The following is a 144,179-nucleotide window of genomic DNA, read 5'->3' on the forward strand; positions in this document are numbered from 1 at the left end:
CCCCCGTGGGAATGGCTCAGGCCAGGAGCTACCATCAAATCTGCTCCTTTCTCCCAGGGCCTGGTGACTTCTTGACAGGTTACAGCCCCAAAGACAAACACATTCTGCCAAGCAAATAACTGTCCAACAGTGGGGGCCCTGGGGAAGGCCTGGGAGTGGGTCTGAGCTGCCAGAAGACCCAGGTGACAGGGTGGGGGCCCCTCTTCTGCAGAAAACAAATAGCCGTGGGCATCTGGAAGGACGCAGGATGCAAGTGCACTGTCACAGCACTGGGGGCAGAGGTGAGGGTGCTCACCCCGGGGGTCGCTGGGCCAGTCTCCCAGGCTCCCTTGCGCTGGGCTCTGTGTCAGGCTATATAGAGACCCTGGGGCCTTGAGGCAGAGACCTGTTCTTCTGCGGTGCTTCCGTCTGTCTTATGCAATCTGTGGCCACAGGTTCCCTCACTGAGCTGCCTGCAGAGAGATGGCCGGGGAATCCCCTCCCCCCAATTCCCGCACCTTAGACCCCCTGGCTCAGTGCCAGGGCCACCATCATTTAGAACACACAGCTCTGTCAGTCAGGGTGAAGACCAAATTTGGGAGTCTGCAATTACGTGAAAACAATACCAGCATCTGGGAACCGAGGCCATGGGTCCAAGCCTGTAAGACAAGCAACTCCCTTCCCCCTGTGATCTCACTTTCCCTTCAACACAGAAAGGGTGATGTTGTGACTGAGGACACAGTTGAGTTCTGAGTTCCTACAGACATGAAAGGATGAATACAGTGAACCCACAATTTGCTGATTTATTTGTCAATTAAGTTTCTTTCATGCTGTGGACCACCGTGTAACCCACCTCCCCATCTCCGGAGGCCAAGGTCATAGGCCTGTCTCACATAAGTACGTGGGGGTAGGATCCAAGTTAGCTTGTCAACTGTCTGGAGTGTGGTCCCTATCCGGCTCTCGAGCTCCCTGACCAATCTGCAAAAAGGTACCTAATCCGTACTCCACCAGAACCACTAAAGAAAGATGCATTTCCTCTTCTACATCTAGTCCCAGCTGGCTCTAGGACTCCCCAGCTCGGCCTTGTCTGTTTCCCCAGTAGGAAGATGCCCATGGTGCTCTGCATTCTTCCTGTGCAATTCCTGCATTCACACCTGTGCGCCATGCCTGACACACAGTAAGTGCCCACACAATGCCTGCTGGCTGACACACACTAAGTTGGCCAGTACGTCTTATGTGCTGGGGATAGAGTAGTGCTCAACAGACACATGGTAGGTATCCTGGGGAGGCCACTCGAAAGAGTTTCACCTTTCTGGTCACTGGAAACCAGGAACGGCAGCAGATTTAATGATAATCCCAGGACTGATTTCATAAATATATAATGAACCGCAGGGTCTCAGTTTTCCCATATGCAAGAAGGAGAGACACAGAGACCAAAAAGCGCATATCACAGAGCCACTGGGGGGCCAAGCAGGTACACAGGGGCTTCAGGGAGCAATAAACTCACTGACACACATGAAAACAGGGTTTTTTTTTGGTGTGTGTTAATTTAATCATACAAATATTCATTTATACAGTAAGGAAAAACCTCCTCATCTTCATCTCCTCCCAGGCACCATAAGGCCCCACCACAAACACCCACCCAGCTTGCTTGCTGCACACCACTGTCCAGGTGGAGGAGGCAGCTACTGCTGCTCCAGCATTCACACGAGGAAACAAAGAAAAGGTGAGGCAGGGTGGGGTGGGGAATCAGCTTGCAGTTCTGGGGCCTGGCAACCCCACCACCCTCTCCCGCTGGGGCTCACACTGAATTTGGGGAGGTGTTTATTCTTATGCCCACTTCCCACCTTGGCCACCCTTGGGCCACACCAGCTGTCTTGGTGAGGTTCTCTCCTGGCTGGAAGTGCCTTTGATGGACTTTAGGTAACAGCCAGTCCTTGCTGGGGGAAGAGAAGGCTGTTTCTTGTAGAAAAATGCCCCAAATTCAACTGTCCTCATGGGAAAAAAGAAAAAAAGCATGCACGCGTGCACACACATCCACACACACCTCACTCCGTGCACACAGACAGGTTCCTCCCAAGCCTGAGCCCCTATGCCTCCCCCGCTGGGCTCAGGTCCTTAGGATGGTGCCTGCCTCACCTCGCGGGTGCCAGACACTGGTGGTCCTGCCCAAAGGCAGCCTGTCATTTGGTAAAGAGTCCAAGAGGAACTGAGACTACTGGGGCTGAAAGGGTAGCCTTTGCCGCCCCACCAGGCAGTGGAAAAGAGGGGCTCTAAGGACTTGCTCAGAACCCAAACCAGTGAGAAGAGGCAGGATGAATAGTACTAACAGCCGCCAGGTCTTGGGGGAACCATGGACTCCTTCCGCCCCTACTACATGGCTTGCGCTCGCTCTGGCCTCTGCAAGAAGCTCACCTCTCCAAACATGTGTACAGAAATGGTTTGTTTTTGGGAGGGAAGCCAATGTGCTTGGGACAACTACCTTGCCAGGTGAGACTGCCTAAAAGCAAGAGGAGGAGCAGGATCCCTCTGGCAGGGCCAGACCCACTGACGGTGATCTATGAAGCCACTGCTGAATAACGGCAGGCACCCCCTCCTGAGAAAAGGGGAAGGGGCACCTAGTGTGGGGCAGATGAGGAAGCCAGGAAATCAGGGGACATAAAGCCTCCCATGACCCTGCAGGGGCAGCTGGAGAGGTGATGCTTTGAGGGCTATCAAGTGAGCAGAACGGCTGGGCATGTGTGGGCTCCAGGGGGGCGGTGTCCCAGGAGGTTGGCACCAACAGTGGTGGCAGTCTGGGCCCAACAGGGCCCTCAAACAAAAAGCCATCGTGAGCCCCTGGCTTGGACCTGTGGTGGCCTGGGCACCTCTGCTCTGCTGGGAATGGGGTGCTCTTTGTGTGCATAGAAAGTAGGTGCTCCAGTGTGAGCTCTAGTCCAGCCCCAGACCCAGCTGCACTGCCCTTTCAGCAGGCAGTCTCCACCCTCCCCTGGGGCTTCTCCAGTGGACCAATGTTTACTCCCCCTTTTATTTGGGGGGAGGTGGGGAGGCAAAGGGGGAATTTCATACAAGCTTTTCTCTCACAATCAAGCTTGGAAAACACAACAGTCTCAGAAGAGGATGAGGAGGAACAAACAACACATGTTTTCGGAACTCAGACACCCAGACAGAGACAGACAGGCAGGCAGACCCTCACCCACACACAGGCTATATGACCCCTTGCAGCCAATCATCGACCTGGACTCCCTGCTGTCTCACACCCCCGGGGTGGGTGGGGGTGTGGTAATAGGCAGGTGACCCAGCAACCGCACCCTAGATCCATATCCCCGGCTATCAAACGAACCAAGACTCGAGGGAAGGAGGGGGTGAGAAGAGAAGAGGGACTTTGCATATTCTTGTATCTTTGGCAGACAGCTGTTCTGGCCTGGTTTAAGCTTCCCATGGAGATATCCACATCTCAACCTGCTCGGAATCCACAGGATGCCAGTGGGGCCACCTGTCCCAGTGAGCAGCCAGCCAATCAACCTGTGCTCCGGCTGGGCTGTCCCTTGCCCGCCACCTCCCAATAACTAAGCATCCTGCTCAGGGCGGGGGTCCTTTCATTCCCAGCAAAATGTGGTCTCCAAGATCACGCAGTCAGTAAGCGTGGCCCTTCCCCATGGCAAATTCCCCATCTGGGGCTACATTTTCATACCTTAACAGCTCAGCCTCCATTAACAGGCTGCAAAAACACCACAAAGGACAACTGGAGAGAAACACAGGGAAGGGAGTTGTGTGACAACAGAGAAGCAGGGGACACCTTCACATTCGCCTGCTGCACACTCGCTGGTGAGCTGCACCAACACCTGTGTGTGTGTGTGCACGCAGCACACACATATACGCAGCACAGAGGCAGCGTTCCCAGAGTGAATGTGGAGCCGCTGTGTACCAAGAATCCAAGAGAGCAGTAAGCGTGATGGCATTTCTCTCCGCCAAGAGAAACATGGAAGGAAAGCAATTTGAATTGTTACAAGTGTGTGCAGGAGGACACCTCTCAGCCTCACAAACTCCCACGTCACCCGAGATCTGTCCTCAAGGCTTCCTCTGCTGGCCACACAGGGAAGTTTGGTCTTCAGAGAGGTTCTGACGGTAACAAGCCACAGGGCTGACAAATACAAATGTCAAAGGTGTAAATCAACAGAAGATTAAAGAGAAAAGAAGAGGAAAAGCGTGATAATTCATGGGCTGATACCATTAAAAGCAAATGGGGTTGGAGACTCGTGGAGTCAGGTGGCACAGCAGGTGTCCTCCTATAGCACTGACCCGCAGAGTCCCCAAGCAGGCCATGCCAGTTTTGAACCTGAATTGCTTCCAGAGCAAGCATTCTATAAACAGCATGTTATCCCTTATCTAAAAAAAAAAAAAAAAGTGGGGAAAGGGGAAAAAATTAACATGTGCTCAAAACTACAACCTGTCTGTAGGCAAAATAATTTTTGTTTAAAAAGATGGCTTTTTTCCCCCATTTTAAACATTTTTTTTCCTTCCCGAGCGACCTAATGACTTGTTAGACTGACGCCTAATAAACAAAACCCAAACTGGCTGCATGGATTTCTTCTTGGTAGCCTCAACACCACTCCTGCGATTCGGCATTCACACAAGCACACTGAGTTTACTCAAAACTAGTCTTTCTGATTCTTCCTCTTCTTCCAGGATGGGGGTCAGAGCCAGGGGTCCGTGCGATGTGGTCTGCAATCCAGAGGAACCCCTTGCCCTGCCCCCCAGAGTCAAGCCTTCTGTCTTTTGTTAATTTTTCTTCTTGCTGACACCCGTTTAAGACTGGCCGAAGGGGTAAGGCCCGTGGAGCCCCTGGAAGAGAGTGAACACAGTCAGTGGTGGCAGACACAGCAGGTACAATGTGACAACCAAACCAAGTAAAAGAATCTACAGTTCCCAGTGAGCCAGAAGGAAGCTCCAAGGCACAAACAAGGCTTGAGGGTTGTCCTTGCCATGCAAATCTTCAAGAGGCCACATATCAGCACATTTCAAGTTTTGCTAAGTGTTCTCCTGAAACACACCATCCAAGAGAGGGGAGGCTGGTGGAGAGATTCTTCATCTTTCAAATTCTAGATCAACTGGTGCCAACTTTCCTCCACCCAGGTCACAAAGCCTTCCCTCCTTCTTGACAACATCTTAACCTCTCTGCTAAAGATCCTTGGACACCACTTTCTGCACCCTTAACCTCAGGTGCAGGCTACTGCTGGCTGATGGCACTTATATCAACAACACACACACTGGAGCAGAAAAAGCAACTGTCCACCGGGCACCTAGTACAGACATGGCAGCAGGGGGTTTGCATACACTGTCTTTAGGTGTATTATTACACTCATTTGACTGATGCCCATCTGACTGCAGACATTAGGAGACTTGTTCAAAGTCACATGGGTAGGGCTTCCCTGGTGGTGCAGTGGTTGAGAGTCTGCCTGCCGATGCAGGCGACACGAGTTCATGCCCCGGTCTGGGAGGATCCCACATGCCGCAGAGCGGCTGGGCCTGAGAGCCATGGCCGCTGAGCCTGCGCGTTCGGAGCCTGTGCTCTGCAACGGGAGAGGCCACGGCGTTGGGAGGCCCGCGTACCGCAAAAAAAAAAAAAAAAAAGTCACATGGGTAGTAAAAGGCAGAGCCAAGATTCAAACCCAAGTCTGATCTTTGCTCTCTTCACATTGCCTCTCCCTTGCCACATAATGATAAGGTTTACTCCAAATTCCCAAAGGCATTTTCTATGCTGCTTGGCTGGTGGAGAAGGCATCATAGTCTCACTTTTCCCTTATGTTAAGAATGAGACACCAAGATGTGCCAACACCAAAAGTGGCCACACAAACTTGCTGGAGGATGTCTCGTGCCTCCCTGCACCTTCACACCTCTGTGGAGTGTGCTCCTTGAAAAGACCCAGTCAATGCCAAGACCTGGGAGGGCAAAGGTAACTGGTAACCAGCCTCACTAAAAGTCCTACACCCCAAACTGGCCCAGAAGCAGAGGGACCTTGGACCAAGGGGACCAAATGGGTACGGAGAGCAGGTGGCACAGCCATAATCATGACAAATGACCAGAGGGGTTTCCCGATGCTTGACAACTACGTTAAGTAAGAATCCTGAATCTAGGCACAACTGGGGTGAGGAGGCACAAGAATGACTGAGATGACATTTTCCATTAGCTTGGTAAGATGTGGACAGTCAGAATTTGATTATCTTTTAAAAATGACACTTGTCTTTGAAAAGAAATGTAAGTGCTTGGTTGCAGGGTTGCCAATGATTAGAATCCCTTTCCAGTATGACTTTGTTTGCTGCCATCTCTCTAGCACTTAGCATGGCACCTGTCCCTGAGCAAGCACACGGTAAGTATTGTTGAATTAATAATTAAAAGAGAACAGGTATTTCTCAGACTACTACCTGGAGTGCCAGACCCTTCGAAGTCACTAGAATACTGGCCCTTCCAAACCAAGTTTTTAGTTAGTTTTTTTTTTTTTTAAGATGTTGGGGGTAGGAGTTTATTAATTAATTAATTTATTTTTGCTGTGTTGGGTCTTCGTTTCTGTGTGAGGGCTTTCTCTAGTTGTGGCAAGCGGGGGCCACTCTTCATCGCGGTGCGCGGGCCTCTCACTATCGCGGCCTCTCTTGTTGCGGAGCACAGGCTCCAGATGCGCAGGCTCAGTAGTTGTGGCTCACGGGCCTAGTTGCTCCGCGGCATGTGGGATCCTCCCAGACCAGGGCTCGAACCCGTGTCCCCTGCATTAGCAGGCAGATTCTCAACCACTGCGCCACCAGGGAAGCCCCCAAACCAAGTTTTTAAACAGCTGCTTAGGCCTGGGGACACAAGTGTCTACGTCATGCCATCCATCTGGTCACAGCCTCCCAGGTCCCAGGAGAGGCTGGGCTCCCTGGGAGTGGTTAGCTAGAGATGCACAACCTTCACGGTTTTCACTGCAATGGGCTGTGGGTCACGCAGAAGTGGGAGAAGGAGATCTGGGTTCTGATCCCCGCTTTGCACTAGCACATCAAATGACCATGAATAAAGTCCCTTCCCCTCATAGGATCTCAGATTCCTCCTTAAAACTTCCAGATTTAAGGTTCTAGGAGTTGACATAAAGTACCTAGCTCAGGAGGCTGAAAAACAGTGTTCCAAGAAAAAAATGCCCTTTGGTCATGCTTATTTAGACCAGAGGTCAAAGCTGCCAAAAATAGGGAACATGAGATTAAAGTTCCCAGTTTTTTTCAGCGGAAAGCACTGAAATTGCTTTTGTCTTTTTTTTTCTCCCTCCATAAAAAGCCTCAAGAGACCAGAAATAGACCTCACGCTGCTTGGTGGTATCGCTGAAGAGGTGAATATGGGAGACAGGCAGGCTAACACTGAAAGAGCATCAACTACATGCCGCCGGGTGCTGCTGGAGCACTTGAACATGTTCTCTTTAATTCTCACAAAGATAAACTGAGACAAGTATGCTCTCCAAGCTCAGAGAGGTGAGGTAACCTGATCAAGAGCACAGAGCTGGTAAGCAAAGCAGTGGTGGTTAAAATGTCACGTCTCCAGCCCCGAGTCAACCATGCCTCCAGCAGGCGAGCTGAGACTGTAACCATGTCAGTAGTCACAGACCCACCCACTCAAACAAGTGTGGGCTGGACCAGCTAAGGGCTCTCAGACTCCATTTTGTGGGGCCTGGTTGAACGGTCACAGGCCCCAGAGATGGAAATTAAAGAAGCTTAAAACAAGCTGCTGGGCTTCCCTGGTGGCGCAGTGCCTGCCGATGCAGGGGACATGGGTTCGTGTCCCGGTCCGGGAAGATCCCACATGCCGCGGAGCGGCTGGGCCTGTGAGCCATGGCCGCTGAGCCTGCGCGTCCGGAGCCTGTGCTCCGCAGCGGGACAGGCCACAGCAGTGAGAGGCCCGCGTATCGCAACAAAACAAAACAAAACAAAACAAGCTGCTCTCAGTACTTCGCAACCAACATTCATTCATCCCAACAATCCAAGGAGAGCAACAAAGGCTCAGATTCCCATACGATCTAGAACCAATACAATGCTCAAAAGTCTTTGTGCAGGAAAACACGCACAGAGAAAAGAAAACAGAAAAACAAACAGCATTTGTTTTCTATGAATTTTTTTCCCCTTTACCCTAAATTTAACTGCTTTCCGGACCAAAGCTCCACACACTTCACATAGGCCTTTATAAAGCAAGCACTAGCCTTGTGACTTGTCTGGAATGCTTGGAGAAGGGAGTTCATGGCTTTGCCAAGGAGCTGTCATGCATTCCCATTTTACAGATACATGGATCCCATGCAACTGGCAGACAGAGCAATACAGACATGGGCATTTTCAGATTTCCACCTGAATGCCCTGGCCCTTAGACCATTCAGTGTAGTATTTAACTAGCTTAGATTAAGAATTAATGTTGATCCTCTATTTATTGACTGAGGTGCTGTGCCTTTTGGAAAGAAAAATGCTATCTAATTCCCTTTCAGCCAGAGAATGGCATATTGGAGTTGTTGATGTTTAACTGGCGCAGAAACATGGCTTGAGGAACAAGCTCTATTTTCCTTCCCCCCCAAATAAATTACTATCACTTCAAGGAAGAGAGAGGGAGCCAATTCTATCTCAGAATTACTTTATCATCTAGACTCCCCACATGCAGGATTACAGGTGTCACAAGTGGATCATAGAACACAGGCAATGCAACACCAGTTACAGAGGAAAAGCCTGGCGGAGATTCCAAGAACAGCTTGTCCAGGGCATCTGATGGCAGGAGGCCAAGCAGGAAGTGCCTTTCCTAAGAGTGGGATGAAGGTATATTTGAAACGAGACGCTCATCCACATTTCAGGTTCCACTGGAGTTCCAAGACCCCGTGTAACAGGTTCTGGTGGCTAATGTCTCCAACCCCAGCCCAAAAGTAGGGTTTGGCAATACAGATAGATAGTGTTCACTGTCTTCTGGGGCCTAACAACTCTTCAACTTTTACCCACAGGAAAAGCAAATGCCAAACATTTTCATTAACCTGGTGGCATCCCTGATATCTCTCCTATAACAGGTGTGCCACTAATAAGGAAAACAGATCAAGGGATGGATACATCAGATGGTACCACACAAAGCCCTGAATTAAACTCTGACAAGCAGAAATGGAGGCCATCGCAGCATGATTACAAAACTCAGTTTGATGCAGAAGACCACTCTCTTCTCTATGAGGATTCACCTCTCACCACATAGGGACTAGCAGCAAGGTCGGATTTATGCATATTAATAGAGGGTGTAAATGACCAAGCCAAGAAAAGAACTCCTCTATCTGACTCCAGGTCTAAAGAGCAGCTCCCCAGGGTCAACTTGCACAGAAATGGCTTTTCAAAGGCTACATTTCTTGGGAGTGGCCCCACATCTGCTAGGGGACAAGAAAGTGTTCCTGGCGAAGGAGAGACAGCCTTTAAGGTCCACAGAGGTTGAGGTGTTGCCTGTTTGCCTCAGTCTTCCCTAAGCTTTCACTCAACAGCTGTCATGGCTGTGAGCCCTGGGACCTAAATTCTACTTGGCCACAGGGCAGGCGAGCCCTCTTAAAGCATGGCAGCTCCATACCTGCCAGCTAAGACAGAGGGGCCTCCCTACTCGTGGGTGTCTGGGAAGAGACTTTGGCCTCAAGCCAGCTGAATGATTACGGTAGTGGGGCCAGGTCCTGAGCTGAACTTCCGCAATGGAATAACTACTGTGAGTCATAATTTGGCTAATTTTCTAAAATATTTTTAAAAGAGAACACTTATAGACTTAAAAGAGAACACTTATAGACATAAAAGACAAGCAAGCTCAGTTTCACTCATCACAGTCTCCTGAAAGGACAATTTAAGATCCAGTACTTGCGGGCCTGTCCTCAAAGCAAAGTAAAAATAAAAACTATCTTTTTTATTTGTTTTTCACAGTAGTTTATAGTTGCCCCTGTGGAATAGTAGAGTCACTCCCAGCCAGTGATTTGGTTATCACTGATCTTATGTGAGTGGGTACCTACAATAACTTAAAAGTTCTTCCTAAAATTAAACAGAAATCAAAATAACTTTTCCAAAAAGGAGTACTAAAAAAACAGGAAACTATTTTGTTTCAGATAGAATGTATTTTTTTAAAGAACTTAAAAAAAATTATTTATTTATTTAGGCTGCGCTGGGTCTTAGTTGCAGCACAAAGGATCTTCACTGCAGCATGTTTAGTTGCAACATGAGGGATCTTTAGTGGCAGCATGAGGATTTCTTAGTTGTGGCATGCAAACTCTTTAGTTGTGGCATGCATGTGGGATCTAGTTCCCTGACCAGGGATCGAACCCGGGCCCCCTGCACTGGGAGCATGGAGTCTTACCCACTGGACCACCAGGGAAGTCCCTCAGCTAGAATATTTTTAGACGTTTACTCATCAATGTTCAGCAGTAGGGAGTACAGTGCTATCAGAAGGGAAAGCTGCCCTTTTACGACAGTGGAACCTGTTTCTTTTTTTGGCCGTACCACGCACGTGGCATGTGGGATCCTAGTTCCCCGACCAGGGATCGAACCTGTGCCCCCTGCAGTGGAAGTGCAGAGTTCTAACCACTGGACTGCCAGGGAAGTCCCAGTTTGAACCTATCATTCACCAAGGTATCATTTTCCTGGCTACTCCAAACCTCATTGTTTTCTCCTTCCTCCAAACTCAGGAGCACTTAAAACTCAACTGGAACTCAATATACTCCATCTTTCCTGGTCTCATTCTTTCCTATGAGCTAGTCACATCTAAGTAATCAGACAGTAAATTCTTTGAAAATAAGGAAGGATTAGCACAGGCTGAGGAACCTAGGAGGCCTCCCTTACTGACTAAATAATATCAAACCTCTCTCTGTTAAAGTAGTTTTGATGAATGTCCACAGCTTTGAAAAGGGTCTCGCTTTCAGTCAAGCTCTAAGGAAGCCCATACTTTCCCCCGATGTACAGCAGCCTTTAATCTTACATTGTGCACCTGGTCCTGCTGGAATACAATCAAAGCAGACTTAGCTAAGAACAAGTCACTGAAACCTGAGCATCTACACCAGACACAAATCCTCACACTTCTTTTTTCTATTAGTAATCAATTTTATACACTTCAGTGTATACATGTCAATCCTAATTGCCCAATTCATCACACCCCCACCCCCACCCCCCTGCCGCTTTCCCACCTTGGTGTCCATACGTTTGCTCTCTACATCTGTGTCTCAATTTCTGCCCTGCAAACCCGTTCATCTGTACCATTTTTCTAGGTTCCACATGTATGCGTTAATATACGATATTTGTTTTTCTCTTTCTGACTTACTTCACTCTGTATGACAGTCTCTAGATCCATCCACGTCTCAACAAATGACCCAATTTCACTCCTTTTTATGGCTAATATTCCATCGTATATATGTGCCACATCTTCTTTATCCATTCGTCTGTCGATAGGCATTCAGGTTGCTTCCATGACCTGGCTATTGTAAATACTGCTCCAGTGAACATTGGGGTGCATGTGTCTTTTTAAATTGTGAATTTCTCTGGGTATATGCCCAGTAGTGGGATTCCTGGGTCATATGGTAATTCTATTTTTAGTTTTTTAAGGAACTTCCATACTGTTCTCCATAGTGGCTGTATCAGTTTACATTCCCACCAACAGTGCAAGAGGGTTCCCTTTTCTCCACACCCTCTCCAGCATTTGTTGTTCATAGATTTTCTTTTTTTTTTTTTTTTTTTTTTTTGCGGTACGCGGGCCTCTCACTGCTGTGGCCTCTCCCGCTGTGGAGCACAGGCTCCGGGCGTGCAGGCCCAGCAGCCATGGCCCACGGGCCCAGCCGCTCTGCGGCATGTGGGATCCTTCCGGACCGGGGCACGAACCCGTGTCCCCTGCATCGGCACGTGGACTCCCAACCACTGCGTCACCAGGGAAGCCCTGTTCATAGATTTTCTGATGATGCCCATTCTAACTAGTGTGAGGTGATACCTCATTGTAGTTTTGAGTTGCATTCTAATAATTAGTGACATTGAGCAGCTTTTCATATGCTACTTGGCCATCTGTATGTCTTCTTTGGAGAAATGTCTATTTAGGCTTCTGCCCATTTTTGGATTGGGTTGTTTGTCTTTTTAATATTGAGTTGCATGAGCTGTTTATATATTTTGGAGATTAATCCTTTGTCCATTGATTCATAGGCAAATATTTTCTCCCATTCTGAGGTTGTCTTTTCATCTTGTTTATGGTTTCCTTTGCTGTGCAAAAGCTTTTAAGTTTGTTTATTTGTTTATTTTTGTTTTTATTTCCATTACTCTAGGAGGTGGATCAAAAAAGATCTTGCTGTGATTTATTTCAAAGAGTGTTCTTCCAATGTTTTCCTCTAAGAGTTTTATAGTGTCCGGTCTTATATTTAGGTCTCTAATCCATTTGGAGTTTATTTTTGTTTATGGTGTTAGGGAATGTTCAATTTCATTCTTTTACATGTAGCTGTCCAGTTTTTCCAGCACCACTTATTAAAGAGACTGTCTTTTCTCCATTGTATATCCTTGCCTCCTTTGTCATAGATTAGTTGGCCATAGGTGCATGGGTTTACCTCTGGGCTTTCTACCTTGTTCCATTGATCTATGTTTCTGTTTTTGTGCCAGTACCATATTGTCTTGATTACTGTAGCTTTGTAGTACAGTCTGAAGTCAGGGAGTCTGATTCCTCCAGCTCTGTTTTTTTCCCTCAGGACTGCTTTGGCTATTCGGGGTCTTTTGTGTCTCCATACAAATTTTAAGATTTTTTGTTCTAGTTCTGTAAAAAATGCCATTGGTAATTTGATAGGGATTGCATTGAATCTGTAGATTTCTTTGGGTAGTACAGTCATTTTCATAATATTGATTCTTCCAATCCAAGAACATGGTATATCTCTCCATCTGTTGGTATCATCTTTAATTTCTTTCATCAGGGTCTTACAGTTTTCTGCATACAGGTCTTCTGTCTCCCTAGGTAGGATTATTCCTAGGTATTTTATTCTTTTTATTGCAATAGTAAATGGGAGTGTTTCTTTCTCTTTCAGATTTTTCATCATTAGTGTATAGGAATGCAGGATGTTTCTGTGCATTGATTTTGTATCCTGCTACTTTACCAAATTCATTGATTAGCTCTAGTAGTTTTCTGTTGGCATCTTTAGGACTCTATATGTATAGTATCATGTCATCTGCAAACAGTGACAGTTTTACTTCTTCTTTTCCAATTTGTATTCCTTTTATTTCTTTTTCTTCTCTGATTGCCGAGGCTAGGACTTTGAAAAGTATGTTGAATAATAGCGGTAAGAGTGGACATCCTTGTCTTGTTCCTGATCTTAGAGGAAATGCTTTCAGTTTTTCACCATTGAGAATGATGTTTGCTGTGGGTTTGTCGTATATGGCCTTTATTATGTTGAGGTAGGTTCCCTCTATGCCCACTTTCTGAAGAGTTTTTATCATAAATTGGTGTTGAATTTTGTCAAAAGCTTTTTCTGCATCTATTGAGATGATCATATGGTTTTTCTTCTTCAGTTTGTTAATATGGTGTATCACATTGATTGATTTGTGTATATTGAAGAATCCTTGCATCCCTGGGATAAATCCCACTTGATCATGGGGTATGATCCCTTTAATGTGTTGTTGGATTCTGTTTGCTAGTATTTTGTTGAGGAATTTTTTTTTTTTTTTTTTTTTTTGCAGTACGCGAGCCTCTCATTGTTGTGGCCTCTCCCGTTGCGGAGCACAGGCTCCAGACGCACAGGCTCGGCGGCCATGGCTCACGGGCCCAGCCGCTCTGCGGCATGTGGGATCTTCCCTGACCGGGGCATGGACCCGTGCCCCCTGCATCAGCAGGCGGACTCTCAACCACTGCGCCACCAGGGAAGCCCCTGTTGAGGATTTTTGCATCTATATTCATCAGTGATATTGGTCTGTAATTTTCTTTTTTTGTAGTATGTTTGTCTGGTTTTGGTATCAGGGTGATGGTGGCCTCATAGAATGAGTTTGGGAGTGTTCCTTCCTCTGCAATGTTTTGGAAGCGTTTTGAGAAGGATAGGTGTTAGCTCTCCTCTAAATGTTTGATAGAATTCACCTGTGAAGCCATCTGGTCCTGGACTTTTGTTTGTTGGAAGATTTTTAATCACAGTTCCAATTTCATTACTTGTGATTGGTCTGTTCATATTTTCTATTTCTTCCTGGTTCAGTCTTGGAAGGTTATATCTTTCTAAGAATTTGTCCATTTCTTCCAGGTTGTCCATTTTATTGCCATAGAGTTGCTTGTAGTAGTCTCTTAGGATGCTTTGAATTTCTGCAGTGTCTGTTGTAACTTTCTTTTCATTTCTAATTTTATTGATTTGAGTCCTCCTCCTCTTTTTCTTGATGAGTCTGGCTAATGGTTTATCAATTTTGTTTATCTTCTCAAAGAACCAGCTTATAGTTTTATTAATCTTTGCTATTGTTTTCTTTGTTTCTATTTCATTTATTTCTGCTCTGATCTTTATGATTTCTTTCCTTCTGCTAACTTTGGGTTTTGTTTGTTCTTCTTTCTCTAGTTTCCTTAGGTATAAGGTTGGATTATTTATTTGAGATTTTTCTTGTCTTCAGGTAGGCTTGTATAGCTATAAACTTCCCTCTTAGAACTGCTTTTGCTGCATCCCATAGGTTTTGGATTGTTGTGTTTTCTTTGTCTTTTGTCTCTAGGTATTTTTTGATTTCCTCTTTGATTTCTTCAGTGATCTCTTGGTTATTTAGTAATGTATTGTTTAGCCTCCATGTGTTTGTGTTTTTTACAGTTTTTCCCTGTAATTGATTTCTAATCTCATAGCATTGTGGTCAGAAAAGATGCTTGATATGATTTCAATTTTCTTAAATTTACTGAGGCTTGATTTGTGACCCAAGATGTGATCCTGGAGAATGTTCCGTGCTCTCTTGAGAAGAAAGTGTAATCTGCTGTTTTTGGATGGAATGTTCTATAAATATCAATTAAATCTATCTGGTCTATTGTGTCATTTAAAGATTCTGTTTCCTTATTTATTTTCATTTTGGATGATCTGTCATTTTGTGTAAGTGAAGTGTTAGAAGTCCCCCACTATTACTGTGTTACTTTGGATTTCCTTTTTTACCGCTGTTAGCAGTTGCCTTATGTATTGAGGTGCTCCTATGTTGGGTGCATATATATTTATAATTGTTATATCTTCTTCTTGGATTGATCCCTTGATCATTATGTAGTGTCCTTCCTTGTCTCTTGTAACATTCTTTATTTTAAAGTCTATTTTACCTGATATGAGTATTGCTACTTCAGCTTTCTTTTGATTTCCATTTGCATGGAACATCTTTTTCCATCCCCTCACTTTCAGTCTGTAGGTGTCCCTAGGTCTGAAGTGGGTCTCTTCTAGACAGCATATATATGGGTCTTGTTTTTGTATCCATTCAGCAAGCCTGTGTCTTTTGGTTGGAGCATTTAATCCATTCATGTTTAAGGTAATTGTCAATATGTATGTTCCTATGACCATTTTCTTAACTGTTTTGTATGTCCTTTTCTTCTCTTGTGTTTCCCACTTAGAGAAGTTCCTTTAGCATTTGTTGCAGAGCTGAATTCTCTTAGCTTTCACTTGTCTGTAAAGCTTTTGATTTCTCCATCGAATCTGAATGAGATCCTTGCCAGGTAGAGTAAAATTAGTTGTAGTTTCTTCCCTTTCATCAGTTTAAGTATATCATGCCACTCCCTTCTGGCTTGTAGAGTTTCTGCTGAGAAATCAGCTGTTAACCTTATGGGAGTTCCCTTGTATGTTATTTGTCGTTTTTCCCTTACTGCTTTCAATAATTTTTCTTTGTCTTTAATTTTGCCAATTTGATTACTATGTGTCTCGGCGTGTTTCTCCTTGGGTTTATCCTGTATGGGACTAGCTGCGTTTCCTGGACTTAGGTGGCTATTTTCTTTCCCATGTTAGGGAAGTTTTTGACTACAATCTCTTCAAATATTTTCTCGGGTCTCCTCTCTCTCTCTCTTCTCCTCTGGGACTCCTATAGTGCGAATGTTGTTGCATTTAATGTTGTCCCAGAGGTCTCTTAGGCTGTCTCCATTTCTTTTCATTCTTTTTTCTTTATTCTGTTCTGCAGCAGTGAATTCCACCATTCTGTCTTCCAGGTCAGTTATCCGTTCTTCTGCCTCCGTTATTCTGCTATTGATTCCTTCTAGTGTAGTTTTCATTTCAGTTACTATATTGTCCATCTCTGTTTGTTCTTTAATTCTTCTAGGTCTTTGTTAAACATTTCTTGCATCTTCTCGTTCTTTGCCTCCATTGTTTTTCTGAGGTCCTGGATCATCTTCACTATCATTATTCTGAATTATTTTTCTGGAAGGTTGCCTATCTCTACTACGTTTAGTTGTTTTTCTGGGGTTTTATCTTGTTCCCTCATCTGGTACATAGCCCTCTGCCTTTTCATCTTGTCTATCTTCCTGTGAATGTGGTTTTTGTTCCACAGGCTGCAGGATTAGTAGTTCTTCTTGCTTCTGCTGTCTGCCCTCTGGTGGATAAGGCTATGTAATCTCATACTTTTGAATTATACTTATCTGCTTGAATTTCACCAGTCCCACTTTGAGAATTTTCATCAGAAATTAAAATGCTAAATTCAGAGTACAGGGAAAAGAATATGTCCTTACAACTGAAGTAAAATATGCTATCTTGGGAACACTAGCTCTGTTTCAGCTACAAGACTGCCCAGCATCAGCTCAGCCTATAACAATCCTCAGAGTCCCAAAGCAAAGAAGATGGAGCTGAACGTTCCACTTTGAAGCTGTTGAGGTACAAAAGAGAGAGTTCCTGGAGATACTTTTTATTCTCAGTCAGACAGTAATGTTACAAACAACAAAAGACATTTTCTAAGGCTCACACACAGTGTTTGCTTAATTTATTTTTAAAATGCACACATGACCCATGCCAATGCAAACACCAACAAGGCTGGGAGGACTTTGCTGGTTCCTCAGGGTTTTCAAAAAAGAGACATCTTAATATCATTAAACCAAAGTCTCCTGGCAAACCCCTTCTGAACAGAATGTGCTAATTTGCCAGAGAACAGGGGCAGGTTCCTCAGTTGCCGGGCACTGCTTCCTTCTTGGTCACAAATTCTTTTGTAGCTCCTGAAGATGAACAAGAAGGTCTCTACAACCTGACACTAAGTGTATAAACTACCTTCAGAGAACAGCAAACAAACTTGGCTCTGCCAGCAAGCCTCAGCATAGTGTGTTGTAGAAGAACACTAGACTCCAACTGGGTTCCCTGGGTTCCAGCCCATGGCCCACCCCCAATTTGCTGTGTGAACGTGAGCAAGTCACTTACAACTTCCTTATTGTTTTGTCAAATGAAGAGTATAACTAACTACAAAAGTCACAAGAGTGTCGTGAATTAAGAATAAGAATAAATGCAGTAGAGGTGCTTTGAGTAACAGCAGTTTTACATGTTAGACAGACAGCATTAAACTCAGTCCTTGGACCTCTTCTCCATCTATACCAGTGGTTTCCAAGCAGGGAAGTTTTGCCCCTGCCCCAGGGGGCATTTGGCAATGTCTGGAGATGTTTTTGGCTCTTACACTTGGGGCTAGGGAGGTACTACTGGTATCCAGTGGGTAAAGGCCAGGGATGCTGCTGAACATCTTACAATGCATAAGATCCATACCCCACTGCCCCCTGCAGCAAAAGAAGACTCATCCCCTGACTTCATTTCCTTCTACCTTGTTCCTACCCACTCTGGTCTTGAGCAAACCAGGTGAACTTCCACCTCAGGACTTGTACTGACTGTAAAATATTCTTTCTCCAGATGGCCTTTGCAGAAATTCCGGCTTTAAAGGGAGTTAGATCGCTCCTAAGTATGTTCTAGTTTTAAAATACTAAGTATGTTCAAAGGGAGATGTTAAATTCATTACAGAAAAATGAAAGACTCCAGAGACTGTATGTTTTGCCCACAATCAGGAATAGACGGGGACTTCAAGAGGTATAGGTGCCGCTGTCACAAAACTGAGTTAATGGAAATTTCAACGTCACCAAAAATCTAAACCCAAGTGACCATGGAGGTTCTCGGGAATCTTTTCCCTTCATAGAGGCTGGAGAGAAAGGCTGACTTCTGTATCTTCCATAGATAACAGCTTGTGGAGAGAAGGGGTTTAGCAGTAGAGAAGTCACGTAATAGCTGGCCAATAATTGGCTTGATCCTCATTTGAAATGTAGCAGTGTACTACAGAAAGCATGCATGCTCTCCCTAGCCCACAGCTGTCAGCTCAGCTGATAAAAATATGTACCTGAACACTATTTGTAACTAGGAAGCAATGTAGTGGATCGTAAGAGAGCAGGCTCAGGAGTCAAAAACAACTGGGTTTGTTCATATCCTCGTTTTACCACTTTCTAGCTGCATGACCTTGGGCAGGTCATGGAACCTGTGTACCTCAAGTCTCAGCAGCTGTAAATAGGGATAATGACAGTGCCTGCATCATGGTCCTGTTGTGTGGACTAAATGAAGTAATGCATGTCAAACTGCTGCCTCTGCCTCTGGGCAACAAATACTGGGGGCTGGGAGGCAGGGAGGTGACTAGCATTTTTTGTAATAAACTTTGTAGATCTACTTGACTCCTTAAATTATGTACATTGATAATTTTAACAATAAAAATTAAATTTAAAAAATCCTTAGCACAGTGCCTGGCACATAGTAAGTGCTTAAGGAACGGTAGCTTTACAGCTCTGATTACTGCACTCCCATGGCCCCCACCTGGGAGTAATGTGCATTTGCTACCTGTCCCTTGCCAGAGGAGAACACAAGTTGGATAGAATATCAAGTGACACGAGTTTTCCTTCCAGCTTCTCTTTGAGTCATCTTTAAACCTTTCAGGGAAAGGGTCTGCACCTGAGAACGAAGACTCAGGTTTCATGGCAGTGGGAAGGTTATACTGCCCTCTATTGCCATTAGCTCAGCTAAGGACACCAACCACCTGCTTTTGTGTCAAATTCAGCGTGCTCTGAACTGAGCAGATGTTGAGCTCATCCTTATTAAACTCATCCCTTATTATTATGTTAAACTGATTGGCTACTTCAAAGTAGATAATAAGATCCACAAGCCATTACATCCTCAGGCCCATACAGCAAAATATTTGCCTTTTCCAAACCTCTCCCTGTAACCTCTACTACATTTCTAAACCCTCACCTAAACAGAGAGAAATTAACTCTTCCATGCCTTAGTCAACACAGACAGCAGCAGGTTAGAAGAGAGTTGATTTCTGATATAATAAAAGCAGGCTAACTTCTCTAGCTCCAGATCCAAAACACACTAAAGGGTGACTGTCAGAGAGAGAGAGGAGGAGGAGCAGGTGCAAATGTGGGCGGGCAGGGCAGATGGCACTCGGCAGTGGCTAACGCTTGACAAGCATGAGGAACCTCTCCCAAAGATAATAACACGTTTCTTCTTCTGAAACAGCACTTGGCGGAAGTAATAACAGTGGCTCAGGCTGTAATCTGTTTAAAGGAGGCGTATATGACAAACACCAGCTCCAAACATTTTTTTAAAAAAATAAGAGCAAACACAAAATAAGACACATAGTCCAAGTAACAAAATAAATGAATTTGGGATTCTTTTCAGCTCCCCCAGTGTAAATCATTACTCTTTAGAGAAAGGAAGCAAAGCATTTGGGTTGTCCTGAAGAACACCCTGGTGTCACACTCTTATTCCCAGCTGTCCTGAATAAGACCATTTGGTTGGTGTCTTATTCCTCTGTAAGGCCTTCTTAGAAAACATTGAGAAATTTTGAAAATTACTGGCAAGTAGGAAAAAGAAGTACCTAATTTCAATATGACTTATTTTCTCCTTCCACACCTCTACGGATTGTTTTTTGCTACTGTACCACTGTCCAAACAGAAGCTGTCCCAGCCTCCAGAGATGAGTCACAGTTAGAATTCATGGCAAGACTAGCCTTTAGTCCATAGAGTGAACACCTACCCTACTGTGACTGTTTGTCCTCAGAGGCTCTTGGGCTAATCACATAAAAAGCGTTCATTAAAACAGCACCTAACCTTCACCAATACTTGGTCTGATTGTTCACCGGGGACAGGTCAGCCACAACTGAGCTGACAATGAGGCCAGCCAATCTTTAACAAAAGCATGGAGTCAGATTTATGAATCCTTGGAGCAGGTCAACATATACTTGCTCACCTTTCTGACTCCCTCTGACAGCTCTCACACAGGGAGGGCCCAGGCCCTCTGGATGTTGTGGGATGGAGCTAGGACAGGCGTTCCCACCCAGAGCTCCCCCATTCTCCCCCCAGCACCCCTGCCTGTGGCACAGAGCACTGGGTCCGGAGAGCTTATGGGTTATTCAAGGGTAGCTGGGGAAGGGCTCCAGGGGTGTCCAGTTCCTGGCACTGACAGATGGGCCATTATGTTGACACTCACCCAGCCCTCACATAAGGTGTATGAAGCAATCTTTTCATTTCATCCTACCAACCTTAGCAAGTTAAACTGTAACTATGGAGGCAGCAGGAAACTGTATCTGCCTACGAAAACTGTGGTCATGGGCTTCCAAGAATGTCATGTTCTTTCCCAGCCTTCAGGGCAGGCAGGGAATTTCTTTAGAGTAAATCAAATCTATTGCCAACTCAGTGATCCCTGATACCAGGGCATCAGGTACTCCTCCAACCCATCCAATAAAGATGGCACCTGGTGTGAACTGAACACACTTGCCCCAACTCTAGCACTCTGGGGGGCTCTCATCCTTTCCACTCACTCATAAATAAAAAGGGCTATTTATTAGTAACCCCACATGGTTGGTACACCCTGAGAGTCTAAGAAGTTTTTATTTTTATCAACCAGAAAAGGAAATCACTACTTTAAAGACTCAACAAACAGGGGAACTCTTAAAAAAAAAAAGATGCCACAGGCAATCCTCAGTTTACATTAGAGCCACTTATCTTATTTCAACTCTGCTTCTTTCACACCTTGATGACACTAGTCATCAACTCAGTTAATGCTTTCACTCAACACAGCCTCCATCCCAACAGGAAGATCTAAGGAAAGCCCAGGTTCACCTACTAATACCTTTAGTAACGTGGTGCCTGGATGTGAATCCCAGCTCTGCCTCTTGCTAGCTGTGTAATACTGAGGTAAGTTCCTTAGCCCCTCTGAGCTTTTATTTTCTTATCAAAATATGAAGACAATACATGTAAAGTACTTGGCACTTACCTGGCACATAGGAACGGTTAAAAAATAACTCTAGTATATACCTGATCTCGCCACTTATAGCCCTTCAGAACCTCAAGTATTCTTGCCTTTAAAATAAATAAATCTATATTCTCAAGCCAAACACAAATGCTTAGAATCATGAATTATCTCTGCTTTAAGGTATTCATTTAAGTATAGTTCCAATTCTTTTTGAAGCCATTTGTAATTATTTCACCCAAATTTTTTCATCAAATTACTTCATCCAAAGGAACACACTGCAACCAACTGAATGTATCTCCCACTGTCCGTCACCCGTATCTCCTGACCACACATCACTTACTCAGTATTCTGCCCTCAGCACTTCAACTGTTCTCCTACCATCATCCTTCCTGTCTTTCCAAATCTGTCCATTCTTTGAAAAGCCCTTTCCATCAACTCCACCTCTACTTCATCTCTGCCTTCCGTAACTCTAACCCCCAGCCATGCACACAAATTATACATTTTGACTGTGCTGTGCTCTACTGACCAAATTCATACTTCACCTTGACTGAATTGTATGCGTGTTTCATCTCCCCTACTGTACTGTGAGCTGCTGGTTGGTAGGGATAACTTCTTTTATTCTTCAAGTTTCCTTACTCAATAATCTACACTGCTCTGTACATCAGTGCAGAAATGTGTTAACAAATACTTACTGATAACTGTCTATAACCTACCCCATTTCTAAGGAGCCCTAAGAGGTGGAGCTGACTCAACTTTAGCCAGAAGTGCTTTCAGAGGACTTGCTTTAAGAGGACTGCTTAACTTAAGAAGAAAAGGAGGCTCCGATTTCTCTTTGGGGTCCAAGTGCCACATTATCAACGCATTACAGGCAACAGTCTTGTATATCGTCTCCAGTGAGAACCTTTTCTCTGTGGTTCTTGCAAATGCTATTTCTAAATGATTCTATAGAGTTCATGAAAAAAATTATGCAACATACCATGAGTTCATCAACCTCAAGAAATATCTCAATAGCCTCACCATAGCCCAGCCCTTCCAAAAAAGAGCAGCATGGCAGGACCTCAATTAAGGCTGGTAGGTAATCCATTCCGACAACCCCCACCACATATAAAGACCACATATAAAACACTGGTCAGAAAAATGCCATTCTTACACAGAGTGAGTTGTCCCTCAAATAAACATTATTTTTAAAAATTTGAGGGTGAATGCCAACACAAAGCAAGGAAAGACTTAACAGTTATACGATTATATAGGTGGGAGGCTGGGCCTAATACACCACATTATTAATCAGAGAAGAACGAACAGGAATGTTCACAGGCCCTGCCACACAAATCACCTACAACGGTTAGTGCTTAGCATCAGGGCTTTATTCAACCTACCAAAACCAACAACCAGGAACCATAGTCACCTTGGCGGAGTATGGAAGGTGCTGTTTAATCAGCAAGCATAGCGAAACAGATCAAGAAATCAAAAACCTAGAAGACTTAGAACAATCAGAATATTTAAAATCATGATTAACTCAACAAACAATTCTCTCACTTATTCCTCACATATGAAAAGTCAAAATATCACTTGGGCCACTCTGGGTTGTAGGTGAGGATGTAGATGGGCCATAAGAGGCTGAAAAGACATCAAAAAGAAGACATGCAAACTAGGTAAATAAAGTGGAAGCCCAACAACATTTGGATAGGATACAACAACATTAGGATAAATAATTGAGTTTGTCTATTTCCTCAGGAAAAACACCCCACCCAAAACCAAAAAAACACAGTAGGAACAAATTCCAAAGGTGTGCTGTTGCTCTACACTTGGTATACATTTACACTGGAAGAATGGCTGGTGATATTTTGACTTTTTTTTTTTTTTTTTAATGCTAAAGGTAAAGAACTCTGTTCTTTCAGCACCCAAACCAGAGCAGAGAGACAGCAGTAAATTATAAACGTGGATGGAGTAACACCCACAGGACGTGGAGATGGGGGAGGGGGAGGGGAGAAGGGGTAGGTTTTTGTGCTGTTGCATTGGCAGGAGAGCTAAGCAGTCTTAAAGAACATTCTAGGCTTCTAGGTTTGCCATGAAGGAGTATCACAAATCCCAAGGCCCACCACCTACCCCTTCTCCTCTTCTCCGAGGGCACCTACCTTACTGTAAGTCACTACTGATAAGTTGTTTGCGTGACTGCTGGGGGACAGATTTACAGAGTTCTGTGAGAGTCTATTCTCATCTTGCTCGGTTTGGTCAGGAGCAGGAGCCCATGTGTTTTTGCTGATCGAGTCGAACTCGGAACCCCCAGGGTCTTTTAAGTTGTTTTCATCTGATTGTCGGTTCTTTTGGGGAGAGGCAAACGGGTTGAAGTTTCCTTCTACCTTGCGATGTGGCTGTGTGTTGAACTCCGTTTCAAAAGATGACAGCTGCTGCGTTACTCCTAAAAGTCCACCCACCTCCACACTGAGAATGACCCAGATGACATCTGAAACAAAAAGGCAATTCATGTCAATGCCAGGCATACCCTCAAGGCTCAAAGCAGCCACCACAGAGAACCCCAAACACCACCCAAACCATAAGAAATGTTCCTCTGCATGCTAGTTTAGAAGCTTACTGACAAAGTTATCCAGTACATTTGCATTGCATGCAGTTCTACATTTTTGGTAACGTCAAATTCATACTCTGGTACAAATTCAGCAGAGGTCTATGGTGAGACCCATGAAACTATCTGTAAAAAGGTTACTAGTTAATTTTGATGCATAACCATATTTTGGAAATCATTACTCCAGAGAACAATGATCAATATATAGAAACCCAAAAGCTATTTTTCCAGAATTACAAGCTCTTTGTGGTTTTTGCTTTATTTTGTACATGGTTAACTCAGAAAACTCAGGGCAGGCATAACTCGAGTCAAAAAAAATGCTTATAATTACTAAAACTGCAACTTATCAACCGCCCCCCACACTTTGGGGCAATTTAGAGTGACCTGCCCAAACTAGGACAACTGAGGGTAAAGAGGGAGTTATTACACCAGGACACAGGTGTAAGCCAGCACTAATCCTGACATATTAGAACAGATATCACCCTGGCTATTTTCACCATCTATGTGTTCAAAAGATACCAAAATTTAGTATGCCTGAGACTTTCTATTGATAAAATAATCCAATTTAATACCAACTTTGCCTTTCTGTCAGATAGGGAAACCCTACCATCTACATTGAAACCATAAGAGATTTGTTTTAAAAGATGCACCATAGGACTTTTGGTCATAATTCAGTTCTTTATTTCCTCAACTGTCAAAGCCACGGGTTCAAAAAGAAATGAATAAAGTAAGCGGCACTTCAATTTGATGTTCAGCACCTCAATTCAGAGAACAGTGGCATCTACTTTCCTGATGGAAGGTTTTCAAAAAGCAAGCTATAGAAAGGCCAAGAAGCTTTTAAGTGTGAACCTTGTTGAAAACAAATATGAAAAATTGTTCAGGCTCCTAAATAAGTGGTATAAAGTTGATAGGAGAAGGCAGATAAAACTTCATCAGTTAGCTACATGGAAATACAATAGTCCCCTTTACCCATGATTCACTTTTCATGGTTTCAGTTACCCATGTCAATGGTGGTCCAAAAATATTAAATGGAAAGTGACAGAAGTAAACAATTCATAAGTTCTACATTGCGCACTGTTCTGAGTAGTGTGATGAAATCTCTCACTGTCCTGCTCCATCCTATCTGGATGTGAATCATCCCTTTGTCCATCGTATCCATGCTATATACGCTATCTGCTCGTTAGTCACTTAGTAGCTATCTAGGTTATCAGATCGACAATCACAATCGGGTACAGCACTGCTTGTATTCAAGTAACCCTTATGGTACTTAACAATGGCCCCAAAGCGCAAGAGTACTTCAGATACGCCAAAGAGAAGCCGTAAAGTGCTTCAAGTGAAAAGGTGAAAGTTCTCAACTGAATAAGGAAAGAAAAAAATCATATGCTAAATAAGGCTGCTAAAACCTATGGTAACAAATCTTCTATCCATCAAGTTGTGAAGAAGGAAAAAGGAAACTTGAGCCAGTTTTGCTGTCGCACTTCAAACTGCAAAAGTGAGAGCCACAGTGAGTGATAAGTGCTTAGTTAAGATGGAAAAGGCATTAAATTTGGACACTAAGATATTTTGAGAGAGACCACATTCTCATAACTTTGATTACAGTATATTGTTATAACTGTTCAACTGAATTATTAGTTATTGTTGTTAATCTCTTACTGTGCCTAATTTGTAAATTAGGCTTTATCATAGGTAGGTATGTATAGGAAAAAACACAGTATATATAGAGTTCAGTACTGTCTGTGGTTTCAACTTCCATACTAGGGGTGTCAGAGCATATGCCCCACAGATAAGTGGGGGACTACTGTATAATATGTAAGCCTAGAACAAATACACTAAAATACAAATACACTAAAAAGGAAATTGAAGGAAACTAAGGAAAACTCTCTTGGGCTGTGTTTGTTCTCAATTTTCAATCTGGGTTCTACAGCTGAGGAAGGGGATCTTAAGTGTCAGATAGCCATAAATACTCGATTTAAGGTTAGTGATTTGGAAGTATTAAGAACTTGGTTGTATCCAAAGAGCTATGAGCCAAAACCTTAGTAAGTAGAGATGCAGTGACATCTACTGTTCACTTCTATAATGAGCAACTCTTTTTACCTCCTGTGAAGGGGAAGAAAGCCACTAGCAGCGCTAGTATGGATCACAGGAATGGGCATCCATCCCAGACACACTTACCATTAAAGCAAATGTGAATCTTTACGTAAACTAGTATCATAAAAGTTCAACCTGGGCTTCCCTGGTGGTGCAGTGGTTAAGAATCCGCCTGCCAAGGCAGGGGACACGGGTTCAAGCCCTGGTCCAGGAAGATACTACATGCCATGGAGCAACTAACCCTGTGCGCCACAACTACTGAGCCTGCGCTCTACAGCCTGAGGGCCACAACTACTGAAGCCCGCGCACCTAGAGCCCATGCTCCACAACAAGAGAAGCCACCGCAGTGAGAAGCCCGCGCACTGCAACAAAGAGGAGCCCTGCTCGCCCCAACTAGAGAAAGTCCACGCACAGCAACCCAACGCAGCTAAAAATAAATAAAAATAAAAAAATTTATTAGGAAAAAAAAAGAAAGTTCAACCTGCTGATTTAACACTGTAAACAAAGACAGGCAGAGTACCATTTCACTTAGAAATCTGTAACAGTGCCAGTAATGGTGGGTCAGATGACTTTCATTGAAGACTTGCTCAATCTCATAAACCAATATGATATGGGCCTTAAAAAACAATTCAATGGCAGGCAGCCTGAGGGAGACTCATTCTGTGCTCTCTTATTCTAGGCTTTCTAACCAAAGGCAACATTCTTTCACTCTACTATTCTTTTCTTCCAAGCGGATATGTCTTGTCTTTCAGTACATTAATTCCTACTTTTGTCTTCCACCCATCTGTTTTCCAAAATCCTTTTGTAAGTACATGGTATGTTTAGCATACTCAGCTATAGGTAACAGTCTTTGTTCTCTTAGCTCAGGAAACTAAATGCTTATGAGAAAGGACAGACTATTCTGAAGGCTGTTAGCAGTACGAGACTAATGACATTTCCCCCCTGGCTTTGAGAACTAAAGCTTCTTTAATATAACTCACTGGGCCTTATCATACTTAAAGCCACCACACCCTCTTCACCTTGGCTATTTTTCTGTACTGTTCACAGATGCTACATAGTAGCTGTAAAAGGAATGTCACTTAAGAAGTCACTGATTGGGCTTCCCTGGTGGCGCAGTGGTTGAGAGTCCGCCTGCCGATGCAGGGGACACGGGTTCGTGCCCCGGTCCGGGAAGATCCCACATGCCGTGGAGCGGCTGGGCCCGTGAGCCATGGCCACTGAGCCTGCGCGTCCGGATCCTGTGCTCCGCAATGGGAGAGGCCACAACAGTGAGAGGCCCGCGTACCGCAAAAAAAAAAAAAAAAAAAAAGAAGTCACTGATTTATAAACACCAATAGTTAAAATTCCAGTTCTGATCCTCCAAAGTTACTATCATGATGGGTCATTATGAATAGTACACCATGCCTTCTACATGGTACTATCTGAGCCCTCCAGGTACTACCTATAGACCTCACATTTCGGAACATGTTCATCCCACACATAGTGTGTGTGGGTTTCTTTTAATCAAACAATAAAAAGGATGAAGATGAGCCCAATAAGTTTATTTCAGAGGTTGACCATTTCCAATTCTTGTCAGAACACCTTAATTACTAAGATTAAAACTGCCAGCCAGATATTTCACTATTGCTGATGATAAAATCACAGCTGTAAGGAATCTTAGGGGTCATCTAACGTAACTGCTTCACTTTCTAGATGAAGGATCTGAGGTCTGGAGGTAGAATTGATGGGCCTAAGATCAGACTTCAAGTTAGAAGTTGGCCATGATGATGACCAAGAACTTCCAGATCTTAGTATAGCTTTTAAAACCCACACTTGTTTCTTCCCAACAGGAATTTGGGAAGCCAAGTGCCCAGGGAACGAAACCTATAGTTAAGTCAGTCCCATTTTAGTATATTTACTGACAGACATATGAAACAAGAATGGTGTCCTAGAAAAGTAGCCAAGGAAGTAAAACCAAGTGCCAAGCCTACACAATCAGGGCTTAGTAAGCCAACCGAGAAACCAATTTTAGAATGTCTTGCCTTAAAGTAATTTTTTAAAAGCACCTGAGCCAGAACTTTGGAGCTAGAAGGTACTGTAAATATTATTTCATTCAACTTGTCCTTTTTACATATGATGAAACCTTTAATAATAAGTACAAACCTTATTAATAATAAGTATAAATTTCCTTTTGTAGAAATGTGTAATAAATTACTGAAGAGAGAACATAACCTTTTATTTCTTAAGTTTAGACTATGAGAAGTGTAGAATAAAAGCAAAATATTTTACTTTGAGCCCAAGTCCATAATCTTAATCAATCATGCTGACATACAAAGACATCTCAAATTATGGTAAGAATATTAAAAACATTTGCATATATCTAAAAGCTAGCATCATGGGTCAAATCACATCATAATAAATGTAAACAAGCACCTATGATTTGTCCACTAAAATAGAATTGTTAAAAACAGTACAATATTAGAACTGGTAAATTTGTTTCTTGTGGGAATATAGCTTACAATATATGTACAGTAAGGGTACAGGTATACTGGGTTGAACAAATAAGTAAATGGATGGTGGGAGCAAGGTTTTTCGTTATCAAAGAAGGATATTACAGGAAAGCAAGCAAAGAAGGAATTCTAAAATAAACCCTGTGGTACTGGATTGAAGCCAGAGACATCAATATAAACGAAGCACAGAAACAATTATAGATATGTCTGTATACAAAGGTTGGTATGTGTACACATACTATCTAGCTCTATCTGCTAAGACGGCCTAGAAGTAATGATACCCCCATAGCAATGAACATACCTAGTGCTCAGTAGTTTCTAAATACTACTCTCCAATAAAAAGAACAAGGGCTTCTTGGAGAAATGGCTGATTCTAGGGCTGGGCGTGGAAAATATAAGAAAAGCCTGGAACATCTTGTTGTACCAGAAAGTAAGGAAGTGGTCAAAACACAAAAGGATAGGGGCAGGTTACAGGGATACAGGAGCCACCTGAAAGAGCTCCCTCTGGAGCTGGAACAATCTGGGCAACAAAATAAATAATGTAGCACTGGACTGTAACTCCAACTATAAAATAAATATACATGAGTATATTTATTAACTATGAGTCCATAGTTATATAAATAAATGAAGAAGAAGTGACAAACTTCCTTACAAAGAATTCCAAATAATATATAAAGATACTCTCCTTTCCAAGAGGTGGAGCTTAATTCTATACACCCCCCAGGGACTTCCCTGGTGGTTCAGTGGGTAACACTCTGCACTCCCAATGCAGGGGGCCCGGGTTCAATCCCTGGTCGGGCAACTAGATCCCACATGCATGCCGAGACTAAGAGTTTTGCATGCTGCAACTAAAAAGAGGTCGCATGTTGCAAGACCCGGCAGGGCATAAATAAATAAATATTTAAAAAAATAACAAAATTCTATACACCCTCCAACCCACTCTATCTTAGTGATAGAGTAGGGAAAGAGAAAAGGAGTAACTTTACAGTGGAGAAACTGGCAAACTATTCAACCTAGTGACCAAGGTTAATATCACCAGCGATGTTATGCAAATATCGAGTACCCTCCACCCCCACAGGGCACTTCACCTTCACAGTATTCTTCCCCAAACCCATAATATCAGTCTAACCATGTGGAAAACAACAGATAAGCTCAGATTGGGGGACATTATAAAGCAGGGGTCCCCAACCCCCAGGCCACAGACCGGTACCTGTCCATGGCCTATTAGGAACTGGGCTGCACAGCAGGAGGTGAATGGCAGGTGAGCAAGCGAAGCTTCATCTGTATTTACAGCCACTCCCCATCGCTCGCATTACAGCCTGAGCTCCGCCTCCTGTCAGATCAGTGGCGGCATTAGATTCTCAGAGGGGCGCGAACCTTACTGTGAACTGCACATGCGAGAGATCTAGGTTGCGCGCTCCTTATGAGAATCTAATGCCTGATGATCTGAGGTGGAGCTGAGGCGGTGATGCTAGCACTGGGGAGTGGCTGCAAATACAGACTATCATTAGCAGAGAGGTTTGACTGCACAGAGACCATAATAAATAACTGCTTGCAGACTCATATCAAAACCCTATCAGTGAGTGGCAAGTGAAAACGAGCTCAGGGCTCCCACTGATTCTGCATTATGGCGAGTTGTATAATTATTTCATTACATATTACAATGTAATAATAACAGAAATAAAGTGCACAATAAATGTAATGTGCTTGAATCATCCCAAAACCACAGCCACCCCCATCCGTGGAAAAATTGTCTTCCACAAAACTGGTCCCTGGTGCCAAAAAGGTTGAGGTCCGCTGTTATAAAGGATACTTTATATAAAGGATACTTGCCAGTATTCCTCAAAACTATCAGGGGTCATGAAAAACACAGAAAAGACTGAGAAATTGTTACAGACCAGAGGAGACTGGGAGACATGACAACTAAGTGCAATATGGGACCCTAGACTGGTTTCTGGAACAGAAGAGTCCTGAGTGGAAAAACTGATGAAATCTAAATAAAGTTTGCAGTTGAGTTCATAGTAATGTACAAATGTTGATGTCTTCATTCTAGCAAGTGTGCCATGATTATGTAAGATGCTAACAATGGGGGAAACTGGGTATATGGGAACTTTGTATCACCTCTGAAACTTTACTGTAAATCTAAAATTGTTCCAAAGTAAAGTTTACTAAAAGAAATTAGTATAGCATTAAAAAAGTGTACTTTCAAACACTAAGAGGTAAAGTTGTAACGGAGCCAACACAAACAATTCTCTCTGTAGTGAAGTGACTATAAAGGAGAGTTCTTTGATCTAGCAGGGGGTAGAACAAGGTTGTAGCAGGGCGGGCAGGAGGGGCTGTCACATGCTCAATTCTTCAGAGGCCTCAAAAAGACCACATCATCAACTGGACACACAAGTCATTCCCATCTGCAGGGAGATCTTGCCCTTCCAGTGCAACCCCTTCTCAGCAGTGCAGTAAGGACATTAACAGTCTTCAAACAGGCTGTACAAACGAACCATCTTGATGTGGATGTTCGGCTGAAGCTGCCTGACTAGTTCCAGAGCCTGCCTCTGGCCTACAGAAGATGCAAATGGAAGCCACAAAAAGCAAGCAATAAACTGCCACATTAATAGGTTCCACTTGGTCTGGGTTTCTGAAGGGGAAAGGTAGGGGACTCGGGAAAGCACCACCTTCAAAAATCCAGTTTACAAGGACACCTCAAAGTAATTCCAACTGTGGTTAGGACTGAAATCTTATAGGCTTCTGATGTCTAGAGCAACTACCTTGGGCTCGTCCCTAAGAGCTGTAAGAGCACCAGGAGACACAGGCTAGCTTTAGCCTGCATGTACCTACAAGATTACCAGGGAGGCCACTTCTAGATTTGGAGGTTGCAAATTCAAATCCTTCCTAAAGCTCATCTTCATAGCACAACAGGAACCCCACATTTCCCCTGAGAATTAAGAAACAACTTGGGTCTGTAGAGGTAAACAGGCTCTAGTCAGCTGCTGGGCTACAAGCTATGGGCTCACATTTCATTTCTAGAGTAGGAAGGCTGGGTATGTGCTGCCTGGCTTCAGTGAGAGAGGCTTGAAAGGAGAGAGTCTGAGCACTGGTAAACTAGTGGCCTGAAACATGCCCCGACAGTAAGTAGTGCAAAGGTCAACATTATGAGCATCTCATTTTGTGTCTGTCTTTCCCAGTCTCAACTTCCAGTCTGTTTTTCTACACTGTTTACTCAACACATGCCTGGCTCTCATGACACCTGCCCAGGCACTCAGATACTTTCACTATCTATGAACACAACACCTACCTCAGCATCTATGGGGGAAGATGGGACAGCCAGACTCCAGTTCATTAGCTCCTCAGAGGACAACTCCTGATTTCTGGGGCCCAGGCCCCATCTACAGCAGAGTGACTGTTGAAGGGCTGCCTCTACTCAGCTCTGCTTCCCTACCCATTCTCACTCCCCACCCCATCTTGCCACAGTGTGCATTAAAGACTTATTCCTTAGTTTCATATTATTCTCAGGAATTTCATTTTAAAATGCAAATGCCCCCTAAAGGAACATATTAAGCTACATTAACTCCATTATCAGATCAACCAACGGGCACATGTTCACAAAGGGGAGAAGATAAAGAGAAGCCCAGGAAAGAGCACTGGAAGCCTGGATGAGACAAGACAGTGAGGAGTCCCCAGTGCCCATAATAGGAAGAGGGGCTCAGAAAGAAAAGCAGAAATGGCAACAAAAAAGAGACTACTACTCTTCACAATTTTTTCAAATCATGCCCTATTTAATAATCATGAGGGACTTCCCTGGTGGCACAGTGGCTAAGAATCCGCCTGCCAATGCAGGGGACACGGGTTCAAGCCCTGGTCCAGGAAGATCCCACATGCCGTGGAGCAACTAAGCCCTTGCACCAAAACTACTGAGCCTGCGCTCTAGAGCCCGCGAGTCACAACTACTGAGCCCGCGCAGCGAGAGCCCGTGCTCTGCAACAAGAGAAGCACCTGCACCGAAGTGAAGACCCAATGCAGACAAGACAAAAAAAAAAACAAAAACCCATGAGCTTTTGCCTTAACTTGTGTGTGTGGCGGGGGTGGGGGGGCAGGTAATCGTGATCATTGAATCACTTAGTTATTTACTTCAGGTCTGAGGAAATAAGGATCCCTACTTCCCAAACCCAGTAAAATCAGTGCCATGAAACAAAGTGAAAACATGTCTGAGACAAAAGATGAAATCAGCTCAGAATGGGGAAAAAAACCAAAATTGCCATTAATCGGGCTGGGAGGACAGACACAGATAAAGACAGGTACAAAGATAATAGGAAACACTATTTCTCCCAAGGTCATACAGCAGCTGTAAAATGCTATAATGACCCTCTCTGAGTGGCTACTGCTTTCTTACCAACGATGTCCCCAGACCAGCTTTGTTACAGCCATCTATTACTAAGGATACCCAACTGCCACCCACGACAGCACCCAAGCCCTAATTAATCCTCACTTCTAGTCCTGCCTCAGAAACAGCAGCCAATCCAAAATTGATCCCACTTCCCTAGAGCCTCCTCAGAATCGTTCAGCAGGAACCCAACCTTACAGAAGCTGCTTCCCTCCTCCCTCTTACCGCACGGCATCCCACAGGTCACCTGGAGTGCCTTCCCTCACCACGTATGTCTATCTGGTTTTTTCAGACTAAAGCCTTGTTTCAGGTGATCTCTGAACCCAGACGCCTTCCTCTCTTCCCCCTCCCAGCCTCAACTCCTAGAAGCAGAGACTCCACCCCTTCCTATGAGTCTTCCCTTCCTGTACAACTGCCCTCCCCACCAGCTGATAACATAAGGAAAGAGGAGTGAATTCAAGGATAAGGAGGTCAAAAAAAGAAAGAAGGAGCAGCCCCAAGAATAAAGAAAAACTAGGAGTATATAGTATTCTAGAAGCCTAATGACAAAAGTGTTTCAAGGAAAACAGAGTTATTAAGTGGGTCCAATGCAGCTAATAAATCAAGTAAGTTGAAAACTGAGAACAAAGCACTGGATGTAGTATCATGCAGGTCACTGGTGATTTTGAAAAGAGCAGCAGTTTTAGTGGTATGGTAGGGACAGAAGCCTGAACGGAAAAAATTCGTGAGACTAGGAAACAGGAGGTGGAGATAGCCATTACTGATACTAAATGTTCGAAGGACTTCTGCTATGAAAGAGAGCAGAGAAATGGGGAAGAAGCTGGAGGAGGAAAATTAATAATATTACATTATATGTAAAAGCAAGAATTTTTTAAATCAATCCAATCTATAGTTGTTTCAAGGCATGTAAAACAATAATGTGTGCCAATATTACATCTCCAAAGGATTTTTTTTAATTTTTAATTTTATATTGGAAGAAGTTTAAAATAACTCAAATGTCCATCAGTGGGGACTAAGCTAGAAAAATAAAGACATATCTACCTGAGGGGATATGCCACAGCCATAAAAAGGAATGAATGTTTCTACAGTGATCTCTAGAATATAATTATGAAGTGAAAAAAAGTAAGATGCAGATCAATATCTATAGTTATGACACTTCTTTGTAAGAAAAAGGACACATTTATATACATTTGCTGGTGTCTGCAAAACAAAACAAAAGGCAACACTGAATGGATAATCTATAAATGAATAAATAAAAATGAGCACCTATAGGAGGAGGAAGGCACTATCTGAAGGGAACAGAACGGGGGGGAGACCTTTCTAAATATATCATTCCTAAATTGAGACTTAGGATAATAGAAATGTTCTACATATTCAAGAAAAAAAAAAAAAACCCAACACACTAGGTCAAAGGGGGACAAGAGTAAGAATTGGAGATTAAAAATAATTTTCCTAGGATGGTGATTGGCACAGGATAGGTGCTCAATAGAAAATTATTTTTTAAAAAAAGAAAGGAAATTATTTATGCAGAAGTACTTAGCAGTGTGACATTAAAAAAAATGTTTACTGTGTTGCACTGTTGGAAGTTAGATTCAATGCTAACAGTAATGTCTGAAGATTGCCTATGTCTAACTGTCACTGGAGGACTCTACCAATAACAGTAAAACAGGTTTCCTATATAAAATCTAAGAGTTTATGATACCTATAAAAAGGGAATATAATCTTTAATCCTCCTCTTCATTCACTAGTTTCACTGAAAGTAAATAAAGCACCAAACCCTTACTCTAAAGAACTGGCAATTAAAGGTAAAGAATTAAGCATTTAATCTAGCCTTATTTGTAAAACTGAATTGCAGGAAAATAAGTCATTGTTGATAAATAAATGTTTCCTCCGCCCAAAACTACTCTAGCTAGTATATGTGGGAAAAAATTGCCACTTTGTAATCCCTAATTGAAATGATTCAAGCAATAATCAATGAACAAAACCATTAGACAAAAGGTTGGTTGATGGGGAGGACCTTTGGAGGGATCAGGCTGTCACCACTTGAACCCTTTGATTGATCTCAGCATCACTAAGAGCCAAATAATTTTGAAAAAGAAGTACAAAGTTAGAGGTCTCACACTTCTTGATTTCAAAACTTACTACAAAACTACAGTAATCAAAATAGTGTGGTACTGGCAGAAAGACAGACATATAGACCATGGAATAGAATGGAGAGCTCAAAAATAAATTCACTCACATTTATGGTCAAATGATTTTTGACAAGAATACTAAGAGCATTCAATGGGGAAGGGAAGTCTTTTCAACAAATGGTGTTGAGAAAACTGGATATCCACATGCAAAAACATGAATTTGGATCCTTACCTTACACCATATACAAAAATTAACTCAAAATGGATCAAAGATCTAAATGTACAAACTAAACCTCTGAGAGAAAACAGAAGGAAAACTTCATGACACTGGATTTGAAAGTGATTTCTTGGATTTGACTCCAAAAGCACAGGCAACCAAAGAAAAAAGATAAACTGGACTACATCAAAATTAAAACTTTTGTGCATCAAAGGACACAATCAACAGAGTGCAAAGGCAAACACCAAATGGAGAAAATATTTACAAATCAATATCTGATAATGGGCAAATATCCAAAATATATAAAGAACTCCTACAAAATAAAACTAATAACCTGATTTTAAAATGGGCAAAGGGCCTTTTGCCTCGCTGCATACGAGAAAGCAAGATGGGTCACCAGCAGCTCTAATGAAACCATCCAAGAAAATCAGGCCAGGGTTCTTGCTCTTGCTGCATCTGCTCAAACCTGCACAGTCTGATCCAAAAGTACAGCCTCAATATGTACCACCAGTGTTTCCAACAGTACACGAAGGATATAGGCTTCATTAAGTTGGACTAAGCCAACTTCTTGAATGGGTCATCCAGGACATCTACCTTACCACAGAAAGAATGCTAGCTCTTTGTACATTAAAACAAAAACAAAAACCCTTTACAATTGTGAGAGTTTTAATGTGAATGGCATAGTCAACTGACTATAGAAATCTCCTTTTAAAAATTTACTATTATCTTCTCAACGGATTCATCTTCAAGATATGTGGCTTATTTTCCTTCCGTTATATAAAAGTATTCACGCTGGAGTGAAAAATGGGCAAAGGACGTGAATAAACTGAAGGACCTAAAAGCACAGGTAAAGATGCTCGATATCATTCATCATTAGGGAACTACAAATCAAAACCATAATGAGATACTACCTCACACTCATTAGGATGGCTACTGTCAAAAAAACAGAAACTAACAAGTCTGGGCAAGGATGTGGAGAAACTGGAACCCTTGCACACTGGTGGGAAGGTAAAATGGTACAGCCACTATGGAAACCAGTATGGCATTTCCTTAAAAAATTAAAAATAGAGTTGCCACATGGTCCAGCAATCCCATTTCTAGGTATATACCCAAAAGAACTAAAAGCAGAGTTTCAAAGAGATATTTGTATACCCGTTTTCATAACAGCATTATTCATAATACCAAAAGGTAGAAGCAATCGAAGTGTACATTGATAGATAAATGATTTTAAAACTGTGGGATATACATACAATGGATTATTCAGCCTTGTAAAGTTGGAAAATTCTCAACCATGTTACAACTTGGATGAACTTTTAACATGAACTGAAATAAAAGCCAGTCACAAAAGGGCAAAAACTGTGTGATACCACTTATATGAGGTACCCAGATAGTCAAATTCAGAGACAGGAAGTAGAATGGTGGCTGTCAGGGCCTGGAGGGACAGGGAGAAGACGAGTTATTATTTAATAGGTACAGAGTTTCAGTTTTGCAAGAGTTCTGGAGATAGATGGTGATGATGGCTGTATAACAAACGTGAACGAGCTTAATGCCACTGACCTGTATACTTAAAAATGGTTAAGATGGTAAACTGTTATGTGTATTTCACCACAATTCAAACAAACAAAACCCTGAGGCCCAGTAACTTTAAATTAGTTGCTCAAGGTCAATCACTAATATATTATGTGTCAGAATCAAAACCAGAGGTCAGATCTATTAACTCCTGGACTAGTACTTATCTATAACATCAGGCAGCACTTTCCCCCCACCCCTGGTCAGTTTTGAGTGTTCCGCCAACCAGGAAAGAGAGAGTACTTACGGAGACAAATATTCCTGGCAGAAAAGATGGAAATATTAACATCTTAATAATTTGAAATTTTATAGCCTACTAATAAAGTATAACTGAGTGGATGATAGCACAATTGCAGAAAATATAGCATGAAAGTATGTTTAAGCAACTTAAATTGCTAATTTAAATCTCAAAGTATAATTATGTTTTAAGGGTAACACAGGGAATCAAAACTATAGCACATTAAGAGCCAAACGTATGTAACTGGCAAAAAATATACAGATTAAAACTGGCATTTTAGGGTCTCCCTGGTGACGCAGTGGTTGGGAGTCCGCCTGCCGGTGCAGGGGACACAGGTTCGTGCCCTGGTCCGGGAGGATCCCACGTGCCGCGGAGCAGCTGGGCCCGTGAGCCATGGCCCGAGCCTGTGTTCCACAACGGCAGAGGCCACAACAGTGAGAGGCCCGCGTACCGCAAAAAACCCCAAAAAACAAACAAACAAAAAAACCTGGCATTTTAACAATCATTTTGCATTAACTTTGAAAAGCACTTAAATGTAACATTGGATAAAAGGGCTTAACATTTAAATATTGTCCATTTTACATGCAAATAGGGAGAAAAATGGCTCGAATTCTCATTCCTTCACTACTTCTGCTGCATTTCTCAACCAATCTGATTGTGACACACTTGGTGCTTGCTTCTTATCTGTAGTATTTTTACCAAAGGGTAATTTAAAATAGAATATTTGAACAGAAGAAGTACTTCCAAGTATTTAGTTCAAGAACCAGAAAGTCAAATTTTAGACTAGCAACTGATTTACTTAATTCAACCTTAAGTAGTTCCATTAAAAAAAGAGAGAAAAAGGTCTGTTCTTCTTGGTACATGTGCTTTAAAGTAAGGTTTAACTTAGGACTCTGATATCTTTCTGCAGAGGTACTATGTATGTTTTGAATACTAAAAAGCATAATAACAAGACATAGCCCCATCTGTCTTTTTTAAGAAACTCAAACGCTATCTTTGACATAATCATGGACAAAAAGGGTAGAACAGCATTACTGATGGTAATTAGTTATCCTTGGTGAGATCTCTGATAATGTACTACATCAACTCTCCCTTCCCCCTCCTCCTAAAAGAGGATGGGCTTTGTTTGTGGCTTCAGGGAAACTGCTCCCAGTCAACATCATCATCCTAGCTGGAACAATGTGAGAACTAGCAAAACAAAGAAAATAGATACCCCTCCCCCTCAACATTCTCTCCAAAGAGAACTACATTACAGACGTCACATTCACTGACAAGTCAGAGTCAGACAGAGACAAAGCAGAACGTCTTCATTCTCCTTTCATTTTTCTCATTTTTCACTTTCTTCATCTCTTTGGTCCTACTCAATCTTCCTAAGTATACCTTCCTCTTCATTTCCACTGCAGGCCCTTATTAACAGGCCAAAAATTTCCCTGGCTTGAATCTGGGCACAGAGCTTTGAGGGAACCAATGACTATTGGTTCCACACACAGTAGCAGCATCCACACACAGGGGGTCTTGGGACTCACTCATGGCCATCGGGACTTCCCAGTCCTACAAAGGGAGCCACCCTCGCCACCCTCTCACAGCAGAGGTACAGTGCATTGGGCCTTTTAGTCTGGGCCATGACATTCTGCTGCTCATCTCTCTTCCAGATGACCTGTGGGTGTAAATATTCTTCAGAGTACCATCACCTTCAATCTACCTCCCACTCTTTTGCACACAGAACCCTCAACTCATGCCAAACTGCATTAGTCATGCTCAACCAGAGTTTATGCTTATTTACTGCAATCTGGAAATGTGATACCCTGTCACCAATCTGAATCTTTTTAGTTAAAATACTGCATATCTGGGAAAGCCCCTTCAGACACCATTTGACCTAGAAAGTTATTATTTCCTAATGTTTACTATTTTTTATTATTGAAAATAAGTTTTAATAGACTTCATTATTTTTAAGACTTTATTTTTAGAAGATGTAGGTTCACAGCAAAACTGAGAATATACTCTCTGTCTCCACATACATAAAATCTCCTTTACTATCAATATCCCACATAAAAGTGCTGTATTTGTTACAACTGATGAATCTACACAGACACATCATTATCATTCAAAGTCCATAGTTTACGTCAGAGTTCACTCTTGTGTTGCACATTCTATGGGTTTTAATAAATGTATAATGACATGTTTCCATCACTATAGTATCACAGAATAGTTTCACTGCCCTAAAAATCCTCTGTGCTCTGCCTATTCATCCCTCCCTCCCCTAGCCCCTGGTAACCACTGACTGTTTCCACGGTTTTGCGTTTTCTAAAATATTATATAGTTGGAATCATACAGTATGTAGCCTTTTCAGATTGGTTTCTTTCACATAGAAATACGCACTTAAGGGTGTTCTGTATCTTTTCATGAAGTGAAAGCTCATTTCTTTTTTGTGCTGGATAGTATTCCCCTGTCTAGATGTACCAAAGTTTATTTATCCATTCACCTACTGAAGGATGTTTTGATTGCTTCCAAGTTTTGGCAGTTATGAATATAACTGCTATAAATATGGTAAGAATATTTTAGTTTTGTAAGAAACTGCCAAACTGCCTAACAAAGTGACTGTACCACTTTGCATTCTCACCAGCAATAAATGAGAGTTTCTGTTGCTCCACATTCTTGTCAGCATTTGGCATTGTCAGTGTTCCAGATTTTAGCCATTCTAACAGGTAGGTAGTGGTAACTTAGTTTAATTTGCAACTCTCTAATGACATAATGTTGAACATCTTTTTATATGCTTATTTGCACCTGTATATCTTCTTCGGTGAGATGTCAGTTCAACTCTTTTTTGCTTGTTTTTTGAGTTGTTTGTTTTTTATTGAGTTTTAAGAGCTTTCTGTATATTTTGGATAATAGTCCTTTATCAGATGTGTCTTTTACAAATGTTTTCTCCCAGTCTGTGGCCAGTCTTCTCGTTCTCTTGACAATAACTTTCACAGAACATAAGTTTTTAATTTTAATGAACTCCAGATTATCAATTCTTTCTTTAGATCATGCCCCTTTGGTGTTACATTTAAAAAGTCATTGTCTATAATCAATTCACTCTGCTGCACACCTGAAACACAATATTGTAAATCAACTATACTTCAATTAAAAAAAAAAAGTCATGGGAAATTCCCTGGCAATCCGATGGTTAGGACTCCATGCTTTCATTGTCGAGGGCTCTGGTTTGATGAGCTGTGAGGCACAACCAAAAAAAGTTATTGCCATACCCAAGATCATCTAGGTTTCTGCCTATGTTATCTTCTAGGAGTTTTACAGTTTTGAATTTTATGTTTAGATTTATAATCCATTTTGAGTTCATATTTGTGAAGCATGTAAGACCTGTGTGTAGATTCATTTTTTTTACATGTAGATGTCTACTTGATCTGGCACCGTTTGTTGAAAAGAATACATTTTCTCGGGGCTTCCCTGGTGGCGCAGTGGTTGAGAGTCCGCCTGCCGGTGCAGGGGACGCGGGTTCGTGCCCCGGTCCGGGAGGATCCCACATGCTGCGGAGCGGCTGGGCCTGTGAGGCATGGCCGCTGATCCTGCGCGTCCGGAGCCTGTGCTCCGCGGCGGGAGAGGCCACAACAGTGAGAGGCCCACGTACCGCAAAAAAAAAAAAAAAAAAGAATACCTTTTCTCCAGTGTATTGTCTTTGCTCCTTTGTCAAAGATCAGTTGACTATATTTGTGTCAGTCCATTTCTGGGTTCTCTCTTCTGTTCCAATTATCTATCTGTTTATTCTTTCACCACTACCACAATATCTTGGTTACTTTATAGGAAGTCTTGAAGTCAGAGAGTGTCCATTCTCCAATTTTGTTGTTCTCCATTGCTGAATTGGCTACTCTGGGTCTTTTGCCTTTCTGTATATAACTTAGAATCAGTTTGTTGATTTCCACAAAATAACTTGCTGGGATTTCGATTGGGACTGTGTTCAATCTGCACATCAAGCTGGGAAGAACAAATATCTTGAAAATACTGAGTCTTCCTATCCATGAACATGAAATATCTCTTCACTTACTTAGTTCTTCTCAGATTCTTTTCATCAGAATTTTGTTGTTTTCCTCATAGAGATCTTGTTCACACTTGGATAGCTTTACATTTAAGTACTTTATTTTGGGGGGATAAAAACATAAATGGTAATGTTTTTAATTTCAAATTCAACGTGTTCATGCTGGTTTATAGGAAAGCGTTTAATTTTTGTAAATCAATCTTGTATCCTGCAACCTTGTTGCTTATTAGTTCCAGGATATTTTATTGTTGATTCTTTCCAATTTTGCCATCTGCAAAAAAAAGACGGTTTTACTTCCTCCTTCCCAATCTGAATATTTTTTATTTCCTTTAATTGTCTTATTGCACTAGCTAAGACTTCCAGTACGATGTTGAAAAGCAGTGGACTTTCCTTTGCCTCACTTCTGATCTGAGCTGAAAACTTCTAATTTCTCATCATTAAGTATGATATTGGCTGAAGATTTTTTGTAAATAGTCTTTATCAAGTAGAGACAGATCCCCTCCTTTCTTCCTAGTTTCCTGAGAGTTTAATCACAAATAGGTGTTGGATTTTAACAAATGGTTTTTCTGTATCTATTGATATGAACATGTGACTTTTCTTCTTAGCCTGTTGATATAATGGGTTATATTAATTGATTTTTGAAAGTTGAACCAGCCTTGCATGTCTGGGATAAATCTCATTTGGTCATAGCGTATGTTATTCTTCTTACACATTGTTGGATTTGATTTGCTAATATTTTGTTGATGATTTTTGCATCTATGTTCATGAGAGATAATGGTCTATGATTTTCTTTCCTTGTACTATCTGTCTGGTTTTGGCATTAGGGTAATGCTGGCCTCATAGAATGAGTCAGAAAGTATTCTTTCTGCTTCACTCTTCTGGAAGAGATTCCAGAGTAGTGGTAAAATTTCTTCCTTAAATGTCCGGTAGAATTCACCAGTGAACTCATCTGAGCCTGGCACTTTCTGTTTTGTAAGGTTATTAATTGTTGGTTTAATTTCTTCAATAGATATGGCCTATACAGATTGTTTATTTCTTCTTGGGTGAGCTCTGGCAGATTGCACCTTTCAAGAAATCGGTCCGTTACACCTAAGTTATCAAATTTATGGTCATTACATCTGTTTGTTACCAACATGACTTGCTCATAATATTCCTTTATTATCCATTGAATGTGCATGGGATCTGTAGTGATGTTCTCTCTTTCATTTCTGATTTTAGTAATTTGTATCTTATCCCTTTTTTTCTTAGCCTGGCCAGAGGTTACTGACTTAAATCAATCTTTTCAAAACACCAGTTTTAGGTTTTATTGATTTTCTCTATTGGTTTTCTATTTGCAATTTCACTGCCTTCTGCTCTAATCTATATTTTTCTTCTGATTTAATTTGCTCTTATTTTTCTAGTTTCCAAAAGTGGAAGCTTATAGATTTTAGGTTTGTCTTTTTTTCTAACATATGTATTCAATGCTATAAATTCCCCTCTGAGAACTGCTTTAGCTGCATTTCACAATCCTGATAGGTGTTATTCTCATTTTCATTTAGTTCAAAGTATTTTTAGATTTCTCGAGATTTCTTCTTTGATCCATATGTTATTCAAGTGTGGGGATTCTTCCACTATCTTTCTGTTGTTGCTTTCTAGTTTAATTCCATTGCGGTGTGAGAGGATACATTGTATAACTTCTATTCTTTTAAGTTTGTTAAGGTGTTTTATGGCCCAGAATCTGGTTTACCTTGGTGAAAAGTTTCATGTGAGCTTCAGAAGAATGTGTATTCTGCTGCTGTTGGATGAAGTAGTCTGCAGATGTCAATTATATCCAGCATAATGATGGTGCTGTTGAGCTCAACTATGTCCTTATGGTTTTCTGCCTGCTGGGTCTGTCCATTTCTGATAACAAAGTGTTGAAGTCTCCAACTAAAATAGTGGAGACTTCATCTATTTCTTTCAGTTCTATCAGTTTTGCCTCACAGAGTTTGATATCCTGTCGTTAGGCACATATACATTAAGAATTCTTATGTCTTCCTGGAGTACTAACCCCTTTATCATTATATACTATCCCTCTTTATCCCTGATAATTTTCTTTGGTCTGAAGTCTGCTCTGACTGAATATAGCTACTTCTGCTTTCTTTGGATTAGTGTTAGCACAGTACATCTTTCTCCATCCCTTTATTCTTAATGTATATGTACATTTATATTAGAATTTTCTTGAAAACAATGTAGAGTTGGGTCTTGTTTTGTGATCCATTCTGACAATCTCTTTCATTTGTACATTTAGACTACTGAGGTTTAAAAGTGGTTATTGATATAGCGGGATTAATATCTACCATATTTGTTACTGTTTTCTATTTGTTGCTCTTGTTCTTTGGTCTGATTTTTCTCTTCTACTCTTTTTCTGCCTTTTAGGTTTTAATTGAGCATTTTACATGATTCCATTTTCTCTCCTTTCTTAGCATAACAATTAGGTTTTTTTCTTTTAATGAGGTTGTCAGTTTGCAATGTACAGTTACAACTAATCCAAGTGAAATCATAAATGACACTACCCACTTCATGGATAGTGCAGGTATCATATAATAGCAAAATACTCCTAATCTCTCCCTCCTGTCCCTTGTATCACTGCTGTCATTCATTTCACGTATTCATATATATAGATATATACACACACACACACATATGTATATATATGTATGTATACACACAGATGCACACACATATAATTGAACACAAGCATACATAACTGATTACACTGTTGCTGTTATTATTTTGAACAAATTGTTATATTAGATCAATTAAGAATAAGAAAAATAGGGACTTCCCTGGTGGTCCAGTGGTTAAGACTCCACACTCCCAGTGCAGGGGGCCCGGGTTCCATCCCTGGTCAGGGAACTAGATCCTGCATGACGCAACTAAAGATCCCACATGACGCAATGAAAATCTTGCATGCGGCAACGAAGATCCCATGTGCCGCAACTAAGACCCAGCGCAGCCATGTTAAATAAATAAATAGTCTTTTTAAACAAGAATAAGAAACTTTTAAAAGACTTTAAATCCTACCTTCACTTACTCATTCTCCAATGTGTTTTCTTTGTATAGATCTGAGTTTGTGACCTACAGTTTTCCTTCTCTCTGAAGAACTTTCTTTCACATTTCGTGCAAGGGGAGACTACTGGCAACAAATTCCCTTAATTTTGGTTTGTCTGAGAAATTACTTCTCCTCAACTTTTGAAGGATAACTTTGCAAAGTACCAAATCCTAGGCTGGGAGGTTTTTTTTCCCCCTATTTTAAATATTTCACTTCACTCTCTGCTTCCTTACATGATTGCTGAGGAGAAGTCATATATAACTTTTATTTTTGTTTCTCTAACAGTAAACAGATTTTCTCCTCTGGCTTCTTTCAAGATTTTTTCTTTATTGTTGATTTTCTGCATTACGAATATGATTTACCTATGTGTAGTTTTTTGGGCATTTATTTTCCTTGGTGTTCTCTTAGCTTCCTAGATCTGTGATTTGGTGTCTGATGTTAATTTAGGAACACCCTCAGTCATTATTACTTTAAATATTTCTTCTGTTCCTTTCTTTCTTCTCCTTCTAATATTCCAATTATGCTTATGTTACATCTTTTGTAGTTGTCCCACAGTTCTTGGGTAGTCTTTTCCATTTCTTTTCCCAGTCTTTTTTCTCTTTGCTTTTTAGTTTTGAAAGTTTCTAAGGGGACTGGAGTTGGGCATTTCCCTTCCTCTAGGTCAGTTAGGCTCTGATAAACCCACAGCAGGTAAGGCTCTGGCAAAATAATTTCTCCTGAGGGCAGGAAATATTACCCAGACAATATTCTGGGTAATTTTAAAACAGTTACTTTCCCCCTTCCCTGCCAGAAGAATTAGGGGATTTTTTTTTCCTCCAATATTCACTGGGAAAGCCTGGTAGAGATTCTTGAGGTAAAACTCATGAAAGTGTGGGGACACTCCTAGAGTCTTCATCTCTCAGGCTTGTCCACACTGAACCTCCAGCAATTTGTCAATGACAGTTCTGGTTTTTCTACCCCAGTACTGGCTCCCACAGGTTTCCACTGGTGGTTTCTGCTCTGGTAAATTTTAATTCTCTGCATAATTTTCAGTGTACATTAAGCTGCATATTCTTCTGCCTTGGGTATCCACATGTTTAACATCTTTCTTGTTTTATGACCTGGAATCTTTGACTCCACCCTGAAGAGGCCACCAGGTCAAGAGATCACTGAAATATCTGACATGGAAAAACCTTAAGGAATCTTTACTAAGAGAGTTCTTATAAGACAAGTTAACAGTTGAGGAAGGATTACCATGTAAGGTTTCACAATATAGTCATATCTTTTAATAGCAAGAAGAAGGGGCTTCCCTGGTGGCGCAGTGGTTGAGAATCCACCTGCCAATGCAGGGGACGTGGGTTCAAGCCCTGGCCCAGAAAGTTCCCACATGCCGTGGAGCAACTAAGCCTGTGTGCCACAAATACTGAGTCTGCGAGCCACAACTACTGAACCCACATGCCACAACTACTGATGCCCACGCGCCTAGAGCCCATGCTCCGCAACAAGAGAAGCCACGGCAATGAGAAGCCACACACCACAACGAATAGTAGCCCCTGCTCATGGCAACTAGAGAAAGCCCGTGTGCAGCAATGAAGACCCAACGCAGCCAAAAATAAATAAATTTATATATAAAAAGAAAAACAAGAAGAAGAAGAAGAAGAAGCAGTAGCAGCTGCAGCATCTAACACCTATTCATTGCTTACCAGGCCAGGTGCTGTTCTAAAAGCTTTTACATGCATTAACTCCTCAAATTCCCTCAAAACCCTATGAGGTGAGGACTGTTTTCCTTATTTTATAGGTGAAGAAACTGAGTCATTGAAAGATAAAATAATTTCCTAAAGGTCACACTGCTACTGCACTGCTGAAGTAGAAATCAAACCCAGATGGTATGACTTCAAGGTTCACGCTGCTACTCTACTGTCCTTCTTTAATAAAGAAGAATATTTAAGAATTTAACTGTAAGTGAGCCAAGTAAATTATGGTTTGTTCATTCTTAGTAAGCAGCCCAGATTCTGTTTTTGAGATGGCTGTCTAATATATTTTATTTTTTGATCACTATTTATATACTTTGCCCCAACACAGCAAAAAGAATTATCAATCCATAGAGACTAAAAGTACATTAGTGGTCACCAGGGGCTCTATGAATGAGGAGTGACTGCTTAATGGGTATGGAGTTTCCTTTTGGGGTAATAAAAATGTGTTGGAACTAAACAGATGATGGCTGCACAATTCTGTGAATGTACTAAATGCCAATGAATTGTACACTTTAAGTGGTTAACTTGTTATGTGAACTTTATCTCAACTGAAAAAGAAAGAACAATCTACAACATTTTGGTTAATAGTAGGGGGAAGTTTCTAAAATATTAGTGAGTAGGAAAAAACTAGGTTACACAATTATATGTAGCACAATACCAAATTTGAAAAACAAAATTTTTTATGCTTTTAATATTTGGATACATACACTAACAGTGTCTATATCTGTATTTCAGAATAAATGTTTTTTTCTTTATATTTTCTGTATCTTCTAAGTCATGTATTTCTTTTATTATCAGGACAAATACATTTTTTAAAGAACTTAATCACAAATATGTTTAGTGATATAATTGATTTAAAAGTCCTCAAATAATAAAATGGTTGAACTAAATTCAAATATATCAATACCTATAGTAAATGTGAATAGTCTAAACACACCAATTAGAAGAGATTGTCAGAAAGGAAAAAAAACCAGCCTAACTATATGCTGTCTATAAGAAGCTCCAAATATAATAATATAGGTAGGCTGAAAGTAAAAGGCTAGGAAAAGATATAGCATGCAAACACTAATCAAAGAAAGCCAGAGTGGCTATAATAGTATCAGACTTCAGAGTGAAGAAAATTACCAGCGACAATGAGGGACATTACACAATAATAAATGGGTCACGCACCTTGAAGACATAATCCTAAATGTGTATGCACTTAACGACAAAGCTTCAAAATACATGAACCCAAAACTGACAGAACTGAAAGGAGAAACAGACAAGTCTAAGACTGAAGTTGGAGACTTCAGCACTCTTTTCTCAGTAATGGATAGAACCAGTTGATCCCTCCAATAAAAATCTATAAAGATATAGAGAAATTGAACAACAGCATCAACCAACTACATCTGACATTTATACAACACTCCACCCAACAACAGCAAAATACACATCCTTTCGAGGTACACATGAAATACTCACCAAGATAGACAATATCTCTTGGGTGTATCTCCTGGGTCATAAACACCTTAACAAATTTAAAAGAACTGAAATCATACAAAGTATGCTCTCTTAACATGATACAATTAAACTAGAAATGATCAAACGAGATAACAGAAAAATTACCAAATATTTGGAAACTGAACTACATACTTCAATATAATCCATGCGTCAAACAGGAAGTCTCAAGGGAAATTAGGAAATACTTTGAACTGAATGAAAATGAAAATACAGTATTTCAAAATTTATGGTAGGCAGCTAAAAGCAGCATTCTGAGGGGAATTTACAGTTGTTATAGACTAAACATTTGTATCCCCCCCCACCAAATTTTTATTTTGAAACTTAATCCCCAATGTGAGTGTATTTTGAAGTTGGGCCTCTGAGAGATGACTAGGTCCTGAGGGTAGGGCCCTCATGAATGGCATTAGCATCCTTATTAAAAAACATCCCAGAAAGGATACAGCAAGAAGGCCACCTTATGAAGTAGGAGACTAGCCCTCAGTAGACACTGAATCTGCCAGCATCTCTATTTCAGACTTCCCAGCCTCCAGAAATGTAAGAAATAAATTTCTGTTGTTTACAAGCCACCCAGTCTATAGTAGTTTATTACGGCAGCCCAAACAGACTAAGAGAATAATATTAAATACCTATATTATAAAAGAAAGGTCTCAAATCAATGACCCCAAGCTTCCATCTTAAGACACTAGAAAAAGAAAAAAATAAACTCAAGTCAAGCAGAAGGAGGGAAATAATAAAATTAAGAGCAGAAATCCAGGGACTTCCCTGGTGGTGCAGTGGTTAAGAATCCACCTGCCAATTCAGCGACACGGGTTCGAGCCATGGTCTGGGAAGATCCCACAAGCCGCAGAGCAACTAAGCCTGTGCGCCACAACTACTGAGACTGTGCTCTAGAGCCCGTGCTCTGCAACAAGAGAAGCCACCACAATGAGAAGCCCACGCGCCGCAACAAAGAGTTGCCACGCTCGCCACAACTAGAGAAAGCCCGCACACAGCAATGAAGACCCAACATAGCCAAAAAAATAGAAAATAAAATAAAATAAAAAAATAATAATGAATAAAAAGCAAAAATCCATGTAACTGAAAACAGAAAAACAGAGGAAAATCAATGAAACCAAAAGCTGGTTTTCTTAAAATTAAGAAATCTATCAAGATTATTAAACAAAAAAAGAAAGGAGACACAGAATATCAAGAATAAGAGAGGGTTATCACTACAGACACAGAAAGCATTAGAACGATAATAAAGGATAGTACAAACAATTCTACACACATAAATTCAATGATTTAATGAAAAGGATCAATTCCTTGAAATTACGCAAAGTCACCCAAGATGAAACATAACCTGAACAAATCTATAACTATAAAAATAAACTGAAGGGCTTCAGTGGTGAAGAATCCGCCTGCCAATGCAGGGGACATGGGTTCAAGCCCTGGTCTGGGAAGATCCCACATGCCGCAGAGCAACTAACCCGTGCACCACAACTACGGAGCCTGGGCTCTTGAGCCCACAAGCCACAACTACTGAGCCCGTGCACCAAGAGCCCGTGCTCCACAACAAGAGAAGCCACCACAATGAGAAGCCCACGCACTGCAACGAAGAGTAGCCCCCGCTCGCTGCAACTAGAGAAAGCTCACGTGCAGCAAGGAAGACCCAATGCAGCCAAAAATAAATAATTAAAAAAAAGAAAGGGCTTCCCTGGTGGCGCAGTGGTTGAGAGTCCGCCTGCTGATGCAGGGGACACGGGTTTGTGCCCCGGTCTGGGAGGATCCCACATGCCGCAGAGCAGCTGGGCCCGTGGGCCATGGTCTGGAGCCTGTGCTCCGCAGTGGGAGAGGCCACGGCAGTGAGAGGCCCGCGTACCGCCAAAAAAAAAAAAAAAAAAAAAGAACTCTCCAGGCCCAGAAGGTTTCAGTAGCAAATTCTTTAGAGGATGGCCACTAATTCTACACAATTTGTTACAGAAAACAAAAAAAATTGGTACAACATACCAGAGTTTACAGAGCTGCAGGCCACTAGCCACATGTAGCTACTGAGTGCTTGAAGTGGAACTACAGCCACACGTTGAAATGATACTATTTGGGCTATACCAAGTTAAATAAAATGTATTATTAAATGTTCTTTAAAGTCTTAGTAAGACTTAGGTCAGATAAGGTCTGCTTTCCTATTCACTTCTGATTTCTAAATACAAAAGACAATTGTAAAACTAAAAAAGGAAAAAATGACTTTGAAGTGGCTACTAAGCCAAAGCCTGACTCACTGTAGAATTCAATTACTTTCAAGACCATCTCAAAACAAAGTACAAGCAAAACTCTTAGAAATCATAAGAGGAAACTGGAAGGACACTGATCACAACCAAGTAAAATCCAGAGGCTCAAAGCATTCCTACCTGGAGCCAAATGTGTGACATTGACGTTCTCTTTGTAAAGAAAGGAAACCATAAGCTCTTTAAAGTTAAAAGGACAAAAATTAAGAGGGTTTTTTAAAAAGGGATTTTTTTTTCAAGATAAAGATTACAGAATGAACTAATTTCTAAGTGATAAATATCTTTGCCATTCCAAGGAAAAACTCATTAGAGCATTGTGCGGCTAATGTCAAAGCACCATTACAGGAAGAGAATGGAATTTGCTTTTCAGTAAAAAGATACCCTCTTCAAAAATTCCTACAGTTAACTGCAAGACTAATAGGAGGTTTTTGTGTTTTTTTAAAATTTTTATTTATTTATTTATTTATTTATTTATTTATTTATTTATTTATTTATGGCTGTGTTGGGTCTTCGTTTCTGTGCGAGGGCTTTCTCTAGGTGCGGCAAGTGGGGGCCACTCTTCATCGCAGTGCGCGGGCCTCTCACTATCATGGCCTCTCTTGTTGTGGAGCACAGGCTCCAGATGCGCAGGTTCAGTAATTGTGGCTCACGGGCCTAGTTGCTCTGCGGCACGCGGGATCTTCCCAGACCAGGGCTCGAACCCGTGTCCCCTGCATTGGCAGGCAGATTCTCAACCACTGCGCCACCAGTGAGGCCCCTAATAGGAGGTTTTAAAAAATAAAATAACAGCTACATTTCGAGCAATAATTAAAGAATATAAAGTGCATCATAAAACTTAAGATACCAGATAAAGCTTAAAAGCCCTATACTTCAATTACTTTAGACACTAATCACCATTCTGTTAAAAAAAAAAAAACCACATATTTTTCAGTACTTATATAGCCCCCACACCCACAGTTTTGTTTTCTGTGGTTTCAGTTACCCAAGGCCAACCTCAATCTGAAAGTACTAAATGGAAAATTCCAGAAATACACAATTCATAAGTTTTAAGCTGCACACCATTCTAAGTGGTGTGATGAAATCTCATGCCTTCCCACTCCATCCCACCCAGAACCCCCAACCATCGACATCATCTGCTCCTGATATCCAACCATTCACATTGTCATGGCTTGATGATCCAGGATCACCCAAAGCAAATGATCTTCCTTGTAGGTATTTTATCATCTCACGTCATCACAAGAAGGGTGAATATAAACAATAAAATATTTTGAGAGAGAGAGACAGAAGGAGAGAGGGAGGGAGAGACCACATTCACATAACTCTTATTACAGCATATTGTTATAACTGCTCTATTTTATTATTAGTTATTGTTAATCTCTTATTGTGTCTAATTTATAAATTAAACTTTATCATAGGTATGTATGTGCAGGAAAAACCACAGTATATATGGGGTTCATCACTATCCGTGGTTTCAGGCATCCACTGGGGGTCTTGAAATGTTCCCCCAAGGACAAGGGGGGGACTGCTGTACTGATTACTTAGATATTTACCATGATTTGAATAGAAAGCAATTATGCTTGCTTCCTGATTTTATAAGAGACATGTTGTGGTCTCTTTCAGTGGCAAGGGTACACAACAGCACTTATTAAAAATTCCCATCACATAACAATTCAGTAAAACCTTAAGAATTACTCATCTGAAACAATTTCAGCATATATGTAAACATTTTTTCTGACGAGGAAATGGACATATCTCCTCCACTGTAAGTCTTACTTTTCACCTCATTTTTAATATTTCTGAAATCAAAATGCATCATATGATCAAATATGTTCATTTAATATGATAATGCTCTTCCCTTCTCCTCACAAGAAAAGTCATTAATCCAATGATGCACAGTAAAATTACTGTCACATAAGTGAGGAGGGGCAAGATGGCGGAAGAGTAAGACGCGGAGATCACCTTCCTCCCCACAGATACATCAGAAATACACCTACACGTGGAACAACTCCTACAGAACACCCACTGAACGCTGGCAGAAGACCTCAGACCTCCCAAAAGGCAAGAAACTCCCCAAGTACCTGGGTAGGGCAAAAGAAAAAAGAATAAATAGAGACAAAAGAATAGGGATGGGACCTACACCAGTGGGAGGGAGCTGTGAAGGAGGAAAGGTTTCCACACACTAGGAAGCCCTTTGCGGGCAGAGACTGTGGGTGGCGGACTGGGGGAGCTTCGGAACCACGAAGGAGAGCACAGCAATAGGGGTGCGGAGGGCAAAGCAGAGAGATTCCTGCACAGGGTATCGGTGCCGACCAGCACTCACCAGCCCGAGACGCTTGTCTGCTCACCCGCTGGGGCGGGCGGGGCTGGGAGCTGAGGCTCGGGCTTCGGTGGGATGCAGGGAGAGGACTGGGGTTGGCTGCGTGAACACAGCCTGAAGGGGTTAGTGCACCACGGCTAGCCGGGAGGGAGTCTGGGAAAAAGTCTGGACCTGCCGAAGAGGCAAGAGACTTTTTCTTCCCTCTTTGTTTCCTGGTGCGCGAGGAGAGGGGATTAAGAGCGCTGCTTAAAGGAGCTTCAGAGATGGGCTGGCGCGAGCCACGGCTATCAGCACGGACCCTAGAGACAGGCATGAGACGCTAAGGCCAATGCTGCCGTCACCAAGAAGCCTGTGTGGGAGCACAGGTCACTATCCACACCTCCCCTCCCGGGAGCCTGTGCAGCCCGCCACTGCCAGCGTCCTGTGGTCCAGGGACGGCTTCCCTGGGAGAACGCACGGCATGCCTCAGGCTGATGCAACGTCACGCTGGCCTCTGCCGCTGCAGGCTCGCCCTGCATCTGTGCCCCTCCCTCCCCACTGGCCTGAGTGAGCCAGAGCCCCCTAATCAGCTGCTCCTTTAACCCCGTCCTGTCTGAGCGAAGAACAGACGCCCTCCGGCGACCTACATGCAGAGGCGGGGCCAAATCCAAAGCTGAACCCCGGGAGCTGTGCGAACAAAGCAGAGAAAGGGAAATTTCTCCCAGCAGCCTCAGGAGCAGCGGATTAAATCTCCACAATCAACTTGATGTACCCTGCATCGGTGGAATACCTGAAAAGACAACGAATCATCCCAAACTGAGGAGGTGGACTTTGAGAGCAAGATATATTATTTTTTCCCCTTTTCCTCTTTTTGTGAGTGTGTATGTGTATGCTTCTGTGTGAGATTTTCTCTGTATAGCTTTGCTTTCACCATTTGTCCTAGGGTTCTGTCCGTCCGTTTTTGTTTTTATAAAAAAATTTTTTTCTTAATAATTTTTATTTTAATAACTTTATTTTAACTTAATTTTATTTTATCCCCTTCCTTCCTTCCTTCTTTCCTTCCTCCCTCCCTCCCTCTCTCTCTTTCTTTCTTTCTTTCTACTTTTTCTCCCTTTTATTCTGAGCCATGTGGATGAAAGGCTCTTGGTGCTGCAGCCAGGAGTCAGTGCTCTGCCTCTGAGGTGGGAGAGCCAACTTCAGGACACTGGTCCACAAGAGACCTCCCAGCTCCACATAATACCAAATGGCGAAAATCTCCCAGAGATCTCCATCTCAACACCAACACCCAGCTTCACTCAACGACCAGCAAGCTACAGTGCTGGACACCCTATGCCAAACAACTAGCAAGACAGGAACACAACGCCACCCATTAGCAGAGAGGCTGCCTAAAATCATAATAAGGCCACAGACACCCCAAAACACACCACCAGACGTGGACCTGCCCACCAGAAAGACAAGATCCAGCCTCATCCACCAGAACACAGGCACTAGTCCCCTCCACTAGGAAGCCTACACAACACACTGAACCAACTTTAGCCACTGGGGACAGACACCAAAAACAACGGAAACTACAAACATGCAGCCTGCAAAAAGGAGACCCCAAACACAGTAAGATAAGCAAAATGAGAAGACAGAAAAACACACAGCAGATGAAGGAGCAAGATAAAAACCCACCAGACTTAACAAATGAGGAGAACCAGGCAGTCTACCTGAAAAAGAATTCAGAATAATGATAGTAAAGATGATCCAAAATCTTGGAAATAGAATAGACAAAATGCAAGAAACAGTTAACAAGGACCTAGAAGAACTAAAGAGGAAACAAGCAACAATGAACAACACAATAGATGAAATTAAAAATACTCTAGAAGGGATCAATAGCAGAATAACTGAGGAAGAAGAATGGATAAGTGACCTGGAAGATAAAATAGTGGAAATAACTACTGCAGAGGAGAATAAAGAAAAAAGAATGAAAAGAACTGAGGACACTCTCAGAGACATCTGGGACAACACTAAACACACCAACATTCGAATTATAGGGGTCCCAGAAAAAGAAGAGAAAAAGAAAGGGACTGAGAAAATATTTGAAGAGATTATAGTTGAAAACTTCCCTAATATGGGAAAGGAAATAGTTAATCAAGTCCAGGAAGAACAGAGAGTCCCATACAGGATAAATCCAAGGAGAAACACGCCAAGACACATATTAATCAAACTATCAAAAATTAAGTACAAAGAAAACATATTAAGAGCAGCAAGGGAAAAACAACAAATAACACACAAGGGAATCCCCATAAGGTTAACAGCTGATCTTTCAGCAGAAACTCTGCAAGCCAGAAGGGAGTGGCAGGACATATTTAAAGTGATGAAGGAGAAAAACCTGCAACCAAGATTACTCTACCCAGCAAGGATCTCATTCAGATCTGATGGAGAAATTAAAACATTTACAGACAAGGAAAAGCTGAGAGAGTTCAGCACCACCAAACCAGCTTTACAACAAATGCTGAAGGAACTTCTCTAGGCAAGAAACATAAGAGAAGGAAAAGACCTACAATAACAAACCCAAAACAATTAAGAAAATGGGAATAGGAACATACATATCGATAATTAACTTAAATGTAAATGGAGTAAATGCTCCCATCAAAAGACAGAGACTGGTTGAATGGATACAAAAACAAGACCCATATATATGCTGTCCACAAGAGACCCACTTCAGACCTAGGGACACATACAGACTGAATGTGAGGGGATGGAAAAAGATATTCCATGCAAATGGAAATCAAAAGAAAGCTGGAATAGCAATTCTCATATCAGAAAACATAGACTTTAAAATAAAGACTATTATGAGAGACAAAGAAGGACACTACATAATGATCAAGGGATCGATCCAAGAAGAAGATATTACAACTGTAAATATTTATGCACCCAGCACAGGAGCACCTCAATACATAAGGCAAATACTAACAGCCATAAAAGGGGAAATCGACAGTAACACATTCATAGCAGGGGACTTTAACACCCCACTTTCACCAATGGACAGATCATCCAAAATGAAAATAAATAAGGAAACACAAGCTTCAAATGATACATTGAACAAGATGGACTTAATTGATATTTATAGGACATTCCATCCAAAAACAACAGAATACACATTGTTCTCAAGTGCCCATGGAACATTCTCCAAGATAAATCATATCTTGGGTCACAAATCAAGCCTTGGTAAATTTAAGATAATTGAAATCGTATCAAGTATCTTTTCCAACCACAATGCTATGAGACTAGATATCAATTACAGGAAAAGATCTGTAAAAAGTACAAACACATGGAGGCTAAACAATACACTACTTAATAACGAAGTGATCACTGAAGAAATCAAAGAGGAAATCAAAAAATATCTAGAAACAAATGACAATGGAGACACGATGACCCAAAACCTATGGGATGCAGCAAAAGCAGTACTAAGAGGGAAGTTTATAGCAATACAATCCCACCTTAAGAAACAGGAAACATCTCGAGTGAACAACCTGACCCTGCACCTAAAGCAATCAGAGAAAGAAAAACAAAAAAACCCCCAAAGTTAGCAGAAGGAAAGAAATCATAAAGATCAGATCAGAAATAAATGAAAAAGAAATGAAGGAAAGGATAGCAAAGATCAATAAAACTAAAAGCTGGTTCTTTGAGAAGATAAACAAAATTGATAAACCATTAGCCAGACTTATCAAGAAAAAAAGGGAGAAGACTGAAATCAACAGAATTAGAAATGAAAAAGGAGAAGTAACAACTGACACTGCAGAAATACAAAAGATCATGAGAGATTACTACAAGCAACTCTATGCCAATAAAATGGACAACCTGGAAGAAATGGACAAATTCTTAGAAATGCACAACCTGCCAAGACTGAATCAGGAAGAAGTAGAAAATATGAACAGACCAATCACAAGCACTGAAATTGAAACTGTGATTAAAAATCTTCCAACAAACAAAAGCCCAGGACCAGATGGCTTCACAGGCAAATTCTATCAAACATTTAGAGAAGAGCTAACACCTATCCTTCTCAAAACTCTTCCAAAATACAGCAGAGGGAGGAACACTCTCAAACTCATTCTACGAGGCCACCATCACCCTGATGCCAAAACCAGACAAGGATGTCACAAAGAAAGAAAACTACAGGCCAATATCACTGATGAACATACATGCAAAAATCCTCAACAAAATACTAGCAAACAGAATCCAACAGCACATTAAAAGGATCATACACCACGATCAAGTGAGGTTTATTCCAGGAATGCAAGGATTCTTCAATATACGCAAATCAATCAACGTGATACACCATATTAACAAACTGAAGGAGAAGAACCATATGATCATCTCAATAGATGCAGAGAAAGCTTTCGACAAAATTCAACACCCATTTATGATAAAAACCCTGCAGAAAGTAGGCATGGGGGAACTTTCCTCAACATAATAAAGGCCATATATGACAAAGCCACAGCCAACGTCATGCTCAATGGTGAAAAACTGAAACCATTTCAGTTCCATAAGATCAGGAACAAGACAAGGTTGCCCACTCTCACCACTCTTATTCAACATAGTTTTGGAAGTTTTAGCCACAGCAATCAGAAGAAAGGAAATAAAAGGAATCCAAATCAGAAAAGAAGAACTAAAGCTGTCACTGTTTACAGATGACATGATACTATACATAGAGAATCCTAAAGATGCTACCAGAAAACCACTAGAGCTAATCAATGAATTTGGTAAAGCAGCAGGATACAAAATTAATGCACAGAAATCTCTGGCATTCCTATACACTAAGGATGAAAAATCTGAAAGTGACATCAAGAAAACACTTCCATTTACCACTGCAACAAAAAGAATAAAATATCTAGGAATACAGCTACCTAAGGAGACAAAAGACCTGTATGCAGAAAATTATAAGACACTGATGAAAGAAATTAAAGATGATACAAATAGATGGAGAGATATACCATGTTCCTGGATAGGAAGAATCAACATTGTGAAAATGACTCTACTACCCAAAGCAATCTACAGATTCAATGCAATCCCTATCAAACTACCAATGGCATCTTTCAAAGAACTAGAACAAAAAATTTCACAATTTGTATGGAAACACAAAAGGCCCCAAAGAGCCAAAGCAATCTTGAGAACGAAAAATGGAGCTGGAGGAATCAGGCTCCCTGACTTCAGACTATACTACAAAGCTACAGTAATCAAGACAGTATGGTACTGGCACAAAAACAGAAATATAGATCAATGGAACAGGATAGAAAGACCAGAGATAAACCTATGCACATATGGTCACCTTATCTTTGATAAAGGAGGCAAGAATGTACAGTGGAGAAAGGACAGCCTCTTCAATGAGTGGTGCTGGGGGCTTCCCTGGTGGCGCAGTGGTTGAGAGTCCGCCTGCCGATGCAGGGGACACGGGTTCGTGCCCCGGTCCACGAAGATCCCACATGCCGCACAGCGGCTGGGCCCGTGAGCCATGGCCGCTCAGCCTGCGCGTCCAGAGCCTGGGCTCCGCAACGGGAGAGGCCACAACAGTGAGAGGCCCGTGTACCGCAAAAAAAAAATAATAATTATTATAATAAGTGGTGCTGGGAAAACTGGACAGGGACATGTAAAAGTATGAGATTAGAACACTCCCTAACACCATACACAAAAATAAGCTCAAAATGGATTAAAGACCTAAATGTAAGGCCAGAAACTATCAAACTATTAGAGGAAAACAGAGGCAGAACACTCTACAACATAAATCACAGCAAGATCCTTTCTGACCCACCTCTTAGAGAAATGGAAATAAAAACAAAAATAAACAAATGGGACCTAATGAAACTTAAAAGCTTTTGCACAGCAAAGGAAACCATAAACAAGACGAAATGACAACCCTCAGAATGGGAGAAAATATTTGTAAACGAAGCAACTCACAGAGGGTTAATCTTCAAAATATACAAGCAGCTCATGCAGCTCAATATAAAAAAAAAACAAACAACCCAATCCAAAAATGGGCAGAAGACCTAAATAGACATTTCTCCAAAGAAGATATACAGATTGCCAACAAACACATGAAAGAATGCTCAACATCATTAATCATTAGAGAAATGCAAATCAAAACTACAACGGTCGAAAGGCCATCATCAAAAAATCTAGAAACAATAAATGCTGGAGAGGGTGTGGAGAAAAGGGAACACTCTTGCACTGCTGGTGGGAATGTGAATTGGTACAGCCACTATGGAGAACAGTATGGAGGTTCCTTAAAAAACTACAAATAGAACTACCATATGACCCAGCAATCCCACTACTGGGCATATACCCAGAGAAAACCATAATTCAAAAAGAGTCATGTACCAAGATGTTCATTGCAGCTCTATTTACAATAGCCAGGAGATGGAAGCAACCTAAGTGTCCATCATCGGATGAATGGATAAAGAAGATGTGGCACATATATACAATGGAATATTACTCAGCCATAAAAAGAAACGAAATTGAGTTATCTGTAGTGAGGTGGATGGACCTAGAGTCTGTCATATAGAGTGAAGTAAGTCAGAAAGAAAAAGACAAATACTGTATGCTAACACATATATATGGAATTTAAGAAAAATAATGTCATGAAGAACCTAGGGGTAAGACGGGAATAAAGTCACAGACCTACTAGAGAATGGACTTGAGGATATGGGGAGGGGGAAGGGTAAGCTGTGACAAAGTGAGAGAGTGGCATGGACGTATATACACTACCAAACGTAAAATAGATAGCTAGTGGGAAGCAGCCGTATAGCACAGGGAGATCAGCTCAGCGCTTTGTGACCACCTAGAGGGGTGGGATAGGGAGGGTGGGAGGGAGGGAGACGCAAGAGGGAAGAGATATGGGAACATATGTATATGTATAACTGATTCACTTTGCTATAAAGAAGAAACTAACACACCATTGTAAAGCAATTATACTCCAATAAAGATGTTAAAAAAAATCAAAGCAGTACAGGAAGTTTTATGTGTTTATGTTTTACTATGATAGGGATATACTCTCTACATAACGAAACACTTTTTAACTAGATTCTACCTAAGCTATAGCCCTTACCAATGCACACACACACATAAGAATTATATATATCTATTTTTTTCTTGGATGTGGGCAAATCTCACTTTAATTCCAAATGACTTCATTTACAGCACATTCAATAATGAACAAACAGGAGAGGTGTGACTTCTGAACATATGAATATATAAAAGTCCCTTGAAATTCAGGTAGTCAAGATAAGGGCATTTTACAAGGAAAGCACCCCGACCACGTCCGATTTTTCTGAAGACTGTTTTACACTCATTTTAAAAGATGATGAGACATACTCAGAAGTTCAAAGTAGTAGGATGTGCCTTGCAGGGAGAGAAGAAAACCTTTTTTCAGATTGTTGGGTAAATACATTTCAGCAATTCCACTTGACAAAGGCTGATGGATGTCCTCCCTGAGCCAGGCTAGGGCAGAACACTTAGTGAAAGGGGGCTCTGAGCAGGGATGGGAAACTGGGAGAAAGGGAGAACCTGATACCACACAGTACCAACCAGTTCCCCTCTAACACGCCACGCCGTGACCCCAGACATGGGTGTACAAGAGCAGCCACCGGGGTGGCAACTGACTGTCCTCACTGCCAGGAATCGACAAAGGGTTTCAATTTGGCCCATGGACAAAATCCTTGACCAGCAAACTCAAATTGTCACTGAATTTAAATCATAAAGGATCTAAGGAAATTCTTGTTTTATGTATATGTATATATGAACTCCTTCCACGATTAACATTCCTCTTCTCCTAAGGTTTGTTCTACAAACTGGAATGGTCTAAGCATCATATAATTTTGATTTTATTTTACGTGTTCAAAAGAGAAAGGAGGGAACGGAGAGAAAAGTGTCATAAATTCTTCAACTCTGGGGCTCAGCACGTACAACAGCCTCCTCAGACAAAAGGTTCATCCGGATTGTTGGGTAGTTTCAATGCTGAGCGAAGACTAGGGGAGCCCACCGCAGCCCCCACAGAAAGAATTCTACAGTTACTCTATCACGGTGCTCTAGCTAAAGTATAGATTTCAAACTACAGTTTCAAGTTAACATCTAAAATTTTAAACTGTAGCATTTCAGCAACAAATAAGCTCAGAAGCTCATCTCAGAAGTACAATTAAAGACCTATTGCCCTGATGTATGAAAGTCAAGCTGTCACTCTCAGCTACACCCTACTTCCAGGCTTCGGCAGACACGTAAGGTGGTGGCGGCTCCTTGGCGGCACCATTCACAGTGGCATCATCATACGGGGGTGCATAGCACCGTAGTGTCATAGCTGGTAACAGAGGCCAGGACATCGGAGGAGTTCCTGCCGCTGATGAATCGGTAGCAGTTCCAAACACAGCTAATCAAGTAACCCTTAAAAGTAAAGATAATGCTGATAAACAGAATAATAATAAAGACCAAACAAGGTAGGATTCACTGACATGATATCATCTTTGTAAGGAAAATCAGGAGGCAGCTGTCGTATGTATTCCTGGATGGAGTTTGGATAAACAAGCACCGTGACTGCAACCAAGGTGTTCAGGGCAAAATCAAAGATCTGGTAACAGAAGAAAGGGATGATCCAGGCCGCGTGTTGCTTGTATGCTCCATAAGTAGCCACTGCACAGATCAGGATCATGAGAAGAGAAACTGCAATAGCAATGCACATGCTGGCATCATCCATGAACTCAAAGTCACCTCCGAGTTCAAAACTTGAAAAGTGATACTGATCTGGATCAGCCAGGGCGCTCAACAGAAGCAGCAGTACCACGGCACTGATGATCAGGTACCAGACGCCAAGCAGGATGGTGCCGGTGCAGACATGGCAGCACAGGCAGAAGCTGTCGGAGTAGAACCGCGTCCAGGGGACCACTATCTTCATCGCTCAGGCCGCTGGCGCAGCAGCGCGAGAGCGCGCCCAAGTTTGCGGGAGCTTCAGCCGTGTTAGTCCAAGCCCGCCGCGTGGCTGCTGCCGGCTCCTCAGCCACTCCTGCTCACGCTCCCAACCCGGCAAGCTGCCCGCCAGCCCTTGCTCCACACCTCCCCCAAGAGCTCTGAGCAGTTGCCTCAAAGAATTATATTTTTTAAAAAGCAATTATGCCTAAATCTTTACTTTTTAAATGGTCAGTGGTTTTACAAGAATTTATTTTCTGTTTAACAATAAGTATATGGATGTTAATAAAGAATTAAATTTGGTTAAAAATTTTTAAGGAACTGTCGATCCTTAAATTCAGAATCCTTGGAACCTAATATTCCAGATCAAAGACATTTCAGTTATCAAAATGGCTCTGGCTACCATAAGAAAAAAGATGCTGCTTTGAAATTATATTTTTGCACTTCTACCAAACCCTTATATATTTGGTCTACTGAGAAATAATACAACTAATTATAAAGGAAACAGTGTTAGCACAAACAGTTCACATTAAAACTACTCACATTACAATTTCCAAGTAGTTAAAACATGTGATGCTTCGTACCTAGACATACAAATATTTTATTTACTACACTTTGAAGATCTATCACTGTTTCACCTGATCTCTTGATTTCCACACTTCATAGAGGTTCAGGACCACATGACTGCATTTTAGAGATTAATCTGAACAGTAGAGCCACTTCACACTGCCTGTGACTCCTGAGGAACTACCTGGACACAACCACCAAACAAATGACCACCTGGTGTCAGTACAACCAACTAGACTGTACAAACCTGCAGGCTTCCTTCTCTGAAGCCAAAATAGCCCATCGCCTTTTAAACTTAATGTACACCTTGTAATGTAAACATATTTAAGGATTTTGGACCTCATTTACATATTGAAATGTCCCTTCTAAAAACACTTCCCATACATATCACAATCAGCTTAGGATAGCATTTCTTTCACCAAAAAAGAAATCTGTTATTTTGAAGGGGTACTCCTATTTCTGATACTGGAGGAATGTAGAGATCAGAACTGAAACAGAGAGTATCTTTTTTTTTTTTTAGAGATTAAGAATTTTTTTTAATTTTCATTTTACACAGCAGGTTCTTATTAGTTATCCATTTTATACATAGCAGTGTATACATATCAATCCCAATCTCCGAATTCATCCCACCCCCACCACCACTTTCCCCCCCTTGGTGCCCATATGTTTGTTCTCTACATCTGTGTCTCAATTTCTGCCCGGTAAACCGGTTCATCTGTACCATTTTTCTAGGTACCACATACATGCGTTAATATACGGTATTTGTTTTTCTCTTTCTGACTTCACTCTGTATGACAGTCTCTAGATTCATCCACATCTCTACAAATGACCCAAGTTCGTTCCCTTTTATGGCTAAGCAATACTCCATTGTATGTATGTACTATACCCTCTTTATCCATTTGTCTGTTGAGGGGCATTTAGGTTGGTTCCATTACCTGGCTATTGTAAATAGTGCTGCAATGAATATTGGGGTATATGTGTCTTTTTGAATTATGGTTTTCTCTGGGTATATGCCCAGCAGTGGGACTGCTGAGTCATATGGTAATTCTAGTTTTAGTTTTTTAAGAAACCTCCATACTGTTCTCCATAGTGGCTGTATCAATTTACATTCCCACCAACAGTGCGAGAGGGTTCCCTTTACTCCACTCCCTCTCCAGCATTTGTTGTTTGTAGATTTTCTGATGATGCCTATTCTAACTGGTGTGAGGTGATACTTCACTGCAGTTTTGATTTGCATTTCTCTAATAATTAGTGATGTTGAGCAGCTTTTCATGTGCTTCTTGGCTATCTATATGTCTTCTTGGAGAAATGTCTATTTAGGTCTTCTGCCCTTTTTAAAAATTAATTAATTAATTAATTAATTCTTTATTTTTGGCTGTGTTGGGTCTTCGTTTCTGTGCGTGGGCTTTCTCTAGTTGCAGCGAGTGGGGGCCACTCTTCATTGCGGTGCACGGGCCTCTCACTGTCGCGGCCTCTCTTGTTGTGGAGCACAGGCTCCAGAAGTGCAGGCTCAGTAGTTGTGGCTCACGGGCCTAGTTGCTCCGGGGCATGTGGGATCTTCCCAGACCAGGGCTCAAACCCATGTCCCTGCATTGGCAGGCAGATTCTCAACCACTGCGCCACCAGGGAAGCCCTTCTGCCCATTTTTGGATTCGCTGGTTTGTTTTTTTAACATTGAGCTGCACGAGCTGTTTATATATTTTGGAGATTAATCCTTTGTCCGTTGATTCGTTTGCAAATATTTTCTCCCATTCTCAGGGTTGTCTTTTCGTCTTGTTTGTAGCTTCCTCTGCTTTGCAAACGCTTTTAAGTTTCATTAGGTCCCATTTGTTTATTTTTGTTTTTATTTCCATTAACCTAGAAGGTGGATCAAAAGAGATCTTGCTGTGATTTATGTCACAGAGTGTTTTTCCTATGTTTTCCTCTAAGAGTTTTATAGTGTCAGGTCTTACATTTAGGTCTCTAATCCATTTTGAGTTTACTTTTGTGTATGGTGTTAAAGAGTGTTCTAACTTCATTTTATATGTAGCTGTTCAGTTTCCCCAGCACCGCTTATTGAAGAGACTGTCTTTTCTCCATTGTATATCCTTGCCTCCTTTGTCATAGATTGCTTGACCATAGGTGCGTGGGTTTATCTCTGGGCTTTCTATCCTGTTCCATTGATCTATATTTCTGTGCCAGTACCATACTGTCTTGATTACTGTAGCTTTGCAGAACAGTCTGAAGTCAGGGAGTCTGATTCCTCCAGCTCCGTTTTTTTCCCTCAAGATTGCTTTGGCTATTCGGGGTCTTTTGTGTCTTCACACAAATTTTAAGATTTTTTGTTCTAGTTCTGTAAAAAATGCCATTGGTAATTCGACAGGGATTGCATTGAATGTGTAGATTGCTTTGGGTAGTTTAGTCATTTTTACAACATTGATCCTTACAATCCAAGAACATGGTATATCTCTCCATCTGTTGCTATCATCTTTAATTTCTTTCATCAGGGTCTTATAGTTTTCTGCATACAGGTCTTTTGTCTCCTTAGGTAGGTTAATTCCTAGGTATTTTATTCTTTTTGTTGCAATGGTAAATGAGAGTGTTTCCTTAATTTCTCTTTCAGATTTTTCATCACTAGTGTATAGGAATGCAAGAGGTTTCTGTGCATTAATTTTGTATCCTGCTACTTTACCAAATTCATTGATTAGCTCTAGTTTTCTGTTGGCATCTTTAGGATTCTCTATGTATAGTATCACGTCATCGGCAAACAGTGACAGTTTTACTTCTTCTTTTCCAATTTGTATTCCTTTTCTTTCTTTTTCTTCTCTGATTGCCGAGGCTAGGACTTCGAAAAGTATGTTGAATAATAGCGGTAAGAGTGGACATCCTTGTCTCGTTCCTGATCTTAGAGGAAATGCTTTCAGTTTTTCACCATTGAGAATGATGCTTGCTGTGGGTTTGTCGTATATGGCCTTTATCATGTTGAGGTAGGTTCCCTCTATGCCCACTTTCTGGAGAGTTTTTATAATAAATGGATGTTGAACTTTGTCAAAAGCTTTTTCTGCATCTATTGAGATGATCATATGGTTTTTCTTCTTCAGTTTGTTAATATGGTGTATCACATTGATTGATTTGTGTATATTGAAGAATCCTTGCATCCCTGGGATAAATCCCACTTGATCATGGGGTATGATCCTTTTAATGTGTTGCTGGATTCTGTTTGCTAGTATTTTGTTGAGGATTTTTGCATCTATATTCATCAGTGATATTGGTCTGTAATTTTCTTTTTTTGTAGTATCTTTGTCTGGTTTTGGTATCAGGGTGATGGTGGCCTCATAGAATGAGTTTGGGAGTGTTCCTTCCTCTGCAACGTTTTGGAAGCGTTTGAGGAAGGATGGGTGTTAACTCTCCTCTAAATATTTGACAGAATTCACCTGTGAAGCCATCTGGTCCTGGTTGTTTGTTGGAAGATTTTTAATCACAGTTTTAATTTCATTACTTGTGACTAGTCTGTTCATATTTTCTATTTCTTCCTGGTTCAGTCTTGGAAGGTTATATCTTTCTAACAATTTGTCCATTTCTTCCAGGTTGTCCATTTTATTGCCATAGAGTTGTTGTAGTTGTCTCCTAGGATGCTTTGTATTTCTGTGGTGTCTGTTGTAACTTCTCCTTTTTCATTTCTAATTTTATTGAGTCCTCTCCCTCTTTTTCTTGATGAGTCTGGCTAATGGATTATCAACTTTATCTTCTCAAAGAACCAGCTTTGAGTTTTATTGATCTTTGCTACTGTTTTGTTTCTATTTCAGTTATTTCTGCTGTGATCTGTATGGTTTCTTTCCTTCTGCTAAGTTTGGGTTTTGTTTTTCTTTCTCTAGTTCCTTTAGGTGTAAGGTGAGATTGTTTGAGATTTTTCTTGTTTCTTCAGGTAGGCTTGTATTGCTATAAACCCTCTTAGAACTGCTTTTGCTGCATCCCATAGGTTTTGGATTGTTGTGTTTTCATTGTTGTTTGTCTCTAGGTATTTTTTGATTTCCTCTTTGATTTCTTCAGTGATCTCTTGGGTATTTAGTAACTTACTGTTTAGCCTCCATGTGTTTGTGTTTTTTACATTTTTTCCCCTGTAATTGATTTCTAATCTCATAGCATTGTGGTCAGAAAACATGTTTGATATGATTTCAATTTTCTTAAATTTACTGAGGCTTGATCTGTGACCCAAGATGTGATCTATCCTGGAGAATGTTCCATGCGCACTTGAGAAGAAAGTGTAATCTGCTGTTTTTGGATGGAATGTTCTATAAATATCAATTAAATCTATCTGGTCTACTGTGTCATTTAAAGCTTGTGTTTTCTTATTAATTTTCTGTTTGGATGATCTGTGCATTGGTGTATGTGAGATGTTAGTCTCCCACTATTATTGTGTTACGGTCCATTTCTTATTTTATAGCTGTTAGCAGTTGCCTTATGTTTTGAGGTGCTCCTATGTTGGGTGCATATATAATTGTTATATCTTCTTCTTGGATTGATGCCTTGATCATTATGTAGTGTCCTTCCTTGTCTCTTGTAACATTCTTTATTTTAATGTCTATTTTACCTGATATGAGTATTGCTACTCCAGCTTTCTTTTGATTTCCATTTGCATGGAACATCTTTTTCCATTCCCTCACTTTCAGTCTGTATGTGTCCCTAGGTCTGAAGTGGGTCTCTCGTAGACAGCACATATATGGGTCTTCTTTTTGTATCCATTCAGCGAGCCTGTGTCTTTTGGTTGGAGCATTAATCCATTCACGTTTAAGGTAATTATCGATATGTATGTTCCTATTCCCATTTTCTTAATTGTTTTGGGTTTGTTTTTGTAGGTCCTTTTCTTTTCTTGTGTTTCCCACTTAGAGAAGTTTCTTTAGCATTTGTTGTAGAACTGGTTTGGTGGTGGTGAATTCTCTTAGCTTTTGCTTGTCTGTAAGGCTTCTGACTTCTCCGTCAAATCTGAATGAGATCCTTGCCAGGTAGAGTAATCTTGGTTGTAGTTTCTTCCCTTTCATCACTTTAAATATGTCCTGCCACTCCCTTCTGGCTTGTAGAGTTTCTGCTGAGAAATCAGCTGTTTTCCTCATGGGAGTTCCCCTGTATGTTAGTCATTTTTCCCTTACTGCTTTCAATAATTTTTCTTTGTCTTTAATTTTTGCCAATTTGATTACTATGTGTCTCGGCGTGTTTCCCCTTGGGTTTATCCTGTATGGGACTTTCTGTGCTTCCTGGACTTGGGTGGCTATTTTCTTTCCCATGTTAGGGAAGTTTTCAACTATAATCTCTTCAAATATTTTCTCAGGTCGCTCTCTCTTCTCATTCTGGGACCCGTATAATGTGAATGTTGTTGCGTTTAATGTTGTCCCAGAGGTCTCTTAGGCTGTCTTCATTTCTTTTCATTCTTTTTTCTTTATTCTGTTCTGCAGCAGTGAATTCCACCATTTTGTCTTCCAGGTCATTTATCTGTTCTTCTGCCTCAGTTATTCTGCTATTGATTCCTACTAGTGTAGTTTTCATTTCAGTTATTGTATTGTTCACTTCTGTTTATTTGTTCTTTAATTCTTCTAGGTCTTTGCTAAACATTTCTTGCATCTTCTCCATCTTTGCCTCCATTCCTTTTCCAAGGTCCTGGATCATCTTCACTACCATTATTCTGAATTCTTTTTCTGGAAGGTTGCCTATCTCCACCTCATTTAGTTGTTTTTCTGGGGTTTTATCTTGTTACTTCATCTGGTACATAGCCCTCTGCCTTTTCATCTTGTCTATTTTTCTGTGAATGTGGTTTTTGTTCCACAGGCTGTTGCTAGATGATACACATGTCTAGGGGGCTAGAATGGCACCATGTTGGCTGACTGCTCCAGGAGCTCTAACCTGGCAAGAGCCTGCTTGCGGCTGATGCTGCTGGTGGTTTTCCTTCCTTCCTTCCTCCCTCCCTCCCTTCCTTTTTCAGAGAGTATCTTATTGAGGATCTTCTAGAAGCAAATGAAGCAGGTTTTTTGAGTGCAACATAAAAGAGAGACATTTAAAGGTGGGGTCAATAGGCAAAAGGGCAAGAGAGCTGGTAGAAATGCCAAGTAGAACAGCATCTAAATAGAAGACACCTGTGTAGAGTCTAGAGGACATCTATGAAACCAGAGCTTCTTTTACAACATCATCAGTTAAAACGTTGGAGAAGAATGAGGAGGAGCAGGGCTTCCCTGGTGGTGCAGTGGGTGAGAATCCACCTGCCGATGCAGGGGACACGGGTTCGTGCCCCGGTCTGGGAAGATCCCACATGCCGTGGAGCGGCTAGGCCCGTGAGCCATGACCGCTGAGCCTGCGCATCCGGAGCCTGTGCTCCCCTACGGGAGAGGCCACAACAGTGAGAGGCCCGCATACCACACACAAAAAAAAAGAATGAGGAGGAGCAGCCCCGCACTACCTGGTTAAGGTGGACATTCCATAGACTGGAGAAGCTGAAAGAAGAACTTACAAAGGTTTAAAGAAATAAACTGTGTGGTTTACATAGAGCACCCATTAAGTTTCCTAACCTGTGGGACTATATTATATATTATGATTTGGGAGCTTAATAAGGGAAGTTCCATTTCTAACCTCTGAGAAAACTAAATGAATATAAGTATTTAATCTACATGTGAATTGTCCCTAAGGAACCACGTGAAGCCATTTAACAAGAAGAGCTATTTCAAGTGGAAGAAACCCTCATCAGCATATGATAACCAGAGTATCACGTGACCTCAGTGCCTACTTCACAACTAGAACCCCTGTGCTTTAGAAGGATCCATCAAGCGCAGGGGTACAGCTCTCCTGTGGAACTTTGGGTTTTTTGGTGTGTTTTTTTTTGGTGGGTTTTATTTTGGCTGTGTGGTGCGGCATGTGGGACCTTAGTTCCCCAACCAGGGACCGAACCAGCACCCCTTGCATTTGGGAGCATGGAGTCTTAACCACTGGACCGCTAGGGAAGTCTGTCTCCTGTGGAACTCTGAAAGACGGTACTCTACTAGGAAGAGGGGAGGCATGTTTGTACCAAGGCTAAAATGGTGACAAGCACTCATGCTGCTTACTCCTTTCCAAGAGTCAAGTGCCCTACATGAACTGTATATCTCCTGGAAAGCAGGAATTCCTTGGGGAGCACCGATATTTACTCAATTACCTAAGAGTCACCTTGTCAATCTCAGCCTGACCCTCATTCCCACACACTCCAGAAATGGAGAAGACTTGTGGACCATATACCGCAGTCTCCCTAAACTCTGCCAAGTACCAACAACCTGGAGCCAAAGTTTCCCTGTGAACCCAATATAGTAGTGTCCAATGGCAAGGATCATAAAACTACTTTTGTTAATTTATAACTATAATTTATAGCTAATTTATAATTTATAACTTTCACTGAAACTTAGACAAGTCATTATCTCTGATCTTCAGTTTCCCCACCCATAAAGTACAGCTAATACTTCCCTTATAATTTATATGAAAAAGCCCAGTTCAATGCCTGACATAAAGTAGGCATTAGATAACAGGTTGTTTTTATCTAAGAAGCAAAAGTCTGTAGAAAGAAGATAAAATAAAATGTTTGGGCTTGAAAATAACTCTTCCAAGAATCAAATACTTACTGGTACTCAACCAAGGGAGTTAGAAATGTGTGTGGTGGAAGAGGAGGGTTGGCTCTAAAGATGAACATGGTATTTAGTGAGAGGGCCATGGGTCTTATAAATATGCCCCACATAAAGAAGAACTGTCCACATAACATGCCAATAGCACACTCCTGTTGAAGAGACTGAAAGAGTACAACCAATCTAAAATGAGGGAAGAAGACCCACTTTGTAAGTTATTAAATATGGCAAAAATTCCTTTTAGGAAGAGAAATGAGCTCAAACAACGTAAGTATTATTATAAAACTAAGGAGAATGGATTCTTTCTAGAAAAGACCATTAAAGACTAAAGAAGAGACCACCCAACCAAAACCCAAAACAAACAAACAAACAAAACAAGCTTTGTTGTTAAAACAGAAAGATGAGGGACTTCCCTGGCAGTCCAGTGGTTAAGACGTTGCCTTCCAATGCAGGGGATGCAGGTTCAATCCCTGATCAGGGAGCTAAGATCCCATATGCCTCTCGGCCAAAAAACCAAGACATAAAACAGAAGCAATACTGTGACAAATTCAATAAAGACTTAAAAAAAAAAAGGTCCACATCAAAAAAAAAAACCTTTTAAAAAAAAACCCATAAAGATAAGGCATCAACGCCTACCACTACACTATACTCAATGCACTAGCAAGCTAAGAGTGACCAGAAAAACTGAAAGAGCCATTCATGCCAAGGTTAACATAGCAGCTTATTTTTTTCACATGTTCACAGCTGTGGTTTTATGTATATTATGTATATTTCACTTTCTGCCAGTCATTTAACAGTTCTGCTATCATGACATGTTTTATAATCAATATTAAACTGAATTCAATGGAATACGGTAGCTTGTAAATGGAATTAAATTCTTTATTAGAGTAGATGAAGGGTTTGCAAACTATATTCTACACAGCCCTGGAGGTCACCTCAGACAGAAAGCAGGTAAACACAGGCCAAGGAGGCTCCCAATTCAACAAAGCCAGTTTCAGTTTTATCTTTTCTCTTTTTTGGAGGAGGCATTCACATATACTTTTATCAAGAAAAGGGTTCCACTGATTAAGAAAAATGCTTGAAAACCATGGAATCAGATGAACTATTAAGATCCCTTGTAGGTATTAGATTTCAAAGTCCTGAAAAACAACTCATAGACTATATGACCAAGAAAGGCTTTGAAGTTTTTACTGCCTTCAGAGCTAGTATATTTACATTCTACCTACTTATAGAATTTGAGAGGGATGTTACAAGTATAAATTTTAATGTCACATATAGTGATAATTATTTTTAATTTAACACTAAAACACACACGCACAAAATAAGACTAGAGCTCTCAAGCATGGGAGAACACTATGAAGCAGTATCTTCACATCAAAGAAATTTTTTTTAAAGTTATGTATGTTGTCTTCCTCCTCCTTTAAAAACACTGACATGCATTTAAAAATTTGAGTAGCCACTCTGCACTCTGCACTTGGCTCAGCTTTTTCAAGAGTTACAAAGATAAATGAGACATGTATCACCTTAAGTTTTAAAAGCAATATTAGACATTCATCAAATTAACTGGGCAGAAAGAGGTAAAGTGCCAAAGAGAGGCAAAGGAGAGGGAAAGAGATTATGAAATGGAGCTCAGCAATGGGAGAAACTATTTCCAACTTTGCAAGTAAGAAGATTCTCAGGAGAGGTGGCCTGAGAAGAGGGGAGAAATAATCTCTGCATTCTGATAGATGACTGTTACATGATGTTGCTGCTTTATTCAACAAATAGTTCGCTGTCTAGTAGGAGAAAAGGATACGTAAACAAACACCTAAAACACAATGTGTTAACTATAATAACAAGCATGTGCATAAGTGAAAGGGAAGTAGGTATTTCCTTGGGGTAGAGGGGAGAGTAAGAAGTGGGGAGGAGGGAAGGAGGAAAGGTGACTTCACCAGGGTGCTGAGGATGAGCAGGGGTTTGTTGTAAAGAAAAAGGTATTTCAGGCAATGGGAACAACATGAGCAAGGGCATGAAGAAGTGAAATCATGTGGTGTCTTTGGGGATTGGCTGTGGGGAGTAAAGAGGTGACTAAGGATGAAAGTGAAAATGAGGCCAGACCAGATCATGAGCAGCTTTTTTTTTTTTTTTTGCGGTACGCAGGCCTCTCACTGTTGTGGCCTCTCCTGTTGCTGACCACAGGGACCAGACGCGCAGGCTCAGTGGCCATGGCTCACGGGTCCAGCTGCTCCACGGCATGTGGGATCCTCCCAGACCAGGGCACGAACCCATGTCCCGTGCATCGGCAGGTGGACTCTCAACCACTGCGCCACCAGGGAAGCCCCATGAGGAGCTTTAAGCCCTGTGCCAAGGAGTTTGGCTCCATTACAGGAGGCACAAAGGTTTTTGGCAAAGAATGATGTTACAAAGGATAACACTAACATTCTAATTTTTTTAGTCAGAGAAATACTTCAAGTTTCCACTGGCTGCCAAAACATATATGAGAAAATTAATTCCAGGACTCCTTGAAATAACTCCAAAGGTCCCACTGGCCACGAGTCCAGTTAAGAGCTCCCTGAGGACAGGAACTCTTTTTTATTTATTTTTCTCTGGATCTCTAGGACATAGGATATAGAGAAAAGAATAGGAATTGGTCTGTGATTAAGGATGATAAGACAGAACAAAAGATGACTCTACCTTCTGGCCTGATCATCTCAGTGGGATGACAATTACAAGAATATAAGTTTTGCCTAGGAGATACTAAAATTCAAAACTCTACAGAATATCCAGGAGTTCTGTCCACGAGCACTTAAATACAGGTTTGAAACTCCAAAAAGTCTGCACCACAAATATGACTTCGAGTACCACCATGTATGCCGTACTGATGACAGATGAAGCCAGGTGGGTGAATGAGGTCACAGAGCATGAACAGGGCCCAGTTCACAATCTAGGACAGGCATACCTTGGAGATATAGCTGGTTCGGTTCCAGATCAATTGCAATACAGTGAATACTGCCATGAGTCACACGAATTTTTTGGTTTCCCAGTGCATTATGTTTACTATACACTGTACTAAGTGTGCAATAGCATTATGTCTAAGAAAACGATGTACATATCTTAATTTAAAAATCCTTTATTGGCAAAAACCACTAACCATCATCTGAGCCTTTAGCAAGTTGTAATCTTTTTTTGCTGGTGGAAGTTCTTGCCTCCATGTTGATGGCTACAGACTGATCAGCTTGGGAGTTGCGGAAGGCTGGGGCAGCTTAAAGTAAGAGAACAATGAAGTTTGCTGCATTGACTGACTCTTCCTTTTACGAGCAATTTCTCTGTAGCATGCAATGCTGTTTGATAGCATTTTTCCCACAGTAGAACTTCTTTCAGAATTGGGAGTCAGACCTTTCAAACCCTGCCATTGCTTTATCAACTAAGTTTATGTAATATTCTAAGTCCTTTGTTGTTATTTCAACAATCTTCACAGCATCTTCACCAGGAGTAGATACCATCTCAAGGAGCCACTTTCTTTGCTGGTCGTAAAAAGTTAACTCCTCATCGGTTAAAGTTTTATCCTGAGATTGCAGCCATTCAGTCACATCTTCAGGCTCCGCTTCTAGTCCTCCCACTACATCCACCACATCTGCAGTTACTTCCTCCGCTGGAGTCTCGAAGCCCTCCAAAGTCATCCACGAGGGTTGCAGTCAGCTTCTTCCAAACTCCTCTTAATGCTGGTATTTTGACCTCCTCCCATGAATCACAAATGTTCTTCATGGCATCTAGAGTGGTGAATCCTTTCCAGAAGGACTTACTTTGCCCAGATGCATCAGAGGATTCACTATAGCCTCACAAAATGTATTTCTTAAAGAACAAGACTTGAAAGTAGAAATGACTCTTTGATCTATGGCTACAGAACGGATGTTGTGTTGGCAGACATGAAAATCTCTTCGTATATCTCCATCAGAGCTCTTGGGTGACCGGGAGCACCGTCGATGAGTAGTAACATTTTGAAAGGAATCTTTTTTTCTGAGCAGTAAGTCTCAGCAGTGGGCTTGAAATGGTCAGTGAACCATGTTGCAAACAGATGTACAGTCATCCAGGCTTTGTTGTTTCATTTACAGAGCACAGGCAGAGCAGATTGAGCATAATTTTTAAGGGCCCTAGAGTTTTCAGAATGGTAAATGATCACTGGCTTCAACGTAAAGCCACCAGCTGCATTAGCCCCTAACAAGAAAGCCTGTCCTTTGAAGCCAGGCACTGACTTCTCCTCCTTAGCTATGGAAGTCCTAGATGGCATCTTCTCCCCATATAAGGCTGTCTTGTCTACACTGAGAATCTCTTGTTTAGTGTAGCCCACCTTCATGAATTATCTTAGCTGGATCTTCTGGATAACTTGCTGCAGCTTCTACATCAGCACTTGCTCCTTCACCTTGCACTTTTATGTTATGGAGAGGGCTTCTTTCCTTAAACTGCGAGAACCAACCTCTGCTAGCTTTAAACTTTTCTTCTGCAGCTTCTTCACCTCTCTCAGCCTTCACAGAGTTGAAGAGAGTCAGGGCCTTGCTCCGGATTAGGCTTTGGCTTAAGGGAATGTTGTGGCTGATTTGATCTTCTATCCAGACCACTCAAACTTTCTCCATATCAGCAATAAGGCTGTTTCACTTATCTTATGATTCGTGTGTTCACCGGAGTAGCACTTTTCATTTCCTTGAAGAACTTTTCCTTTGCTTTCACAACTTAGCTGTTTGGTACAAGCGACCTAGCTTCTGGCCTATCTTGTTTTTTGACATGTCTTTCTCACTAAGCTTAATCATTTCTAGTTTTTAAAGTGAGAGATGTGTGACTCTTCCTTTCACTTGAACACTTAGAGGCCACTGTAGAGTTATCAACCGACCTAATTTCAATACTGTTGTGTCTCGGGGAATAGGGAGGTCCAAGGCGAGGAAACGAGACGGAGGAATGGCTAATTGGTGGAATGGTCAGAACACACACATTTACCAATTAAGTTCACAGTCTTATGTGGGCACTGTTCGTGGCACCCCAAAACAATTACAATAGAAACATCATAGATTGCTGATCACAGGTCACCATAAAAAATATAATAATAATGAAAAAGTCTGGAATATTGTGAGAATTACCAAAATGTGACACAGAGACACAAAGTGAGCAAATGCTGTTGGAAAAACGGTGCCAGCAGACCTGCTCAATGAAAGGTTGTCACGAATCTTCAATTTGTAAAAAACAAAATTATCTGTAAAGCACAATAAAGTGAACATCAATAAATCAAGCTATGTCTGTAGTCCCAGGGCAAAAATGAGACTAGACAAAGAACATTCAGAGAAGAAACAAGAGAGGTACCATGTGAGTCTAAGAAGGTATACACTTCAAAAAACATTTAGAGTTTGGTGCCAAATGATACAGGGTCAGTTAGTATGAAGACTGGAAAGTGGCTACTGGATTTGGAAACTGGGTAGTTGCTGATAAACATCACTGGAGTGGGTAAAGGACTGACTGGTTTGAAAAATAAAAGTAAATGGGAAGAAGAGACAATGAGTGTAAATCACTCTGTCCAAACAGTATGGCAGTAAAAAGAAGGAGTGAGAGGTACTAGCATCTTGACAGGTCATCAGGTGGAGAGAAGTATGCACATTTTGTGCATTATCTGTTTTTATAGAACTTCTGTCTAGAGACTGGGAGAACAAGGACTGCCTTCAGTATTCTTACAGCACCTACTGGATTATATAATAAAAATAGCAGCACTACTAAATCACTGTTTAGAATGCAATATATATCTCATTACACTTCACTAAACTTTAACTAAATTCCTAGTATAAAAAGGAGGCCACTAGACTGAACCAATTAGTCATTAAATTCAAGTCATTTACCCGCATGGGGTCGCTGTTTAGAAGGGAGCACACCCTGCTACATAATTTGACAAGCTCTGTGAGCAACTGGGGATGCTGTAAGATGTTACCTTAATTCCTTCACTCTGGGCTGCACAGGGACATACTCACCTCCATAGTAGAGTCCTGTAGCAGTGCACATCCGCCACTGTCCCTGATACATTCCTGCTCTGCTGGGGCTGCACATCTGGACGCTGACATCTGCAATCTCTTGGGGCTCTAGCGATCTCACCATCACCATGTTCACATGTCCAAATTGGTCTCCCCCGACATATTTAAGACAAACCCCTGGAGGCCAGGCCTCTGCCCCTGAGTTCAAGCAAAAGAAAAAAATGTTAGGCAATCAATGGTCCTATGCTGAGTGCAGTTCATTACAAAACTGTAGAAGAGGTCTCTTTGTCTCTCACACATATGTAAACATCCACATATCTTTGAGCTATATAACACCTCACTGGTCAGAAAGAATCAGAGTCAGCAACCTCTGACCAGCAGTCTATCCCTAAGAGAAAGCACACACAGCAAAAGCAAGGCAGTTCCTCAAGAAAATGTGTTTTGGGTGATGCAGGGAAGGCCACACATCACACTGAATCTGTAGAACCTAAGAATGATGTTGGAAAAGAGCCATGGAAATGAAGCTCAGGCCCACATCTTTGGAAGACTGCTTTCTCTACTAAGAACACGTGCCCATTTGCACTTGACCTTTTAAACTGACATTCAAAGTAAAAATATGTCTGACTGTCCCCAGTTTTTCCATCGAGGAAAGAGGATGAAACTTTCCATTGAGGAAAGAGGAATCGTTTCTGTATAATTTTCATTTTAGAACTGCTTTTTCCCTGATGTATGACTTTTCTTCTGGAGTCCCTAACAATGAAAAGATTGAGGGTCAAAAGACTGAAAATAAGACAAAGGAGTCAAGTGAAAGTTTCATTTTCAGGTTCAAACAGTAGTGGGGAAAATATGAACAGTGGGCCCTGATAATAGTACAATGACCCGTTGTCTCAGGGGTGATGACACCAGCAAGAGGTGCTTGTAGAAAGAATAGGAATGGCAAGACAGAGAAATGGCTTTGGCAGGAATGTCTTTCCCTCCTTTGGAAGTGGCAACAGTCTTATTTGGTTCCCACTCCTGTACACCTATTTTCACGTAAACTAACTCAAATGAGAAATCAATATATTGACTTCTGACCAGTCATAGGTAGGCACACAGTGACTAGATGTGATCTTTCCTGTGAGTCTCTCCAACAGACTCCTTTTTACTATATACAGAAAGCTCTATATATCTTTTTATTGAGATACATACATTCATTATAAAAGCAAATCACCATGAAAAGCTGGACATGGAAGGACTTTCAGCATGCTTGAAACTCATCTCCTAACAGCACTCTAGGATTCCTCAGTACCTTGTTCGTGAAGTGCCAGGCCGGTTTTGATATACTTGATGGTTTACTACTGAAAAAGAGAACTGGAGAGAAAAGCAACCAACGCTCTACTGCTGAGATCTCAGCCCCATAATGAATGGCACCTGCTGTGGCTCTTCGATTTTTAGGGGTAGCAGATGAAGGAGTGGTCGCCATGTCTGTCAGACCCTCTTTAAAAAAAGTTCTGCCAGCAAAGTGCCCTCTTAAGTTAACACTATAAAGGGCAACTGCTGCTGTGGAAAAGGTTGTGGATGATACACTGGCAATACATGAAAATTCTTTTTTTTTTATTTCTGCAGTCTATGGCCTGGCAAAAGCATATTTGTCTTAGTCAAGAATAGTAGCAGTTGACGTGAAGTACCTTGGAAAATGTCAGTCTCTTCAAAGACCAAGATCCAAGAGGAAAATTAAACTACTATTATAGGGCTGAATTCACAATTATTCTTTAAAAGACACACATACACATGCACACACACACACAGACACACACATCTATAACAAGACAATGTTTATATGAAAATCCAAGAATGTGTCTGTTTTCGAACTTTAAAGAAAACAAGGGAAACCAAGACTGTCTGGGTGTGGAAAATACTTGGCTGTCCTAGGCAGACAAGCACAAGCAGCTGAGACAGTTGGATCTCTCACCTGTGCAAAAGAGGGAGTACTGCTGTATTCCCAGGATACTGAGTTAGTTGGTAAAATGTTAAATGATTAACAATTATGAGGCTATGGTCCTGATCTTTTTAGTACGTCAGACCCTATTGATGTGGTACTTGGAGAGCCTCTTGAAAAAACTAGAAGAGTTATACACCATCAACTCTAAAGTGTTAATCTGCTATAAAATGAAGAACCAATCATCTGCCTTCTGAGAGTTACCAACAGTTTATTATGACATATAGTTCTTACAGCCCCCAACTGTCAGGTCAGGGAGTTCTGAAAAGGTCACTGATACTGGCTCTTGATACAGAAGGAAGGGAAATACTGATGAGCTACTTGGCCTACCAGGCTAAGCATACCGGAAAAATCTGGATTTGAGAAGTATAACACAATAGCACTTCAAATTAAGTCTGTTACAACTGGCTTAATGTGGGGGGGGTAGACATATATAAGAAAAGAAAGACTAATCTGTGTTTTATGACTTTCCAAGTTAAGTATTGCAAGCACACATATGACTAAGGCTGTGATTCTCCAGTTATCATGGAATATAATTTTATTAAAAAACATAAAAAGTCAAAACAAAACAAGAAACCTGTCATGCGGCAATTCTGAGATGATAGAGAGCATGGCAAAAACAAAATAAAAGTCCATCAGTTCCAGAAAGTCTGAGACTTACTAGGTATAAGTGATTATAGAAATAGTTTGGAGACAAGGAACATCCAAAGAGCAAGACAGAAGACAAACCTCAGTGAAGACCCCCTCCCTCTTTTTTTAACCCCTGTAGCTTTAGAGACTGCATTTCAAATTAAGCTACATGCAAACAGGGACCTTCACTGATCTTGTTGCCATTTTCTTCCTGTACCTGATAGAGTGACTGGAACATAAGAAACTTAACTATTTTAAGGAGTCAAAAGAAAAATGGAGGGAACAGTTGTTCTTTCTCAAGTTTCTTTTTTTCCCTCAACTGTTGTTTCATATTCACTTCTATGTAGTTTAGAAAATAAAGATGACTCTGAAGTCACTCTCTCATATAACAATCATAACTACTTCATTAACGTCAGAGAAACACCAGAGTTATAATATGCTTAGTTTAACACTCACCACAGCTGGACAGCAGAGCATGGCTGTAATAACTGAGAAGCTGTAAGTGCTGGTAAAGAGAATTGCCTCCTTTCATCTTCAGAGGGACAGTTTCAAATTTTCATTTTAAACTCCAACTGTAAAGTTTCCTGGTCATGTTTCCCAAACTTCTAAAACTTACACAGTACCAAAAGTTTGGATCCTGGGATTCTGCATCTATGTCATTAAATGTCTCACTTCAGTTTTTCTATGATCTGAATATAAGGACTTAAACAATATTAGGTGTTTAATTTTAAACAATGTGTGACATTTATCTTCTTTGGGGAAAGTGCTGGGACAGCTATATGCAGTTCCTATCAATCTCATCTGTTGTAAATTTGAATTCCTGGTATGCCTGAAACATGACAGTAGAGAAGCACCGTGAAAAATTATTTATGAAACTCTTTCAGTGAGCACTTATCTCTTAGGGAAGGTTATGAATGAGAGTAAGAGAGCCTGAGGAGAAACAGCTAAGCCCTACCCTACTTCTTTTTTTATTGGCCACGCCATGCGGCATGCAGGATCTTAGTTCCCCAACCAGGGATTGAACCCGTGCCCCCTGCATTGGGAGCGCAGAGCCTTAACCACTGGACTGCCAGGGAAGTCCCAGCCTACCCTACTTCTTTGTGTTACCACTCTATTTCCAGAAAAAACCCAGGCCAGATTAGGATGACGCCAAAGAACCAGTGCCTGTGCATGCTTTCCTTATCTCTCTCTTTAATAACATATACCTGTCACTTAATTATGTGAGGCCAGTTTCTTCTTAATCAAATGGAAAGCGTTTAGTTTACAGACACAAAACTATTTTACAACTGATGGAACGATTTCCAGAAGAATAAAAAACCTACCTGTTCCAAGTACCTTGAAAGGTAAAATCTCTAGCAACTGTTGCCCAGTTTTTCAAGAGGTGCACAGGAACAAAAATGTCCTTTTACAGGAAGAAGGGCTGCAGACCCAGAGACTGTTTTAAACTGGAGTTACTACGCAAAAGCAGGAGGAAAAAGAGCTAGCCCCACTAGAACAAATTTTCTCCAAGTCAAGGTGAAAGGCAGGCTCTTTGGGGTTCTGATTTGACATTCTCGCCATTTTATATCAAACCCTTACAATCTCCCATTAACCCAAGGAACTGTCTAGTGAGTGAGTAGATATTTCAAGAGGCTTTCTGAAATATAAAATGGTTATTTTGCAGCAAGATGGTATTTAAAACATTTCAACAGTACTCTAACAACTTTCAATATTTAAAAACACTATAAAGAACCCATGGAAAGCCAGACCATTTCCAGTGTTTTCACCATTAAGTAAACAAGGTCTTGGATTAATTCTTTTAAATAAACAAAACTTTTAATAAGCTATACTTTCTAAGCAAACGTTACTCATTTTAAAAATTCATGGCTAGGTTTCAGAAGCATTTTTGACCAGTAACACAGATTTTAGTAATTCACATAAGGAATATGATGAATAAAAGCTGACCTAAAGAGATTGTTTTAATATCTTTAAAAGCAGACAACACTAAGAAAGGTGAGAAAGAAATTAGACAACGTAAAGATAATCAAACTTGGAACAAGAATTTCAAGAAAAATAGAAAAATGGCTGTTTTCCTGTATTACCATGTGCCTCTCAAACTAACAATGCACCACACTGTTATAACCAAAAGAGAAAAGAAGCTAATGAAACTTTACAAAGCCACTGATGTCCCCAGTCATCTACAACACTGGGTCAATCCAGATTATGTGCTTTTGCTCAGTGACACACCAAACCTTCATCCAAGGTAAAGTTACTTCCAAATTAGCCAGAAAAACTAAGAATAATAATTTGGTACATCAATTATTATATAAAAGGCTAGCTTGGCCAGTCTCTCCCCATCACAAAAGAACTGAAGTATAAAGAACTGAAAAGTAAACAGGGTCCAATAAAAGGTCACTTTCATAGGTTTGAGTCCCCAGAGTTTTATATCATTTCACATCAGATTACCTTACTAGACACAGTTCCCCGACACCAACAAACTTTTAGCTAAATATTCCTTTTGTCTAGTTTTCCATCTCTTAGAATTTCTTTTGTAAATCCTCATTAATAAGGAAGTTAAAACATCCTCACCTAGTCAGCATAAATTGTTACTGGATGAGACAAGAAATACTAAACTCACTCAAATTTAAAAAGTCATTAGAAAAGAATTTAACAAGTAAAAGGTGATAATAAACAGTTACTAGATACATATTCAGATACTATTTTCAAAGAACTACGGTTAACTTATGTTAAGTCAGCAGTATGTCAAAACAATGTTTTTTAAAAAAAGCAATTTCTCAATCTTTCCATCTTTTCTATTCTGAGCAAATCCCTACACTTCTTACCCAATTTTTCAAAGTGATATTAACATCTCAAATAGATAGCTCAATGAAAATTTCAGATACAATCATCCTTGTTGTTGCAAAGAAATGAGCTTTCAAAAGAGCAGATGCTCACAACTCTACCTTGTTCCATTCAAGGATGCACCTCCTCTAGCTTGCTGGAAATAACTGCAAGATTAATTAGAGCAGAAATAAAATGATGGAGTAGAACTGTACAGGTGGAGACAATACCACCACCACACACAGGCCTAGTTCCTGGTATCAAAAGAATATTGAGGGAGGGTTTCCCTGGTGGCACAGTGGTTGAGAGTCCGCTTGCCGATGTAAGGGACAAGGGTTTGTGCCCCGGTCCGGGAAGATCCCACATGCCGCACAGCGGCTGGGCCCGTGAGCCATGGCCGCTGAGCCTGTGCGTCCGGAGCCTGTGCTCTGCAACAGGAGAGGCCACAACAGTGAGAGGCCCAAGTACCACAGAAAAAAAAAAAAAAAAAAAGAATATTGAATTGTGTTTAAATGTCATCAAGACCTAAATTCTTCCTAATCTAGGGAGTATTTTATTGGTGTTTGGGTCATCATACCAGTACAAGAAAATTCTACATCATGTATAAGGAAAAGCTCAGAGTTACACAATCACATAATTTAAGCTAAAACACTTCCTTATTTCTTTTAACTACTAAGAAAAAGAAAACTGGGCAAGGAAGATTGCTTTTTATACATTTACCAGAATTTTGGATTCGCCATGTTTTTATAAATTGAGTATCAGGAGGTATCGACTCCCCTTCTCCTATGGTGACATCTTCAACAAAGGACATAGAGGGCACACTGATGTTTGGGCTCTCAAAGTCATAATAGGCGCCAATTGCTGCTTGTAGGTTCCTACAAATAAAGAGAAAAGGCAAAAGACTTCAGTCCTCTCCAGAGCATATTATCCTAATTGTCAAACAAAAGGAACCTATAGAACCCATATATAGACAGTATATAGATGGCTCCTGGTATGTTAATCTTCAGAGTCATTGATTCTGGCTGAGGAACAACAGGAAAAACGCCAGGACCAAAAACTTGTGCATCACTTTCTTCCCAAGGTACCCACATAGCAAGTAACAAACATTATTAGCACCATCAGCAACAATGTGAGGAAATCCCCCTCTTACCCACAAGGACAGCAAGTATGAGTAAGGAAGTCAATTAAAAGAGAGCTCCTCTGCATCTGTGACTAAAATCCAAAGAAGCTCCATTAAAAAAAAAAAAACCTATTTATCTATTTTTTTAAAAAAGCAATACATGCACATGATTCAAAGTTTCATACAATGAAAAATACCCATCTTTTCTCTTCCTTCCTACACACACACACACATACACACACACGGGTAATCATTTATTCATATTACTTTCTTAAATACTCTTCCAGAACTTCCTTATGCACATACAAGCAAATGATATACATTCTTATTTCCCCTCTTCTTACACAACTGGTAACATATTACACACTGCCCTTTGCTTTATTCCCTTAACACTGTATCATGAAGACATTTCTAAGTCAGTACACAATGAATATCCTCATTGTTTTTTACGGCTGTATCCACTGTATAGATATATCATTATTTAGGTAACCAATCCACTTTTCTTTTTTTTTTTTTTTTTTTTTTTTTTTTGCTGTACGCGGGCCTCTCACTGTTGTGGCCTCTCCCGTTGCGGAGCACAGGCTCCGGACGCACAGGCTCAGCGGCCATGGCTCACGGGCCCAGCCGCTCCGCGGCATATGGGATCCTCCCAGACCGGGGCACGAACCCGTATCCCCTGCATCGGCAGGCGGACTCTCAACCACTGCGCCACCAGGGAGGCCCACCAATCCACTTTTGAGTTTGCTTCCAATCTTTAATTCTTCCATATATAAGCTTAAGCACACATAGTTTAACATACAAGTGCATCTGTAGGATAAAGTCCTACAAGTGATACCGTTAGGTCAAAGGGCATATATTTGTGGCTTTAATCAATATATCTAAACGTCCCTCAATAAAAAAGTTACATACTTAATGAATGCTCCCACCAAGAAAGTATGAGAGTGTCTATTTCCCCACTTGCTCATCAACAGTGTTTCTCCAACATTTTGGAATTTTGTCGATCTGATAGGTAAAAAATAAGATCTTGGTGAGGTCTTAACACCATTTTGTAAATAGTGGTGTTCTTTATTTTGTTTTTTAAGATTTATTTATTTATTTAATTTATTTTTGGCGCATCAGGTCTTAGTTGCAGTACACAGGATCTTCGCTGAGGCACGTGGGATCTTTCGCTGTGGCGCGTGGGTTCTTTGTTGTGGTGCGCTGGCTTCTCTCTAGTTGTGGCATGTGGGTTTTCTCTTCTCTAGTTGTGGTGCGCAGGCTCCAGGGCACATGGGCTCTGTAGTTGTGGTGCGCGGGTTCCAGAGCATGTGGGCTCTAGTTGAGGCGTGCAAGTGCCGTAGTTGTGGCGCACGGGCTTAGTTGCCCCGCAGCATGTCGGATCTTAGCTCCCTGATCAGGGATCGAAGCCACGTCCCCTGCATTGTAAAGTTAATTCTTTACCACTGGACCACCAGGGAAGTCCCTGGTGTTCTTTTCAATTACTTATAAACCCCCTTAAGTCAGAAGGAACTACCAAGCACACAAACCAGAGTCCCTAACTGAACAGAATCACACGACTGACAGCTTGGTTCTTCAGTGCCAGAGACCAAAGGCCGCTAAGGGGTTTAAGTTAGCTGTGTTCATTAAAGATCAAAGAAATTGTCGGTAATTACATTAACCATTTCTCTTATGGTCTTCCTCAAACTAGTGACATCATCCCCAGTCCCCACAGAATAACAACATAAATAGCATTTTTCTAAACATAACCCAACCATAAGCCAATGGATCCAGTGGGTTGTTTTTAATTATGTATAAACATAGCACGAAATAAGCTCTGACAGTACACAACTGTTCAACAGACATGCTATTAACAGCAAATACTTTTCTGCTGGGGGCCTGCCTGCTCTTCCAGGTGTTTGCAGCTGCCAGAAAGGAAGGCTATATTTAGAGCAGCTACCTCAGGTCAAGCCTCATGCAATGGCGGCCTGCAGTATTAGTGAGTCATGACTGGAATTACAACACCACCAACTGCTGGCCCGTCATGTGTGTGCTAGATAAAATTTACTTTACATGGAGCAGAGCTGGGCCAGGGTCCAAACTGTGCCTGTTTACTTGACCATTCAATAGGAAGGCTTAGACTTCAGTTTTTCCGGCAACTTCCTTATCTAGCTGACACTGATCTCAAGTGAAGAATATGTGACTGGTCGAACTTGGGGATGCCCAGACCCTACCACCCGCAAGCAGACTTAGGAGTACATCTGGAATCAGCCTTACACTTAGGGATCAGAGATAAAACAAGGGAGAGAGAAATAAGCCTAGGTTGCATTTTGTTCTTCTGAAACTTTTTATAAAAACCAAGTGGCCACTTTTTTATAAAGATAATTTTTCTGCCAAAGGTCTCAGGCAAACAGCCTGAATTGTCTTCTGTTCACTTGGCTGTAAAATATGCTTGGGAGGGAAGAGACTATTTGTGCACTCAGGACAATTGCCAATGCTCATCCTCAGCCTGTGTCATATTTCGCCACTTGGCTCTGCCTGATATCAAACAGGACTTCGAGACCAGCACAGGAGAAACAGTAGCAAGTGGAAAAGTCCAGCTACCCTACTTAGGCAGATCCATCCCCCTCCCAAATCTCCTTTCACACATTCCAACTCATCCCACAGCGAAGCCAACAAAACTGCTTACTTGTACCTGTATTATACAGAAAATTCAACCAGAGAAAGATTAAGGAATACTTTTAAAGCCCAAAGTGAAACTGAAAGTAGTGAGCTGGACTCCTGGCAGCAAGAAGAAGTGAAGGATGACAAAGCACAATCATTTCCCAAGTACAAGGCGGAGAGAAGACATTACTCCGGTGGTGCTCTAACCCATCAGGCAGGTACACAGCTCCTCAGCACTTGGACCATTTAGATCACTGCCTCACAGGGCCAAGGAACCGCAGGAAAAGACTAAACAGCTCCTATTCACAGTGTGAGAACAAGCAGACATGATAGCATGTATTCCTGTTCAAAACAACATACCCAACTATTCTTAGCCAATAAAAAACTCTACATGAAACAGAGCTGGCTGAGGAGATGGGAAAGGGAGGACATTGACTCAGTATTCAGCCCAGCCTGGAAGTTTAAACTTCCAGGTTCCTTCAGTGTTTTTGCTCAAGAAAAGTTTTTACTCTGATTTTAAATAGTTAAAAGTGCCCTAAAGAACAAAGGGAGGCAGTGTTAATGGGGGAAAAAGGGCACAGGCAAAGATGGATGATAGTGATGGTTATATAACATTGTGAATATACTTTATGCCATAGAACTGTGCACTTAAAAATGGTTAAAATGATAAAATTTTATTTTACTTTATTTTTTACTGACGTATAGTTGATTTACAATGTTATGTTAGTTTCTGATGTACAGCAAAGTGATTCAGATATATATATATTATTTATCATATTCTTTTCCATTATGGTTTATTATGGGATACTGAATATAGTTCCCTGTGCTATACAGTAGGACCTTGCTGTTTATCAGGTGGTTTGTATCTGCTAATCCCAAACTCCTAATTTATCCCTCCCCCACCCCCTTTCCCCTTTGGTAACCATAAGTTTGTTTTCTATGTCTGTGAGTCTGTTTCTGTTTTGTAAATAAATTCATTTGGATCATATGTTAGATTACACATATCGGTGATACCACATGGTATTTGCCTTCCTGACTTACTTCATTCACTTAGTATGATAATCTCTAGGTCCATGCATGTTGCTGCAAATGGCATTATTTCACTCTTTTTCATGGCTGAGTAGTATTCCATTGTATATATTTACCACGTCTTCGTTATCCATTCATCTGTCGATGGACATTTAGGTTACTTCCACGTCTTGGCTATTGTGAATAGTGCTGCTATGAACATGGGGGTGCATGTACCTTTTCAAATTAGAAGTGGAATTGCTAGATCATATGGCAACTCTATTTTTAGTTTTTTAAGGAACCTCCAAACTGTTTTCCATAGTGGCTGCACCAATTTACATTCCCACCAACAGTGTAGGAGGGTTCCCTTTTCTCCACACCCTATCCAGCATTTGTTATTTGTAGACTTTTTAATGATGGCCATTCTGACCAGTGTGAGGTGATAACTCATTGCAGTTTTGATTTTCATTTCTCTAATAATTAGCGATATTGAGCATCTTTTCATGTGCCTATTGGCCATCTGTATGTCTTCTTTGAAGAAATGTCTATTTAGGTCATCTGCCCATTTTTTCATTGGGTTGTTTGTTTCTTTGTCATTGAGTTGTATGAGCTGTTAGTATATTTTGGAAATTAAGCCCCTGTCAGTTGCATTGTTTGCAAATATTTTCTCCCAGTCCATAGGCTGTCTTTTCATTTTGCTTATGGTTTTCTTGCTGTGCAAAAGCTTTTAAGTTTTTGATTAGGTCCCATTTGATTATAAAATGGTAAAATTTTAAATGGCTTTGTTTGGAGGCAGCTCCTAACCCCTGGCTGTGGGGCTTTGAACAAGTGGTTAAGCATCTGTGTCAGTTTACTCATGTGCAAAACTGAGTTTTTTTATTGTAAGGTTGCTTATATTTTTTATTACAAAGTTGGGTGTTATAAAGTTGGCTGTGAAGACTGCATGAGGCAATGTGTGTAAATGCCAGTGACCTAGGTTGGCAGTCATTCATTCAACAAATATTTAATTAATGAATCCATGTGCTAGGCACTCGGCCTGGGTCTAGGGATAGAACAGACAGCAAAACAGAAAAGGGCCCTCTCCGTTACAAAGCCTAGCAGACTGCAACAAACCAGGGACACTCAAAGAAGCGTAACTGCAACTACCTCTCACACTGAGGCTTATCAGTCCAAGGCAGCTTTTCTATCTTGGGGTAAAAAAAAAAAAAAGGGCTTGGTGTACAATACAGTTTCAACTGCACTGATAATCAGGTTAACCTGATTTGGAGTAGAAGAATCTGGTGATGCTGACATGTGTTTCCTGATGAAATGCAGTTTTATAACTAAGAAGCAATATTGTCCAACCTTCATTTTATAGATGAGGCCACAGATGCACTGACAGGTAAATAACTTGCCCCAGGCTAGACAGTCAATTATTAGTACAACTCAGAACCACATCTACTCAAAGGCATAAAGCTTTTACCTTACCCAGAATTTTCCAGTTTTCTACTAATGCTCTGAACATCTGATTTTCTTAAGAACGTATCATGAATTCTATAAATGAATTAATTGTAACTTCTCATTAAACTGAATTCCTGAAAGTGGTCAAATGCCTAATCTTGTATATATTCACAAACACAAAACATTTATTTTTGTACTATTTACACAAACATAAGTCAGATTGACAGTCTTATGAAGAAAAATCATCTATATACTGAATATACAGTCAGGAACATAATCCCAAAAATACGGGGGTAGAAGAAAACAGTTAAGAAAACTAGGAAATCAGAATAAAGAGGGAATGCCGAAAGTCTAAGTATTAGCTCAGATTCTCAGCAAAATAAAATTAGACACCTTCTCTTTCCACTCTCTGAACAAGTAAGAAACTCAAAAGGATCCAAATTGTTTATAAGAAAAAAAAAACTATCCATCTAATTTGGACATAAATTAAAATGGGAAATCAGAATAATGAATCAATCTAGTTAAGCATGAACAGTAGCATCTTCAGGCTTCAAGCAGTACCTATCCTGAACTTCAAGAAGTTTCCCTCACCTGTGGAGCACCAATGATACTGCTCCTAAGGCACAAGCTCATCAGGAATCAGAAAGACCTCACTATCTTTGAATGACTGAAAATACCTGATTAGAAAAAGGATCAGCAAAACAGACGTCAGTTCTTAGCCGGGCTTTCCAACTTCCACCCGGGCTTTCCAACACCAACATCAGCAGGCATGTAACACGGAAGACCAAAAAAAGAGGCCAAAAAACGTGTACTTGTGATATTTGTGAATTTTAAGGCCTGAGAAGAAACTGAGAATTTCATTAAAACAAACATGAACGCAGGTAGGGAACAGAAGTTGGGCTAAAGAAGACTTAAAATACTTTCAAACCTAAAAATTAACTAATAGATGATATTACTTAATACATGAACACAGTAAGAAGAAAGAAAGAACTTGTGAAAGATTTCATTAAGAGGAGCAACAGAGTTCACACCAGTATTTACCCACTTCTCAGAGCCCTAGCAAGTCCAAGATTGTTTCTTCCTCTTCTTTTCCTGGCTATTTACTGATCCAGTAATTTTAATACTTTTTAGAACTGGTCCCTCTAACTAACATCAGCAGTTATACCTTTTCCAAAGAGAAAGTAAAAAACTAGCATTCTGCCATGAAAACCCAAGGTGGTGGCACTGTTCTAGATTTAAAGAGAGGGTCCAGGGGTTAGGTGCTTTCACTGCTGTGGCCCGGGTTCAATCCCTGGTCAGGGAACTAAGATCCCTCAAGCCTTGTTAAGCAACCCCCAAACACAAAAAAATTCAAAGAGACATAACAACCAAATGCAATATATGATCCCTGAGGTCCTTGAATGGATTCTGATTCTATATACAAAAAAAAAGGTTATAAATGATACATTTGGGAACAACTGAGCAAACTTACAATATGTACTGGATATTTTTTTAGTACTAAAGAATTTTTGTAAATTATCTTAGTGTCTTACTATGTAGTTATGTAAAGGAATGTCCTTTTTTTTTTTTTTTTTTTTGTGGTACGCGGGCCTCTCACTGCTGTGGCCTCTCCCGTTGTGGAGCACAGGCTCCAGACGCGCAGGCTCAGCGGCCAGGGCTCACGGGCCCAGCCGCTCCGCAGCATGTGGGATCCTCCCAGACCGGGGCACGAACCCGTGTCCCCTGCATCGGCAGGCGGACTCTCAACCACTGCGCCACCAGGGAAGCCCGGAATGTCCTTTTTTTTTAGAAGCATGCTGAAATATTTAAGGATGAAGGGTTGTGATGTCTATAACTTTCAAATGATTCAAAAAATTTTTATATAGAGAAAACAAATTATGGGAAAAATGTTAACCACTGTTGTTGAATTAGGTGGCAAGTATAAGGGTATATAGTCTGATTCTTTTAAAATTTTCTGTAGGTTTGAATAGTTTATAAAAAAGGTAAATGAAAACAAAAACAGAAGAAAGAAAAGTATCTTTTTTCCCACCACTGGAAGATACAAAAAAAAAAATTAGGTGCAAAGAATTACTTCAGCCATCTAGGGAACATTAAGGAACCTATTGGGAACCTCAGGAGACCTAATGAGGATGAGGCTGACATGCTGACAATGACAGATCAGAAAGAGAAATAAAATTGCTGTGTCCTTGATGATATAGTTGAACCACTAAATTAGGCAACCCCAGAGCCATCTTACGTTGGGTATCGCCGTCATCTGAGAAAATACAATTGGCTCATTGTTTAAAAAGTGGGCAGGGGGGGCTTCCCTGGTGGCGCAGTGGTTGAGAGTCCGCCTGCCGATGCAGGGGACACAGGTTCGTGCCCCGGTCCGGGAAGATCCCACATGCCGCGGAGTGGCTGGGCCCGTGAGCCATGGCCGCTGAGCCTGCGCGTCCGGAGCCTATGCTCCGCAATGGGAGAGGCCACAGCAGTGAGAGGCCCGCGTACCGCAAGAAAAAAAAGAAAAAAAAAAAAAGGGCAGGGGAAGGGGCAGATTTTGAGCCTACACCAATTTGACACTGGCATTATAGAGTTTAATTTCTGAGTGCCTTTGGTTGTGTCAAAATCAAACTATTTTTCCTCTTTTAAAAAAACTGAGGTGAAAGTCACATAACATACAATTAACTACATACTTTAAAGTATACAATTCAATGGTGTTTACTGCATTCACAATGTTGTACAACCACCACCTCTACTTTCAAAACTTTTAAATCATCTCATACCCATTAAGAACACCACATGGGCTTCCCTGGTGGCGCAGTGGTTGGGAGTCCGCCTGCCGATGCAGGGGACACGGGTTCGTGCCCCGGTCCGGGAGGATCCCACATGCCGCAGAGCGGCTAGGCCCATGAGCCATGGCCGCTGAGCCTGCGCTTCCGGAGCCTGTGCTCCGCATTGGGAGAGGCCACAACAGTGAGAGGCCCGCGTACCACACACACACACAAAAAAAGAACACCACATATCGGGCTTCCCTGGTGGCGCAGTGGTTGGGAGTCCGCCTGCCGATGCAGGGCACACGGGTTCGTTCCCCGGTCCGGGGGGATCCCACGTGCTGCGGAGCGGCTGGGCCCGTGAGCCATGGCCGCTGAGCCTGCGCGTCCGGGGCCTGTGCTCCGCAGCGGGAGAGGCCGCAGTAGTGAAAGGCCCGCGTACCGCAAAAAAAAAAAAAAAAAGAACACCACATATCCATTAAGTAATCATTCCTCATTATTCCTTCCCCCCCATCCCCTGGCAACTACAAATCTGTTTTCTGTCTCTATGAATTTGTCTATTTTGGATAATTTATATAAAAGGAATGACACCATATGCAACCTGTGTCTGGTTTCTTCCACTTAGCAGAATATTTTTGAGATTTATCCCAAATGGTAGCATGCTGATCAGTATTTCATACCTTTATATGGCTAAATAATATTCCAGTATATGTACATACCACATTTTGACTATCCATTCATCTGCTGATGGGCATTTGGATTGTTTCTACCTTTTGACTGTTGAGTAATACTGCTATAAACATTCATATACAAGTGTCTGTGTGGGCATATGTGTTCATTTCTTTAGATATATACCTAGGAGTAGAACTTCTGGGTCACATGTAATTCCATGTCTAACTTTTCGAAAAACCACAAACTGTTTTCCACATCAGCTGAACCATTTTACATTTCTACCAACAATGTACAAGTAAAGTGTTCCTGTTTCTCAACATCCTCACCAACACTTCTTTTCTTTTTTTTATTATAGCCATCCTAGTGGGTGTGAAGTGATATCTGACTGTGGTTTTGATTTCTATTTCCTTAATGACTAATGATCTTAAACAACTTTTCATGTACTTGGCTATATGTATATCCTCTTTGGAGATACGTCTATTCAAATCCTTTGTTCATTTTTGTGACTGAGTTGCTTGTCTTCCTATTGTGCAGCTGTAAGAGTTCTTTATATATTCTGGATACTAGACCCTTATCAGATATATGATTTACAAATATTTTCTCTCATTATGTGGACTGTCTTTTCACTTCCTTGATAATGTCTTTTGATGCATAACAAGTTTTTAATTTTGTTGCAGTCTAATTTATCTAGTTTTTTTTGTTGTTGCTTTGACTCTGACATCAAATCTAAGAATCAGTATCCCAATCCAACATCATGAAGGTTTATCCCTATGTTTCTTCTAATAGTTTTATTGTTTTACTTTTATTTAGGTCACTGATTTTCAGTTAATTTTTGTATAAAGAGTGAGGTAGGGGGTCTGACTTCATTCTTTTGCCCGTGGTTATCCAGTTGTACCAGCACCATGTGTTAAAGAAGATGAAACATTTTTAAGAGAAAAAGAAGTTGGACAGACTCTTGGGTATGAGTAGGATTCTGCCCCATGGGTGATCCTAGCTAGCCTCTGGGGACACTTCCATGGCAAGTGCAATAAACGGCAAAGCTCAGACATGGGAAACTGAGTGGGAGAACAAATTGAGACATGCACTGTACCTCACCATAACTCTCAAGTATGGTATGCTTATGCTCTGATCACCCTAAAAAATATATTTCTTATTCCCAAACACAGTTTCTAGGACTGAAAGAACCAACAACATTTATGCTCAGAATCAAACTAAATTATCAGCACAAAAACGTTTTCCCTATCTGCCAATCAGTAAGTATATAATATTTACAGCTTTTATATTTCTTTTCTTTAAGTTTTCACTCATTCATGCTCTAGGTAATAGAAACGTAAAGATAAATAAGACAAAGTCTTTGCTACCAAGGAACACAAAGTCTATTAAAGAAAGATTTAGAAACAAGTAATCACAATTCAATGAGGTAAATTTCAGGGAAGAAATATAACCAAGGACTACAAAAGTACAGAAAAGAAAATACCTTACTCAAACTTAGGAATTCAGGGAAAGCTTCATCAACCAGGTAACATCAAAACTGTACCCTAATGAACTGGTTAACCACCTAGAGAAGGGGGTGAAGGGGCATTTCAGATAGAGGGAGATTATATGCAAAGGCACACAGACGTATGAGAATCACGAGAACACCACAAACTCACCAACAGCCAGAAAAAGACAGGCCTGACAACATTCAGGTCCCTGGTTCTGGCTGTTTCTGAAGCCCAAATGAATTGTTAACTTAAGTTCTAAGATATTCCTGTATCCTTATTAATTCTCATTTTTATTCAAGCTAGTTTAAGACAGGGTGGTGTTCACCTCCAGTACAGTCCTAACTGATACAAGACTAAGGTATTGCTAAAGTTAAAAATCCACAACGCATAACAAAGTCAAGGGGACTTCCCTGGTGGAGCAGTGGTTAAGAATCTGCCTGCCAATGCAGGGGACACGGGTTTGAGCCCTGGTACGGGAAGATCCCACATGCCGCAGAGCAACTAAGCCCGTGCGCCACAACTACTGAGCCTGCGCTCTAGAGCCTGCGAGCCACAACTACTGAATCCCGAGCGCCTAGAACCCATGCTCTGCAACAAGAGAAGCCACCACAATGAGAAGTCCGCACACAGCAACAAAGAGTAGCCCCCACTCGCCGGAACTAGAGAAAGCCCGCAAGCAGCAAGGAAGACCCAACGCAGCCAAAAATAAGTAAGTAAATAAATATTTTTAAAAACAAACAAACAAACAAAAAGTCAAGGTGAGCTGGAGGAAATGGGTTCCCCTCCACCTGAGCTTAGCAAGGCAGCAGTCCTTATATGTAGCAAAGCAACTGGTTACACTCCATATGCACTCCAAAGCTAGATGGAGCTTTTGGAGCTTGGACCATAAAAGGAAATTGCCCACAGAACACTCTGCAAACTTCAGTAAAGTTTTTCAAGACAATCCAATCTGCAAAACACAACCCAACCCAATCTAGCTTTCCAGAAAGAATATACGACATACAAGATAAGAATATAACTTTCTGCCTAAAGCCAGAGATCTGAAACCTCTAATGGTTAGATAATTAAGAGACTTGCTGAATTTCAGCACCTGAACTCTCTGCATCACTTAAACTGTGAGACACTGATGAATACAATGTAGATAGCCCCTTTCAAACACTTCTCCCAGGATCCCCCAAACTGCCATCTCCTCCCCCCTTCATTATAAAGCATATCTAAAAGAAACATAGCTGGGAGAGGGGAAGTTTAGAGGGTGACATTCCACAGAATATTTGAGAAAACTCTAAATCCAGAATTACCCATCCATGCCCTGAGTAGAGACCTATAACCTGGAATGATAAGCAGAGCTAAGGGACCTAACCCCAGTCCTAGCAATCCTTTTCAGCAATCTTGGAGACTAAAATCTAATTATAATATTATTGGAGTTGGTTATCTATCAAAGGGAATGTCCAAATATGAAGTGGATAAGCAATGAACTTAAGCTTTAAAGGAATTCTATCATTGGGAGCCTATAATTATTATACCCCTGGTCAAGCCCTAGGTCCCAAAAGTAGCATCGTATTGGAAGGGAAACCTAAAGCAGCATGGTCCTTATAAAGGAACTCTCCCACCCTGCCCCTACATCTCCTGGGCTCCTCTCAAGGATGGTCATGAAGAATATCAGACACAGGAAATCTTTCTGGGGGAAGCTAGGCCAAGGCCTTCAGTTCTCCACTGATGAAATGAGTTAACAGGTGACCAGGAGACTTGCTGACTGTATTTTACTGCTCCTGCCCTACAGAAGACAGTGTACACTCGTAATTCCTTCTGCTTCTATCCCCCAGGCTGAGAACAGTGCCTGGCATATAGAAGGTGCTTAATATATATTTGTTGACTGGAATATGCTACTGACCAAAATATAGTACAGCTGCCCTTGACCAACATGAGGTAAATTGGGCGGGTCCACTATACTCAGATTTTTTTCAGTGGTAAATACTACAGTACTACACAATCCAAGATTGGTCGAATCCACGGATTGGGAACTGCTGATATGGAGGGCCAAATTATAAATTATACACAGATTTTCCACTGCATGGAGGGTTTGCACCCTTAACCCCGAGTTGTTAAAAGATCAACTATATTTTTCCTTTCATCACATTTTCCCCTCACAATTTTATACTGGGGCTACATGCATACCTTGTTTTAATGGACTTGGCTTTATTGTGCTTTACAGATAACTGCTTTTTTACAAATTCAAAGTCTGTGGCAATCCTGCTGCAGGCAAGTCTATCAGTGCATTTTTCCAACAGCATTTGCTCACTTTGTGTCTCTGTGTCACATTTTGGTAAATCTCACAATATTTCAAATTTTTCATTATTATTATACTTGTTATGGTGACCTGTGATCAGCAATCTGTGATGTTTCTATTGTAATTGTTTTGAGGTGCCACAAACAGTGCCCACATAAGACTGTGAACTTAATTGGTAAATGTGTGTGTTCTGACCATTCCACCAATTAGCCATTCCTCCTTCTCGTTTCCTCGCCTTGGACCTCCCTATTCCCCGAGACACAACAGTATTGAAATTAGGTCGGTTGATAACTCTACAGTGGCCTCTAAGTGTTCAAGTGAAAGGAAGAGTCACACATCTCTCACTTTAAAAACTAGAAATGATTAAGCTTAGTGAGAAAGACATGTCAAAAAACAAGATAGGCCAGAAGCTAGGTCGCTTGTACCAAACAGCTAAGTTGTGAAAGCAAAGGAAAAGTTCTTCAAGGAAATGAAAAGTGCTACTCCGGTGAACACACGAATCATAAGATAAGTGAAACAGCCTTATTGCTGATATGGAGAAAGTTTGAGTGGTCTGGATAGAAGATCAAATCAGCCACAACATTCCCTTAAGCCAAAGCCTAATCCGGAGCAAGGCCCTGACTCTCTTCAACTCTGTGAAGGCTGAGAGAGGTGAAGAAGCTGCAGAAGAAAAGTTTAAAGCTAGCAGAGGTTGGTTCTCGCAGTTTAAGGAAAGAAGCCCTCTCCATAACATAAAAGTGCAAGGTGAAGGAGCAAGTGCTGATGTAGAAGCTGCAGCAAGTTATCCAGAAGATCCAGCTAAGATAATTCATGAAGGTGGGCTACACTAAACAAGAGATTCTCAGTGTAGACAAGACAGCCTTATATGGGGAGAAGATGCCATCTAGGACTTCCATAGCTAAGGAGGAGAAGTCAGTGCCTGGCTTCAAAGGACAGGCTTTCTTGTTAGGGGCTAATGCAGCTGGTGGCTTTACGTTGAAGCCAGTGATCATTTACCATTCTGAAAACTCTAGGGCCCTTAAAAATTATGCTCAATCTGCTCTGCCTGTGCTCTGTAAATGAAACAACAAAGCCTGGATGACTGTACATCTGTTTGCAACATGGTTCACTGACCATTTCAAGCCCACTGCTGAGACTTACTGCTCAGAAAAAAAGATTCCTTTCAAAATGTTACTACTCATCGACGGTGCTCCCGGTCACCCAAGAGCTCTGATGGAGATATACGAAGAGATTTTCATGTCTGCCAACACAACATCCGTTCTGTAGCCATAGATCAAAGAGTCATTTCTACTTTCAAGTCTTGTTCTTTAAGAAATACATTTTGTGAGGCTATAGTGAATCCTCTGATGCATCTGGGCAAAGTAAGTCCTTCTGGAAAGGATTCACCACTCTAGATGCCATGAAGAACATTTGTGATTCATGGGAGGAGGTCAAAATACCAGCATTAAGAGGAGTTTGGAAGAAGCTGACTGCAACTCTCGTGGATGACTTTGGAGGGCTTCGAAACTCCAGCGGAGGAAGTAACTGCAGATGTGGTGGATGTAGCGGGAGGACTAGAAGCGGAGCCTGAAGATGTGACTGAATGGCTGCAATCTCAGGATAAAACTTTAACCGATGAGGAGTTAACTTTTTACGACCAGCAAAGAAAGTGGCTCCTTGAGATGGTATCTACTCCTGGTGAAGATGCTGTGAAGATTGTTGAAATAACAACAAAGGACTTAGAATATTACATAAACTTAGTTGATAAAGCAATGGCAGGGTTTGAAAGGTCTGACTCCCAATTCTGAAAGAAGTTCTACTGTGGGAAAAATGCTATCAAACAGCATTGCATGCTACAGAGAAATTGCTCGTAAAAGGAAGAGTCAGTCAATGCAGCAAACTTCATTGTTCTCTTACTTTAAGCTGCCCCAGCCTTCAGCAACTCCCAAGCTGATCAGTCTGTAGCCATCAACATGGAGGCAAGACCCTCCACCAGCAAAAAAAAGACTACAACTTGCTAAAGGCTCAGATGATGGTTAGCGGTTTTTGCCAATAAAGGATTTTTTAATTAAGATATATACATTGTTTTCTTAGACATAATGCTATTGCACACTTGACAGACTACAGTATAGTCTAAACATAACTTTTACATGCACCGGGAAACCAAAAAATTCGTGTGACTCGCTTTATGGCAATATTCAGTTTATTACGGTGGTCTGGAACCAAACCAGCTGTATCTCCAATGTATGCCTATATATCAATATAACAGAGGGCAGAGGAACGCCAACAACAAAAAAATGTATCATTTAGCCTATAGAGTACAGGATCATGCAAATGTATACCTGGACCAATCAAGACCAAATTAGGGAAAGCACAGCTATCACCCAAAGACTTTCAGTTGGTGGGATAGGGCACCTGGGACAACAAAAGTCATAATTATGATAGCTGGACCTGACTAGGGGTCATCTCCCACGGGAGAGGGGGGATGAGAGCATTTGTAGTTGTTACTTGTTGGCAATGCCCCCACTTGCTCGTAGAACTCCTTAATACAGAGTGAGGTCATTCCAGAGTTGACGTGGGGGTGGGGGCACTCAGAAATTTGGAACTGAAATTTAGAAAGAGTTTTTCTCATAGTATCTGGGCTATAAACTACACATTTGGGGGCTTTTGACAGTCACGGTTCTCTTCAGCAGAGATAGGAGACCACTGCAAACACCTAGATACAACAAACATAGAAAGGAATCTGAAGGGCTTTTTAGTCCCTGGTTCCAGTTGTTCCTGGAAGCCCGAACTTATTCCTGCCTTTGGGTTCTCTGTAACATAGAAACATCCTTAAAATACCCCCACCCCTTTAGCATTATCTAGTTGGAAGTAAGTTTGTTACCTGCAACATAATAATCCCAGATTAATTCAAAATTGTAGAGTGTGGTCCAGAGATAGAGTCTGCAAGTCTGGTGCAAAGTCTGTCACAAGAGACAGAAGAGGAACTGGAAAGGTAAATTAAAACTTAACTCAGACCCAGCAATCTACTTTTGGGTATATATCCAAAAGAACAGAAAGCAGAGACACAAAAAGAAATGTGCACATCCATGTTCATAGCAGCATTATTCACAATAGCCAAAAGATGAAAGCACATGTCTATCAACGGATGAAATGGATTAAAATACACATACAGTGAAATATTACTCAAACTTAGAAAGGAAAAACTGTCACATGCTGGAACGTGGATAAACCTTGAGAACATTATGCTAAGAGAAATAAGCTGTCACAAAAAAGACAAATACTGTATCACTGTATTCACTTATATGAGGTATCTATAGTAGTAATTCATAGAAACAGAAAGTAGAATGATGACTGACAGGGGCTAAGGGGGAAATGAGGAGTTACTGTTTATGGGTAGAGAGTTTCAGTTTTGCAAGATGAAAAAGTTCTGGAGATTAAGTGCACAACATGCTTAACACTACTGAACTGTACATTTAAAAATGGTTAAGATGATAAATTCTATGTTATGTGTATTTAACCACAATTTTTAAAAATTTTAATTAGGATGAGACCAATATGCTTCAATAAGGAATTTGGACTTAACTCCTAAAAGCAAAGGAGAGCATGTAAAGGTTAAAAAAAAACAACTCTACTGAAGTATGACTTCCGCAGCATAAAACTCACCCATTTCAATTGCACAATTCAATGATTTTTAGTAAAGTTACTGAATTGTAACACAATCACCATGTTTCAGAACATTTTCATCATCCCCACAATGTGTATATATGTTATGTTAATGGCACAGGGGAATTAAGGATGTTAATCAGGTGACCTGGACATAGCAACATTATCCTGGATTATCCAGGGGAACTCAATGTAATCACTTCCTTAAGTGTGAAAGAGGGAATTGGAAGACAGAATCACGGAGAGAGCAGTGTGAGAAGGACCCACACGACATGCTGGCTTTGAAGATGGAGAAAAGAGGCCATAAGCCAAGGTATGGTATGTGGCCCCTGGAAGTGGGAAAAGGCAAAGAAACGAACTCTCCAGCAAGAACACAGCCCTGATACACCTTTATTTTAGCCCAGTGAGACTCATTTTGGATTTCTGAACTCCATAACTGTAAAATCATAATCTGGTGTTTTTATAAACCACTAAGTTTGTGGTAATTTATTAACAACAGCAAAAAATTAATACAATGGCTATTCATTATTTTATTCTTTCTACTTTACTATATGTTTGAAAATGTTCATTCATCATACAAAAAAACTATGAATATAATTTTAAAACTAAAAGGTTACAAATAAAAAGGTGCTATTTTCTGCTGAGGCATTTCCTTCATCAAACTCAGCTCTCAAGAACTCAATTAACCATTAAAGATGCACACTTAGAAGTTAACACCTATTCTTCTTGCCTCCCGCCACCCCACCCCCACCCCCGCCATGTAACTGCCATGGATACTTCCTAAAAAGGTAAATAATCACTAGGTTCAGTGCTAACTGAAATTTTTGAAGACACTAGAACAGAGTAGAAATGCGCAGAGTAGCCATGAAAATGTAAAATACCCAAAAAGTCCCAGAATGACAAACAGAAAACGTGATTCAAACAAAACTAAGTTCATAGACAAAACATTTGTGGTTTACTGTTGTTCATGAAACTTTCGTTGGGACATAATTTAAAGTAGCAGTTATGAAATGATCAAGTAAATCTATAATTAAGTATGGTTTTCAAAAGTGTGTTTACCTCACAAGGAACTTAGAATAAGCCAGCAATGGTTAAAATGCGTCTTATCCTACACCCTAGTCAGAGATCTGTTTTCTAAAAAATACTAGGAACTTTTTTTTTATTTTTAAAAAAGGGAAAAGTGCCAAAAAGCTAAATTGTAAGCCAGCGTTCCACTCTCAAATCTAGCTGTTGTTTCTGCATACAGAGAAAAAAATGCAGGGGCTTCGAAAAGAAATCACACACCTTTTACATATACCTTTGATTAAAATGCTCCACACCTGTCTTATATGTCTTGCCTAAAGATTTCCTGATGGTGTGTTACAGGGGCCAGCTTCAAAGCCTCTTCAGTTTCATCACCCCTAAAGAACCATGCTGACCACACCACCTTTGGAGAACACAACAGTAAGCCTCAGCATACTTCACCTCCAAAAATGCATACCAGGGTACGTGTCTAAGACCCTATGTTATGAATCTTATTCTGTCCTCTAAAAACAAAAAGGTAAATAAAACTTGGCCAAGTTCTATGCAATATGATGAACAAAGCCAAAGCAACGTTATCATCACCACCAAATAATGTCACATGGCCTTAATGCCTACTCTGCTCATTCTGCAGCCAACCCATCTCCAAATACTCTGTGGCTATATTTGGCTGTTCTCTAGTACATGTGAGATAGGTACCTTAAAAAGCTACATACAGCTGGAAGACTAAATTAAATTGGATAGAACTTGAAAAAAGACTAGGATAAAGGCAGATTTTATCACAGCTCATAAACCTGAGAGGACCAGCCCCCCTTTTCTTTTACAAACTAATGACAGTATAAAAGATGTCAGATGCCATTTTTAGTAGTAACTAATCCCTGAGAACAAACAAGGAAGAAAACTTGTAAAGAATATTTCCTGTAAAAGTCCTGTGACACTTGCAGACAGTCTCACATACTCTGTTAATGTTTTCATGTCTGGGCAACCAACTGCACATGAGAAGCAGTCAGGTTTGGACAGCTCATCCAACTATGGCATTTCTTTTACATTACAGAAGAAAAGGATTTTTAAAAATAGCTACTTTGCATGATACTGCATAATTACCACCAGCTAAATTACTATCAAAAAAAAAATCACAACCATCCAAACAAACATGGGGGGAAAAAAAACTAATTTGGTTTACAAAGAAAAACTAATAAAAGCTTAAGAAAAACCATTTCTGTATCTTTTTCTTATTCCTTAAAAAGAGTGGTCTCTCAAAGAGAGAAAAGCAGCAAACATCCCCAAATAATGTAAACACAGTCAAAAAGTTTATGTATTTCAAGCTTCGCAAAGGTCAAGGAGATCTCTCTCTCTCTCCAGTACCGTTTCTTTGGATCCTCTGTGGCTAAGGGTAAGGTAAATATGCTTAGCTCAACACTATTAAGACAAGCAACCAAAATCTGCTTCATTCTCCATAAAATCCTTCATGACTCTGACAAGTTCCATTTAAAAATTAGCGATATCTTTACAAAAGACTGCTAACTAATAAACACAGAAAGAACAACAGAATTAGAAAATTATCTTTTTGCAACCATTAGGCAATAAACAACTCAAGCAAGGATCATCAGTGGATACTAAAACAGGAGAAAGATTGCTGGGGAAAAAGATATTCTCACAGTCTATCACAGATTACTTACTAATTACAAAGGAGAATAACAGGTGGACACTGTCTTAACTAAATACTCAAGTTTAGCATAATAATGGGACAAAAGCAGATGCCTCCTGATGTGATGCAACAGAAGACACACATTTCTAACAACAACAAAACGTTTAACCTGAATTTAACCGTGAAGAAACAGACTAATCAACAATATGGGACACTCCAGAGGACAACTGGCCTGGACTTTTAAAAAATGTCAATGTCATAAAACAAGCAAATGGCAAAGGTGAGGGACTGTTCTAGATTAAAGACATGACAACCTAATATAGCATGAGATGCTTGAGAAGACTCTGGATTTTTTTTTTTAAAGTTATAAAGGGCATCTGGGGAACAAATAGGAAAATCTAGATATGAACTGTATATTGCATAACACTATTATTTCCAGGCTAAACTCCTTGGGAGTGACAATGACATTGCACATATGTAGGATGACGCCCTTGTTCTTAGAAGGTATCTGCTGAAGGACTAAGAGGTGGAATGTCATGATGTCTGCAATTTATCTCAAATGGTTCAGGGCAGAAAAATAAAATCAAATCCAGAGAGAGAACTTTCACACATTGCTGGTGGGAATGTAAAATGGTAGTTACTTTGGAAAAGAGTTTGGCAGTTTCCTAAGAAGACATAATTTTACAATACAAAATAGCAATCAATTCCTAGGTATCTACCCAGAAGAAATTAAAACACACATCCAAAGTCTTGCAAATGAATGTTCATAGCAGTTTTATTCATAATAGCCAAGTAGAAAAAAATCCAAATGTCCATCAACTGGTAAATGGATAAACAAAATGTGGTATATCCATGCAACGGAAAATTACTCAGCAACAAAAATACTGATACACGCTAAAACATGGATAAACCTCATAAACAAAACACTAACTGAAAGAAGCCAGATACAAAAGACCACTTATGGGACTTTCCTTGTGGTCCAGTGGGTTAAGAGTCCACGCTCCCAGTGCAGGGGGCCCGGGTTCAATCCCTGGTCCGGGAACTAGATCCCACATGCATGCTGCAACTACGAGTTTGCATGCCACAACTAAGAGTCCACATGCTGCAACTAAGAGTCCGCGTGCCACAACTAAAACACGCTGCAACGAAGATCCCACGTGCCATGACTAAAACCCGGTGCAGCCTAAATAAATAAATAATTTTTAAAAAAGACTCCTTATTATACGATTCCATCGATATAAAAAGTAAAAGAAAAGGCAATTATTTAGAGACAGAAAAAAAATTAGTGTTTGCCTGAGGCTGGAAGTAGGAATGGTGATTAACTATAAATAGGCAAAGTCTTCTTGAAATGATGAAAATATTATACAACTGGATTGTAGTGATGGTTGCTCAGTTCTGTAAACTTACTAAAAATCATTCAATTATCTATTTTAAATGGGTTAATTTATTATATGTAGATTATACTTCAATAAAGGTACTTAAAAAATAAAGCAGATACGGTAAAATGGCAACTATACAGGTATTCATTGTGCTAATCTTTCAACTCTTCTATACTTTTGAAAGTCTTCAAAATAAAAAGTTGGGGGACAGATCAGAATGAACTCTGCAAAGCACATACACTCACCCCAAAATTAGTGTTTCTAACTGTAGATTACCTAAAAGGACAGAGCACAACTCTGATAGATTTAGGATTAAATAAAAGAAGAACATATTGGAACCTAGGGCAAATTTTTATCTAAGGATGTGATTAACAATGTTTTCTCTACTTAGGTATTATTTTTTCCTAATTACACAAGTAATACATATTCATTATAGAAAATGTGAGAATTAAAGTGAAAAAGAAAGTATAAAAAAGAAAATAAAAAATTTCATAATCTCATAGCCAGAGATAAGTATTTGTAGTTTGTGGTTTTTTTTGGTTTTTTTTTGCGGTATGCGGGCCTCTCACTGTTGTGGCCTCTCCCGTTGTGGAGCACAGGCTCCGGACGCGCAGGCCCAGCGGCCACGGCCCACGGGCCCAGCCGCTCCGCGGCATATGGGATCCTCCCAGACCGGGGCACGAACCCGTATCCCCTGCATCGGCAGGCGGACTCTCAACCACTGCGCCACCAGGGAGGCCCCTGTAGTTTGTTTTTTATCCTTCAGGTAAATGCAGATCCATTTTGGTGAAGGAAAGCTATCTAAATACAACATCATCACAACTTGATCAATTATTCAATTGGTATACTAAAATTTTACATCATATCCAAACAATCACATAAATCGTAAGAGTAAAAAGGCAGAATAAAAAATTTTAGATGCAAATCCAATACTTCCTTTCAGCTTCCAATTAAAAATTTCAGGGACTTCCCTGTGGCTCAGTGGTTAAGAATCCGCCTACCAATGCAGGGGACACGGGTTCGAGCCCTGGTCCGGGAAGATCCCACATGCCTCAGAGCAACTAAGCCCGTGTGCCACAACTACTGAAGCTTTGCTCTAGAGCCCATGAGCCACAACTACTACTGAAGCCCACGCGCCTAGAGCCCGTGCTGCGCAACAAGAGAAGCCACCGCAATAAGAAGCCTGCACACTGCAATGAAGAGTAGCCCGTGCTCGCTACAACTAGAGAAAGCCCGCACACAGCAACAAAGACCCAATGCAGCCAAAACTAAATTAATTAACTAATTAAAAAAAAAACTTCACACACTAGCCTCAGCTCTCTCCCAAAACCCTCCTAAAATATAGGTATAGTGCTACATATTGAATGTACATTTGTGTCCCCCCAAAATTCATTGTGAAACCCTAACTCCCAACGTGATGGTATTAGGAGGTGGAGCCTTTCAGAGGTAATTAGGTCACAAGGGTAAAGCCCTCACGAGTGGAATTAGTGTCCTTATAAAAGCCATCCCAGAGAGCTCCCTTGCCCCTTCCACCACATGGGGTTACAGTGAAAAGTCAGTCATCTGTAAACCAGGAATCGGACCCTCACCAGACATTTAATCTGCTGGCACCCTGACCTTGGACTTCCCAGCCTCCAGATATGTGAGAAATAAATCTCTGTTGTTTATCAAGCCACACAATCTATGATATTTTTGTTATAGCAGCCTGAATGAAGAAAAATGCGGGAAAAAGTCAGAAATTCACAAGGACCAAATGAACAAGTGAGGAGGCAATATTTGGGCGGCTAGAAAGCAGAGAGACAAGTGGTAAATGACTTAGCCGACCTGAGAAAGATGACTCCTCCTCGGCCAGCAGTGGGGACAAGTAGAGAAGCAATCCAACTTAAAGTGAGGATTCCCCAAAAGATTCAGAAATTAAGAGCACCAGGTACCCTACAAGTGAAGGTAAAGACATGGATAAAAACAGAAGTTATGCATTTGCCTAAACTATGCATCAGACCTCAGATCCTCAATATAGTCTAAACACTGCATAGCTGGTGACTGCCCCACCCTGGAGGAAATGGGTGGAGCTGTTAAGCCCTCATTTAACAAACCCTACAGTCAGGCCCACAACTTTTAAACCACTTTTTCTGTCTTACTCTTAAATACGAGTAGATAGCTAATAAACAGCAAGTACATAAGGTAAAGTATCTAATATGATAGAAAAAAACTAAAGCAAGCAAACAGAAAAGGCAACCTGAAGAAAAAACACAGAGATCTCAGAAAAGAGAGCAAAAATTTTGTCAAAAGATTAAAAGAGGGGAAAAAAAGATAAGACAGAGGACCAGAACAGAAAATCCAGTGTCTGAAAAATAGGAGATCTAAGAAAAGAGAACAGAGAAAATGAAGAGGAGAAAATCAAAGAATTAATTCAAGAAAATTTCTAAGACCTAAAAAAAACAAAACGAACAAACATGACAAAAGAGAAACAGAGGTACAGACAGAGAGAACAAACAGGTGGTGGCAAGGGGCGGTGGGGGAGGGGTAGGGGGAGGAAAGAAATAGGTAAGGGAGATAAGAGGAACAAACTTCCAGCTGCAAAAAAATGAGCCACAGTTATGAAATGTACAGTGTGAGAACATAATCAATAACTATGTAATATCTTTCTATGGTGACATATCATAACTAGACTTATCAGACTTATTGTGGTGATCATTTTGAAGTATATAAAAATACCAAATCACTATATTGTGTAACAGGAACTAACATAGTGTTATTGTAGGTCAATTATACTTCAAAAATAAACAAACTCATTGAAAAAGAGATCAGATTTGTGGTTACCAGAGGTGGAGGGGGGAACTGCAGGAAGGCAGTCAAAAGGTACAAAATCCCAGATATAAGATAAATAAGCACTAGGGATGTAATGTACAACATGATAAATATAATTATCATTGTTATATGTTATATATGAAGGTTAGTAAGAGACTAAATTCTAAGAGCTCGCTCACAAGAAAAAATTCTTTTCTATTTCTTTAATTTTGTATCTCTATGACATGACGGATGTTTACTAAACTTACTGTGACAATCATTTCATGAGATATGTAAGTCAAATCATTATGCTGTACACCTTAAAGTTATACAGTGGTGTAGTATCTCAATAAAACTGGAAGAAAAAAAAAAGAAACATTCCAAGAACAGAGGACAGTTTCCAGACTAAAAGGGCTCCCCAAGGCTAAGCACAATGTATGAGAACACAGGCTGAAATGCATCACTGTCAAATTTCAGGACACTGGGGACACAGCAAAGTTACCAAAAGCTTCCAGAAAGGGAAAAAACAGAATTCATTCAAAGAACAAAGAATCAGAACAGCATCACATTTCAACATTTCCACTGAAAAACACAAAACAAAGGAACAGTGCCTTCAAAATTCTGAGAAAAATACTTCCAATCTTCAAATTGCTACCTAACCAAACCTGGGATTATCAACTAAATATCAGAGTAAAATACAGTTTCAGAATACGACAGTCTCAAATTTTATCTCCTCTGCACTCTTAGGAAGTTTAAAAAAATGGGGTCCAGGAAACAGGGGTTCCAACAAAGTGGGGAAAGTATGAAAGAAATCCCCGGGGTACCAGGGGAGCTGTGCAGCAGACCTAGAGTCCTACCAGTCCAGTCATAGTGGGTCAAACACTGTGGAAGGCTTCTTCACAAAGATAAAACCAATAGAACACCTGAAGTGTCTAAACCTACTGAGAAGAGATTCATAGATAGTAAGGAGTTTGACGATAACTTAGTTTAAAAAATCTGATCCCAGGGGCTTCCCTGGTGGCGCAGTGGTTGAGAGTCCGCCTGCCGATGCAGGGGACACAGGTTTGTGCCCCGGTCCGGGAAGATCCCACATGCCGCGGAGCGGCTGGGCCCGTGAGCCGCTGGGCCTGCGCGTCCGGAGCCTGTGCTCCGCAACGGTGGAGGCCACAGCAGTGAGAGGCCCGCGTACCGCAAAAAAAAAAAAAATCTGATCCCAGACTTCCCTGGTGGAGCAGTGGTTAAGAATCTGCCTGCCAATGCAGGGGACACGGGTTGGAGCCCTGGTCCGGGAAGATCCTACCTGCCACGGAGCAACTAAGCCCACGTGCCACAACTACTGACCCTGCGCTCTAGAGCCTGTGAGCACAGCTACTGAGCCTGCATGCCACAACTACTGAGCCCGTGCACCTACAGCCCATGCTCCACAAGAGAAGCCACAGCAATGAGAAGCCCGCGCAACGCAACGAAGACCCAACAATAAATAAATAAATAAATAAATAAATAAATAAATAAATAAATAAATAATTTTTAAAAATCTGATCCCTATACAGAAAAAACAGAATTTTCTGTATATCCTCTATACAGATGTTGTCTACAGATGTTGAACTATAATGCTGTATACCTGAAACTTAATAAATAAAGCATTTTAAAACTATCTAAGAAACTGAGCAAACCAAAAAATCAAGACAATGGTTCACCCTAGGACAGCAAAAGATTGTGCAGAAAAGGAAAAGGAATCCCAGTACATTAATGGCTCAAGTGTCTATAAGGATTTAAATAGTTAAAACAACATAAACACTGAAAACTGATTTAACCAAATCACAAATAATTAAAATGGGAGCATTAGACAGAGGGTGAGTGTAACTGAAAATTACCATGTGCTGGGTACAGCTCTAAATCTTTACACATATTAATTTATCCAATCCTCAGGTAAAAACTGATATTGTCCTTATATATAAGGAACCAAGACACAGAGAGAGTAAAATAACTTGCCGAAGGTCAAACAGATAGTAAATAGCAGAAGCTTTGAACTTTGCTCTTTACCACCACATTGGCTCTCACAGAATAACATCCTCATCTCCCTGTGGGAAGTCAACAGATAATGGTCAAAACAGAAAAAAAAAAAAAAATCAATGGAGGTAAAAACCCAAAAAATCAGCTGAAAGAATTTAAAAAGACTGCCTTTGGAAATGAGTATGAAAAAAGGACTCTAGAATCCCTGGTTCCTTTTAACAAGCCTGTAGAACTACCTTACCCTTTAAACTATGTGCCTTTATAATGCAGATAAAATGAAAATTATAAGAAGAAAATGGGGCTTCCCTGGTGGCGCAGTGGTTGAGAGTCCCCCTGCCAATGCAGGGGATACAGGTTCGTGCCCCGGTCTGGGAAGATCCCACATGCCGCAGAGCAGCTGGGCCTGTGAGCCGTGGCCGCTGGGCCTGCGCGTCCAGGACCTGTGCTCCGCAGCGGGAGAGGCCACAGCAGTGAGAGGCCCGCATACAGCAAAAAAAAAAAAAAAAAAAAGAAGAAGAAGAAAATAATGTACTTCCCTTTAAAAATATTTTTTAAGTGAACATTAAAATTCTTATACAACCTTAGAAAACCGGACATACACACCAGTACAACAGAGGAGGAATCTCAAAACCAAGCCCAAATATATACATAAGCATTTGATATATGATAAAGATAGCATTTCAAATCGTTGGGGGGAAATGTGAATTTCACAATAAATGGGAAAACTGACTAATCGTCTGAAGAACATGTTAGATATAAACCCCAGCACACTGCCAAATAAGTTTCATCTGTATAAAAAATTTATATGTAAATTATGCAATCATAAAGAAAACAAAGGTGAATAATTATATAACGATTAGGTGGGGGAAGGAATTCTAAGCATGAAACCAAAAGCAGAAATCAAAAAGGAAAAGACTGGGGCCTCCCTGGTGGCGCAGTGGTTGAGAGTCCGCCTGCCAATGCAGGGGATACGGGTTCGTGCCCCGGTCTGGGAGGATCCCATATGCCGCGGAGCGGCTGGGCCCGTGAGCCATGGCCGCTGAGCCTGCGCATCCGGAGCCTGTGCTCCGCAACGGGAGAGGCCACAACAGTGAGAGGCCCGCGTACGGAAAAAAAAATAAAAATAAAAAAAAAAGGAAAAGACTGCTGGATCCAACTTCACAAAAATTCACCAAAAAACTGCTACACAGTTAAAACAAAAATCATAAACCATGTTAAAAGACAAACTGAAGGAAAGGTAAGTATTTAATAAGCTATTTTCCTTAATATGCAAAGAGTTCACATAAATCAATGAAAAAAAGAACAATCCAATAGAGGTAGAGAGAAAAACACACAAAAAAGTCACAGAAAAATATAAATGGCCTCAACAAAGATGGGGGGAGGGGGGATACAAATGGCCATTAAGGATAAGGAAAGATGTCCTACCTCACTCATAATTAAAGCAATACAAATTAAAATGAATATATATTTGACCTATCAGACCAGCAACAATGTAAAGACCATTCTTCCATGGCTAAGAGGGTGGCAAAACAAGCACTCTTGTATACTGACAGTAAAAATGAAAATTGGTACAATAAAATTGGTACAATACATTTGAAGTGAATTCGATACTACCTATCAAAATTTATACTGGCCATACACCTAGCCCCAGCAATCCCACTTCTAGGACTGTATCCACAAGTCTGTATAAAGATACCTATACCAGAGCAGCTTTATAAAAGCAAATACCTAGAAACTAACTGTCCATCAGTAAGGAAGTGGTTAAACAAAATGTGTCAGCCACAATGGAATACCATGTATCCATTAAAAAAAAAAAAGAAAAATAATGTCTACATTGTAAAGTTAAACAAGCTAACCTACGAACAATATGTATAGTGTGATTCCATTTGTGTGTGTGTTTTAAAGTAAGAAGGGGATAAGACCTCTATACGTGAGATGGTGCACCTACATATCCTGCTCTCCTAGTTAAAAAAATCTTGACAACTGAGGTGGATGACTGACCTGAAATGGCTTGGCCTAAAGTCCATACTCAACAACATATCAAAGTTTTTTTTTTGTTTTTTGTTTTGTTTTTTTTTGCGGTCGCGGCCCTCTCACTGTTGTGGCCTCTCCCATTGCAGAGCACAGGCTCCAGACGAGCAGGATCAGCGGCCATGGCTCACAAGCCCAGCCGCTTCGCGGCATGTGGGATCTTCCTGGACCGGAGCACGAACCCGTGTCCCCTGCATCGGCAGCGGACTCTCAACCACTGCGCCACCAGGGAAGCCCGCAAAGTCTGTTTTAAAGCATTGAGGCGGGGAACATTTCTATATCCATGTAAAGGAATATTGTGAAGCCTTTAAAATAAAAGTACAGAATCATATTTATTAAGAATGGAGAAATGGGGACTTCCCTGGTTGTCCAGTGGTAAAGAATCTGCCTTACAATGCAGGGGATGCGGGTTTAATCCCTGGTCAGGGAACTAAGATCCCACATGCTGCAGGACAACTAAGCCCACGTGTCACAACTACTGAACTCATGTGCCTCAACTAGAGAGCCTGCGTGCCACAAACTACAGAGCCCACACGCTCTGGAACCCACGTGCCACAACTATAGAGCCCACGCGCCCTGGAGCCTGCGGGCCACAAATAGAGAGAGAAAACATGCCGCCACAACTAGCGAGAAGCCCGTGCACCGCTACGAAAGATCCCACATGCCTCAATGAAGACCCCACATGCCGAAACTAAGACCCAACACAGCCAAAAATAAGTAGATAAATAAATCTTAAAAAAAAAAAAGAATGGAGAAATGGTCATATTTTTAAGTGAAAACAGACTACAAATAGTGTGTATATTGGTTGAAGGGTATCCCCCTGAATTCATGTCCTCCCAGAACCTCAGAACCATGATCTTATTTGGAAACAGAGTCTGTGCAGACATAATCAGTTAAGATGTGGTCTTACTAGATTAGGTTGGGTCCTAAATCCAACTGGCTGGTTTCCTTCTAAGGAGACACATACCCCCCCACACCCCCTACCCCCCCAACACACACACACACACACACACACACACACACGGAAGAAGGTCATGTGACTTCTGAGACAAACTGGAGTGATGCATCTACAAGCCAAGGAACACCAAGAAATGCCAGGAGCTATCAGAAGCTAAGAAGAGGTAAGGAAGAATTCTTCCCTAAGAATCTTCAGAGGGAGCATAGCCCTGCCCAGGCCCTGAATTCAGACTTCCAACCTCCAGAACTGTAAGAGAATAAATTTGTTTTAAGCCACCCAGCTTGTCATAGTTTGTTATGGCAGTCCTAGAAACCCATACAGCGTGTAAAACACAACAATCAGGAGCACAGACTGTGGTCCCAAGCTGCTTATACTTGAATCCTATTTCTACCATGTATTACCCACATAACTTTAGGTAAGTTATTTAACCTCAATGAGTCTCTAATCCTTTTCTGTAAAATGAAGATAACAGTATTTATTTCCCAGAATTATTATGAACATTATATATTAAACTTAATCACTTAAAACAATACCCAGAATATAGTAAATACTCCACTTTTGTAAAGCAAACACAGGTACACACACACAAAGTACTAAAAGGATACAGATCAAAAGGTTAAAATTGCTTATTTCTGGGTCCCATGAGTATGGCTTATTTTTTTCTTTTTTCTTTTTGGTATTTTCTAGCTTATATGCAGTAAGATCTATGTCATAATACAATTGTTACTATTTTTTAATTTAAAAATATTTTAAAGGCAGTAGTTCCCAGTTACAGGTGTATGCAAACCCCATCCCTTGGCTAATGATTTCCACTACTCAAAGCCTGTTATCAAAATATTTTTTTAATTAAAAGGCGAAATTTACTTTAGAAGATAAATGCTGACCACAAAGCATTTTAGAAGCACATCGTGTATCATTCAATCAATCATTAGTAAGCTGTTGCTACATAATAGGCTATGAATCACTGACCTCAAGCACAATAATTCAAGTTCAAACTCCTGGAAACACTGTACAGACCCGAGGCTCAAACATTTTAAGAAAACGTAACCATTCATTTTTAAAAGTGAGTCTTTTCAAACGCAGTACCTAGTAAATTCAATGAGGCTGAGTTCCATATTTGGAATAAACTGCTACCCCTCCCAAGACATACATTAGCTTTGGCAAATCATTAGAAAATCACTTACAAAATCAATTACCCTTCCATAGAGTGAAAAATGTATTAGTGTTATCTGTACAAGGTGGTTTAATAAAGAGTTAAAGTGAGTTTCAGTTTTGTGTTTTGGGTCCCTAAAAAGTTCAAATTATGAAATGTGTTCTCTGACAGTACCTCATAAGTAAATTCAGATGAGCTCACTGCTAGATAGTTTACTTAACACATTTTGCTCTTAACACAGCAAAACAAAGGTTTAATAAGTATATGTAATCACTAGATGAGAGTCTGTTAATACAGTGAAGAAATTTTACTATATTTGAAGAGACCAAATCCACCACTGCACGGGTTTTTCGTTGCTTTTCGTTGGTTTTTATTGTGTTTTTTTACTGAAGTACAGTTGATTTACAATATATTAGTTTCACCACTGCATTGTCAATTAATAAAGCCTATCTATTTGATCATCCTATCCAAGTACCTTGACAGCTAATTCACTGCTCACTGAAGCAAAGAAGGTGCAAGAGATATGGTACCCACTAGTCTGGATAGGAAGAATAATTATTCAAATAGCAATACCACTGCTATTAAAAGTTTTTATATACATTTAATTTTTTATATACACATATACATATACACACATGCAAAAAAAATTACCTGTGTATATGTACAAAAGTCTATAGACATGAACATTTTCTAAAAGGTACAGAAGAAATAGTAGTGGCTATATCTAGGAAGGAGAGGGGATTTTTGCTTTTCACTATTCAACCACAGGTTGCAAATTAGCGGCCCAAGGACCACATCCCACCTACAGATGTAGTTTATTTGGCCCACACAATGTTTTAAAAGTATTTAAAATAGTTGCCAACGTTTGAAAATCAGGAAATTTCCCATAAAAATCTGAATTTCTGGCTTCTCTTGAAAAAATGGAAAAATCTAAGAACGCTGGGCCCCCATTCCAGCGTGGCAATATTTGACTTAAGGCAAGTATCAGACATCCTCTTTATAAAAAGGCAAGTGCCTTCTAGCTCACACATACTTCAACTGTTCATATCCCCCACCTGGCATCTATAAGCATTTTAGTTTGCAATTCCTGCTTAGACCCTTCTAAACTATTTGAACTTACTATGTGCTTATGCTGCTTTTTACAGTTCTTCCTCAATAAAAAATACTGGCAAAGATCCAGGAGAACTTCAGAGATTTTAAAAAATATTCTTCTCCATTCATATCTAAATAACTGTTACCTAACTTTGATTAATACATTCTCTCATAAACTGATTACAAAAAATATTTAGTATAAGGAGACATGCCTGGAAAGGTAGGTATATAACAAGGTGGGGCCAACCTGCAGAGGGCTCAGATTGCTTCCAGAAACAACATTCTTGTTGTTACTTAAATTTTAATTTGCTTTCATGTCATGTATGCCCAAATTAAACCTACAAACAAAAGAGCCTGAAAAGAAGCCTAGTTTATAGAACTTGTTTCTTCTAACAGCACTAGACTTCAAGACTTCCATAAAAACAAAATCTTTATTCCCACCTATCTTCAGGTACTACTTCAACAAATATTTATTGAGCACCTACTACATACAAAGTGTTGCATCAGATGCTTAGGAAGAAACAAAGGCTGTTAGGGGACATTTTCCTCTCCAGGCTGTGCATCATACATGATAACCGTTATTAAAAAGGCAAGAGTGCAGTTCAGAGAAGACAGCACTACCAAGAATTCGTGTCCCAATTTCACAAAAAAAAAAAAAAAAAAAAGGATTTCATGAGGTATAAAGAAAGGAAATAACAGTATTCTAGGTAGAAGAAAAAAGTTAAAAATTGGGAAAGCAGGGCTTCCCTGGTGACGCAGTGGTTGAGAGTCCGCCTGCCAATGCGGGGGACACAGGTTTGTGCCCCGGTGCGGGAAGACCCCACATGCCGCGGAGTGGCTGGGCCCGTGAGCCACGACCACTGAGCCTGCGCGTCCGGAGCCTGTGCTCTGCAACGGGAGAGGCCACAACAGTGAGAGGCCCGCATACTGCAAAAAAAAAAAAAAAAAATTGGGAAAGCAAAAGTATGTGTGGGAAATGAGCAGCGGCCAGCTTGAACGGGGCAGAGAGGAGCAGGATACCCATCACAAAAGATATGCTGGATCAATCTATGGAAGGTCCTGAATGTCAAGCTAAAGGTCTCTGCTCTTTACCTGGTCTACAAGGCACAAAGGTTTCTGAGAAAAGAAGGGCCCTGATCAAAGCTGTGATTCAGAAAGACTGACCTGGTAGGGGTATGTCCGCAAAATGGACTGGAAGGAGGAGAACCTGGTGCAGAAAACCAATTTGGAGACTATTCCTATGTTACCCTGTTAAAGTGGTAACATAATCTATATAAGCTAAGGTGATGGCAAGGAGAACGGAAAAAAGAGACAGTTGGGAGGTGCACTGCAGAGTGGAAATGAGCTGGGTTTGGCAAATGATCTGGGGTATCCAGGAAAGAGAGGGCACTGGAAATAACACAGTTCAAGCCTTATGTCTGGAAGACCACTGTAGCTATTAATGAAACAGGAAAAAGTCAGAAAGAAAAGCTGAAGGATTGGGGGCGGGGAGGATTGACCTTTTGAACATACATTTAGTTTTTGGTGCCCATAGAACATGCATAAGTTTTTTCTCCCATCAGAAAACCTTGCACACTTTTCTGGCCTAATTTTCAGTGGTGGCCAAAGCAAGTACAGTACATATTTAATACAAGTAAAGGATATATTTAATGGAGAGTCAATGAGAAGCCAATTCCAGAGCATATAATATGATCAAAATTAAACTCTACAGAATGAAGATGGACTCCCACCTAAACCATATGCAAAAGTTAACTCAAAATGGATCAGTGACCTAAATATAAGAACTGAAACCATAAAACTCTTAGAAGAAAACAAAGGTAAATCTTCATGATCTTGGATTGGCATAAATTATTACCTATAACACCAAAAGCACAAGCAACAACAAAAAGTTAAATAAATTGGACCTCACCGAAATTAAAAACATTTATGCATCAAAGAACATTAACAAGAAAATTTTAGGAACAATCCATAGGGGACTTCCCTGGTGGCACAGTGGTTAAGAATCCGCCTGCCAATGCAGAGGACATGGGTTCGAGCCCTGGTCCGGGAAGATCCCACATGCCACGGAGCAACTAAGCCCGTGCGCCATAACTACTGAAGCCCGTGCGCCACAACTACCGAAGCCCACGCGCCTAGAGCCCGTGCTCCGCAACACGTGAAGACACAGCAATGAGAAGCCCATGCACCGCAACGAAGAGTAGCCCCTGCTCATCACAACTAGAGAAAGCCCACACACAGCAACGAAGACCCAACGCAACCAAAAATAAATAAATAAATAGATTTTAAAAAATTATTCAAAAACACAATCCACAGAATTGGAGAAAATATTTGCAAATCAAATATATGATAACGGTCTAGTATCCAAAATATATAAAGAACCCTTATAACTGAACAACAAAAAGACAAACAGTCCAGTTAAAAAAACAGCAAAGGACTTTCATAGACATTTCTCCAAAAAAGATATACAAATGGCCAACAAGCATATGAAAAGACATTCAACACGATTAGTAATCAGGGAAATGCAAATCAATCTCACAATGAGGTACCACTGCAGACTCACTATAATTTAAAAAAGGAAAATAAGTGTTGTCAAGTTTGTAGGAAAATTGGTACAGACCCTCAAACATTGCTAGGGGAATGTAAATGACTCAGCCACTGTGGAAAATAGTTTGGTGGCTCCTCAAAAAGTTAAATATAGAATTACCATATGACCCAGCAATTCAACTCCTACATATATATCCAAAGAAATGAAAACAGGTACTCAAACAAGTATACCTAAACGCATGTTCACAGCAGCGCTATTCACAATAGCCAAAAGGTAGAAATGGCTCAAATGTCCACCAATGGATGAATGGACAAACTGTGGTATACACATACACTGGAATATTAAACAGCCATTAAGAGGAATGAAGTACTGATACATGCTATACACAACATGATGAAGCTTGAAAGAAGCCACACACAAAAGGAAATATATTTATGATTCCATTTATATGAAATATCCAGGATAGATACATCCATAGAGAAAGAATTCATACTGGTGGTTGCCAGGGGCTGGGGGGAGAAGGGAATGGGGAGCAACTGCTTGATGGGTGTTGGGTTTCCTTTTGCAGTGAAGAAAATGTTTTAGCTAGACAGAGGTGTGGTTGCACAACACTGTGAACACACTAAATACCACTGAATTGTTAACTTTACTGTGGTTCAATTTTATGTCAATTTCACCCCAATTTTTGAAAAACCAACAATATTCCAAAGCAAAGATACAAATAAGCTCCATCTCTCGTCACTTCTGATCCCATTAACCACATTCTTGTCAAGCCAATCTTCCAGACAGCTCTGCTCCAATTGCTCCTTCCTGGTTTCACTCAGGAAATATCCTCCACCTAACATTACACAACTTTTCCATCAATTCAAATCCCAACCATTTCAAACCTTCTAAGAAAGCAACCTACCCATAGCAAGCACTCAATATTTGGGAATCAATGGTTCTGTTTGATTCAGTCCATTCTTACCTGTTCTGAAATTTTACTCAGTTAATTCAGCATTAACATATGAATGCTGCTTCCTTATTTATCCCCAAACTTTTTCTCTCATAGTTTCAGGCATGTTCTTTTCCTGTTAGAGAGCAAATTATGATAGAGGCTGTCTTCTGCTTTTGTATTACACTATCTGCCAGGGGTCTATCCAAAATACGTTTCTTTAAATACTGTCTGGTTGAGGGAATTCCCCGGTGGTCCAGTGGTTAGGACTCGGTGCTTTCAAGGCCGGGGCCCAGATTCAATCCCTGGTGGGGAACTAAGTAAGATCCTGTAAGCCTTGTGACCAATAAATAAATAAATACTGTTTGGTTGAGTTTTTGTTGTTATGTGCTAGACAAATTGGGGTGGGGGAGTTGGAAGACAAGAGATGGTAAAGAAACACCTCCACCCACCCTGGCGATAATGGAGATTAGTTCTGACTTGATATATAATCAGAAATGCAAGTCCCACAGCACTTGAACAGTAAAAAGACCTCCTGCAGGACAACAATGTACTTTTTACCATGTTCCTTTTAAAACTAAAATGAATCTTGATGCTCTATTTGTAAACTATTTTATATTATACTCAGAGTCCCAACCTGTCTGTGCCACTCAAAAAAGGCCAAAAAGTGGGAAAGAAGAAGGTCCAAACCAAGAACTCCCAACCTTCTTAAAAATGCAATAGCGTGCACAACACTCTGTCATTGTTACGCGACCCCTCCTATTCTCTTCCTAAAGCTGCTGCTTGGCACACATTTTTAAAGGAGACCATTATTAATATCATGTTTTATCTGTCATAAAGAGACTTTTCCTAGATGCATACATATAAACTAGAGAGTGGATCAGAAACTCATTTAGCATGCAGGTGACTGAGAAATGGATTAAGATCAGGCGGGGGAGGCATTGTGAGATCAGATAGGATGTACAATGAATTTTTACATCGAGATTCTGATTTCACTTCATTGCATAGTGGTTATACCTTCATTTTATCCAGAAGGGTGCTTCTGACAATACTGAGAAAGTCAATAGGACATTATTTTACAAAAATGTTTTTCCTGAGTTATTTTTCTAGAAAACATCTGTTGTATCCATGATGGGCGTGTGTAGTGTTCCAAAAAATACACGCTGCTTCCTGAAGATACCTGAAGGTAACCTCGGATGCTGCAAAACTTTTGCAGTTTTGCACCAAAACTGTGAAGCACTAGCTTAATGAATAGGAGGGACAGAAACAACCAACACTGTCTATATGCTGGTCAAAGATAATTTACTTATCCCTATAATGAGAAATAACTCCTACGTTAACATTCTCTAAAAAATCTACAAGTGTTATTTGCTTCTTGTCACAAACACTAAAGAATAACTCACTTTGAAAACATAACAGAGACAAATGACTTTGAGGGCCACAACTGAATTTAAAATCTCATGTAACACTGAACTGTACATTTAAAATTGACTAAAAATGTTAAATTTTACGTTATGTATATTTCACCACTATTAAGCTCTCCTCTCAATTCTGTTGGTTTCCACTTAAAAATATATATAAATCTATCAGACTACATTGAAGAGTGAGAAACCATTAAACGGAATGTGTTAAAATGACAAATGGTTGAACTTTTCTAGTAATTTGTATTAATAGAAGCTTTCTGACCTCTTAAGGAAAGTGTTTATTATTCTTCATCTCCAAGGAGGACACAAGCAAATGAAAAAAGCTTAATTACAGTAAGAAAGATTCAGTTTTGACATAATTCTAACTAGAAAGGTAATTAAACACTACCATAAGGTATCATGCAAATCTCTGCCCTCAGGGATGCAAGAATAAGCTATCTTGGAAGGGTTATATGCAATTTTGCGGGAAAAACTGGAATGAACTAGAGAATCTTAAGCCAGCTTCCAGTTTTAGAATTCCAAGTTCTATACTCACAGCCCAAAAGTGTCTTTGCAAGACATTCCACCTATAGAAAGTTATTCTAATCTACAAGTCATTTCAGTTTAGCTTCAGATATTGGGTTCCTTCACCACACCATTTATGCGCTTTATGTACTTACTTAGGAACTAAAAATTAACTACTTTTGTTAAGAGTCAGTTCCACCAATCTCCAGCAGCATACCTGCCAGCTCAGGTATAAACAGTACAAAACTGAAATAATACTGGGTTCTAAATTAAATAGAAATATCTATATAATGCATATCCAACCTAAGACTAAAAAAAAAAAAAAAGCTATGTTTACACGGTAGGTAACTTATAAGGCCAAAACACTCAATTTAGCCAATTTTCAACAGCTTCTTAAAAAGTTGTTACCAACAACAAAAATAAATTCTTACTTTTGAAAATAAACCTTTCCAAGTAGGGTTTCATTTTAGAAGACTCGTGGCCTTCATTTTAAAATAATCATTTTTATTTTACCACATTATTTTTTAACAATCACTAGACAACTGAATGGTGGTTATTTATTACAACCCAAAGCAGGCACTTACAAAGTCACAGGAGGGTTAATCATCTCAAATTCAACAGGTTAACCACAGCAACTTGAGAGAAATTTTGGCAACCTCTATCGGGACTATCTCGACAGTTTCCGAAGTGAGACATTAAATGACACTTAAAAACAATACATTTCTATGTAAAATAGATAGCTAGTGGGAAGCAGCCGCATAGCACAGGGAGATCAGCTCAGTGCTTTGTGACCACCTAGAGGGGTGGGATAGTGAGGGTGGGAGGGAGACCCAAGAGGGAAGAGATATGGGGATATATGTATATGTATAGCTGATTCACCTTGTTATAAAGCAGAAAGTAACACACGACTGTAAAGCAATTATATTCCAATAAACATGTTAAAAAATACATTTCTAGACTTTAGATATTTATTTAACACACAAATATTTTGACCAGGTATGCATTCATGTATGTATTTTAACTAGATTTTATTAATTATGATGAGTATTTGTTTAAAACAAAGACAAATTTAGCCAGGTCAACATAGGAATCAAAACACAATATTGGATTATGAAACTAACTGCTTTCATTAGAAAGAAAAGCATAACAAGCCTTACTTCCTTCAGTTCACAAATTTTTCATTTTATAATCAAAGAAAAGAAAGAACATGACTTCTACAGTCAAAAAATAAGGTAACGTACTTAAAGCTGAGTTATCACTTAATTGCCTGGATTCCTAAGAAGCTACTGACTTCTGTTTTAAAACCAGAATGGCTTTTTTAATGGCTCACTCCTTTGTTCAGGAATGCTGATATCACCTTGTTTTATACAGAGATAACATCTCATCAGAACACATGCTACTCAGTGTCATTGAGCTTAATAATTTTTACATAAAATTCAAATAAAATTTTTATAATGCAACCATAATTATTTTTTTTTCTCATCCACACTGGGCCTCACCTTTCACAACACTTAAAAACAAACAATCTTAGATGTTAAACACACACACACCTCAAGCATATAAAATTCATTACATTGTTTCTGTAGCCATTAATAATTGTACTAATAAATACTGACTCTAAAAAACAAAAAACTTAGTAGGGCAGGATTTAAATGATACAACTCACAAGAGGGTGGGGAGAAATAATGATCCTCCCCTACCAAACTGGCAGCAACTATATGCCAAGTCTCTTACGCTAAACTAGTGTAAACAATGAAGAAAAGGAGCTGGGAGTAGGAAGCAGGCAGGCAAGGGTACAACCCTCCTCAAGATATAGCTTTACTTCTAAATCTCACCAGTGTAATACCTCTTCTTGGTGTTTTCAATAACCCCTGTCACTCTCTATTAAACACATAGACTGGTGTTCAGAAAACTACTGCAGGCTGTAGTCCTTGTCTGAGATCATCCCGGACATAAAAGATAAAAGTGGGGATCACAAATGCTTCTTTAATTATAAAGACTATCTCCTGCATTCAAAGAGTTTTCTAAACATCTAGAAACTCAATCCCACTCTTACTATAACAATCAACTTTAAACAACAGGACCTGCCAATGATGCACAGAAAAAAATTCACACGTCACCACAGCTATAAGGCTCCCATTAATAAGATGGGCATCATTCAGGATAGGGCTCGATGAGTAACGGGATAAAGACTAGGCTGACAGCCTCTTTTTCTGGCATTGCTTGAGGCATCCAGTGGACAGGGAATAAAGGGGAGGCTGGTTGTATAAGTGATGCCAAGAGAAACAAGATTCCACATGCCCAACACAGGGAGCAAAGGGCAATCATCTCATGGCTTTCCGACCAAAGAAAGATGAGTTGTTTCACCTGAAATCCTTTCAAAGGAAGTCTAATGGTCTCCACTTAATCACTCACCCTGAGTGAACTCAACAACCCCTCAAAGAACAAAGGGAAGCCTTGCTTATCAAAAATAGCAAGTGCTCCACCCAAAGCCAAGAAATACTCCTTTAGTCTAAGTTGTCATGGTCTTCTGTCCCAATTCAGTCTTCTACAAGGAAACTCCAAGCCAAAAATACTTGGTTCCCAGCCTAAGTCAAGTTCTCCATTTTCCCAAACATCTACCAACCAGCTTTCTTTCCGGTAAGCCCCTCTGGATAAGCCCCTCTCCATTCCCGCATTCTGGAGCCCAGGGCTCCAATCCCCTCAGAAAGTTCCCTCCCCCAAGATAATCTCTCTCCTTCACTTTTCCTAAGGTTTTTCCCACACCGTGCCCCAGGTCTAGCACTCCCGGTCCTCCATTAGCGGATCCCACTAGTAGATCCCACCGCTCCCCGGCACAGCTCTTGGGAAAGTCATCTTTCTTACCGTACTCACTTGTCCTCCCCCATAAAGTTTTTCCCTTTTCTTTATCTGTCCTCGAATGGACATGGACAGACAGACAGACAGACAGACAGACACACACACACACACACACACACACACACACACACAATCTGTTCTTCTCAGCTCTTAACTCCCAAGTCTCACCCGCGCGCCAGGTTCTTGCATAGTACCTAATTCTCTCCCTCAGTTTCCCCTCATCCCTGTCATCCTCAGCCCCTAACTCCATACCCCAAGCTTTTGCCCACTCCCCAAATTCAGATTTTCTGTGCTTTTTACTCTTAGCCAACACCACAGCGCTCTTCCTCACAGGTCGACCCCGCGCCTCGATCCTCAAGTCTTTCCCCCTCTTCCCGCGTTCCTCGGCCGCTAATACTCCGCAGAACCTCAGGAGTAACCCCCGCCCATCTCCCTTCCGCCTCTCCTGCCCTCCACGGACCCCAACTCTCCTCATACATCCCCCTCCAGCCCTGCTCGGCCCCCAAATTTCTTCCAGGCCCCTAGGGTTCCCCACAACCCCTCCCCGCCCCAGAAAGCGGGTACCCCTCAGTGCCCGACCGTCCCGCCCGGCCGCCGAGCTTGGGTGTCCCTTCCCTTCCCCTCGGGGCCCCGAGGCCGCTGCCAGGGCTGGTGCGGCGGGGCCGGCTCACCAGTTGGTCATGTCCAGGAAGAAGGCGCAGCCGGCCGGGTTGAGCTGGAAGCCGAGCAACCGCTGGAACTCGGAGATGAGCACGTCCTTGTCGGTGGTGCCCAGGCAGCTGAACTTCTGCATCAGCTCGGGGTCCAGGTCCACGTCCATGCCCTCCATGGCTGGGGCCGGACACTCGCTTCCCCGCCTCCTCACAACTGAGCCGCCGCCGCGCCGCCGGGCCCGGGGACCGGGAGGGGGCCCGCTGCTAGCTGGCGCCGCGACCCCGCTCCTCTGAGGTAGGCCCCGGGCCTCTCACCGCCTCATAGGGGTAAACTCACTCAGCCACTCACTCACTCTCGCGCTCCCCCCCTCCCACCCCCCCCAGTGCCGCCGCCTCCGCCGCCGCCGCCGCCTCTCGCTTCTATGCCGCCTCCGCCTCCTCCCGCGCCGCGCCCACTGCGCAAGCGTCGCCCGCCTAGCCCCGCCCCTTCCTCTCCCGGAGTCCCGCCCCTCCGTGGCGTCAGAACCCCGTGACGTCCCCCGCGTGACCTCACCAAGGTGGAGCGAGGGGGCGGGCAGTGGGAAGGAGGAAGGGGACGGCCGGGCGGCGCGGGGAGGTGACTCCTGGCCTGACCTTTTCCTCGCCCCGCCCCCACGCTGAGGGGGAGGAGTTAAAGCCCGGGGTTGACGGGGAAAAGCTCCGGGATCTTCTTGTACGACAACGGCAGCATTTGGGAGGTGAGGAAACTGAAGTCGGGGAAGAACAGAAGCCAGGGCAAGGTCAAGTACCAGATGGCACACAAGACCCAGTCCTCCCAGCCAGGGCTTTGCCCCTCGCTCTGGAAGGACTTGTTTGCATAAGTTTCTAGAGCTGCTTTCCCAGAGGGATAATGCCCTAAAATCCTAGGCTCCCGACCACCCTCGGTGATGATTACTCCAGTTTACCCGTGCTGTTTCTGTTATGCAACGGTAGTCTCCAGTTTCCGGAAAGTAAGGGAGGCCTCGATACAAACGTCAATCACAGGTCCAGACGAACACCGCATATAATCTTACACCCACTCCGTCAAGACCAACCCTCTCAAAATAAAGGTTAAGTCCCGAGAATTTGACATTGCCTTGTTAAGTTTTTAAAATGTTACGGTACATATAGTACACCTAACTGGTCAGGGCCCCTTTTCAAGATCAAAGAATGAGAAAGGACGCATAGGGACCATCTTGTCTACCTCCATTCCTTCTTTCACCACGATTTGCCTAACACATCCACACGGGGAAAAGACGAAAAAGAAACGTTCTCCTGCCTTCAAGTGGCTCTTTGTCTGTCTTACAAATAAGGAAAGTGAGATCCAGAAAGTTTGTATGCCTTGTCCAAAAATACAGAGCAGCAAAACTAGAACCCATCTTTCATTCCTAATGGAGTATGTTTTCCATAACAATTTCAACAAGCAGACAACTGGAATAAGTGACCAGTAGTATCCGGGGTGCCATGAGATTTTGGAAAGGGAAAACATTCTACCTCCTTCTGTCCCACTACTAAATAAGACTAAAACAATGGCTTTAAAAGCCTAGGTTCTGGGGTCACACATATTGGAGATTCAAATTCTCATTCTGCCAGTTATTGGTAATCATAGTGCTTGCCCAGATAGGATTGTTGTGAGGATTAAATGAGGTAACAATATGTAAGCTCAGTACCCTGCCTACTCCATAAGAAGTACTTAAGAAATGATAACTAGTATTCTGGCCATAAACTTGAGATGACTGTGGGGTTAGACAGTGACACAAGTAGGCAGGGATTACTTCTTCACCTGGTCCCTCTTCTACTTCACTTCCCTTACTGGTCCTCCGTTAAAATATGAAATATGTGCCCTTTCTCTTTTCTTAATAAGGGACCATCCTTTCTCTCTCCAATAATTTTTTTCCTCCAACAGGAGTATTTTATGGGAAACAGACACCTTTAACAGCATACTTACGAACTCATATTAGACACTAGTTATAAACATTTTATAAGAAACTGTTCTTGGATCTCTAAGATCTCTGTGGAAGCTTAGATCATTGCCAGGGCCTAATTTTTGGATGGCCATAATGTTGGAATATTTCACTACTATTAAGAAAAATTTAGTCTCCCTCAGAGGTGAGCACATACTGTCCCAATCTTTTGGATGATGGAATGGGAACACAGAAAGATTATAAAAATCCCAACATTAGAGCTGAAAGGAACTGAGACTGTCTAATCTAACCTCCTCGTTTTACAGATGAAGGAATTGAAACCAAGAGAGGAGAATTGATTAACCCAAAATCACACAGCTAGTAATCACAGAAACTCCCAGGCTAGTGCTCTATCCACTATATCCTGCTACAACTCCCTTTATACTTTGAGTTCAATGTGGCCTTACATACAAAATAATTTGAAATGCAGATCCAAGATCTGATTTGATGCTAGACTATACACTTTCTGGAAGTGTTTTAACTTGCAACATTCATGGATTAAAGTTGTGTTGACCAAGGGTCTAAAAGAAAAAAATGTTATTGGAATCTGATGATTCTATTAGAATGCTGACCCAAAGGAAATTAAAAGCTCTTGGCCAACCCCATGCAGTACTAGGGTCTTAGCTCTCACCTAAACAGCCCACATAATACAAAAAGATTCTTGCAAAGAAGAGACCCAAATGGCTCAGAATGTCAGTTCATGATGGGAGTTATCTCAAAGGAGTATAACTACTCCTCAAATGAATTCTGAAACTTTCTGGGGACATTTTTGATTCTCATGAGATTGGGGGTGGTATTAATTCCTGGCCACTAATTCCCTGAGGACCAGAAATGCTAATCATCTACAATTCTTGGGACAGTCATGCCCAATAAAAAACTGTCCCATCCCTTGGGACTTCCCTGGAGGTCCAGTGGTTAGGACTTTGCACTTCCATTGCAGGGGGCATGGGTTCGGTCTCTGGTGAGGGAACTAGGATCCTGCAAGTTGCACAGTGCAGCCAAAAAAACAAAAACTGTCCCATCCCTAACCACTGTATACACTGACCAAGATGGCTGGCAATTAGAGATGAAGAACCAGCCCACCCCCACTCCCCCATGGAAAAATTCTTTTGTGGGGGTGGGATATGAAATGGAGGAAACCGAGGTGATACCCAGTCAGGAGAGTCTCAGAAATGTGAATCTCCACTTGAGTCTGAAGGGTTATATAGCAACACCTGTGGTCCTGCCCTGATGGCTCTGCAGCTTTGTTTTGTTTTGTTGGGACAGGGCCTGGAGAAGGACTGGTTGAGAGGCAAAAGGACAAGTTGCTGAGCACCACCCTAAGGAAGGAAAGCTGACAAGCACTATTCCAAAAGGGCTTCTAGGCACCATCTCATGTCAGGCAATATGCTCGAATATACTACTGCCTGGAATACGCCCAAGACCTGCCACCTTCTTTCCAAATTTCTTGAGCTGGTGATCTTATGTAAAAAATTTGGACTAATCCCAGATCCCTAGACCAGGTCAATTTCAGGGTTCCTTAAGGAATTTAAGGCATTCTGTCATTCACAAGTTGAAAGTCTAGGAGAAAAGTGATTCATTTCACCAGAGCAGCCTAGATTGCCTCCATATCTCCAAGTCCTTAAGATTCAGACTTGCCAAGGCCAGCTAGTACGAAGATTATGCCACAGCATAACTGATTCAGAGAATAAACAGAGTCCAAATTGATGTTAGGATACATTATATGACAATAGCAACTTGTAGTAGAAAACTTTTGGGTATTCATCCAAACTATGATGACCTCCTTTCTCTTCAGACCTTTAACAACCCTCTAGTTGGCCCTCAGCAGCCATCTCTGACCCACATAACCATGTCCCTTAGCCTTCATTGATTGGACAAGAGGGAGACACCTGACCCAGGATAAGCCAATCAGATTCTCTCTCTCAGGAATTTGGAATTGGAGCTCAATGGGTTGGTGGAATTGGCTGCCAACTACAAATTAGCACTTGCCATCTACCTCTACAAGGATTAAATCATGAGCCACTGCAGCTGCTGACCTACAACAACCCCTGAAAGGAGTTCAGGGTGGAGATCAGGAATGAGGCACTCTGTGCTCTGGAAAAAACTGGCAGAACAGATCTTCAGATAGATATTTTCAGGAGATTTTATGAGCCCAATTCTTGCATCTCCTAGTATCTAGAAAAGCACTAAGATCATTAACAGTGACATCTGCTCCTCGTGACTAGCAGCAAGCCTCTGCCAAAATGTGTGCTTGAGTTTGCACACGCCCCCTTCACTAAAATCATATATAACACTGACCTTCCGCCTACCTCTTTGGAGCAGTTTCTCAGAGCTGTCCGAAATGCTGTCTCTCGGGCTATTGTCTTCATTTTGCCCCAAATAAAACTTAATTCACAACTCTCACGTTGTGCATTTTTTTTCAGTGGACAAGGCCTAGGCTGTTTACTTAAAAGTGAATGACAGAAATACACGAAATGAGATGATCTTTGTGGGGCACCCATGAAAAAGAGATAATGCCCACCTGCAGTAAGAGAGCCATAAGGCAGAAGCAAAGACAAGAGACCTGAAGGCGTGGGAGAAAGAAGTTCCTGTCATCCTGAGTCCTGGTTGTTCAGCTTCCCTAGATTCCATGGGATTCTCCAGGCTCCATTCAAAATACATTATCAGGACTTCCCTGGTAGCGCGTGGATAAGACTCTGCGCTACCAATGCAGGGGGCCTGGGTTTGATCCTTGGTCAGGAAAGTAGATCCCACGTGCATGCCGCAACTAAGAGTTCACGTGCCACAACCAAGACCCATTGCAACCAAAATAAAAAATTATAATAATAATAGTAAATTTAAAAAATACATTATCTCCTGGATGAAGTCAAAGAAAGAATCAAGGCGTTTAAAAAAAAAGAAGAAAATAAAGTGATTATTTGATTTCTAGATAGAAATGGACATCCAACTCTTAAATATAATGGAAACCCCTATAGGAAAAAAGAAAAGAAAAAGAAAAATGAGGACATAATTCACAAAAGAAGAAATACGAATAGCCATTAAACATATTGAAAGATGTATGCCACTCATAGATAAAGAAATGGATTAAAACAACCATAAAGTATGATGTTTACCTAATCAGAGTGGCAAAGCTTTGAAAAATGTATAACAGCTTTTGTTGGCAAGAGTGTGGGGAAACAGATAGTCTCAAACACCACTGCTTCTGGGAATGTAAATTGATATAATTTTTCCTAAAGGTGAGTAGATGTGAATTTAGATGAATTGGTATGAAGAACCTTTAATATATTCATATACTCTAGCCCCAAAATCCCAGGTTTATAAATAAGCTTTTCATAGAAGTATTGTAATATGTATAATAATGAAAAGTTAAAAAGCTGGGAATAGCACCAATGTCCACCAGTAGCAAAACTGTTCCAAAAAAAAAAAAAAAAAGAAAATGTGGGCAGGGATGGGCAAAATCCTTACTTTGTTTTTTTTCACTAATATAGTTCAATATGAGTTTTTAATTTATGTGTTTTATTTATTTATTTTTGGCTGCATTGGATCTTCATTGCTGCACACGGGCTTTCTCTAGTAGCAGCGAGCAGGGGCTACTCTTTGTTGCAGTGCCCAGGCTTCTCATTATGGTGGCTTGTTGCAGAGCACGTGCTCTAGGTGCACGGGCTTCAGTAGTGGCACACGGGCTCAGTAGTTGTGAATCACGGGCTCTAGAGCGCAGGCTCGGTAGTTGTGGTATACGGGCTTAGTTGCTCGGCGGCAGGTGGAATCTTCCCAGACAAGGGTCGAACCCGTGTCCCCTGCATTGGCAGGAGGATTCTTAACCACTGCGCCACCAGGGAAGCCCCAATATGAGTTTATTTTACTTCTTCACATTCTCACTCCCCATGTCAGCTGCCTTAAACCTTGTAAGCTACAAAACCTAAGAAGCAGATAACAGTCAAATGACCTATTCAGTTGAGCGAGTAAATGCCTGCTGGCTTACTATGAGCAAGGCTGAGTTAGGGACATTAGCTCAGAAAGAGAACCTTCATCCTTGTGCTGTGTGAATGTAGACAAACTATCGATACTTACTTTTAGACCTCAGTTTCTTCATCTCTGTATAGAGACCGCTGCAAAAAATCACCAAAGTGGAGTAAAGAATAAATCAAACATAAGAAAGAAAAAAATACTTGGAATTGAACCTACAGGTACAATTACATAAACCTAACCACAAGCCAAAACTTCCATGTTGTGCTTATTTCCTAAGATTGGAAGTTTAAATGAGATGGGCATAAGTGATTGTAAATGTTACATGTTAAGGTATTACAGGACAATGGGAGAGACAATGGGAGAGACAAAGACATACATTTCTGTAAATAACTACATAAAAATAGCCAACAGTGCAAAGCAGCATATGTTCAAGTGCCAAATGAGCAGTAGACAAAGACGTGGTAGGACTTGGGAGGAGGGAAGAGTGGAGGGTGGGCTGGGATGCTCAGAGATGACTTCAAACCTACCTTCCCCAGGCCATGGGTGATTCTCCACATGGTTTGAGCAACAGGCTGGTGAAGGGACACATTATAACAAAGTCACTTAGGCATTTGTTGTTTTAATTAATATGTGTAATTAATAAAAGACATAACAAAATTTACCATCTTAATCATTTTTAAGTGTACAGTTCAGTAGCTAAGCATTTCCACATTATTGTGCAACCAATCTCCAGAGCTGTTTCATCTTGCAAAACTGCAACTCTGTACCTATTAAACAACCATTCTGCTTTACCCTCCCCACCCAGTTCCTGGCAACCATCGTTCTCCTTTCTCTTTCTATGAATGTGAGTCCTGTAGTAATCATACAGTATTTGTGATTGGCTTATTTCACTTAGTATAATGTCCTCAAGTTTCACTCATGCTGTAGCGCATGTCAGGCTTTCCTTCCTTTGTAAGGCTGAATGATATTTCATTTTATGTATATATCACTTTTTACTTATCCATTCATCCATTGATGGACATTTGGGTTGCTTCTACCTCTTGGCTACTGTGAATAGTGCTGCAGTGAACATGAATGTGCAAATATCTCTTCGAGACCCTCCTTTCAGTTCTTTTGGGTATATACCCAGAAGTGAGATTTCTGGATCATATGGTAGTTCTATTTTTAACATTTTAAAGATGCTCCATACTCTTTTCCATAGTACTTGAACTATTTCAATTCCACCAACTGTGCACAGGTGTTCCAATTTCTCCACATTCTTGCTAACACTGTTTATTTTCTGGTTTTTTGTTTGTTTGTTTTGTTTTGGGGGGTTTTTTTGGCCGTGCCATGCACCATGCGGGATCTTGGTTCCCCAACCAGGGATCAAACCCATGCCCCTGCATTGGGAGCATGGAGTCTTAAACCCTGGAAGGCCAGGGAAGTCCCTATTTTCTGTTTTTTGATAGTAGCCATCTAATGCGTGTGGAGTGATACCTCACTGCAGTTTTGATTTGCATTTCTGTGTGTACTGGAGGGAGCATTCTCTCTGGGAAATGAATGGGTACGGTTGAAGAGCAGCCTCCTGCAGTGAGGAGTACCTCTACTTTCAACATCCATCCAGAGCATGATGGGAAAGGACCAGATCCCTCATCTTTGGGGTTTTTCCAGTTCCTCTACCCCATTATTCTACTCAAGAAATACAAAAACCGAAGGCACCAACCTGTTGTACTATTGTACTATTTTTTCTTCTGGACAGAGCATCTGATGCCCTGGGTCTCTTTTTTCCTACTGTGGTGAATGGGACAATGGAAAAGAAAACCTGTCTTTATCTCATGTCCCTCGGTCCCTTGACCTAGATACATCCAGAAATAGTCCATTCTTTTCTTCTTTTTTTCTTCTTCTTTTCTTGGTCCCTTTAGTTTACCTGAGCCAAAATATCTTCCAAGAACACACCAACTCCTTACCTCTCCCTCATGTAGAAAAAAACACTCACAACTCCTCTTATTCATTATAATCACTCTTTTCAGTCTTTCTCCAACTGGGTCACAATGTGTAAAGCATCTTGCTGCCTGCATCCTAAGTAGAGGTAAGAAGGAAAAGGAGGAAAAGGGGAACAAATATATAATGAACCCTTACAATGTGCCAAATGTCCATCACTGTTAAAAACTTTGACACATTTAGTCCTCACAACAACATGAGATCAATATTATTATTACTGTCATTTTGAAGATAAGGAAATGGAGAGTGAGGGTTTAAATAATGTGTCCAAGGAGACACAGATATTGAGAAAGCCAGGATTTAAGCCCAAAGCTCAGAAAGAAACCTGTGCCCTCCTCATTACTCCAGATTTCTTTCAGTTCTAAGGAGTTTACCTCTTCCCCATGTTCAACTTGATTGTGTTTCTATGGAACTGTCATTGCTTCCTCTTACTTCTCTTACTTTGATAATTTGATAAATACTAATATTAATACTAATATCTTACATTTATGTAATAACACCTTATAGTTTTTCAACATATCCATCCTTTCTTTCATCTCATTCTCAGGAAAAACACAATGTATTAGTTTATATTTTTAATAGCTTTATTATTTTGCAAGGACTCATACATGCTTGTTGCAAGTAAAATTAAGCAATATAGAAAATTATAAAGAAGTAAAAAATACACCCTAAGTCCCACTACCCATAGATAATCACTATTAATATTTTAGTAAATATGCATTTCATATATCTCTACATTTGTATAATTCGCCTAAGTGGTATCATACTGTACCTGCTTCTGTAACCTGCTTTTTTTCATTCAGAGTATGTTGAAAAGAGCTTTCCACATCAATTAATATAATTTTACATCATCATTTTTTTTTTTTTGCGGTACGTGGGCCTCTCACTGTTGTGGCCTCTCCTGCTGCAGAGCACAGGCTCCGGAAATGCAGGCTCAGCGGCCATGGCTCACAGGCCCAGCCGCTCCGCGGCATGTGGGATCTTCCAGGACCGGGGCATGAACCCGTGTCCCCTGCATCGGCAGGCGGACTCTCAACCACTGCACCACCAGGGAAGCCCTACATCATCATTTTTAAGGGCTACATAGTATTCTTTTCTTAATTTATTTTTTATTAAAGTATAGTTGAATTACAATGTTGCATTAATTACTGCTGTGCAGCAAAGTGACTCACACATATATACATTCTTTTTTAATATTCTTTTCCATTATGGTTTATCATAGGATATTGAATGTAGTTCCCTGTGCTATACAGTAGGACTTTGTTGTTTATCCATTCTATATAGACCAGTTTGCATCTGCTAATCCCAAACTCCAATCCATCCCTCCCCCACCCCCCTGGCTACATAGTTTTCTAATTTAGGAATGTATTTTACTTGACCAGTCTCCAGTTAATGGACTCTGAGACTACTTCCAATTTTTTTTTTCTTTTTTTTTTTTAGAGACGGAGTCTCGCTATGTTGCCCAGGCTGGAGTGCAGTGGCAATTCACAGGCGCCATCCCACTACTGATCAGCACGGGACATTTGACCTGCTCCGTTTCCGACCTGGGCCGGTTCACCCCTCCTTAGGCAACCTGGTGGTCCCCCGCTGTGCGGACACCCGATCGGCATAGCGTACTACAGCCCAGAACTCCTGGGCTCAAGCGATCCTCCTGCCTCAGCCTCCGGAGTAGCTGGGACTACAGGCGCGCGCCACCGCGCCCGGCCCAATTTTTTATTGTTATAGAAATTATTGGAAATTCCCTGGCTCCCACGGAATTAGGACTCTGTGCTCTCATTGCCGTGGGCCCGGGTTCTATCCCTGGTCAGAGAACTAAACTCCCACAAGCTGCACCGTGAGGCCAAAAAAAACAAAAAGAAAGAAAAATTATTAACCCCAACTTAAAGATTAGGGAACTGAAGCTCTGAGAAGCTAAATGACCCCTTTTTCAATATCCAAGACCAGAACTATGCTGCTCAGGCCAAGCCCCAGACTTCTGACTCTCAAAACAGTATTCTTTCCAACTAGACCACAGGAACAGGAAGCTGGAATTACTGACATAAGATATGGACTTGACAACTAAAAAAGAGTTTTTTTTTTTAACTGCCCCATTTCTTAAAAAGTTAAGCATATACTTGCCATAAAACTAACCATTCCACTCCTGTGTGACTTACCCGGAAGAAATGAACACATACATCCATACAAATACTTGTACATGAATGTTCATAGCAGCTTTATTTGTAGTATTCAAATAAAAACAACCTAAATGTTCATCAACAGGAAACTGAGTAAACAAATTGTGATGCAGCCATTCAATGGAATACTACTCAGCAACCAAAAGGAAGGAAGTATTGATACATACAACAACATGGACGAGTCTTAAAAATAATATATTGAGCAAAAGAAGCCAGACACAAAGGAATACGGACTGCATAATACCGCTCATATGAAGTTCAACAGGCAAACTAGGCTATACTATTGGAAAGTGCTCAGTGAGTTCCTCCCCTCTGCACACGTTTCTCAAAGGCAGACCTGCCTGTGAGGACCACATGTCTGAAGCCCTCATCATGCCACCACACGTGTAAAAGCTGAATGGTTCCATGAGAAAGAAGACTTTGTGTCAAAAATAGACTTTCAAGGGGAAAAATAAAAGCTGTTTCCTGAAGCTAGGCATAGGGGAGCAATTCCTGGAAAGGTAAATGCTGGAAAACCTAGTTCAAATTTAGAAGGGTTGAGAAGGACTCCAGGTGATAACAATTCCAGGGCCCCCTCTGCCTCAGAGGTCCAATAAAATTCAACTGCCTCATTCGCCTTCGGTCTACCTCCTCCCATCACAGAACCTCCGAGACCACTTTAAAGACCATCTCAGTTTCTTCAGACAAGTGACTTTCAGATGCTCAGCTGATTAGGAAAGTCAGAGGTGGTTGCTTGCAAAAGAGAACAACACAAAACAAAACTGAAAGCCCTAAAGAAGGAAGAATCTCTATAAATCAAATATTTGTCTGTAACTGATCATGGCAGCCTGCAATAAAGGCATCTCCAAAACCAAACTGTTTGTTTTGTCTACAGAAATGTGTGTGTGTGTGTGTGTGTGTGTGAGAGAGAGAGAGAGAGAGAGAGAGAGAGAGAGAGAGAGAGAGAGAGAGAGAAGCTGAGAGAATGATATGAATGCGGCCAAGATAAGAGAGAGCGGGTGAATTTTCCATTTCTTACCAGACTTCCCACGACCAAAAGGTAATAAGGTCCATAATCAGCAAACTCTCAACTTACACCTGTGTGTATTCTTAAACCAGTGGGTTTTTTTTGTTTTGTTTTTTTGATGTGGACCATTTTAAAAGTCTTTATTGAATTTGTTACAACATTGCTTCTGTTTTGTGTTTTGGTTTTTTGGTCACAAGGCATAGTGGGATCTTAGCTCCCTGACCAGGGATCAAACCTGCACCCCCTGCATTGGAAGGCAAATTCTTAACCGCTAGATCACCAGGGAAGTCCCAAACCAGTCTTTGAGTCTAATTACCTAGAGTACCTACATCAGAGGCACTTGAAGGAAGGGTGCTCTTGTTAACAGTGCTGGTTCCTGGGCTCCAGACCTCTGGAATTTAAGTCACTGTGTCTGGGATGGAGCCCAGGAATCCCAGGTGATTCTTATGCACTAAAGATTGAAGACCATTACTTTAAACAAACACAGTGAGTTGTTTGTTAATGGTTTGCTCAATAGTTTAACTTGATTATAAGTTAACAAATTAACTCTATATTTTCACTGGTATATTTGAATTACATCTGTCTCAAGAAAAGCAATTATGAACTGGTGAAGAAACCAACGAACAAACAAAAACACTGGATGGTTGAGAATGTAAATCCATATAACCTTTCTGGAACTGTCAGCAATGTGTGAAAAAATCCTTCTAAATGATTTGATTCATATTTTCCACTTCTAGTCATGTATCTAAAGGAAATAATGAGTAAGCCAAGAACTATGTTATAAAATGTTTATTTTGCCATTGTTCATAATAATGAAAAATTGAAACCATCTAAATGTCTAACATGAGATTGTTAATTAAGTTATAACAGTGCCATGTGATAAATGGAGATTCAATATTATCAACTAAACAGCCAAATTGTTTTAGTTATACCTGCCTACCCACTCCTACTGTTAACATAGTACCAGACACGAAACTGGCATTGGGCCTTTGTGATCTTCATAGACACAAAAAGATATTTCAATTCTTAATTCCTCATCTAAAAAGAAATAATTGTACACTTTAAAAGGGTGAATTTTATGGCATTCGAATTGCATTTCTATTGAAAAAAAAGACAGGAATTAACATATGTACAGCACTTAGCATAAATGTCTGGCATTTAGACATGGCTCATTATGGGTAAATTCTCATCTGTGGTGTTGCCATGACTTCAAGCTCTAAGGTGACTACGAACTCTCCTTAAAACAAAATACTCGGAAACAATTACAGGGTTAACAGTGACAATAGTATATAAAGTTTAATCATTGGAATGTGGGTGACATTTTTCCTCTCAATTTACATGAAAACTTTACATGATTTTATACATTAAAATTTTACATGAGGGACTTCCCTGGTGGTCCAGTGGTTAACACTCCGTGCTTCCAGTGCAGGAGGTGAGGGTTCAACCCCTGGTTGGGGAACTAAGATCCCACATGCTGCATGGCGCAGCCAAAAAACAAAAAATTTACATGAAAATCTTCTATGATTCATAATATATACCACTTAAAATTAAACAAACAAACAAAAAAACCCCAGTATCCAGACATATTATATCTCCAGATTGTTCACCCTCAGAAGACATTCTAGGGACTTTCCTGGTAGTCCAGGGGTTAAGACTCTGTGCTCCCAATGCAGGGGGCCCAGGTTCGATCCCTGGTCTGGGAGCTAGATCCTGCATGCATGCCACAACTAAGAGCCAGCGCAGCCAAAATAAATAAATAAATGCTTAAAAAAAAAAAAAAAAAGAAGGTATTCTACCAGAAACTCAACACCACAACCAAGAGTTGATTTAATGTTATTCCTAAAGATTATGCATGCAGCTCAGCATTGGGGCAATCATAGGCGCCCTGAAGTCTGACAGACTTGAGTTCAAATCCCAGCCTGTCACCTACCAGATATGAGACATCAGACAAATTCAAATTAATTACTCCTTCTGAATCTTGTACACTAGCATCTCCCTCCTATAGTAAGTAGGAGACCTAAATAAGACAAGGTAAATAAAGCACTTGGCATGGTGGCCAACACATAGTGGGTTAGCAATAACATCTCACAAGTTATTTCTTCATTTATAGAAGACGTTTTGGGTTTTTTGTTTGTTTTTTGTTTTGTTTTACTGCACAGCTTGCTGGATCTTAGTTCCCCAACCAGGAATTGAACCTGGGACCATGGCAGTGAAAGTACAGAGTCCTAAACACTGGATGGCCAGGGAATTCCCTATAGAAGACCTTTTGGATGCATTATCATAGATATGGTTTTCTCTCTTATGGATGAAGAAACTGACAAGCTTCGTGAGTATTGCTGAGAGTGTGGAAGCAGAGGACTTCTCATTCTCTCCCAGAAAAGTGAAATTTGGGACAACCACTTGGCATAGCCACGACTTGCTATGTCTAGGGAAGTTGAAGAGGTGGTTTTCCCTACATTCCAGCAAGTTCATTTCTAGGTATGTGCCCTAGAAAATTCTCACATGTGTGGCAAGGAGACACAAGAATGTTGATTGCAACAATGCTTCTGAGAGCAAAAACTTGGAAGCAATCTCAGTGTCCATTAACAGGAAAATGGATAGATCAATTGTGGTATAGTCATGAAGTCAAACACCTACAGCAATTAAACTGACTGAACTATCCATATGAAGCAACATGGGTAAATCTCAAAACCACGAGGCTGAATGGAAAAAGTAGAGGCAGAAAGATTCATACAATATGATACCATTTTTATAAGGTTTACAAACATGTGAAACAATAGGATATCCTTTCTATGGATTTATATATATCAACTTTAAAAATAATAAATAGTAAATTCAGGATAATGGTTATCTCAAGAAAGAAAAAGAAGGGAATATAATAAGGGAGGGATATCTGGGTGTGTGTGTGTAATTGTTTCTGTAATATTTGACTTCTTTAAAAATATAAAAAACAAATATGGCATAGTGTTAGGATGTGTGTAAGGACTTGGATGTTTGTTATATTCTTTTTTTTAACTTTTTAAAAAACATACATTTATTTATTTATTTTATTTTTGGCTGCATTGGGTCTTCATTGCTGCGCACGGGCTATCTCTAGTTGTGGCAAGTGGGGCACACTGTTCATTGTGGTGCGCGGGCTTCTCATTGCAGTGGCTTCTCTTGTTGCAGAGCACAGGCTCTAGGCATGCGGGCTTCAGTAGTTGTGGCACGTGGGCTCAGTAGTTGTGGCTCGCGGGCTCTAGAGCGTAGGATCAGTAGTTGTGGTGCACGGGCTTAGTTGCTCCGCGGCATGTGGAGTCTTCCCAGATAGGGGCTCAAACCCATGTCCCCAGCATTGGCAGGTGGATTCCCACCCACTGCACCACCAGGGAAATCCTGTTATATTATTCTTTATACATATATGTATATAAGTGGAAAACATTTACATAGTGCTTACTATGTCATTTGTACTATTAGGTTCTTTACCTGTATTAACTAACTTAATCATTTCAACAACCCTATAAGGTAATTACAATGATTACCCCCATTTTACAACTGAGAAAACTAACTTACAGAGATTAGAAACTTGCCCAACGCCACATATTTGATGACAATATGGTGATCCTGGGATTTGAAGGCAGTCTGGTTTCCAAGTCTCAACTCTTAACAACCAAACCCTACTGCCTCTTTTTTTTTCTCTTTCTTGGCTGCGTTGGGTCTTCGTTGCTGCGCACAGGCTTTCTCTAGTTGCAGTGAGCGGGGGCTACATTTTGTTGCGGCGCGCGGGCTTCTCATTGTGGTGGCTTGTCTTGTTGCAGAGCACGGGCTCTAGGCACACAGGCTTCAGTAGTTGTGGCACGCAGGCTCAGCAGTTGTGGCTCGCGGGCTCTAGAGTGCAGGCTCAGTAGTTGTGGCGCACGGGCTTTGTTGCTCTGCGGCATGTGGGATCTTCCTGGACCAGGGATCGAACCCGTCTCCCCTGCATTGGCAGGCGGATTCTTAACCACTGTACCACCAGGGAAGTCTCCCTGCTGCCTGTTGAAACACGTCAAACTTTTTTTTAAGTAAAAGGGAGACAGGACCAAGCAGGAAGGTAAATCCTCTAGCATCACAGAGGTCAGTGAAAAAAGCAGTTCAACGCTCTTTCCTAAGCTTCTTTTGCTATTGGGAGGAAATGCTTAAATTTCCCACCAGACCACGTGGCAAAATCCAGAGAGCCCTGCCCAGACCTAGAGACCATCCACCATCACCACACAGTGGTAACACTAGGCCAAGTTAGCTGTCACTTGGAATGAGGAGGATAAATTAAATAGTAAACTCTGAAAAGACTCTTCTGAGGCCTCAAGTCTTCAAGAAATTTTCTGGAAGGCAATGCAAAGAAGAATAATTAGTTCTATGAGTGAAGAGTCATTTAGAGTCTGAGCTAATAATCCCAAGAGTTTTGATTGTTGCTAAATTATCTGCATTTCAGCAGGACCATTTGAACGGGCAAATTCCTGAATGAGTCATAATCCACACAAATGAAATAAAAAATGACTCCAAGCTTCTCCCGTACTACACAAGAGCGATGTTAAGACTAGATAGAAATCAAACAGAATATCTGCCTCCAAATCTGTTGGTGGCCTCCACCAATCCATTTGGGTGGGTCAAAGGCCACTGTAATAGCTGGGCTTGTGAGCGATGGCTGACAGCTGCCTCTTAAGATCCTCCCAAACCCTGCCTCTGTGTTCTACATTCAGGCATAGCTTGGCTCAAAGGATTGGGGAAACTGATGACTTGGGCTACTGGTAGGAGGCTTTGCTTACCCAAGCAAGCAAAAAGCTTTAGGAGAAAAGTCTGCTGAACATTTTTTGAATGGATAATTTATTTTTTAATAATAGAGGATGTTTTCAGTCCTATCATGTTTCTGAATTCTACAATTTTATTTTCCTTCTAGCAAGTTCCTATGGGCACCTCACCATTCCCACAGAAGAGTGAATACCCCAATGGATAAATCCGTCTTTGTGTTTCCAGAGCAATTTCTTCTTCACTAAAAGTTTCCATATCCATTACGTCATTTGATTCTCATGCTATTTGAGTCATAGGAATAATGACAATAACAATAATATCAAGTATTTGATATTACTGAATGAAAGAACCCAGTCACAAAAGATCACACATTGCAGATTTCATTTACATGGAATGTCCAGGATAGGCAAATCCATAAGGACTTAAAGTAGATTAGGGAATTCCCTGGCAGTCCAGTGGTTAAGACTCCAGGGGGCATGGGTTCAATCCCTGGTCGGGGAACTAAGATCCCACATGTCGTGTGACGTGGCCAAAAATAAAAAATAAAAAACAAATAGATTAGTAATTGCGATGGGTTAGGAGAAAGGGGTAATGGAGAGTGAGTGCTAATGTGTACAGGGTTCCTTTGGGAGTGATGAAAAAGTTCTGGAATTAGATAGTGCCAATGGTTGCACAATCTTGTGAATACATGAAAAACCTTACACTTTCAAATGGTGAACTTTATGGAATGTGAATTTTATCTCGATTTTTTTAATTGCAAAAGGAAAAAACTGAGTGCTTACCACGTGCTAATACTGGCCAAAGTCTTTACTTGCTGCAGGCCACTTATCTCTCCTAATCATCTCAACAAGCTTATGAGATACTATCATTTCCTGGAGACAGGCTCAGAGAGATGATGGGTCCACAGTGATGTGGCAAACACATAAGAGCCAACCAAAATTCAGATTTCTGACCCTTACTTTCCAAATCAGACCTTTAACTGTCACCCAGCAATTCAAGAAGATATTTCTGAAAGTAACTCAACTGATAGTATTTCCTCTGCTCTACTGTCTTAGTAAAAGATCTTTGCAATGCTTTTTGCTTTTACCTCTTATGGTGCCTTTTTAAAATTTTCAGTTCATCCTCCCGACTTTTTGAGAGTTAAAAATAGCAGTGACTTTCCCCTGAGAGTCCTTAACTCTTTAAACCATCTTTCTTCTGATAAAAAGCGAAGTTTCATTTCTTAGCTCCAGGGAAGTCCCTTAGGGTCACACAACTACAGATGATTTTAAGCAAAGCTGTGATGTCTAGCCACTACACTCATTCTGCTTCAAGGACATGATTACCTTACCACACAGTTCCCCAAGGGTTTTTGTTTACTCTGGCCTAAAAGGTCATTTGGATGACAAGTGAGTCAGTCAAAACACTAGAGAAGGAAAAGACACATAGCAACCGTCTCTGTTATGGGTGAATCCTCAGACATTCAGAATTCCAGGGTGGAGAGACTGGGAGTGACTTTGCTATGGCCTGGAGCTAGGAGCACACCTGAGCCTAAAATTCTAACACTATGGTAGATTTTTTAATGAGTCTCATTCAAAAGAAATTGATATTTATATAAAACATAAGTTTAAAAAGTCTAACTAAAAAATGAGTACAATATCACCCCACTTTTTTGAAAAAAACTATATATGTAAACATTTATAAGTGCTAAAATAGGTACCAAAATGTTAATAGAGGTTATATCTCAGGATGGGAGCATCATAAGTGATCATTTTTCTCCTTTTATTTTATTTATTTATTTATTTATTTTTATTTTTATTTTTAAAATTAATTTATTATTTATTTTTGGTTGCATTGGGTCTTCGTTGCTGCGTGAGGCTTTCTGTAGTTACGGCAAGTAGGGGCTACTCTTTCTTGCAGTGCGGGCTTCTCACAGCGATGGCTTCTCTTGTTGTGGAGCATGGGCTCTAGGCACGTGAGCTTCAGTAGTTGTAGCATGGGGGCTTAGTAGTTGTGGCTCACAGGTTCTAGAGTGCAGGCTCAGTAGTTGTGGCACAAGGGCTTAGTTGCTCTGCGGCAAGCGGGATCTTCCCGGACCAGGGCTCGAACCTGTGTCCCCTGCATTGGCGGGTGGATTCTTAACCACTGCGCCACCAGGGAAGCCCTATTTATTTGTTTTTGACAGTGCCACTCGGCTTGCAGGATCTTAGTTCCTCAACCAGGGACTGAACTTGGGCCCAGGGCAGTGAAAGCACAGAGACCTAACCACTGGGCTGCCAGGGACTTCCTTATTTTCCTCCTTTTAGATAATCTATATGTACTCATTTTTTTACAATGGACTTTTGAAGAATAATTTCCTGTTTTTTAAAAAGTGAGAGTAGGCAAAAATTTCTTACATAGGACACTAAAAAGTATCAAGCATAAAATAAACAACTGATAAATTGGACTACATTAAAATTAAGAAATGCAGTTCACCAACCAGAGGGCAGACAGAAGCAAGAAGAACTACAATTCTGCAGCCTGTGGAAGGAAAACCACATTCACAGAAAGATAGACAAAATGAAAAGGCAGAGGACTTTGTACCAGATGAAGGAACAAGATAAAACCCCAGAAAAACAACTAAATGAAGTGGAGATAAGCAACCTTCCAGAAAAACAATTCAGAATAATGATAGGGAAGAAGATGCAGGACCTCGGAAAAAGAATGGAGGCAAAGATCAAGAAGATGCAAGAAATGTTTAACAAAGACCTAGAAGAATTAAAGAACAAACAAACAGAGATGAACAATACAATAACTGAAATGAAAAATACACTAGAAGGAATCAATAGCAGAATAACTGAGGCAGAAGAACGGATAACTGACCTGGAACACAGAATGGTGGAATTCACTGCTGCAGAACAGAATAAAGAAAAAAGAATGAAATGAAAGGAAGACAGCATTAAACACATGCTGTTTTCATGTTTGGGACAACATTAAACACAATAACATTCACATTATAGGGGTCCCAGAAGGAGAAGAGAAAGAGAAAGGACCCGAGAAAATATTTGAAGAGATTATAGTCGAAAACTTCTTTAACATGGGAAAGGAAATAGCCACCCAAGTCCAGGAAGCACAGAGAGTCCCATACAGGGTAAACCCAGTGGGAAACCCACTGAGACACATAGTAATCAAATTGGCAAAAATTAAAGACAAAGAAAAATTAGTGAAAGCAACAAGGGAAAAATGACAAATAACATACAAGGGAACTCGCATAAGGTTAACAGCCGATTTCTCAGCAGAAACTCTACAAGCCAGAAGGGTGTGGAACAATATATTTAAAGTGATGAAAGGGAAGAACCTTTAATGAAGATTACACTACCTGGCAAGGATCTCATTCAGATTCGATGGAGAAATACAAAGCTTTACAGACAAGCAAAAGCTAAGAGAATTCACCACCACCAAACCAGCCCTACAACAAATGCCAAAGGAACTTCTCTAAGTGGGAAACACAAGAGAAGAAAAGGACCTACAAAAACAAATCCAAAACAATTAAGAAAATGGAAATAGGAACATACATATAAAGAATTAACTTAAACATGAATGGATTAAATGCTTCAACCAAAAGACACAGTCTCGCTGAATGGATACAAAAACAAGACCCACTTCAGACCTAGGGACACATACAGACTGAAAGTGAGGGGATGGAAAAAGATATTCCATGCAAATGGAAATCAAAAGAAAGCTGGAGTAGCAATACTCATATCAGATAAAATAGACTTTAAAATAAAGAATGTTACAAGACACAAGGAAGGACACTACATAATGATCAAGGCATCAATCCAGGAAGAAGATATAATGATTATAAATATATATGCACCCAAAATAGGAGCACCTCAATACATAAGGCCACTGCTAACAGCTATAAAAGAGGAAATCGACAGTAACACAATACTAGTGGGGGACTTTAACACCTCACTTACACCAAAGGACAGATCATCCAAAACGAAAATAAATAAGGAAACAGAATCTTTAAATGACACAATAGACCAGATAGATTTAATTGGTATTTATAGGACATTACATCCAAAAACAGCAGATTACACTTTCTTCTCAAGTGCTCATGGAACATTCTCCAGGATAGATCACACCTTGCATCACAAATTAAGCCTTGGTAAATTTGAGAAAACTGAAATCATATCAAGCATCTTTTCTGACCACAACGCTATGAAATGAGCAATCAATTACAGGGGAAAAAAACCTAAAAAACACAAACACATGGAGGCTAAAGAATATGTTACTAAATAACCAAGAGATCAATGAAGAAACCAAACAGGAAATCAAAGAATACCTAGAGACAAATGGCAATGAGAACATGATGATCCAAAAACTATGGGATGCAAAAGAAGTTCTAAGAGGGAAGTTTATAGCAATACAAGCCTACTTCAAGAAACAGGAAAAATCTCAAATAAACAATCTAACCTTACACCTAAGGGAACTAGAAAAAGAAGAACAAACAAAACCCAAAGTTAGCAAAAGGAAAGAAATCATAAAGATTAGATCAGAAATAACTGAAATAGAAACAGAAAACAATAGCAAAGATCAATAAAACTAAAAGCTGGTTCTTTGAGAAGATAAACAAAATTGATAAACCTTTAGCCAAACTCATTAAGAAAAAGTGGGAGAGGAATCAAATCAATAAAATTAGAAATGAAAAAGGAGAAGTTACCGTGGACACTGCAGAAATACAAAGCATCCTATGAGACTACTACAAGCAACTCTATGGCAATAAAATGGACAACCTAGAAGAAACGGACAAATTCTTAGAAAGATATAACCTTCCAAGACTGAACCAGGAAGAAATAGAAAACATGAACAGACCAATCACAAGTAATAAAATTGAAACTGTGATTAAAAATCTCCCAGCAAACAAAAGTCCAGGACCAGATGGCTCCACAGGTGAATTCTATCAAACATTTAGAGAAGAGCTAACACCTATCCTTCTCAGACTCTTCCAAAAAATTGCAGAGGAAGGAATGCTCCCAAACTCATTCTATGAGGCCACCATCACCCTGATACCAAAACCAGACAAAGATACTACAAAAAAAGAAAATTACAGACCAATATCACTGATGAATATAGATGCAAAAATCCTCAATAAAATACTAGCAAACAGAATCCAACAACACATTAAAAGGATCATACCCCATGATCAAGTGGGATTTATCCCAAGGATGCAAGGATTCTTCAATATATGCAAATCAATCAATGTGATACACCATATTAACAACTTGAAGAAGAAAAACCATATGATCATCTCAATAGATGCAGAAAAAGCTTTTGACAAAATTCAACACCCATTTATTATAAAAACTCTCCAGAAAATGGGCATAGAGGGAACCTACCTCAACATAATAAAGGCCATATACAACAAACCCACAGCAAACTTCATTCTCAATGGTGAAAAACTGAAAGCATTTCCTCTAAGATCAGGAACAAGACAAGGATGTCTACTCTCGCCACTATTATTCAGCATAGTTTTGGAAGTCCTAGCCACGGCAATCAGAGAAGTAAAAGAAATAAAAGGAATACAAATTGGAAAAGAAGAAGTAAAACTGTCACTGTTTGCAGATGACATGTTGCTATACATAGAGAATCCTAAAGATGCCACCAGAAAGCTACTAGAACTAATCAATGAATTTGGTAAAGCTGCAGGATACAAAATCAATGCACAGAAATAGCTTGCATTCCTAGACACTAACAATGAAAGATCAGAAAGAGAAATTAAGGAAACAATCCCATTCACCATTGCAACAAAAAGAATAAAATACCTAGGAATAAACCTACCTAAGGAGACAAAAGACCTGTATGCAGAAAACTATAAGACACTGATGAAAGTAATCAAAGATGACACAAACAGTTGGTGAGATATACCATGTTCTTGGATCGGAAGAATCAATATTGTGAAGATGACTATACTACCCAAAGCAATCTACAGATTCAGTGCAATACCTATCAAATTACCAGTGGCATTTTTTACAGAACTAGAACAAAAAAATCTTAAAATTTGTATAGAGACACAAAAGACCCTGAATAGCCAAAGCAGTCTTGAGGGAAAAAAACGGAGCTGGAGGAATCAGACTCCCTGACTTCAGACTATACTACAAAGCTACAGTAATCAAGACAATATGGTACTGGCAGAAAAACAGAAATATAGATAAATGGAACTGGATAGAAAACCCAGAGGTAAACCCACACACCTATGGTCAACTAATCTATGACAAAGGAGGAGAGGATATACAATGAAGAAAAGACAGTCCCTTCAATAAGTGGTGCTGGGAAAACTGGACAGCTACATGTAAAAGAATGAAATTAGAACACTCCCTAACACCATACACAAAAATAAACTCAAAATGGATTAGAGACCTAAATGTAAGACCAGACACTATAAAACTCTTAGAGGAAAACATAGGAAGAACACTCTTTGACATAAATCACAGCAAGAGCTTTTTTGATCCACCTCCTAGAGTAATGGAAATAAAAGCAAAAATAAACAAATGGGACATAATGAAACTTAAAAGCTTTTGCACAGCAAAGGAAACTACAAACAAGATGAAAAGACAACCCTCTGAATGGAAGAAAATATTTGCAAATGAATCAACGGACAAAGGATTAATCTCCAAAATATATAAACAGCTCATGCAGCCTCAATATTAAAAAAACAAACAACCCAATCCAAAAATGGGCAGAAAAAAAAAATGGGCAGAAGACCTAAATAGACATTTCTCCAAAGAAGACATACAGATGGCCAAGAAGCACATGAAAAGCTGCTCGACATCACTAATTATTAGAGAAATGCAAATCAAAACTACAATGAGGTATCACCTCACACCAGTTAGAATGGGCATCATCAGAAAATCTACAAACAACAAATGCTGGAGAGGATGTGGAGAGAAGGGAACCCTCTTGCACTGTTCATGGGAATGTAAATTGATACAGCCACTATGGAGATCAGTATGGAGGTTCCTTAAAAAACTAAAAATAGAATTACCATATGATGCAGCAATCCCACTACTGGGCATATACCCAGAGAAAACCATAATTCAAAAAGACACACGCCAGTGTTCATTGCAGCACTATTTACAATAGCCAGGTCATGGAAGCAACCTAAATGCCTCTCAACAGACAAATGGATAAAGAAAATGTGGTACATATATGCAACGGAATATTACTCAGCCATAAAAAGGAACGAAATTGGGTCATTTGTTGAGATGTGGATGGATCTAGAGACTGTCATACAGAGTGAAGTAAGTCAGAAAGAGAAAAACAAATACCGTATATTAACGCATGTATGTGGAATATAGAAAAATGGTACAGATGAACCGGTTTGCAGGGCAGAAACAGAGATAGAGACACAGGTGTAGAGAACAAACATATCGACACCAAGCGGAGAGAGTGGCGGTGGGGTGGTGGTGGTGGTGTGATGAATTAGGAGATTTGGATTGACATATATACAGTAATATGTGTAAAATAGATAACTAATAAGGACATGCTGTGTAAAAATTAAATAAAATTAAAAAAAAAGAAATGCAGTTCACCAAAAGACACCATTAAGAGAGTGAAAAAGTAAGCCATAGACTGGCAGAATATATTCACAATACATGCATCCAATAAAGGACTCAAATCCAAAATGTATTTTAAGAACCCTACTACAAATAACTAAGTAAAAGACAGACACCCCAATAGTTAATTGGGCAAGAGACTTGAACAAGCACTTCACAGGACATATCCAAAATTTCCAATAAACCTATGTACCTTGTAAGATGCTTTTTGCAAATTAAAATTCACAAACAAGGTGTATATTCATTAGAATGGCAAAAATTTTTAAAGAATCACATTATCAAATGTGGGCAAGATCATGGAGCAAGTAGAACATTCATACATTTCTGGTGGGAATAAATGGTACAGCTACTTTGGAAAACTTATCAGCTCTAGTAAAGCCAAATCCATGCCTACCCTCTGA

The 144,179-nt window shown here is 40.8% G+C and overlaps 1 protein-coding gene and 1 pseudogene across 4 annotated transcripts; both read right to left on the bottom strand.

Moving 5' to 3' along the window:
• Window positions 1–1,437: 1,437 nt before the first annotated feature.
• On the bottom strand, window positions 1,438–120,686 carry ILRUN (inflammation and lipid regulator with UBA-like and NBR1-like domains). Of its 3 annotated transcripts, none has more exons than XM_082639756.1 (5): window positions 120,342–120,686; window positions 80,998–81,152; window positions 74,850–75,047; window positions 23,527–23,630; window positions 1,438–4,824 (listed from the first exon to the last, which is right to left on the bottom strand). In XM_082639756.1, the coding sequence occupies exons 1-5, from the start codon at window positions 120,497–120,499 to the stop codon at window positions 4,789–4,791; spliced, it is 651 nt and encodes a 216-aa protein (XP_082495882.1). In that variant the 5' UTR covers window positions 120,500–120,686; the 3' UTR covers window positions 1,438–4,788. The 3 variants fall into 3 exon arrangements, with proteins under 3 accessions (XP_082495882.1, XP_082495881.1, XP_082495883.1); XM_082639755.1 differs by having other exon boundaries at window positions 1,440–4,824; window positions 23,302–23,630; XM_082639757.1 differs by lacking the exons at window positions 1,438–4,824; window positions 23,527–23,630 and adding an exon at window positions 40,503–41,162.
• Window positions 59,921–60,863, bottom strand: LOC309812924 (lysosomal-associated transmembrane protein 4B-like; annotated as a pseudogene). The gene has a single exon. The product of its transcript is annotated as a lysosomal-associated transmembrane protein 4B-like (transcript).
• Window positions 120,687–144,179: the final 23,493 nt, after the last annotated feature.

Source organism: Mesoplodon mirus (genome assembly GCF_964341445.2).
Source record: "Mesoplodon mirus genome assembly, chromosome: 12".
In the NCBI taxonomy this organism is placed as follows: domain Eukaryota; kingdom Metazoa; phylum Chordata; class Mammalia; order Artiodactyla; family Ziphiidae; genus Mesoplodon; species Mesoplodon mirus.

Coding starts and splice junctions, on each gene's coding strand:
- ILRUN (XM_082639755.1), bottom strand. CDS start 120,499: ATGGAGGGCATGGACGTGGACCTGGACCCCGAGCTGATGCAGAAGTTC. Junction 23,631..74,849: donor TACAGGACTCTACTATGGAG/GTGAGTATGTCC, acceptor TTTTTGTTTCAG/ATGTCATCTGGGTCATTCTC. Junction 4,825..23,301: donor CAGTAGTGACTTACAGTAAG/GTAGGTGCCCTC, acceptor ACTCTCTTCCAG/GGGCTCCACGGGCCTTACCC.